A 108875-nucleotide genomic window follows, 5' to 3' on the forward strand; every position below is an offset into this window, starting at 1 on the left:
AGAAGGGATATACAGGAAATACATATATACAGGATATACAGGAAAACAAATCGAGTGGGGATGATTGTGCTGCTGAGTAGCCCCACGCTGGATCCCTCCGCCTCAGGAGAGCACAACCTGTTGGAGTGACAATCTGTTGGTTTTCACCCCTTAAGAGAAACCAGGGGCAAAGTTAACTGAGTTGTTGAACTCCCAACATTCACTGCAAGAGCATTTGCAAAGGGAAGCAATTATTTATTTTTATCCGTTTCTTGCAGAGGACTAAACAGGGATTTTTTCCCATTGGAAAAGGCTGGTGCTGCTGTGCCTGTGTCCTTTGAAGCACAGTGACGAACCCAGAAGAGTCCGAAGGTCCCTGAGTTCAGGGCTCTCTGCCTGGTTATCAATGTTGCATTCAGTCAAGCCAAGGAGACTGGCTTGACTGATCAATCACAGCACGGGGTATCCGCTCCCAGGAATCTTTCATTTTTATTCTGCAACTTGGTCGTACGTCAAGAGGTTAGAAACAGTCGCTCTCAGGGCTGTTTTCTTCGTTGGAAGTTCAGCGCTCGCCCGGAACTCGCCGTTCCCTCAGCAACAGGCCTCAGCGGCGCCGCACGCGCAGCGCAGGCACGGCCCCAGGGCCCCGGCCCCGCCCAGTCCGGCGCACGCGCCGTCCGCCCGCGCGCGACTCCGCCTTCCCCGCGCCGCCCGCCCGTCCCCCGCGCCGCCCGGCCCCCGCCCCCCAGCGGCGCCGCATCGCGGCGGCCATTTTGTGCGGCTGCGGTCGGTGCGCGGGGCTCGGCGCGCCGCGGGCCCGGGCGGGGTGGCTCCGTTCTAACCCTTTTTCCCGTACAGATCCCCTCGGTAAGAGCGCGGCGGCGCCCGGGCAGGCCGGGCCGCCTGCCCGGTCCGGCGCTGCGGGCCCGCGGCGCGGCGGGGAGACGCGGGGAGGGAGGCCGGGGGGGCGCGTCCCCGCGCACAAAGGGCCGGGCCGGGCGGCGCCTCCCGCCCGCAGCCCCGGGGCGCCGAGTGGGGCCGCTGCCGCCTCGCTGCGGCCCGGCGTTCTGAGGCCCGCGGCTCGGGCCGGCCCCGGCCCCTCCCCCGTCCCTGGCTCCCTGTCGCCGCCCGCGCACGCCGGCCCGCGGAGCTGCGCGGGCAGGTGAGTCCGTGCGGGCCGAACGCCGGCGCCGCGGGCCCATCCGGCGGGGGCGGCCGAGTGACCTTGCGACGGTGCCGGGGCCCGAGCCGAGACACGGGCCGCATGGCGAGAGCTGTGCCGGGGCCCGAGGCGGGGGTTTGACGGGTGCGGCGGGGAGCTCTGCGGTCCCGTTGCCGGCGCGGGGCCCCGGCGTGTCTGGATCCCGGGGGTGTTCAGGCGGAGCGGCTGCGCCTTGCCCCGCCCCGGGGGACGAAGCGAGGCAAGTACTCCGCACCTTGCGGGGAGGAAGGTCCCCGGTGTCTGCGGCGCTGCCAGTGCTCGTTGGGTGTACCCTATAAACGCCAGCGGAGTTGTTGTTCAGTAAAGTCTCTTCTGCTAGTAAAAATCAGCTCCGCTAAAAAACCCCAAAACAACCGAACAGCAACGACCAACCAAACAAAATATCGCCTCCCTCCCCCAAGAAATATAAACGAAAAAAAACCAACTTAAAACCACCCTTCCCAGAAAAAAACAAAACCGAAACGAATTAGCGTTCAAATGAGCCCCGGAAATACACAATGTGAGTTTTCTTTCGATAAAACCTCATGGCTCTGGTTTTACTCACTCTTAAACTTACCTGTTATTCTTAGTGATTGATTTCCCCACCTTGATCTAGTGGTGTTAGGCAGGCAAATCGGCTGGTTGTTTCCTTGGTGGATTCCTCTGGTTTAATAATTTGTTGTGTGTCCAGTGGATGCTGGATCTTTCTGTACAGTGGACAGGGTGTTGTGGAGTTTCTCCGGAGAACTCCCGGAGATGCGGTGCCAGCTCTATGTGGGAACACCTGCTCTAGCCGGTGCTTGTCTAGTTAATGTGCTTATGCGTATTCTGTTGATTGGAAAGGTTATTTTTGCCTACAGAAGGCATGGATGGTTCTCTTTAAAGTTGAGAGATGTGACACTTGAAATTAAAAGTAGATGGCATTTGGTGAAGAAGTTAAACACAGCAGAATGGAGTTTTGCTCCTATTCTGAATGCTGCCTGGTTTTGTTTGTGTTGTCTTAGTCCACTGCAGATTTTCAGCTTGTTTTCAGTGTTGTGAAGAGGAACATGGTTGCTATACTGGAAATCCTTCTAATGATTTAGGTTTTTCTTCTAAATGGGAAGTTCCTTGTGCATGAAAGATTTATCTGCTGCTTGAAGCAGGTGTGGTTTTGCATGAAATCGTTTTTCAGGTGATTGCATTTCTTTCTTTCTTTGTAAACTGCTGGTTGACACTGCTCTACATGAAAGTATGTAGTTGAGTCCTTCTAATATAGGATTGCATGTTTCTTTTGAAGGTCTAATAAACAAAAGTCTTATTTTTCTAAATGTGTTTGCCATTTTAATGTAAGTGTAGTTTTATCTTTCTCACTTGTTAGTCTGCCATTAATGTCCTGGAAGATATGTGAATAGTTATGTTTGTTTTAATTCTCTCTGTTAGTAAGTTTCTGAAGGGTTTGTTAGTACTTCTTGCTTTAAGTTCATTTTGGTAATGGTGCTTGTAACTGAAACCAGCCTGTTGGGGTTGTGTGAGAAGGAGGCAGTTATCTGTTCTTAGTGAGATTCGTTCCTCAGTGGCTTTCCAAAGAATCACATTTTTAGTGTGAGGTGGTCTGCCCACTAATGAAAGTGCAAAGGTTTTCCATCCTATCTTTAAATACAAAGTACTTGTGTTGCCACTTAAAATGCTTGGCTTTTTTGTTGAGTTGTAAACCTGGAAAGATAATTTTTATACAGGAATTTAAAAAAATGTGCATTTGATGAGGATTTGGGTAATGAGATGGCAGATTACAAATGAAAGTAGAGTATCTTATGGGAATTCTTGCCGTGTGCTCTGTGGAGTTGACTGCATAGGCATGGCTGTGAAATGTCAGTTTTACCCAGCTAGCGTGACTCTTGAATTCTTCAGGTGCAGTTCTGGGGTGGTGTTCTTAGGCATGGCTTACTTTACCTTTCTTTGTTCAAGTAAGTAGATGCAAAGTTGGAGGAAGGAATACCATTATTAACGAAGCAGGGTTTGGTAAAATTCAGGGCTTTCAAGTATTTAACTCTTGTTCTTTGCCTTTGAAAGAGATTTTTTTTCACCTGTTGGTGATGGGAAAATTTGAAATACTTTAAATGCTTTCTGGCTCTTTGTATAGTCTTTGTGGAAGGCATATTTATGTCTTAAAGCTCTACAATGCAATTGCCAGTAAGTCATATAGAGATAATCTATAGAAAATGTACCCTTATGAATCTTTCATGTTGCAGTGCCTTGTGGTGGTTGCAGGTTTGAAATTCTGTGTATACAGTTCTTTGTGGACTGTTACTGCTGTTGTGTTGCCTGCATTGATTTTTGCCTCCATTTATTCTTTATTGCAGTCTAAAAGTTGGTTTTAATTGGTTGCCCACAGGATTGGCTTGGCTTCTGCTACTTGTTAAGAAAAAAACATCTGTCTTTGCAGGTAAGAGCTTTTGAATTGAAGACTTCTTTATATGCATATTGAGTATATCCTAAGAAACACATGAAGCTTTTGGAATCTGTAAATTTGTGTCAAAAGACTTGAGTCAAATAATCTGTAGCTTGTCTACTTGCCACTGGTGATGGTGGTTTTGGCAATGTTTTTCTTGTAAACAGAATTTTCTGCCAAACTAATGTTTCGTTGTTTCATCAGCATGTGGTAGTCTGGAACACTCTCCCGTTTACTTTGCACTGTTGGAAAATGCAGTTACTTTGCTGCAAGCCACAGGTCTATGTGTTTGTAATTGGTGGAGTGTAGATGTGTACATCAATTGGTTCGAATTAGGTTTTGCAGTGCTAAAGGGGTGAGATAGTTTTGAATTGGCTTCAGGATGACTATAACAGGTTGATTTTAGCCGTAAGTGAAAGACAAAACGGTAGTTTGCAGTTTTAACTTTTGTGAGACAGTCTCATACTTAAAATTCCTCCTACAGTACCAGTGTTCCTGCAGTTCTTAGTCTTCACTCAAGAATTGCCAGATATATTTGTGTGTGTGTGTGTGTGTGTGATGTGGGTATTGTACTTTAATACTTCCCAGGGATTAGGATGAATCTTCTGAACTTTTCCATTGCAAAACCCATACATCTCAAAAAGCTAATCTGGTGTGCTTACAAATTTATATGTATGACCCAAATTATTATTAACGAGCACATTGATGAGATAAATAGTATTGTCGTCTTTTACACCTTTTTTTTCCCAGTGTAACATCAACATTTTTAGAGATATTACTGTCAAGACATGTTAAAATTTGTCAAATGAGTTGAATCAGGCTGGTTGTCAGCAGCCTGTAAATCTTCAGCTTTGATCACAGCTTGCTAATGGGGATGGATTGTCCATAGTACACTCGTAGGATGTTGTCTTTCCACAAATATATGAAACACACAAAATGGCAATAACACCCACTTTTGCCTTGAAGTACCTTTTTGTACTCGGAGAATAGCAGGCAGCATGAGAGCTGACAGCCCAACAAAAAGCCTTCAGTGCCCGCTGAAATGATGTGCGGCCTGTTTTGTGTCTGAAGTTAATGTTGCCTCTGCATGTGCTGGTCTTTGCAAGTCAACAGTGAAATACTTGAGCAGGCTTTGCATTTTCATTACTTGGAAAATTTGAGCAAGTGGGTTATTGCCTCCTAAGTGCATTTTGGAAAAAATGTGGTTTGTGAGAGTTTAGAAATTTAAAATCTGGCCCTTTTGGTCCTTGAGATTTTTCTGTAAATAACAGAATTGACACTACTACTTTGTCTAAGTATCAAAATTCTGAAAAAATGAAGCAGCTGTGTTACATGTTCCTTTGTCAAAAATATTTGATTAGTCAAGTCCTTAAAATTCTTTTTATTCAGACCATGTTATTGTCAGCTCTTGCTTAACATTAAGCAAGCATTTGCTTAATACTCTGCATGGAATTAACTACACTGAAGTCATTGCAGATAGGTTTTGTAGTAGCTATATGCCTAAGCGGCTCTTTAGATTTTTTTGTCAATAGTGATTTAGTGGATCTGAATAGAGTACTTAGTAACAAGACTTCAAGTACTCTTTTAGCATTTATTATGAACTTTTGAATTTAATTTGCATTGTCTCAGAAGTAATGTAAATGTTCAAATGCTTGAACTCTTCTGTGACTTTATCTGTTGATTTGTCCTCTGGGCTACAATAATTTATAAATGCAGTTATCTAGCAAGTGTCAGTTCTGTTAAAGAAAGTAAGGTGTTCCAAACCAGCAGACCCTAGTACAAGGTCTTCCCACACCTTCCCAAGTTGCCTTTGTTCAACCAATGGCTATATCAGATTGTCATCCCTTTTGCATTAAGGAAATAGCTAAAAGTAGTCTCCCACTTAACACAAGATGCTTCAAATGTCTTTAACTTCTGATACATAAAAATTTCTGAAACTAATTTCTATGTATAGTAGGCAGTAGAAGAAATCTAAACCTCCTGGCAAGATTTGCTTTTAGTGATATTCCAGTTTTGGAAGCATAGGTACCAAACCAGGGATACTTTTAGACCGCTTGCTTGCCTCAGGATCATCTAATTAAGAAGCAATCCTGTAGCGCAACATAAACCTTGGGTTTACAATACTCTTTAATATAGCTTCTTTAAAGGTGGCAGAATTTTAATTTTAACTTTAATTTCAGAGATTGTCATCAATGCTAGGCAAATTTAAAATGAAACAACAGAATCATTATAAAACACTACTTTTTAAAACAGTGCAGAAAGTCTTAGATATGTTTTTAGATGTTTTAGATAGCATAGGTAGTCCTTACTTTGACTTGGGGTTTTTTTTCCTCATGGGCAAGTTATTTTGTTGTTGGAAAATGATTGGGCAATGAATTTTATTTTCAGATTAAATTTAATTCACTTGTAAGAGCTAAAGGCAAGGATGTTGCTTCTGTTGCCTCACCATGGAGGAGAAAGTTGCTTTCAAAAAAAATTGTCCCCGAAGCTTAGTACAGTATGAGCCTTAGTATAGTATAAGCCTTTCTGTTGCTGTCTTTCCTTGGTGAAATATGGATTTTCTTAGTGGTGTGTTTTCTTTTTTTAAGAATCTTCTTATGTTATGTACGGCAAGTTCTAGTCTCTCTTTCAGGATGGTGCAGTAAGGAACCCAATATTCATGCACAGTGACTAAAGCCACAGAGTGACTTTGTGCAAATGGGCTTGTTTGCTGTTTCTGTGAGAGAGAAAGGTCCTCCACACTTTTCTGGTGTCTGTTGATAGTTGTGGGACAATGCCCTGTAATACCCCAGTATGTTGCTTGAGTTCATTAGTGTGTTGAAGCTCTCGTGTGTTGGTCAACAGAAAAAAATACTTAAGGACACATTTTAGTAATACGAGGTTCCATTACGCAAACAAAAGTATTGTTGCTTCTTCACCCCATAGAAGGATTGTTACTCTTGTTTTCGTCAAGTACTGGATTCAGCCTTACCTGATTAAATGATGGCTTTACCTAGTCATTCAAGACTTGTCTTCTCTAAAGTGTTTGGATGACGTGGGCAAGCAAATGGAGCCAATTTAGGGATTTGACTGTATGCTGGGATATAGCTGAGTTGCTAGGAGATAGTTTTTGGTTGTGGTTGGTCAGAGCTTTGGTAGTGGCTGGGAGTCTTTGAGTCGTAGCTTTGTGGTGTTGCATTGGGGCATCTGGTTGGACTTGGTCTTTAAGGTCTTCAGCAGCCTAAACGGATCTGTGATTCTGTGATCTGGTTCATCCTTGATTTCAAATGCTGAGTTAACGCTACTGGTATGTGACTTAGGGGAGCCTTGGAGATCTTCCATAAAGATGCTGAACTGGCTTGTACCTAGGAAGTCAAGAAGTTTCAGAGAATGAGTGGTTCAAGTGAAGCATGGTGCTGTTGCTGATGGTTAGGATGAGAGACTGTCTTCTGAGGTGTTGAATTGTGCTAATATTATTTAATATCATGCTTTCAGCCTTTGCTGAAGGTTGACCATAGTGTCAACTATCTAGCTTCCTCTTCAACTTCTGATATGAGCTCGGACTTCTGAGGTCACAAGGTAACTGTTCAGATCTAGCTGTTCAGGATTAAGCATCTACTAATGCCTACTGGGGAGATAAAATTAATTTACTTACATCTGAGACGTAAGGGGTCATGCTAGACAGAATATCTGCAACTTTTAAAAAATACCTTGTTTTTGAAAATTGTGAAGGTCGTATATCTATCTAGATATGCATAGATGTTAGTTTAATTTAGTTGAGGTCTCTATTTTCACAAAATGTCTGGGGCTAGTTTATAATAGCAAGCTTCAGGTCATCTGGACCTCTTGCCTTTGCTAGGCGAAAAAGCATCAGGTCAGTATAATATAGATACTCCCTGTCAGGATGTCTTGTGAGTCTCAGAGTTGCTAGTTGTCCGTAATGGCTTTTTGTTCTTCACCAACCCACTGTTTTGTTTCTAGTTGTCCTCACCTGGCAGGAGGTAAAATCCTTCCCCAAATTAAAGGGAACTGTTTGTTTCCCATAGTTGTGCAGAATTTTTCAGCCATATTGTCAGGTACAGTGGATACCATATTCAGGGTATGGTAAATTAATTTTGTTTTGTCTGGCTAAAATATTCCTTTTGCTTACATTCCATTAATTATTCAACTACTGATGTAATAGTTCTGATTTTTGATGTTCCTTTGTTTTTTTTAACTGACACTTGTGGGTCTTAGTATAACTTAGCTATTTTGGAATTTCTAGTGCAAAATGTATACTGATTGTGTTGATAAATGTTTAATACTTCAGTCTGTATGAAGTAAACAAACATGAATAAGGAACTTGGAATATAAACACGCTTAATCTTTGCAAGATGTTATTGGGTGTATATAAACAAATATAGTAGATGGTGTCTGTAGGTAATTGCATGGTGTCACGAACAGTAGTCTGACATGGCCGTTGCCTTTTCTCATCTGCAGGTGTGTGTTGTTTCAGCGCAGCATGGCTGTGGTCATCCGCTTGCAAGGTCTCCCGATTGTGGCGGGGACCATGGACATTCGCCACTTCTTCTCTGGATTGACCATTCCTGATGGGGGCGTGCATATTGTAGGGGGTGAACTGGGTGAGGCTTTCATCGTTTTTGCCACTGATGAAGATGCAAGGCTTGGTATGATGCGCACAGGTGGTACAATTAAAGGGTCAAAAGTAACGTTGTTGCTGAGCAGTAAAACTGAAATGCAGAACATGATAGAGCTCAGTCGTAGGCGTTTTGAAACTGCCAATCTAGATATGCCACCAGCAAATGCTAGCAGGTCGGGACCACCACCTAGTTCTGGAATGAGTGGAAGGGTTAACTTACCTACTACTGTACCTAACTTTAATAATCCTTCTCCTAGTGTAGTAACTGCTTCTACTACGGTGCATGAAAGCAATAAAAACATATCCACATTTTCTACTGCCAGTATTGGCACTGCACCTCCAAATCTTGGGAGTACCTTTGGTAGTCCAACATTTAGCTCAACTATACCTAGCACAGCATCCCCAATGAACACAGTACCTCCTCCACCAATCCCTCCTATCCCAGCTATGCCATCTTTGCCACCAATGCCTTCTATTCCCCCTATACCTGTTCCACCTCCTGTACCCACACTGCCTCCTGTTCCTCCAGTTCCTCCAATACCCCCTGTGCCCCCTGTACCTCCAATGACGCCTCTGCCTCCCATATCAGGAATGCCTCCTATGAATCCTCCTCCTGTAGCACCCTTACCCACTGGAATGAATGGGTCTGGAGCAGCAGTGAATATGAACAGCGGCTTGAATCCATTGTTTATTGGTCCCATGAATCCTGTAAATCCTATCCAGATGAATTCTCAAGGTAGTGTCAAGCCAATTCCAATCAATCCAGATGATTTGTATGTCAGCGTTCATGGAATGCCCTTTACTGCAACAGAATCTGATGTGAAAGACTTTTTCCTTGGGCTCCGTGTGGATGCAGTCCATATGCTGAAGGATCATGTAGGTCGAAATAATGGAAATGGACTAGTTAAGTTTTTTTCTCCTCAAGATACGTTTGAAGCACTGAAGCGAAACAGAATGCTGATGATTCAGCGCTATGTTGAAGTTAGTCCTGCAACAGAGAGACAGTGGGTAGCTGCTGGAGGCCACATAACTTTCAAGCAAACCATGGGTCCCTCTGGGCAGGCACATCCTCCTCCCCAGGCTCATCCTAGGTCCAAATCTCCCACTGGACAGAAAAGGTCACGGTCAAGATCTCCCCATGAGCATGGTTTCTGTGTTTATTTGAAAGGTCTTCCCTTTGAATCGGAGAACAAACATGTGATAGATTTTTTTAAAAAGCTGGATATAGTTGAGGACAGCATTTATATAGCTTATGGACCCAATGGGAAGGCAATTGGGGAGGGGTTTGTTGAGTTTAGGAATGAAGCCGATTATAAAGCAGCTTTGTGTCATCATAAGCAGTACATAGGGAATCGCTTCATTCAGGTGCATCCAATTACTAAAAAGGCAATGTTAGAAAAGATAGATATGATTCGTAAAAGATTGCAGAACTTCAGCTATGACCAGAGAGAAATTCTGATGAATGCTGAGGGAGAATCAGGCTTGCCAAAACTGTGTGCGCATATATCTAATATTCCATACAATATAACAAAAATTGAAATACTTCAGTTTCTAGAGGGACTGGCAGTGGAAGAAAACTCTGTACAAATTCTTCTTGATAATAATGGGCAAGGTTTAGGACAAGCACTGGTTCAGTTTAAAGCTGAAGATGATGCTCGTAAGGCTGAACGCTTGCACCGTAAAAAACTGAATGGAAGAGATGTTAATTTGCGTTTGATAACTGTAGAAGAAATGAGAGATATTGAGAGAAACCCAGCGTCTCAAGGAAAAAAGATCCTGAAAATACCAATCCAGGGAAATGCCGCTGTGCCAGGAGCACAGGGCCCTGGTGGGGATGAGCATGCCTTCTTGGGGGGAAATGCAAAAGAAGCAAATAATGGTCCTCCGTTTAATTTCCCTGGTAGCTTCAGTGGGTCTGGCACATTTGGTCCCCCTTTACCGCCACCTGGAATAGGTGGCTTTCCTGATTCTAGACCAGGAATACCAACAGTTGCAGCTAGTGGTTTACCTGGTGCAAGTATTGAGGTACCAGGTTTTGCAGGTGGTCCTGCCAATTTGAGTGGACCAGCAGGTTTTGCAGGGGGTCCTCAGACATTTGGTAATGGTCCTGGCAACTTAAGTGGGCCCCCTGCCTTTGGTGCTGGTCCTCCAGCAATTGCTAGCGGTCTTGGACATTTAAGTGGACCTCCAGGGTTTGGACCTGGACCAGGAAACATACATATTGGTGGACCCCCAGGTTTTGGAACAGGGTCTGGGAAGCCAGGGCCAACTGTCATTAAAGTGCAGAATATGCCCTTTACCGTTTCGGTGGATGAAATTTTGGATTTCTTTTATGGTTACCAAGTGATCCCTGGTTCAGTGTGTTTAAAATACAATGAAAAAGGCATGCCCACTGGAGAAGCAATGGTTGCATTTGAGTCTCGTGATGAAGCTATGGCAGCTGTTGTTGATTTAAATGACAGGCCTATAGGTTCCAGAAAAGTAAAACTTGTATTAGGGTAGCTGTTTATCAAGTAGTTGTAGAATAGATATTCATAGTGCTGTGACAAATGCATCTGGATTGGTTTTTATAGTATTTCCAGGATAGAACCTGTGGATTGTTTAAATTGTAAAACAGATGGGTTTTGATAAGACAGAGCACTGGGTTAGCCATTACATGAGAAACACTGCAAGGAGAGAGGTGTGGTGGATTTTCCTCATACAAATATGTGGAGAAGCTGGACAGATTCTTATTCGTCATAAAAGTTTGGTAAACTCTTCCAGACACAGTGCTTATTGAGAAACAGAGATTGGTTTGACATAGTTTTGGATAAGGGAAATAGATGAAGTCAGTGAAGCTCTTCAGTGGTGTTCTTGTAAGCCATTGTAAATTAGATAGCTATTTTTAGATTTGGTTAAAAGCTGGCTGAATTCGCTTTGTTCACAGGTCAAAGCTTTGTTCAAAGTCCTGATTTTATTCTGCGACTGAATGAATTCTCAGTGTACACAGATCAATTGTTTTGTGTATGTATCTTTATTTTTTCCAAAATTCTCACTGTATGAACAGTTGAATTATGCCCTTTGCTGATGTGTCTACCAGACTAATTCCTATGAGTATGAGCAGAATCGTTCTGTAAAATTCAAGCTGTTCTGTGTGATATAACCTTTAGTTATTTATATATTGCAATTATAACTGTGCAGAATAAGACTTTTGCCACAAGTATAGCTAACCTCGAACATAAATCATATGAGTTTTATAGTACATTTAAAATGTTTTCAGTTGAAAATAATCATTATTGTTTAAGTAGCTTGATTTGTTAGGATTACACAAATCAATTGAGAAAGGATCTTTGACACTAGTTGGATATTGGTGTTCCTCACATGTCTCTTGAACTCCTCACATAGAGTCTCTGCTAAGAGAACCAAAGTGGTGATTATTAGTAGAAGATTGGAGTCCATATAAAGTTTTAAATTAGGTTATAATGGAAGAAGCTTGTATCTTCAGCAACTCTGTTGTGAATTACTGCTGTGGGTGAATTCAGAGATAAAATTTATTTTTCTCCAAAACTTGAAAGTACTGAGTTTACTATATATTTTTGCAATAAAGTTGTGCTGTTGTATTCAAAGTCTGTAAAGAGTTGCCATTTTCTTTGTTGTGCAGTGAAACCTTCCATGGAAAAACAGAGAAATGGAAAGGAAGTAATTTCGCAAGTGAAAAGTAGAATTTTTTTTGGTTCATCCTTGCTTGGCTTATGATAAATTTTAAGACTTGGGCATTGCCTGAAAAAAATCCTGCTATTCCCTGCAAATCATTGTACTTAAACATAGTAAACTTCAAACTGTTTTGGGGTTTTTTTGACAAAGAAAAACAGTGCTTTTTGGTGTTGCATACCATGGAACACTGAAGTGTATGGGCAGGCAAAATTGAGAGGTGCAAGTGGCAACAGTTTTATTCACGTGGTGTGTAGGAGAGATTTGCAAACCTGTGCAGCGCTGCGTCCTGAGAGGATTTCACAGTACAGGAATCCGTGGAAGGATTGTATAAAGGTGTACTTCAATAAAGAGGCGGTTGCATTACACAGATGCTTCTGTAATTCATTAGCATAATTTTGTTTTGACAGATTACTAGGTGGTCCCAACTTTGGAAAAGTCATGTGATTTGTATATACTGTTTAAAATTAAGCCTCCTGTTAATAAAACTGTCTGTCTCTGAAGCTTCATGTTATGCATTTCAACAGTCTTTGGGAGTAACGTTTCAACAGCAGATCTTTGTTTCTTTCTTTTTTTTTCCCCGACAGTCTGAAAGTACTCTTCCTGATGTCAGAAAGATGTGTGTGATTAGGAGTCAAGTCAGTTTATTTTAAAATTTTGCTCTTTGTTTTTTAAGCAACTTTTATTAAAGTTTCATACTATATTGGAGTTTTTTGGGTGCTTGTTTCTTCGTGTTTCACATTAGAATAAAATTACTGAAAAGGAAAACTTGGCTTCATTGTTCACAGAATTGATTTAAGATCTTAGTGTGTGTTGACTCACCAAAACTGGTGATAACTGTTTTTTAAAGTTCAAATACATCACAACAATGCTTGCCTTGTTGTGAAATGTAATTAAACTACAGGTGTCTGGAATTAGGTACACAGTTCTCTGTTACTGTCTTTTGATTTCACATTGTGATCCTCTTGGTAATGGATCCAAGGCTTCTAGTGTTTGTGTTAGACACAGCATATGCTGTGAAACATGCTTGTGTGCCTGTTCCTTTTGACTTGCTAAAAGTGCAGGTTTGTTTTGGAAAGCTTTTTTCTGATTCTGGATTTTTCGTTATGGTCTAAAGATGTTTCAGTGCTTATCCGAAAAAAAGCACAAACCAGAAAGCCATGGGGGTTGGGAATGTTGACTTGGATGGAATGTTTAAATGGAGGATTTGGGGTGGGACAGGGGCTCTTTGTTATACCAAGTAGTTGATTCTCCTTATCTTTTAGTATAAATCAGTTAGTAAATATCCTCTCTTCCCTAAGAGTAGGCTCTTGGAAAAAAATAGGAAGTCATAGCATGCTTAGGTTTTCTGTATGTATCAGAAAGCCGTACATCAACTCAAATAGTTACAGTTGATCCTTTAAAACATAAATAGAGAAAAGTTCATTATCAAGGGTCAATGCAAACTGTTTACTGTAACAATGTGGTTTCATGAAGTAGCCTTAAGCTGCATGTTATGCTAAATTATGAGCAGTACCCATAGACTACATGTCTAGAGTTCATAAAATTCCTTACTTAGCACTTGTCTATATTCATGAACAGCCTTAAAAATAGGGGGTAGGACGTCTGCGGTCCCATCTCCAATGTGGAAGCTGTGAAACTGCCATTGGATATAACACCCCAAGCTGATTGCTAGCGAGAGGTAGCAATAGACAGAATCAATCAGCTGATGGATGCTACTCAAATCCCCAGTTGTTTTGACCTTGATGCCTGGAGTGTCAGGAAGTTAACATCCTTGATGTCCCGATTTCTCCAAATAATGGCAAGAAGGTACTTGTGTTTATAAAACTGGCTAAGTTGATGTTTTTAGCAGTTCTTCATGTGTGTCTAAGTAGTACTGCTGAAAAAAAAGTTGTGAATGTAACATTTTACCGCATGATTTGTTGAATAGATGGGTTTTTTTCCCACCATAAATAGAAATGAATGCAATTAGTCAGTGATAAAATTGTGACTCAGATGAAAGAACTTCATTAGTTGGGTGACAGTGTGACTTAGTGTTACCAAATTTCAAGCAGTTATCCATTAATGTCACAGTCAGATTTTGTTGGTATTCTGTAATATCAGCATTAAAACCAGTTCTTAACCAATGAATTGTTGCCATGGTCTGAATGTAGATTTATGAGATGTTTGAGGCTTTTTAGGTTTAAAGAAACTTGAAGGATGCTTTATTTTAAGTAGCATTCCTTTCATAGCATGTAGTATTTTCATTGAGTGTTTGTGGTCTGAATTTGTGTTGAGTGGAGAGAAAGATCGATGCAAAAATGAAGACTGTAGTTGTGTTGCAGATGACATTGAAGATCTGCCTTTTAAAAATATATGTGCTGCTCAGTTCCACATTGCTCATGCTGTCCCTAAAGTCATTGCCTATACTCGGTGAAATCAGCAACTTGTTTTGCTGAGAGTATTTTGGAGTGCTGAAGACTGTGGACTCTACAAAAGAGTATGTTTCCAGTTTCTAGGCACACCAGTGGTGCGTTAAATGTAAATAATGATTATGGTTTCTTTATTTTGTTTCTCCTTAGTCGTCTTCTGTGGTGGTTCCTAAGTTGCTGCTTCTTGTAGCAAGTGCTGTTGACCCTCAGTGGGATGTTCAGCAGCACTGAACTGTGTTGGCCGTCTGATCTGCAAAACTAAAACTACTATGTATTATGGAACATTTAAAATCTCTGATTGGCCAATAGATCACTGTTTGAAAGCAGTTGGTTTAGGTTCATTATTCAGATGCATGCATTAGACCTTGAAACAAAGGATTGCATTTCCTGTTCAATATGGACTCTAGTGGAAGAAAACAGCTAGTTGCTATATTTGCTCATTGGTTGGAAAGAAACAGTTTTGAAACTCGACATATTAGAAAACATTTAGTTGGAGTGCAGGGAAATATACAAATTAGTTTAATGTCGGTTTGCTGCTTTAGATGTGCATGACTTTGAAAACAAAATGAGATGCTAAATTCTGTTGCTGTAAGGTTTTTCATAAACTCTGCTTTGGCCTGGAGGCAGAGTTGCCAAATACATTTGGTTGTCTTTGCTCTCTTCCAGGTTTGCTGATGCTCCTTGCTGCTCTGTGGCTGTATTTTTTTCCATGGCTTTGGGAAAACTGAGCTAGAGTTTGTGCACAGAGGGAGAGGAAGGGAAGCTGTTTAATGCTTCTGCAGGAAGAGTAACTTCAAAGTGTTCTCTTCCTATCTGTTTTCTTGCAGTGAGAATGTGATTGCAGTTCAAAGATTTGTTTTTTCCACAGTCTGGATTTTCCATGGAATGAAAACCTGTTGGTTGGTAGTACGCACATTGATTTGTGGCTGTGTACTGAAATCTACTTCTCTTTCCCTATCTCATTATCAGGTAGGTCTAACTGTGGCTAGTTTTCTATACAGATGACATTAGTAATTATCTTGGAGCTTTGTTACTAAGTGGAATGTTTGGTTGTTGTTTGTGCAAGGAGTGTTTCCCACCTCCCTGACCTGGATGCTTTTCACTCCTGGCTACAAACACCAAAAGGAAAAAAAAGCAGCCCTAAAACTGTTCTTTTTTGGTAGCTCCAGCCTGAACATGGGCGTCAGATGGTTTGGCTGTGACTCTTTTCGCTTGCTGGTATTCACTTCTGTGCAGATTCCTTTGTTATCATTCTGGGTTTTTTGTGTATTCACAGCATGGCAGCTTCGGAGAGAATTAGCCAGATGAGTTCTACCTGAGTTCCTTTACTGCTTCTGCAGAGGCAAAGGTTACTCCTTTGTGGCTATCTTTCTTATGTGTTCTCGTGTCTACGGCCTGAAATTCAAATGGTCTTACTAGTTGCTTCCCGAGTACCTTAGGTAAGCTTTCAGAAACAGGGAATGTGTTTTCATTCAGCATGAGTTCCACAAAATCAGTTTGTAACTCTGTATTTGCTATTCTCACACCAGCTTCACCATTTTCCTCAACTTTTGAGTTCTTTTACTATGAGTCACCAGTGAATTAGACCTAGTTGATCATAGTCAGGAAAGGCTTTGGGGCCTGGAGTGGGGATTGCCCTTATGTTGCACAGTACACAGGAGTGCTAATTTAATTTCCCTGTAAAGTGTAAAACCCAAAAGTAAGGACTTTTAAGGTTTGCACAGGGAAAATAGGAATTAATCCTGCCTAAAACTGTCTCTGGCATAGTGTGGCCTTTTGGGCTGGTCTCTACTTCAGGAAGGCTGGTGACTCTTTCTGTTCTTCATGTTGTAGTTACAGTATGGTTAAACAAGGAATCAACTGGATTGTATGGCTCTGATTTCTGACCATCTAAAGGAAAGTGGAACTTCCAGCTAGCAATTTCAGAGTTTGGAAAAAATAGTTTAATGTCAACTGTTTTCCGTTGAATATGAATATGTGGATGTAGCACTGCTCTATGTGACAGTAGAAAGCTTAGAAATGCTTTCTAGTCACTTAGGCAGATTTGGGGAGGAGAACAGTAATATAGTCGGAACCTAGACTACTTCAAGAATTCCTTTTAGATAATTTTGGTTGAGTGCCTTTTATGATGAAATTCATAGGATTTCTGTCATTAAAATTTGAAGCCTCTGTGTTGCACTCTTTTGTTTAGTAACCTTGCTCTGGTGGCATTTGCCAGAATGTCCTTCTCAGTGAGCTTTTTATGAAACTTCTTTGTTTTCAGCAGTATAACCAAAGCATTGCTACTTGTTTTGATGGGAGGATGGATTTGGATTGTGGAAAGTCCTTGCTTGTTTGATCAGGAAGCTGAGCTCTGAAGTGAAAATGATGGTTGCCGGTACTTTTCCATTACTGGGCAAATGTTTCTAAGACAAGGGCAGAATTTATAAACCATATGTGTCTGAGCAACACTAGTGCAGCCAGCTATATATAAAAGTGAAGAGGCTCATTAAAAGTAACATTAGACACAGGCACTAAATGAATGTTTGGGAAATCCTGTTCATTAAAGAGGGGAGGCAAAGTTATTAAATATCACAAATTCATCTGTCTGGAGTTCCCCCACTACATTCCGGCATTGCTGCAGAGCCAGTTTTCTGTGTTGCAGAAATTCTGTGTTGCATGAATACATGAAAGTGTTTTTAATAGCACTTAGAGCTCTCTTCAGATACTGACTTGAGTGCTTTTGGGAGTTATGTGTGCAGACTGGTGGTGGTATAGCTAATTTGTCTCTCAGTAACCAGTACGCAAGTGGCAGAATGTTTTCATCCTCACTTTAAGGAAACTTCAACTTTATCATCAGAGATGAGGCATTAGGGGGGAGATTGAAAGGTTGAGGCCAAACTGTCATGCTTTAGCTATAGTGAAGACAAGTGCTGCACTGGTCTAATGAAGAATGGACATGGGTTCAGAAACTTCAGCACTGAGTTTGTGTGAAAAAGAGCACAATAAATCAGTGACAAAATACTTACATTCTTAAAGTGATCTGAAGTGTAAATTCAGCTGTTACGATACAATGTATGAGATAGGTAGTTGATCTAAATGAGTTGCTGTCAAATAGTTAAACTTGAGCTGTGCAGTCTTACATTTTCTTAGATTGTAAATCAGAATATTTTTGATGGTAAGTCTTTTTAAAGGTTTTTTTTAAGACAACTGTAGTTGTTATCACTTAAGTCAGTGTGTATATTTTAACTGGATGCATCTCTTAAAAAAGTCTTTCAAGTATATGTGGGAAAATTACGTGCACAACACCATGACCTACTGCACAAATGCCCTGAATTATTTGAAGGCCTTTTTTTGTCGTCTGGACACTTAGCCCTAACTTTGGGTAACGGACACTGTAGTTTTGTTAAGCCAGTAGCCCAAATCGCTGGCGCTTCTTCCTTGCAGTGCAAGCACTATATTATGCTGCTACTTTGAATGAGTAGGCAGTATTTGGCTATTTTCATATCTCCAGGAACAGAAGACTTTGTAGTGTTTTCCTTCTGCGCGATAGCTTGTGTTACTTTTTGTATCAAATTTTGTCATTAGCTAGGCATGTAAAAACAGCTTCAAACAGAAACAACAATAAATTTTCTGAAATCCAAAATGCTTAGGTTTAAACTAATAAGTGAATGTACTATGAATCCTAATGAATCTGCAGGTAGTGTATCAATATGAAATACCAGCTATTTCAGTGCAGTGACTGGAATGAATATATAACCATAGGGTCACTTAATTTTGTTGTTATGAAAGGTGAGAGGAATCCCTGTAACTGTTCTGTGCCAGCCATGGTGTGGCGATGTAGTATAGCCTTCTCTGTCTTGTTTAGATTTGAAGAAGTAATTTAGGTAGGAAGAACCTAAATTTATTTGGTCAGCTCACAGATACTGTTTTTATATTTTTGTGCTTTTCAAATCCCTGTGCTGCTGCATTAGGTTCACATCAAAGGTCTGAATCGGTGATGGACAAATGACTGTGGTGCCAAATTCAGTCTGATGTTTGTCCTGACTGCTGCCTGGTTGAGACAGGTAGTGCTCTGCAGTTTGTAACCCAAGTTTGCAGGTTCCACCTAATGGTGGTAACTCCAAGTCTCACTGCTTAGAGTGAATATCATTTATTTCATTCTTTTGTAGCTGTTAAATTTACTCTAGATTTTTCATTAGAGAGGTTGGTTGGAGAATTTGGTTGCTTCAGTTCAGTCACGTTTCTTATAAGTTTATTGAAAGTATTAATTTCATTTTGAGAGAAGAAAAAAGGTCCCTGGTGGGAGTTGTAGGGGTTTTCAGATGCTTGGCTTGCAGAGAGATGTGTTTTCTCAAGGGTGTGGAACAACTTTGTTGTAAATTCAAACATAATGACAACAGATTTCTTCAGGGTATAGATTAGAAACTATTACAGTGCATATACTGTGTATCGCAGACATGGAAGAGGATTGAGGAAATAGATGTCTGCCTGCATTTGTGTAGTCTCTTCTCCCTTAATGCAGGAAGATTGTGTCATCATTTGGCCCGCTTGTATCTGACACGAATGGAGTGGCTTGAACCCACTGTTGTAACGGGTTTGTGCTTTTGTGAAGGCACACTGGCAAGAGAAGCTGGATCTGGAACAGAATAGAAAGGGAACATGAGGTCGGTTTGGTGTTTGTGGCCTTTAAATTGTTCTATTGTTAGTCTGGATGGGCAAGAGAAAAAACAACTTTTAAAATCCCTTGCCATATCCTTCTCTTTATCCTACTTCCTTGATGTCAGGCTTTTGTGGTGGTGGGATTTTTTAGTTTTTTTTTTTTTTGAAATGTCATTATTCTGCAACAGATTAGGATGGAGAAGTTAAGATGTTCATGCTGTAGGTGGTAATAAAAATTAGTGACAGAAAAGTAGTATGAGTGTGAATCTCTCCCTTAAAAGGGAGCATATACTCAAAAGCAGAGAGAACTGAAAGAGTATTGACAATTAGGCTGAACTTGCAATGAATAAGTCTAAGAAATCAGTTTCCTGGAAGTACTGCAGAATTAATACTAAGGTTTGGGACTTTTTCTGGATCGTATTTTGTGAGCTAGATTCAGTATTAAAGTCCATAAAGAAGAAAGCCTGACTTACTTATGTGAAGGGGTAATGTTGTTCCTAAAGTGTGAGAAATTGAAAGGTCACTTCTGCTTTATGTCCTTACTAATTTTTTAGGCAAGAGTTGTCACTGTGCCATAATAACTTCAGGGTGACTGAGAATAGCGTAAAGAATTCCTGTGCAGTATTTCATTCTTTTCTGGTGATTATTCAACAAGTGCAGTGAAAAGAAGCAGGTATGACAAGCTTTTCATTGTTTAAATGGCTGTTGGTACAATGTAGCCACCAAAATTCTTCATGTGAATTCGATACAATAGCAAAGATCAGTAAAATCTATTGCTGACATATTGGTATGTAAAGTCTTACTTTGAACTCATGCTGTTCACACAGTACAGACTAGTCTAGTTAGATGGACTTACTGAGTTTCTTCTGCCTTGAAGTCACCGTGCCTAGTTTTGGAGGAATGGGTAAAATTATATTGATGTAGTATAGCTATAAGGATAGTGGTACTATAGTTTAGATTTCCAGAGTTTGGGAAGGGTAAAGGTTGTGAAGGGGAAAGCAGAATGAATGCTGAGGAATCATTTCCAAAATCATGGGTGCATGTAAGTAAGAATTGGTCTGTGGAGGTACTTGCCGGTGAAGCTGCAGTGTAGTTGAAGAACCAAAGAAGAGGAATATGGTGTAGTCTTTGATCTCAGCTTAAGGAGTTTGGATGAAAAAATGGAAGACTGAGTGATAGACAGCTGGATTTACCTGAGGAATGGGATAGAATGTTTAGGCCTGAAGTAGAAATAGCTGGAATTTAAGGGAAAGAACAAGACCTTACTGGAGAAAGGCAAAGATTATTGGCAATGTAAAATACATGTTTGGGGTTGTTACAAAGGTCTGTGTGGTTGAGATGTTAAGTCTGTTTTTCAATTAAGTTATTCTTCAGGTTGCAGTAATAAATACTTGAGAATCACAGTGAGGAGAAGGAAAAAGCAGGTGAATAAATATGAAAGGAACGGGGAAAATATCTTACTTGGTGGGAGGAATCAGTGAACACTTTTAGGATTGCAGTTACTATTGTAGCTTAAGTCCAGTGACTGACTCCAAAGCTCTAGCCTGTGTTAAGTTACTTTTTCAAGGAAATGGGTTTTGCTACTCTGCTGTTAAATCCTATGAAGAACTTTGAAATGTTTTCTTTGCATGAAGACTTTGGTTTAGTAATAGGTTTTGCTTAGGTCCAGAAGTTATTTTGAAACCTTTTGTAATTTAATATGTTCCAAACTAATAATTTAAATAGTTTCAGTTTTGGCCTATCAGTTGGTTATTTCTCAGAAAAGTGAAGAGTATATCTATAGTGAAGGCATGCATATGCATGATCATTTCTTTGAGTTTATTGGTCGTGATTATGTTGGTGGTGTATGTTGGTGGTGTACAAGTTAACAGTGAACGTAGTACAGGTGGAAAGGTGAATTTGTAGAAGGTACTTTTTCCCCAGAGTTGGGACTTGTCTCTTGGGTGGGGGGAAGTAAAGATGAACCGATTGAAGTTCTTGTTTGCATTTTTTACTGGAAATTACCAAAATTACCATGCCAGTTGTGATTGCTGGGCTTTGATTCAGCTTTTTTTTTTTTTTTTTTACACTGTTCTAAGCTTGTTATTTTTGTTATAAATGGGAGCTTTGCCTCCTCAGTCAGTTCCTGGGAGCTTCTTGGAGGGTGGGTTGTCAGAGCTTGTACCCATTGGCTGACTTTGGACACACCACCCCCCCCAACCGCCCCATTGTCATGTTGATACTGGAGCTTCAGTGTTCATGTGGAGACAGCTCAGTGGATAGAGCCAGGTTGTACCTTCCTGCATGTTTAGCAGGCCCATAGGTCTGCAGTGGTCACTGAAGTGTTTGATGAGGCCTGCAGTCCAGTTCTGAGCTTAGGGGCTGGGCTGGGGGTCTTGCACTTGGTCATGGCTCAGAGTTTCAGCATCAGCACAGCCTCCACTTTGCCCTGCAGGAATTGTGTCTGTCCTCCCTGGGAGCTCTCATCCCTGGAATTAAGGCTGGCTGATGAACCATGCGCACTCTTTACCAGGACTGAATCAAGTTGACAGCAGTTTGTTTAGAAAGTTGTTCTTCATAGTATTCACCATTCTTTTATAACAGTTAGGAGATGCCTTTTGTTTCAGGTTATATGTCAAATTTGTAACAGCAGTTAGCTAACTCAATGTATATATGGTGACAGCTTGGAACACAATGTGGAGAATAATGATTTATTCCCTGCCTGTAGCAATAGTGATCTTAACACACTTGCATCCCTGTTGCAAAGCACCACAAATAATGAAATTATAGAAAAAATTGCAGCCATTTATGTTTTCTGCAGAACATCTCGGGCTGCGGAATGAGGTTCTGTGGCCCATGGAAGAGCTGAAGTGCTGGAAAAGGCCTGTATTGACTAATAATTTGTGGACTATGGTCCTTCTCATTAGACTCCCTTACTCTCACTTTAAAATAAAGATGCATATTAGTGCATCTGGTGTTACAAACCTGGCTATATGATTTCTTTTAGAGCCTTATGGTGTTCAGGAAAGAAGGATCAAATTATAACTTTTATTCTGTTAGCATTCAGCAAGTGATCCTGACCTCAGCGCTAGGATCAGCTTTGGAATTAATAATAAGAGAAAGCATTGCTTCTGCTGGTCTGCATATTTTGGGATCACAGCAGAAAAAAAGGGAAGGAGCTTTGAAAAAAGTTGGGTGATAACTGGAAGATGTGGGATTAAACTAAGCAAGAGACAAGGGGGAGAAGGTATTTGATAAGTGCAAGATTAATTAATGAAGATGCTTTGTTACATGTGTTGGGTTAATTTCTTGAGTTGCTGGATAGCAAAAGGCCAAGATTATGAAAATTGCAGTAGGGACATGTTGCAGGCATGATTGCTGACAGTTGTGCTGGGTTTGTAAGCAGAATGTAAGGCTGGAGTTATGGCCAATCCAGTACAGAGTAAATTCTTTGGAAATCAGCTGTCCTGGACCATATGCATTAAAGCCTCAAGTTTGAGTTAAACAAGGTGCTAAATTAATGTGTAAAATTTGGTGTACACTGCAATAGAGCTGGTTGGGTATTTTGTACAGTATTTAATGTGAATTTATTAGTGTGTTTAAATATAAAAATCTTGCAGATTTTCTTGGGCTGAATCTTTGCTTATATTTCATTTTATGCAGAGCAGCCAAATCAGGCTGACCCACAAGGCTTGTATTCAGTGATAGTACTACCATTTTCTCTCAAGAAGATACCACCTCCTGGCACTGCTGAAAATCCTGCTGATGGTGTTTGATGCCATGAAGCTATTAGATTTTTTCTTGTCCTCTGGGTGACTGTGGCTACTGTGACCTGCCATGCTGGGGTGATCACAGTGCCCCTCTCGCCCAGTGCTCACTGTCTTCACCTCATCTTCCCAGCCTGAAGAGTAGCGTCTGGCCTTAAGGCTTACTGAGGGATGGAAGTATATAAAACAAACTATGTAATTCAATAATTCTCACCTTTGAGTGTCCAGCACTTGATCCTTAGTTGGCTAAATGGTGGTACTCATAGAGGAGGGATAAGTAAAGAGAAGTTTATTTATGCTTCAGGCACCCATGTGTGGCATTTTGAGGAAATGCAAGACCCTTCAAAGCTCCGAATTGGGACAGTTAAAGCCTTCAATCACACTTCGTTTGGAGTTTTCTTCAGCCATAAGTGTACAGTGCTTTCTTCTCTTACAATTGACTTGCTTTAAGCTTTGGTTAAGCTCAATCACTAGAGGAACAATAAATTTAATATTATAGACTTGTAAATGTGTTGATTTTCTTTATGTTGGAAGTGTTCTTTTCTGTGTGGAAGGAGGTTGCCTTTTCTGCAGAAATATGAAAAAAATTAGAAGTTCTGAAATGCCTATATAAAACTTCATAAAGTAGCAGGTAGTCGCTTATTCTTCTGAGTGTGTAGCATAGATGTCCTATGTCATTTTCCTAGAAAGCAACTTTTTATTTTTCATCTTGGTTTGATTAGGACCAACTTCATTACTGCTGTACTTAATTTCAGTGTAGAAAAGCTCTACTGAAAAATTAAGATTTATCTTTTTGTATGTATTGTACAGCTATTGGAGTTTATGATCATCTTTACAGGTAAAAGCTGGTATGCATAGTAAAATGATTTTGACTTTTTAAACTGGACCTCAGTTTGGTTGTCTGAGCACTTCTTTAAGTGTACCTAGTATGGAGCCATTCTGTGTTTTACCTAAACAAGTGGGAATGATGTCTGGTTGGACAGTGAAAGACATCTCTGGAGTATGTGCTTGGGATCTTGCAGATTTCTATGGATAGTATTTTGCTGTAGTGTTGGAAGGGATAACATAGGTGATGTATTTTTTTTTTCTTCAAAATGTGGTGTTATATCATGTGCAATTCTAAATAAGAACAAAAAATAGAGGTACCTGATGGATCTGAAGCTGTGTGTTGGAAACTCTTCCCTTGAAGGAATGTACAGAATTTGGCTCAAGATGAAACTTCACAGGTGATGCCTCTCACCAGTAAGATCCCCAGTTGTGGGAGCAGTGGGTCAGATGTTTGCGGCTGTTGTCTGTATAATTGTTGATCGTGGGGGTGTATTTTACAAGCTCTTTCAAGCAACAGCACTTATCTGGTGGCTTGCTTATGTTGCCTTTTTATTAGAAACTACTATGATGGGATGTACCCAGTAAGTCTGTTTTCTGTATTTTAAAGAGAGTTTGAATTTATTGCTGCTTTTGGAGTTCATTTTCACTTGGTAATCTGAATTTCTGTGGCTACATTAGTTTTCGTACTTCCAGACTGTGCTGTACTTTAATGTATAATGGCAGTTGGAGGTTGTTAAACTGTTATTATTGCAAGCTGATCAGGATCAATGTATAATAAATTCTTTGTAAATTAAATGTGATAACTTTGTGGAAAGTAGTTTGCTTTAGCTGCTAGTTTTCCTTTGGAAATATCTATTGTCTTCTGTAAACCAGAAGATTCAAGTAGTAGATATCAATATTAATTATCAAGGGTAGTTGTGAGGGGAAAAATAGGAAAACAGTGCATTTTAGAATTTCTGAAACTGCTGGAAAAATTTGTGTCGCAACAAATATAAATAATATTCATACTGTTGCAAGTCTAAAAACTAAGTTTATTTTGTGTGTATGATTGGATACAAATAAGAATGCTCTATGAAAATTCAGTGAAACAACATGAAATGTGGTTTTGAAATGTTGATTCCAGTCTGCAAGCTGAATACAGTTGCTGTTCTTGAATGCATGCTGACGAAAAAAAGGACAACTGTTAATAAAAATAATAAACCCCCAAGTTCTTTCAGTGTAATTGCAGCAAACTATATGCTTAGCCTGAGATCAGAGCCTTTGTACACTGTTTGAGCTTAGTAACACTAGAAGATTGTTCTCTGCTCATGTGTCTATTGCACAGCGCTGGTAAGTGGGGAAGTGTTACTGCTGTGACAGTGTCAGCGCTGAGTGGTGCCGTAAGGCCCGTCCCTGGCAGGGAGCTGGCGTGTGCCAGCCTGGCAGCTCGGAGTAATAAAATGCCAAGATGATGCTGCAGCATTGTGTGGAAGGGCAAATCAGAGAAAGCATCATAGGCTCCAGCTTAAAGAAGAACAGGATGGGGGGTTGTGTTAGGCGTGGCGTAGTTCTAAGTCCAAGCACTAATTGCTGGCATTTTGAAAACTTTTGGAATTGTCACTTCACTTGTAGGAAAATAACTGGGACTCTATGGAAAGAAGTGGAGATGAAAGCCTATTAAAAAAATAAAGTTAGAGGTAGTTTTTCTAATTGGTGAAGAAGTTTACTGTTTTTTCTTCCCATTCAGTTTTTTGGTGTTTTTTTTTTTTTTTTTTTTTAATATATGTATGTGTCTGTTTGGAGGTGAAAATATGTTATACTTTTAATCTTTCTAAGCTTTTCAAATGCAGGCAGATTTCCAGAGATTTGTGCTGTTCAGTTAACTGCATGAGCAGGGTAACTGAGCAAAGTTGCTTACCTGCAGACTAAGCAGTCTTCAGGCTTGGCTGAAATGGATGCTGTGTTTTAGCAGACCAACTACTTGTTGCACTTTCTGCTGGGATGTCCATAACCAGGATTTTCTTCTGCTGCTATTCAAGGAATTGACTGATACTGAAGAACACCATACAGTGTGTTTGGGTAGCCATGAGGTGAAAAGAAGGTTGTGTGGGCTCTTCGAGGACATCCATAGGCAGTAATCTATAAATAATTGCTGGCTGAGGTTCTAACTGGTGTTTTCAGGTTAATTTTTTTTTTAAAAATCTGCATCTGTTAAGGAGCTCTCCCTCATTTCATAAGGATTCAGTCTGTAGTTGTTAAACCTGTTTTCTTGTTATCTCCCAAGTTGGTTCTTGCTCCGCTACTCCAAACAGCTGGCCTGCTGGTACTCTGTTGTGTCTTCATGGTTGTGTGTATCAGTGAGTGTCCTGTGATCTCCTGATGGAGCAAGAGGATATAGTGGGAAAGGATCCCTTGTAGTTTGTATATGTCCGCAGTAGTTCGGCAGAACATCTGGGCTGTATTTCAGGGGAAATCCTATGCCATTACTAAATTTAAAACAATCAGATGAGACAGCCTTCTGGGTATTAGGGTACTGGAAGTCAAATCTTTGAAACAGTGGAGTATTTTCATAATTTCATTACTGCTGATCTGGAGAAGAGATTCAGGTAGCAGATAAGAGGTGATTGGGTTTGAGGGCTTGCATCCCTTCACTTCCTGGCTTCATTGTGTGATTTAACAGTTGCTATCTCAAACTCTTCCTTTTTAGTGTCTTTGTAATATGGAATAAATTTATATGCGCTTGTTCTGTATGCAGCTTAAGATCTGCGTAGTGGTTTCCTCCCAGAAAGGAGCCACTGCGACTGGGGATGCTAAAGCTTATGGGGAGCTGTTTCTTTGAGGTTAACTTAACTCCTGATTATTTGAGCTCTAGTGGGGAGGAAAGGTGCCTCTTGCTAGTACAGAACTCTCTGTTGCAGTAGAGAAAAATAGAGGCAAAATGTTGGCAAGGGAGCCCAGACTGGATGTCCTAATCTTGTTGTCAAATACTGAGTGTCAAACAAAGTTTTGCTGTTGTCTGTTTGCACCTATGTGAGTCTGGAAGATGAAAGCGGTCTGGTAGAATGATATGTATCAGTAAAGAAAAATCTTGATACCCGTTACTTGCAATTTTACAAGAAATGTATTTATTAAAGTCAGTGGTTTCTTTGTGAATCTTGGTGTTGAAGGCAACTGAGTAAAAAATGGATGGCTTCTGCCAGTAGTTTTAACAGCTGGCCACCAGACTACTTCAGACAAATTTTTTAAAATATGCTGGTGTTAAACCAAGTGATGATGATGACCTTAGTTTAAAACTGATTGTCTTTGCCTAAAGCTTTGCTAATTTTTAGTGAGTGCTGGTTTTGTCCTGTCGCCATCACTGGAGCACCATGCACTGGCATATTAAGTGACTTTGTTAACATTTGTCCAGGATAGATTGCTGACTGGGATATCCAAGGGATTAAATGTTGTACAATAAAAGCTCATCTCTTTTTTCTTAAATATATTCACCCTGAAAGTATGAGGAAGCCATGGGGTACTTGGGTACTAAAAAGCCAAAGCAAGTATTTCCTTATTTTCCAGACTCAGAAGAAGAAGCTTCTCTATGAAATAATCCCATTTAAGCTCTAGTCCTCAAACTGTCCAGTCTCTGTAATATTTTGGTGCTTGAAGGCTTATCTTCTAATTCAGTTTTGAGAATTATAGCTGTTCCTCACACAGAAGCGTCTGCAGTTTAATGTCTAATAAAATTCAGTTATCCCCTGTTTGCGGGATGATGTTACAGGGTTTTGGAAGCCAGCACGGCAAAGCACGGGGGCTCTGTGGCTCCCGTGGGTGAGCAGGGCGGGCTTTGGCAGTGCTTTCACCGCGTGGGGCGGCTCTTCGGCGCGGGGCGGTGGCTGCGGCGCTGGCGGGACGGAGGTCCCGGTCCCTGTGCAGGGCTGTGAGCGGCGGTGCTGGGGAGGGGACAACAGGCCCGGCCCTTTGTAGAAACCTGAGGCAGCAGCACGCACCGAGGCAAAGGGAAGGGCTTCTGCGGGGGGAGCGGGAGCAGCGGGGAGAGGCCGGTAGAAATAGGTGAAATCAAGAGCCGATGGGCGAGGTGGGCCGCAGTTGGTGCCCGGCTGCGCGGAGGTTCCGCGCTCCTCCGCGCCCGCCTGGGCCGGGGCGGGAGGGGCCGCGGAGCGCCGGTAGCCGCGGCCCCGCCCCGCCCGCGCGTGCCTCCTCTCCGCCGCACCGGGGGCACGCGGGGTCCGGGCCGGGCCGTCTGACGCTGTGCTCTGCCCGCAGATGGCCGCCTGCGTGTCCCGAGTGCAGCTGTCCGTGGCCTGCCCGAGCCTCCTCGACGGGGACCTGAGCTCCACGTCCGACCCCCTCTGCGTCCTGCTGCAGGACGCGGGCCATGGCCGGTGGGCTGAGGTAAGAGCGGCCGCGCGCTACCGGTGGGTGTAAACACGCCGAGTCTGCCCTTTTTCCATCCCGTAGGTTTTCCTGGAAGGTGTGTGACATACTTAATTCAGATTTACGATTGGCGAGCGGTCCCACTGCCCACACTCAAACCTTCCGTGTTTTCTTTAATTGCTGACTTTTTGCTCAGAGTTGCATCAGGAGGCTCATTTGCCTGTAAGGATAGGACTTGCCGTCGAGCACACGCTCCAGAATACATTGTTTCAGCAGTCTTTCCCCCCTAGTTTTCAGAATTTTCCCGTACAATAGTGTTTTTCAATGCCATTTCCTTTCTTGGTGAGCCATCAGTCAGCCCAGTTTGTCACTGAGCATGAGGCACGGTCCAGGGTGTGTAGCCTTGCAGGTGCCTGTGTGCACCTGGTGCAGGTAAAAAGCTGTGTGGGAGAATATGGGCTTGTTGCTCATTATCAACAAGTTTGCTCCTGTGTTTGTGCAGCTGGATCACACAGAAAGGTCAAGAACTGCCAAGACACTGAATTCTGCAAGAAATTGGTTGTGGACTGCTACTTTGAGAAAGTGCGGAAGCTGAAATTCAGTGTGTGTGATATTGATAACAAGTCCTTTGATTTAAACGATGATGGCTACCAGGGAGGGAGTGAGTGTGCATTGGGACAGGTATGTGTAGACATGTTAAGTGATGTACAAAATAGCAGCGAGAGTTGGCTTTATTATGAAAAATGAAGTGAAAATTTGCTTTGTCAAAGGCTGCAACATATTCAGATTTGAAAACACTGTTAAGCATGTTTGTTTGTGTTACCATTGAATATGGTTAGAAAAATCATTACGTCGATCACAAAGCAAAGGTTAGAAATACATGTATTTTGTAATTAATTGCTTAACTTAGGAGTCACTTCAAGAGAAATTCTTTCCTCTGTGTCTAACGTGATATTTTTATCTGTCTTCTATCCTTAGGTTGTGTCCAGCTCAGTGTTCACCCGACTGCTGGAATTGAAGCAGGAAAAGCCAGCACTATTACGGTAGATAAGGTTTTTGTTTGAAAAAACTCTCTAAATATGTAGTTTGGGATAAAGTGGCTTTTCTGGTTTCTTGTCAGTATATCTCCAAATGCTACATATATACAGGAGACAGATATTTAAAAGAATCTACAGTTTCTTTTATGGACAAAGTATAAGCAAAACTCCGTGACTTCTTGTTTACATTTTTTTTGCCCCCAAAATTTCCATGGCAGAGATTTCAGCAGAGGAGATTAAGGATACCAGGGTTGTGTACCTGGAAATTGAAGCCCAAAACCTGGACAAAAAAGCATTGATTTTTTAAAAAATTATCTTGCATGCTTCTCTAGTAATTACATTTTGTGCCTTTTGTCCAGGAATCTCTGTGTTTGCAGACATTAAGCTAAGTCAGTAATCCGTTTGTGAGCAAAGGCTTGCTGCGTTTTGTGTTATTTACATGTAGTAAGTTGGAGATACAATTGCATGTTGAAGCCCACAATGTCAAACTAGAAACTCAACTGCCAGGTTTAGGTTTTAAGGTATTATTTTAGCTTTAGAATATTCTGTATATGAATACAAATCACTTTTTTATTGTGTCTAGTGAACTGATATTTTTGTAATCTTGTTAAAGAAGAAAAGGTGGAAATTTAGATGTTCTGCTCAATGTTATTTTAAGCCAAAGACCAATACAGGGATTTAGTGCTAACTCTCAGTTCGCAAAATGATGTGATTTATAGGGACAAAAGTAGTTTGAGGAGGAGATCTTGGAGTTGGAGCTTATAAATGCTGATGGCTTACAGAGCGCATCAGTTTTAAAAAGGAAAATAAAAAAGGAAAGAGGAAAGAAAATTAATGCATAGTTTGTTTGACTTTGTTCTTTTACGAAGTATTGTCTAGTATTTAGTTAATTCTTTACTCATTTTGGTAAAGTATAGAGGAGGCTGATTCCTTCTGGGCTTTTGTGTGCAGGATGTCTTAGGTAAATCGGATCCATTTCTGGAGTTTGACAAGGAGAGTAATGCTGGAGCATGGCAGCTTGTATACAGAGCAGAGGTAGAATTTCCACACATTGTTGAGTTGATCAGACAGCTTATTCTTACTCAAAGTGAGAGAGAGTCCCACTCCTGGTCATGCTTTGCACCAGGTTTGCAGAGAAAGCATCCTATATAAAGGTGTTCTGCTCACTATGGCTGCAGCAAATTGTTTATTTGCTGCTTGGTGTCTGGATGGAGCTACCTGAGTAAGGAGTCTCACCACAGACCGGAAGTGGGAAGAGGGTCTCTCTTCCTTCTCAATAGTGTTGAGCTTGGCTGTAAAATTTAACTTCACTGAGAGCATCAAGCTTTTATTTCTTGCAGAGCTGTTGCTTGGTCATTGATACGTGCCAGGACTGAACTGGTTGAGGCTACTCTTAACTTGCCATGAAGAGCTCTCTTGTAATCATTCCTAGTGAGTTGCATGCTGTATTCCTCATGTGACATGATGCTGTCATATTTTTAAGGTCATCAAGAACAGCTTAAATCCATGCTGGAGGAAGTTCAGTTGTTCCCTTGCAAACTTTCTGTGATGGAGATTTTAATAAACCTATCAAGGTACAGCCTTTAGAAATTCTCTTTGTTGTTCCAAGTCATCAATTTTCTGTTGATGCTAACTATGAGTTATCAGGTTGTCTAGTCATATTTAAGTTACTAGATTGCCTTTCTAGAATTGTAGTGCTGTAGATAATGGACTATATGTCTGTTTTAAAATATGATGAGTGGTCAAACTGAGAAGTCGGGAAATGCAGAAGTGACACCATTTCCAATGATTAGTCATAAGAAGAATTGTAACTGGTTTTTTTCACTATTCTGGCCAGGGTTTCAAGTTGAGCTTTGGTGGTGGTGTCTTGTTTGGTTGGGTGGTTGGTTGTTTTGGGTTTTTTCATTGAGGCTTTCTAGCACTGTTTCTAAGTTAACTGAGAAAGTTGCAGATATTGGACAAACTTAAGCGCCTTGGGATACTGACACAGAGAGGGTGTCATAGTTTGACTTTGGTGCAATGCTAGTGCTTTCATGAAAATACTTTCTCTCTGGTGTCTATTGTGAGATGTGACTAGGAATAGAGCAAAGCAGGCTCTAACTTAGGAATAAAGGGGAAAAAAAACTTTATTAACTTACAACTATATTTAAAAAAAGAAACGCACAGAACTCAGAATGAAAACTTTCTAACAACATTCCTCTTCCTCCCACCAAATTCTTAGTACATCACAGTAGGACAAAACCTTGGATTCTCAATTTGATCACTAACTCTCAGTCTGTTACCACCCTTCAGATAATTAATTCTGAGTTCATCAAGAAGAGAGGAGTCCCTCTTGCACTATGGGCTTCCCCTGGAAACACAGTTGAAATCTCTTGTATTTCCATGTCACACTGGCACTGCCCGGAGGCCATTTGCTATCATGACATCTTTTTATGTACAGTGCTCTCACCACTGCACATGGACCAGGGCTGCTTCTAGGGTTTTCTTTTTAAGGGTGCTTTGCCCAGTTCTAAAAAGAGCACAGTCTCTCACTTAAGGGACACCTGTCTCCCCCTAATTTCATCCCCTGGGGCCAAGGGGTCTCAAGAACAGAAATCCTCCCCTTCACTGAAGATCGAGGGCACCACCTCTCTCCTCACCTGTCATCTCTGTTCATGCACTCCTTCACATCACATCCCTGCACTTTCTTGGCTCCAAGCCATTGCTTCCCCCCTTAATGCAGTCTCTGTGTCACAGGAAAAATGGTTCTGTCCATGGCTATACAAGAAAAGTCCAGCTAAAGGCTACTCTATCATCTCCTCCCACCTAGGATTCTTCTCAGTTTCTCTTGGACATCTTTTATTTGCACTAACTTGCATCACACTTGTTGCATTTCTTGCTATTCTATCTCTATATCTCTGTTCATTCAGCTCCAGGAGGATCAGCATTTGTAAGGTTTCTCTCATCTAAGAAAAGGGTTAAAATATCAGGCTCTGCCTGTCTAGAGCTCCCACGCTGCCCTGCCGGGCACTTTCTCACTGCAACCTCCCCCCTGCCCCCCCTTTCTCCTTCTTGGCCAGGCCATGCAATCAAATTTCAAGGTAGCACAAGCACAGGCACAGGCTCCCTCTCTCTCTCCCCCTCGGGGGTGGGGGGGATGGGAGGGTCTGCCCGATGTCTCTCAGGGTTCCTCCACCCCTCCATCCTGCAGGGGCCTTCTCCTCCCTCCTCTGTCCAAGGCCCCAGCCTACCTCACTCAGGCCTCGTGGCTTCCCCGCCCAGCTCAGAGCCTGGCAGGGCAGGTCTGAGCTCTTTCACCCACCAACCAGGAGAGCTTCCCCCTGGGAGTTCTCTGCTTTTAACCCCCTGTGTTCTCAGAGGTGTATCCATGTCCTCAGTGGCCACACCAGGTGCCAGTATTCAAATCTGAGCACCTATTGGTTTGACTACAGCATCTCAAAAAACTCACTTCTTCTCAAACCAGGACAGAGGGCTTTGAGGTATCTGTCAGATTTATCCATTCAAGAGACTGGAAGGTTTTCCCAATTCTTTTTCTATCTGTTTCAAGTAGAAATTTAGTTTTAAGTCGGAATTGCATTCCCCTGTGGTCTTGTGTATGATAACTAATTCTCTGTGGCCCTGGCTTGTAGAGGTGTAGCAGAACAACTACATATTTTAATATGTTTCTATGAAAGAAAAATTTGATAGCAACTTAATATGTTAATTTTTCTTCTAAGCAATGCATTGATAATTTAAAGGCATTTAAATCCATAGATTGTTCTATGTGAGTATAATTTCTCTCTACTTTTATAACACCTAAATGCTTTACATTTGCAGAATTTTTCTTTTTCATCTTCTCTCTGAAGAAATCTCATGCTGAAAGCTTGATGTGGAAGATTTAGCAAAATGCATGCATGCTAATGTTGTTCTTTGTGCAGTATGGTAGTTCCTAATAATTACTGAGATTATTAGCCTTGAAATAGGTGTTCAGATGTTGTCTTGGTTTAAAAGACAGGTGTCTGCTAAAGAAGGTGGGAACCTCCCTTGAAATGGAGAAAATGCCCCCCTTCCCTCTGAATTATGATAACTTTGAAATGACAGGGCTTTCAGGCAAAGCTCTGGGGAAAGGAATAGCAGTTCCTTGCTAGCGAGTGCGTGTATAACCCGGCAGACAAACCCCGAGGCCGGCAGCAAGGACGAGCAGACGCAGAGCCCCAGCGCCGCCCTGGCCCGGCTGCGGGCACCTTCCCCTGCGCTGCAGTTCCGGGCACGGCCAGCAGGGGCGCTGCTGGCTCCCGGCCGGGCGGGGCGGGGCGATGATTCCCCCGGGGCTGCAGGGGGCGCTGTGGCGCAGCTCGGCCGCCTCTCTGCGCACGGCCCCGGCGGGCGGGCTGGCGGAAGGGATGGAGAAGGGACTTCAGTGGCAAACTCACGGGAAGCAGCCAGTCCCAGCGGGTGTCTGCCACTCTGGGTGGTAAGCTGGACTGCAGCAGGAACCTCAGAACAGCAGACTGGAACAGCGGAGGTGAGCAGACCCTGGGTGGCAAACAAAGTGTAGCAAAAAACCCGACGCTGTGGCAGGAGCAATAGGCGTCCTGCAGTGGCAGCCGGACTCCCACAAGCAGCAGGGAGATGCTCCCTCCAGAGGGGCGGAGAGGGGTCCTGGGTTTCTCCTGAAGCACCCAAGCACTTGATGAGGGTCTCTCCCGGTGAGATTGGTTGTTGAAAAGGTCCCAGTTCAACAGTTGCTCTTACGAGCAGAGGCTCACCCAGAGTAAGGAGAGGCAGTGAAGGACAAAACTCCACAGTGGTGAAACCTTTGGGCAGCAGTAGTCCAGCAACAAACCACAACCAGTCCAGCACCAAAACCACAATCATGACCTCTGATCCCAAGAGCAAGGCTGCGAGAGAGCGCTGAGCCCAGGCCCTGGCTCCCAGCTAAGTCTTGGTATCTCTGCACTTCACAAGAGAAAATCTCCCCCAGCTACCAACCTCACTCCCCACCTAAGAGACTGCAGTCAACTGCACTCCTTGCCCCCTCCTCCCCATCTTGGCCACGTTTTGTCTCTCTTAGGCAACAAATGGGAGAAAAATTCCCTGAGAGAAAGAAAAAAAAAGAAAAATCCAAACCTCCAACAGGTGTGCTGGGCTCGTTGATATGTGGCAGCATTCTAAGTGGTGTTTGTGAGCTCTTATTGGTGGGGAATCAACAGTCTTGGGTCAGAAAGTAGTCATCTTTGTTCAAAAGTGTGCAACAAGCATATAGAGGAGGTGACTAAGAGGTGCATATTGTCATTGGTTAGAACTGACATGATGTGGTTTACACATACTGTTTTGTCGGGCTAAATTTGCTATACCCCAAAAATATTTGTGTTGTTATTTTGTTTTGTTTGTTTTTTAGAAGCTTACTGTGCTTTGGAGTCCACTTCAGAATTATCTACTTCTTCAAAAGGATAGGATTTTTCTGTTAGTTCATTTAAGCCAAAATTCTTGGTGCATGGGCAAATAATCTGTGAAATTTCCCAATACAGCTGTGAAAAAGGATTAAACTGTTCATATCCTTAACATGCTGGGGAAGTTAGGGGAGTCTAGACTGACAGGAGTTTCACTAACAACACTGAAGTATATAATATTGCACTACTGTTTTATTTTTCATTTGGAACTTGTTCCTCAAAACTTCTAGTTTGAGGCTTCCAAAAATTTACCTAGTGGTGAAATCTTTGGGCAGCATACACCATTTTGGTGTTTCCCCTAAACAACAACTTTGCCAGCTGTGTATGAGGATTAAATGCTGCATATGTGTGTGAACATAAATCTTTTGATCAAATGTTATCTAGTATTATGGCAATTCTTTCTTCATTGTGATTCAGAGTGATGTTCTCTTTGTTCTTGTTAAGAACAGCTCATATTTGTGACACAGCCTAATCTTTGTTGCAGTTTAGTGAAAGCAGTGCCTCAACCCCATGGTTACTTAAATAGAAAGAACAAATGTAGCAAATAGGAGTAGCAAAATAGAAATTTGTTTGTGTTGGTATTCACAGGTTTAATGGCATATACACAAAGACAAAATAATTTTCTGTGGGTTTTGAAAGTTCCTCCTGTAGATGAAAGGGGCCTTTTCCTTGCTGACTGTATTCCATGGCTTGTAATGAGTATTGGAGAGTTCATTTGCGAAGAAATAATAAAGAACTCAGTACAGTGTCCTGCAGTATTGGAGGTTTTTGTTTGCAGCAACACCACTCTTTGGGCTGCCTGCAGTGAATCTTGGCCAGTCTTAGAAAAAAACCCTTGTAAAAAAAGGTTTGTTTTAAGCCATACCATGTTGTGAACTAATAACTGAACTGGTCCTTGGCATGGCTGTGAGGGGAGTGGGAGCAGGAAAGAGGGGAGGGGAGGTGTGTGGAGACGGCAGTGCCTGGATTCCCTGGAGCTCTTCAGGTGTACTGGCATAAAGGAGACCCTTCATTGAGAGTCTGCACCCTGGCTTCTTCACAAGAGAAGGCCTCCCTGGCATGATCCAGTCACTTTTGGGTGATGTGCAAACATCAGAATTGTTGGGAGAAGCCGAGTAAAGTTCAGGCAGGAGGAGTGGAAGTTGCTTCATGGTGGAGTGTTTAGATGAGAAGAGCAGAAGTGGGGTGGGAAGGATGGGGGAGGAGAAGGGGGAACAGTCTCTGTGGTATCTTTTGCCATTAAGACACTGAAGGATGCCATGGTGCTTTCCCATTTAGGTGACTACATTAAGCCATAATTCACCTGGCTGTTTGCATGGGTTTTCCATTGATACCAGTGGAAGACCGCCAGTAGATATGAATAGTCCTTTAAAGAACCCTGTGTCAAATTCAGATATCTAGCCATTGAATTTGACATCCTTATCAGAGTGTTACCCATGGTTTCATCTTGTCCCATTGTCCTTAGGACAAAGATGTCACTGTGGTTTATACTGGAGTAACATCAACTTATTGATTTCTGAAGGCAGATCTCAGAAAGAGAGTTCCTGAATCTGTGTGGCATGTGAGCTTCAGAGGAGGAGGAGGCAGCTGCTTACAACTGTCCCTTAGTTGACTGCTTCTGGAATTACTTGTGTTCTGGAGTTGAACATGTTAGAAATGCTCCTCACTGGTGATTTTGTGGAGAGCTATGACACCATGTTGCTGTAAACCAGTTATTAGTATATTTTTATTTGTATATGTCTTGCTGTTTTGCATTATCTAGTTCTGAAGCCTTCATTCTGACATAAAAATTACTATTTATTAATAAAGTATTTATAATTTGGTTGGTATAAGATGCAGAAAGAGACAGACTTACTGTTCCATGGAAATGAGAATTTCCTTGTAAATTGATACTATTGTTGGACAGAAAAAAGGAGCATGGCTTAGATAACAAAGTTTTAATTGCTTGTTCCCATTACCCCAGTTGCATATAGTGTCCTGAATGACCTCACATTTACACATTTGGACTGTGAAATGTTGGGGGCTTTTAATGTTTCTTTAAAATATTTATTTATTTATTTAATGTCTTACATTTAAACCAGGGGAAGTTTTTTTTAAGTTTTCACCATGCATACTTAAATGGGTGAGGAAGTGAACATGTTCCTCTCTTGAGATTCACTCTGGCTCTGTTTCTTTGCTCCTGGGTTTCAGTTAGTGATGTGGCCAGCATCCCAGTCCTGATGGCATGGGGGATTTCACCAGCATTGATGCAGAGCTGAGTCAGACAGGAGATGGGGCAGTGAGCCATGGCCAGTCTCCCTAATGCAGGAGCCTGCCCACTGCCTGCTTCCTCCTCCTTTCAGGTGCAGTGTGCAGATCATGGCAGTGATAGCTCGCATGACTTGATAGGCGCTTATGCAGACAGCTGGTGCTGCCTCTGGTGAACTTCCTCAGCCCCTGCTAACTTAGTCCAGATTTCAGGCTTTCCGACCCTTTCTAATATTGACCTTAGACGTGCACTTTTAGTTGTTGCCTCCAAACATGCGTATTTTTGTATTATTAAGCCAACATTTAAAAAGAATAAAAACTGATGTGGGAATTATATTTCTTTGTTTTCTTTGGGTTCTGTTACCATTCCTATTTCTAAAAATATCCTTGAGCCTATTATCTGCTGAGCTACTTTTCCCAGCAGTTCAGCTTGCTTTGGCCTCTGCTGAATCAAGTGAAAATAGAAGTGCTTGTTGGTGCTGTAACAGATGAGTCCAGAAGCTCAGCTTGTCTCATATAATGTATGTGCTGGATCTGGTCACCTTCCCGAGCACTCTGGTCACCTTGCCAGCTAACAGCTAACAGTAGTTCTTCCAAGGGGCACTTGTCATGATCATCCAATTGAGAGTAAGTTGAGTCACATGCTGGCGGTGCTGGTTTTGGTTTGTTTGCAGTGAAAACCTGACATCTCATTCTCCTGGAGACTGAGATTCACCTGAATTGAGGCAGCTGTATTTGCACACAGGACGTAGCCCAGGACGACTCCAGTTGCCAGCCAGCTTGATTGGGCATAATACAAAAGTGGGTGGAAGGTTCTTGCCTTTTTTCTAGCCCTTGTGAATTCAGAACCAATGTGAATGAATCCAAGCAGGGAAGCACTGCCACTGGGAGCCTGCGGCCCAGGCATTTTTAGCCTCCCCACCCTGAGAGTTCTGCTTCCTCTGCTTAGTGCTGGTGGCAAAAGCACTCTGTTTAGCTTGTCAGATAGCAGCCAAAGTAGTTGCAGACCTTTCAAAATTAAATTTCTTAATTCTGCTGGGTATTTTGGTAACTCTGAAATTGGGGGATGTGTGGCACTGTTTCAGTAATTTGCTCTCCTGTAAAGGCACATATTTTGGAACTTGCTTCTGTCCTTGCTTTCTGTAGGTGGAATATGAATGCATTCATCCTGAGAAAAAACAAAAGAAAAACAACTACAAAGACTGTGGAATTATTGGGATAAAATCCCGCAAGATAGGAAGATTTTCATTGGGTTTTTTTGCTTTTTTATTTTCTGATCATAGTGAAATGAGTAGGTGTCACAATGTCTATTACTCTAGATTGAGACAGAATATTCATTTCTGGACTATGTGATGGGAGGCTGCCGGATTTACTTTATGGTGAGTTGTTCCCCACTGCTTGTATTGGTAGATGACAGGCCAAAAGCAGTGAGCCAGTGTTCAGTACTTTTATTGGCAGCATGAGTGACTGCAAATGCAGTATGAATTTGCAGTGATGAAGTCTGGAAAACACTAAAGGATACTGTAGTTTTGCTTTTTGTGATTAAGTAGCACTTTAATGTAGCTAGGGCTTCCTAAACTTCTTTTGAGAAATTGGTTCAGTGTGTCAGTGGAAAGGATTGCTATGGATTGGAAATACCTGTACCCAAGTGGGAAAAGGGGTGCAGGCTTGTGTGCATGTCCCTGTGTAGGGTTGGTGTGTGCTTGGGAGAAAAGGAAGCGTTAGCCTGAGCTAACCCCCTGTTTCTGCATATAGTTTGTTCTTCTCATTTGTTTGTGCTGACACATCAGTGACTTGCTGCCATCATGTTGCGTAATCAGGTGGGTGTAGACTTCACTGCCTGCAGTGCAGATCCCAAGTCACCAGATTCTTTTCACTACATCAGCCCAGATGGGATAAATGAGTACCTGATTGCCATCTGGAGTGTGGGAAGTGTAGTCCAGAATTATGACACATATGTAATGATCTTGTCTGATCTAGTCATCATGTCAAAAATGTGACTAGAGCAGCTTGTTCTAGCCCTGCACTGTTTTAGTGATTGAGGGGCTGCCTTTCCTTGGGAGATCCCTTTAGGAGCTGCTACTGTTTCCTCTTGCTCCTGTCAGTGCTAGGGAGGGCAATGGCAGCCCTTCATAATTTGCCGTATTTGCTTGGCTTGTCCCTTCTGAGTCCCTTGATGCTTCAGCTGGACACTGATCCCTTGTTGCAGATGATGCATTGCAAACATGAGTGTCTTGTTTGGTTCAATGGGAATGGACATTGGGAATGGGAGCAGTCATGTTTGTCTACTTGGTCCTGTAGCCAGGCTGAGATTGGTCTGGCTTTTCTCTTGCTACTTTGAAATCTCCTGAGAGTCCTGTGGGGTGCTGCACTGAGAGAAATTATCTAACTCTCAAGCCCAAGCCTGAAACCATTGGATACCTGGTGCTAGACCATGGGCAGCTCGATGATGTACCAATTCCTTATGTCAGGAATTCTGCCTTGGTCTCCAGCTACTTTTGGTGAATAAAACTGAAGAGTGAGTTATTACAGAATTGCTCTTTCTCATTTTTGTTGTTGCCCTTTCTTTCCAGCGTAAAGTGTTTCCTGCATTTGGGTTTGGAGCTCAGGTTCTTCCTGGCTGGCAGGTAGGGCCTTCACAATGCTGGGCCCTTGCTCTGTCCATGTCTGCATTCCCTGTTTGTAATGTCCCATTTCCCAAGGTATCTCATGAATTTGCTTTGAACTTCAACTCCAGCAACCCTTATTGCCAAGATGAGCACACCTCTTTATTAATAATGCCACTGAGTGGGGGAAGATGTTTGAAGTGCTATGTTTATTTCACAACTGGTGGAAATCAAATGCAGCACTAAGACATGGGGCAAATATAGCTTTACTCCCACCTTGATGCTGACAAAAGCAGATATGTGTTGATGCAGGCAAGGTCCATAACCTTCAGTGAAGGGGTCTAGATTTAATTGATTGTCAGTCTGTACTAAAATTTTTGTTGCTTCAAATTGGTTACTTCTGCTGGGTTACAGGTGCCAGTGGATTCAGCTCAGACCTTTGCCTGTGCTTGTTGAGATTCCAGAGCTACCATCTGCTGAGGCTGTTAGAAACCAGGGTTTCTCTACCAGCAATGTGGATATGTTTGGCCGCTCTCTTTTCAAGTTTGTCTTAACAGCTTGCTTTTTTTCACAGCTGTCTTGTTCAGATGAGGTGGTTTTGGGTTATGTTTGGTTTGTATGGCAACGTTTTGGTAGTAGGGGTTACAGGGGTGCTTTCTCTGACAAGCGGCCAGAGTCGTCCCTGGTATCGAATGGAGCTGATGCCAGCCAGCTCCAAGACTGGCTCATCACTGGCAAAGACCAAGCCCAAGAGTGATGGTGGGATAACAGATTTAAGAAGGGGGAAAAAACCCTGTGCGACAGCAATCAGAGGGAAGGAGTGAGAATATATTAGAGGATCAATGCTAGAGACAACAAGGCTGGTAAATAAGAAGGAGGAGGAAGTTTTCCACCGTGGAGTCCATGGGGGAGGAAATACCCACCAGCAGGCTGTAGACACCCTTCCCTGGAGCAGCCTATTCCTGAATGAATGCATCTTGTGGGAGGGACCTACACGGGCAGCTCATAAAGATCTGCAGCTTGTGGGAAGGACTCATATGGGAGAAGTTTATTGAGGATTGTTTCCTGTGGAAGTGACCCCTTGCTGGAGCAGGGGAGGAGTGAAGAGAGACTTTCCTCTGAGTGAGGAAGGAGCAGCAGAGATGACATGTGAACTGACCGCAGCCCCCATTTGCTGTGTGTCTTGGTTTGGAAAGACAGGTGCCTCTTAAAGGAGACAGGAGCCTCCCCTGAAATGGAGAATGCAAACCCTCCCCACCCCTCCCAATTGGTATGAATAAGGGGCTCTCAGGCAAAAAACATGGGAGCAGGAAATAACAGTTCTTTAATAGGGAAGGGAAAAAATATAAAATGATAAAATACAACAATGCAATACACCAGAACAACACTGTCAGAGTCAGAACACAACCTGACACCCTGTGGGTCAGGGTTGGTAGCAGTCTAGTTGGAAAAGGGGCTGCAGTCCTCCTGGAGTGTCAGGCGTGGTTCTGTTGGAGCAGGGGAGTCCTGTAGGAAAGGGGTGTCTTCTTCTTCCGCAGATCTGTGGAAGTAGAAGCAGCTGCTGTTCCTCTGGGTAGTCCAGTGAAGAAGAGCTGTATTGGTGTCAGAACCTTGCAGGTTATATCTGCATGGCACTGCTTGGCTCCTCCTTCTGGGCAGAGCATCTCACAATGGGATGTTATAGTTCTTATCAGTCATGTGGTGACGTTCAATAGCCCCTTATCAGCAGATGTCCCCTGTTGATTATGATCACTCAGGAAGAGAGATAAGGAGCATTGCCCACTTGACACCAGACAACTGCCATACAGATGGCAATAGAATACATCTTGCCTTGCAATCTGGAACACTGTGCCACTGAGGGGGGAGGAGAGAGAAAATTTGGGTGTGAATTTGAGCCTCAGAAGAGGGGAGGTGAGGGGAAGATGTTTTCAATATTTAGTTTTTACTTTTTTTAATCCTATGCTGATTTGATTAGCAATAATTCAACTGAATTCCCCATGTCAAATCTGGTTTGCCTATGACGGTGGGTGCTGAGCAATCTCCCTGCCCTTATCTTGACCCATGAGCCTTATTGTATTTTCTCTCCCTTGTCCAGCTGAAGAGTGAGGTGATAAATGGCTTTGATGGGCATCTCATATCCAGCCAGGGTCACCCCAGCACACTGCTGTATTTAAGGGCAGCTCCCAATGCTAGATCATGACCTTTAAGGGCTGAGATCTCTCAGCATGCTGTCACACAGAATTGTTCTTGAACGAGCATTTTTCACTTAGTTTTTTCCTCTGGTCTTGGGCCAATAAAAAGTGGAATTAGAAATTCAGTGCTAAAATCCAAGCATTTCTTCTCAGTTGAGCCTTGTCTGCTTCACTGGGATCTGGGTATGTGGTCTTTTAGGGTCCTTGTGCAGCAGTTTTGAGTGGTACCATGCTAAAACCTGATGATGGACAATGTAAACAGTGACAAATTTAGCTGCATTGATACAAACCAGGAATAGGCCAATTTAGATGGATCCATAGAAGAGGGTGTACCATCTAAAATAGGACTTTAAAAAAAATTTTGTCTGGTTAACCTGAAAAAAGATTTTGCATTAAAAAACCCCTTAGAGAGTGCCATTTCTGTTACAGAAATGGTTGAATCTTCAATCAGGGATTGTTTTCTAACTTCTGCACAAAGAAAATGAAAAGTTAGTGTTCCCAAGAGCTTCTGACCTTGTCTAATTAGAACATAACCAATTAAACAGGGTAAATTGACAAGGTAGAAAGGAAGAATAAACACAGTCTTCAGCATACCTTTGCTAGGTTATTTTTCGTGCAACTTCATAGAATCATAGAATGGTTTGAACTGGAAAGGACGTAAAAGATCATCTGTTTTCAGCCCCCTGCCATGGGCAGGGCGACCTTTTGCTAGACCAGGGTTGCTCAGAGTTCTTTTCAGCTGGCCCTGAACACTTCCAAGCAAGGGGCAGCCACAACTACTCTGGGTAACTTGTTCCAGTGCCTCACCACCCTCACAGCAAGGAAGTATCTAATCTAAACCTACTCTCAGTTTGAATCCATTCCTCTTTGTCCTGTCACTACATGCTCTTGTAAAAAGTCCCTGTCCATCTTTCTTGTAAGCCCCCTTAGGAACTGGAAGGCTGCAATTATGTCACCCCTAAGCCTTCTATCTTCCAGGCTGAAGAAACCCAATTCTCTCAGCCTTTCCTGCAAAGAGAGGTGCTCCATCCCCCTGATCAACCTGGTGGCCTCCTCTGGACTGGCTCCACCAGGTTCGTGTCTGTCTGGCACTGAGGCCTCCAGAGCTGGATGCAGCACTGCAGGTGGGGCCTCACCTGAGGGGACTGTGGGGCAGAATCCCCTCCCTTGACCTGCTGCCCACACTTCTTTTGGTGCAGCCCAGGACATGGTTGGTTTCTGGGTGCCAGCACACACGGCCGGGCGTGTGCAGCCTCTCATCCATCAGCACCCCAAACCCTTCTCATTAGGTGTGCTCTGGATCTGTTCCTGCCCCGGTCTGGATCAGTGCTGGGACTGCTACCCAGCCCAGATGCAGCACCAGCATCTGGCTTGTTAAACCTCAGGAGATTCCCATGGGCCACTTCTCACTTGTCCAGGTCCCTCTGGATGGCCCTGTCCTTCAGGTGTGTCATCTGCAAGCCTGCTGAGGGTACGCTTGTTCCCTTCATGTACTAATGAAGATATTAAACAATGCTGGTCCCAATATGGACCCCTGAGGGACCCCACTTGTCACTAATGTCCATTGGGACTCTGAGCCATTGACCACTACTCTCTGGTTGTGACTGCCCAGCCACTTTCTTATCCATCTAACAGTCCACTCATCAGCTTCATCTCTCTCCAATTTAGAGAGAAGGATGTTGTGGGGATCTGTGTCAAAGGCTTTACAGAAGTCCATATAAATGACATCTCTGTCCCCTCCCTTGTCTACTGAGCTATGCCACTGTGCAAGGCCACTGGGTTGGTCAGGGAGGACTTGTCCTTGGTGAAGCCATCTATGGGTCCCATAGACTTAAGTACCTTCAGATACCTCAGGTGATCACATACCTGATCTTTACTTACAGTGGGAGGGACTTTGCTCCTCCAGTCCTCATCCTGCTGTCCATCCGCTCAAGAGGTGTGGAAAGAGAGTTTGCCATTGAAGACTGAGGCAAAAAAGCTCTTGGGTACCTCAGCCTCCTCATCTGTTGTTACCAGTTTTCCAGCATTGTTGATCAGGGGCTAACACCTTTGACTTTTCTCTTTTGGTTAATGGGCCTGTAGAAGCCTTTCCTTTTGCTCTTTGCCTACTTTGTCAGGTTCAGTTCCAGCTCCACCTTGGCCGCCCCTACACAACCAAACTTTATCTCTATACTCTTCCTGTGTGACCTGTCTTAGCTTCAACTTCTATGCATTTGTTTCTTTCCCTTCAGTTTGACCAGCAGTTCCCTACTCAGCTATACTGTTCTCTAGCCTTCCTTGCCTGATTTCTTGCTCCTGGGATTGCTAGCTTTTATGGAAGGCTTACTTAAAAATCTGCCAAGCTCTGTTCTTCTCCCTTGTCCCCAAGGGCAGTATCCTAGAGGATCCACGGGCTGTCTCCCTGAAGAGCTGGAAGTCTGCTTTCCTAACCTTCAGGAGCCTAATTTTACTCTTACCTGACCCATATTCCTCAGGACTGCCAATTTCACCAATGCATGATCACTGCAGTGCAGGTGGCCCCTGATCTTGGTGTTCCCAATTAGCTGCCTTGCGTTGGTGACCAACAGATCCAGTAATGCATCCTCTCTGGCAGGGCTGTTGATTACTGGGGTCAAGAAGTTATCTTCCATGCATTCCTGGAGTCTCCTGGATTGCCTACAGCTCACTGTGCTACTTTCCCAGCAGACATCAGGACAGTTCAAGTCCCCAAGCAGGACAAGAGCCTCCCGTAGCTGGAGCAGAAAGGTTTCATCAACAGGCTCCCCTTGATCAGGCACCCTGTAGTGGACCCCAACCATGAAGTTCCCTTTGTTGCCTTGGTCACTAATTTTTACCCACAGGCTTTCTATCTGATTTTTACCCACATGGCTGCTCTTCACACTCAATCCACCTCTTGGTATAGAGGGCAACCCCTCCACCTCTCCTTACTCTCCTGTTCCTTCCTGACAGCCTGTAGCCATCAGTAGCTATACTCTAGTGACAGGATTCCCATGGGTGACCCACCAAGATTCAATAAGGGCACAAAGTTGTTGCTTTCTAGGAGCACCAATGGATTCCAGGTCCTCCTGTCTGTTGCTTGTGCTCTCTGCATTGCTGTAAAGCATTTAGCTGGGCTGTTGGCTGTATCGCCTTCCTGGAGGAACATTCATCATTCCTTTGAGATAATTTTCTGCTGTTTGCCTTTTGGCTCTTATTACCATAAGAGACCCTGGCTTGTCTCTGTAAGTGTACAAGTGTGTTCCAGTGATACTCACACACTTCAAAGTCAGCAGGGTATAGATGCACTTTAGCTGGGCTTTTGATTTCACCCCTGATGCTGGCATGTCAGCCCTAGGCTCATGTCTAACAAGTCTGATCTTATTGCCTTCCCCCTTCAAACCTAGTTTGAAGCCTTCTCAATCAGCCCTGCCAGCTCAGAAGCTAAAATCCTGAACTTTCTGATGTTAAAGACACAAAGACTGATATGAAGAATTGTAGAATGGGGAAGAAACGTGCAAATCCAATCTCTGCAGATGTCCACTGTTTTTATCTCTGTGCTTCCTGTATTTCCTGTTATGCTGCTGCTTATTTTCCCTTCAGGAGTTCACAACTGTGTCAGTTGTCTTCTGGCTATGCTGTTTAGTAATGCTTATAAAACAATGACTGGAGGAATTGTGGGCTTTTGTGGCAGCTTTCCTTCCTTGTGTTGTAGAGATCCAAGGAATAGTGGATACCTACCACCAGATTCTGCTGCAGATCCTACCAACTTCTCTCCTATTATAAATCACGTGGCAAGGTTTGCAGCACACTTGCTGCAACAAGGAACCACTGCAGTAAGTGCAAGGTCTTTACTGTGGATCTGGGTTGATGTTTCTGTTTTCCATGTTGATGGTTGAATAGAATGGAATAGTAAATTGATGTTATCTTCCTTCCTTTGAATCACAAGTTTGGTCTTCTGTTGTCAGACTACAGAGACCATGTTGATGCTCTCTTGGTGCATACTGATACGAACCTATACTGGGTAGACACATTAGTTTCATTGCTCAAGTGATATTTATTTCCCTCCCCGTTTGCTGGCACTGTACTTACTGTTGCATTGTACAGGGGTGCTGGGTTGGCTGTTCAGTTGGACTGAGGCAGCAGTTGCCTTGCTCTAATCTCTTTTACCAAGCTCTGTCACCTGTAGAGCATGCACATAGAATAGTTTTGTGCTGAACAATTTTGCTCTCAAGAATGTCGAGAAAAAGCCGCTAAGAAGCTACCAGAGGGCTTGACTATCTGTCCCACCATAGTGGCATGGAGTCTGAGCGCTGTTCAATCAGTGTGCTGATTGCAGAGCATCTGTGCTTCTCTATGGCCATGGGCTCCTTTGTGTGCTGCTGTGGCAATGGTTGCTGTTCAAATTTTACTTCATTTCTTTAAAACTTGATTTGTTTTGCTTAAGAATGAAGGACTTGGATGTACTGATAGATTTTAGCTGATTTTATTCTGACAGACCAATCAGAAAGAATTTTGACGTATACTGTGCTACTTGTTTTATCACTGAGCTGTGTCAGTATTTTTGGTGCTACTTAATGTGTGTATGTCTGTCAAATACATTTCCCACGCTGTGAGGCACTTGGGCTAAGGAGATCCATTTCTTGCATTTCTGAGGGTATTTTTTAACTTTCCCAGCACTTTGGGGAAATCTTCCTTGTAATGTGTTAAATATCTCTACTTTTTCTTTCAGATTTAAACCTAGCTATTTAAATAAAGAGTCACCAATTGGGTACAGCAATTTGTGTTAACTGTGCTTTGGAATTGGAAATTCAGTTTTCTCTTATTTTCATTGTGTTTGCCTCCTTTTAAGTCTGTAAATAGCTGCTATAAAACAGCAGTTGCTCATTTCAGAACCAGGTACTAAACTTCAGCTTCTGGAAAACGATAGAAATTTTAAACACTTTACCACACTAAGGCATTGGTTTGAGGTACTCCTTTCTTTCTGGAAAAGCCATTCTTCTCTTCCTCTTACCTCTAGAACATCTCATGTTATTTATCACTGCTGTGTTTTGAGATTTCTAATACTTCTAATTAGACACACCTAAATGAAATTATTCATAAAAAAGGAACCAAGGCTTTTTGAGTTATACTGCAGGGATTTTAAATATCTCTAGCCTTTCTGAACACCAGTCAGTAAAACAGCACCTATCAGTGAATTTTGTATGCAGCTGTGTTTATTTAGTAGTACTCTTTGTCTCTAGTACTTTTTTGTTGCAGTTTGCTCTAGATTCCTACTCAGGACAAATTTCTGTCCAGTGGCCTGCCCACAAAATGTTCGAACAAGATGTTCAATTCACTCTGAAATTGAGGAGTGCTCTAAGTAGGAGACCTTTAAAAAAGGCTCTGACTGTCTTTACAGATGCGTCCGGGAGGTCCCACAAGTCCGTTATGACTTGGAAGGATCCTCAAACCCAGCAGTGGGAGACGGACATTGCTGAGGTGGAAGGTTCGCCTCAGGTTGCGGAATTGGCTGCAGTTGTTAGGGCTTTTGAAAAGTTCTCAGAACCATTCAACCTGATTACAGATTCTGCATACGTGGCAGGAGTAGTATCCAGGGCAGATCAAGCAATACTGCAAGAGGTGTCTAACATCGCACTTTTCGAATTGCTCTCAAAACTTGTAAAGCTAGTCACTCACAGAGAGCAACCATTTTATGTGATGCACGTCAGGTCACACACTGACTTGCCCGGGTTTATCACTGATGGCAACAGAAGAGCAGATGCTCTTGCTGCACCTGCAGTGATGGCCACTCTCCCAAATGTTTCTGAACAGGCAAAAATCAGCCACCAGCTTTTCTACCAAAATGCACCTGGTCTAGTTCGTCAGTTTCACATCACTCGAGAACAGCCCAAAGCGATTGTGCACACATGCCCAAATTGCCAACAACATGCACTCCCTACAGTGAGTACGGGAGCAAACCCAAGGGGATTGAACAGCTGTGAACTGTGGCAAACAGATGTTACACACATACAGTCATTTGGACGGCAGAAATACATTCATGTTAGTGTAGATACATTTTCTGGAGCAGTCTATGCTTCTGCCCACACAGGAGAATCATCTATCGATGCCATTAAGCACCTCTTACAGGCTTTTTCTTTCATGGGCATCCCCAAGGAGTTGAAAACTGATAATGGGCCTGCCTACAAGTCCAAGGAATTCGGGAGCTTCCTGCAGCAATGGGGAGTAGAGTACAAAACTGGCATCCCCTACTCCCCTACAGGTCAAGCCATAGTAGACAGGACTCACCGTGATATTAAAAGAGTCCTGGAGCAGCAACAGCAGGTTCTGAAGGTGGAACCTCCCCACATCCGGTTGTCTAGGGCGCTGTTCACAATCAATTTTCTGAACTGTTCTTTTGACAGCCTGAATCCGCCCATCCTACGCCACTTTGGGGGGAGCAGTCATATGCTGATGAAAGAAAAGCCTCCGGTCTTAGTAAAGGACCCTGAGACTTGGAAAACGGTGGGACCTTACAAATTGGTTACGTGGGGACGTGGATACGCCTGTGTGTCCACCCCCTCTGGTTTAAAGTGGGTTCCTTCCAAATGGGTAAGGCCCTATGTTCCCAAAGTCTCAGAGAAATCTTCAGAAGTGCCCCAGGTTGCTAATGCTGCCTGGAGAAGGAAACGCCGTGTGCGTCCTCTGGAGGAAATTCCATTTAAGCCTCCTATCTGGAATAATTTGTAATATATGTTTGTCTTAAGTTCCCTTTTACCGGTTTAGATCCCTCTGTTCGTGTGCAGTCTCAAGACGCCATGAGACCGAGCCTGCTCCTCGTCCTACTTGCCATCATTTCTCCAGCGATCTCCTGGATAGTCCCTCAGCCCAAAGCAAACGTATGGACCGCCTTGGCCAGAGCCCTTGGACAAGATCACATTTGTCTCTCCACAGCAACAGCCTCTGACCCCCTGTCAACTTGCCTGGTAGGAGTTCCCTTTAAATCCTCAGAGTTCCCAAACGAAATGTGGCATGCTTTAAATGAAGTGAACCTACTCGCACCTTCTCCTGGCCGCTATCCTGCTGACAATCCTTTACTGGTTTGGCAGGTTTGGGCAAGAAAGTTACCAGTGCCGAAAAGGGAGCCACAAGAATTCCATCACTTAGGCTCCATGAATGCAACCAACCTCTTGCATTCACTTTAAATTCAATTCCCAGTTACCGTGTCATGAAGCTAAATAAAACACCTATCCGGACCCTAGCAACCCACACTACATGGACAAAAACTGGTGGGAAAATTCAGTCCTAGTAATGTACTCATCAGGTGGTGATTATAAGCCTTGTGAACTCCCAAGAGGTGTGTTTTTAATATGTGGAGACAGAGCCTCTTCCTAAGTGATGACAGTCAAGTTTAACATTCCAGCAAGGGTGTCGTGTGATTGGCAGAAGTTCAAAAGATTCCTCTCAGCCCTGGGCCATTGGCCTGTCTAAGTGTCATTGTCCTCTGAGACTCGCCCTCTCCCACCTGGTTGGTAGCTCACCTATCCTCACCCTTCCCCCTCCCCCTGGGCTTAAAAGGACCTGGGACCATGGACCCAGGATTCTACTGTAGCTGTTACTAAGATTCAGAGATCTGAGACCCTGGAATAAAGCTCTGGATTAAACCCTGCGGTAGAATCCACTCCTTTCTTCTTCACCTAGCCTAAGGACTTTCACCAGAGGGAAAGCTGAGTTCTTACCAGCCTGGACTTGTTCTCAGTGTCTAGCTGCAATATCCAGACAGCCAGAGGGATCTCTGTGGTGAAACACCACAGCTGCTGCCTCTGGTCAAGCAGCGAGGGCCGGATGATCCCAGACACATTCCATCCGGTAATATTGGAATATTATTCCAATACTTTTTGCCAATTGATGTAACTGTTCTTTATAAATTGAACTTAATCCTTTCTCTTTTTTCTTGTACAGAGAATATTGGTGGTGCACAATGAAAATCATCAGGCATAGGAAAAAATGTGAAGGAACATAAGTTTCTTTAATGTTCTGGTTTTGTCTCATGCACAGCAACATTTGAATTCTTTCTTAGCATTAGGGAGTGCTCTATCTACCTTTAGTTATGTGAGCTCTGGTGTTGAAATACCTAACTGTATGCTTTCTCATGTTTTTCAGCAATACTGAATCTTGCTGATCATCACAGATGGAGAAATCACTGATCTAGACCAAACTCGGCAAGCCATTGTTAATGCCTCTAAGCTGCCCATGTCCATTATCATTGTTGGTGTTGGTGAAGCCAATTTTAAAGCAATGGAGTTCCTTGATGAAGACAGTGGTGGTCTGAAATCTGTGACAGGAGAGCCAGCTGCATGGGACATTGTCCAGTTTGTGCCTTTCCAACAGTTCAAAAATCTGTGTTTTTTTTAAATTCAGAAGAGTGCCATTGCCAGGATATATGCATCCTAAAAATGACCATGGTCTTGACAAGGCAGCGAGCTGCATGCTCAGAGGGCATGCCTGTGCTGCTTGTTTCCAGTGAGAGTTGAGATGTTGGCTTCTGTGTTCAAAGCTGTGTCTTGCTGTCTTGCCATTCTTGAGAGCCTTCATTGTATAATTGATTTTGCATACTATCTCTTGCCTACTGCAGGATTAAAGGGGGTGTTCTCTGTCCTGGGATACGAACATCTAGGCAAAGAACTGAGATCATACTGTCAGTCTCTCATGTTGAGGCCCATGAGCGATTGAAGTTGAGGTCAGTCTTCCCTGCTGTTGAAAGCAGTCCAGTCACTCACCAGCTCCCTGACTTCTACTGTTGGGATTGGTGTTCCCACATTTTGCATGGTCAGTTGGCTTGAGTGATTCAAATGAAAACCCAAAATGAGAGACATTGCTAGTGGCTGGGGCAGTTTTTCACTCAGACTGTGGCCACATAAAGGCTGTGTGACTCTGAGGTTGAGGTGAGAACAAGCGGTTTTCATCAGCAGCGCTCACTGAGACTGACTGGAAGTGCTCCTAAAGCTGTAGCAAGCAATTCTTAAAACAGAATGAGCAGGGCAGGTGTTCCAAATTCTCTAAGAGAGTGTTTCATTAGGCTACCAAATCTCTTCTTCGTGGTATTTCTGATTTATTCTCCCCATTCTCTTTTCAGGCTCCCTGGGAAGCACTTTCCCAGATGGTTGTGGCTGAAGTGCCCAAGCAGCTAATGTCATACAATGAATGGCAGGGTGGCCCCCCCCCTGAAACTGCCAGAAATCAAGGTGATGTAGATTCAGGCTAGCCCTGGCTACCTGTAGCACTGGGGTGAGGGAGAGCTGCCTGCAGCCACACTTTCCCTTACACACTGTGGGTGCTCAGTGCCTTGAGATTGCACCAGTCGCACCAATTCTTTCACCTGCTTACGCTGAGTCTTTGGTCTTTCAAAGATTTCTATTGGAAGAAACGTAAATACAGAAAAACCTCCAAGTGCTGGAAGTTTTTCTCACAGAAAGATTGACCTTGTTGGTTTTCTACCTTGTAACAGCAACAGTTTGTGACACATCACACCGCAGGTAGTTGCTTGACACAGCCCGTCCGCTGCTCGCTATCAGGGTAGGCCTCTGAACTGAGCTGCTCTAGTGCTGAGCCTGGTGATAGAAGTGTTACACCTGTATTTGCTGTAATGACACCATGTGCTCCTTGTTAGGTGTCTTTTATCAAACTGCCATTGAAACGAATGTGACCAAAGACTGCTGGTTGGATGCCTGAGGTAGTTCCTGTGGTCTTCATAAAGTGCCAATATATTTTTTTATGTTTCAGTGACCTTTCTGTGTTCTTTTTAATCACATTTTTCTATTAGCAAAATTTCTTTCTGTGATGAACTCCTGCTTGTAGCCATTGTTAAAGTTCAAGAACACTGCACTTCGCTTATTTTTGGGGGTTAAATGAGAACTAATCATTAATTAATGGAATTGGGGTGAGATTAATGAGTCACATTAATGTGACTTTAAAAATCCTGCAGTTGGAAACACTGAAATGAAGATGCTTTGAATGATTTCTTTATATTGCACAAGTTAAAAAATGAACAAGTAACTTATCTGTGGAACTCCAAGGAGGTGCCACCTCAGTAGTGTGAAGTGTGAATTACATCATCTGGGGACTGTTGCACAGGCACATGATCACAAAGCACAAATGTTTTGAGGAAGATGGTTCATTTCCAAATAGAGATAAAGAAACTTGGGCTTGTCATTGCACTAGAAGTGTCAACACTTTTCAGTTACATAAATAAATATTCTACTTTGACTTAGATAACTTGTCTGGACTCTTATTTCCTTCCTGGATTTTCCCTTTGTCTTCCAGCAATGTGGATGATGGTGTTTCAGTATCTGAGTGAGCCTAGGTTCAGTGAGATCCAAAAAAAAAGGCGAGCCAGTTGTCTGTCATTGTTAATTTTGTTCCCCTTAAATCACTAGGACTGCTGAATCCCACAGCCCTTTCCTGCAGCAATATAAAATGTTCCTTTACTGTGAAGTTGCAAAAGAATTTGCATAAACCAGATAAACCAGAAGATAAACCAGAAGATGGTGAGAATACATTGGCAGACTGCATCTGTGATCCAGGCCCTGGAACTTAAGTTACAAGCTTGAGTGAAGGCAGAACTTGGGGTTTAATTCACAGAATTCACAGAATTACTAGGTTGGAAGGGACCTTCAAGATCATTGAGTCCAACCCATGCCCCAACACCTCAACTAAACCCTGGCACCGAGTGCCACATGCAGTCTTTTTTTAAACACATCCAGGGATGGTGACTGCACCATCTCCCCGGGCAGGCCATTCCAGAACTTTTTCACTCTTTCTGTAAAAAAATTTTTACTAATATCTTAACCTATATTTCCCTTGGTTCAGCTTATGACTGTGTCCTCTAGTTCTGTCAGTTGTTGGCTGGAGAAAGAGAACGACCCCCACCTGGCTACAGCCACCTTTCAGGAAATTGTAGACAGTGGTAAGGTCACCCCTGAGTCTCCTCCAGGCTGAGCACCCCCAGCTCCCTCTGGCTACTCACAGGGTTTGTGTTCCCAGCCCCTCTCCAGCCTTGTTGCCTCCTCTGGACACGCTCAAGCATCTCAACGTCCTTCTCAAGCTGAGGGGCCAGAACTGGGCACAGCACTCGAGGTGGGGCCTCACCAGTGCTGAGTATAGGGGCAGAATGACCTCCCTGCTCCTGCTGGCCACACCATTCCTGATCAAGGCCAGGAGCCATTGGCCTTCTTGGCCACCTGGGCACTCTGCTGGCTCATGTTCAGCTGGCTGTGGACCAGCACCCCCAGGTCCCTTTCTGCCTGGGCACTGTCCAGCCACACCATCCCCAGCCCATAGCATTGCAGGGGGTTATTGTGGCCAAAATGCAGGACTGGGCACTTGGATTTATTAAACTTCATCCTGGAGTCTGCCCATCCATCCAACCATTCCAGGTCTCTCTGCAGAGCCATCCTACCTTCCAACAGATGGACACACACTCCCCGCTCCCAGCTTAGAGTCGTCTGCAGGTTCACTAATGAGAGACTGAATACCCTCATCCATGTTGTCAATAAAAATATTGAACAGGACTGGCTCCAGCACAGAGCCAGACCCACTCTCTGGGCCAGCCATGCAGCCAGTTCTGAACCCAGCACAGAGTGCTCCTGTCCCAGCCATGGGCTGCAGCTTTTCCAGGAGTGTGCTGTGGGAGACAGTGTCAAAGGCCTTGCTGAAGGCCGGGTACACATCAACATCCATAGCCTTTCCTGCATCCACCAGCAGGGTCACCTGGTCATAAAAGGAGACCAGGTTGGTCAAACATGACCTACCCCTCCTAAACCCCTGCTGGCTGGGTCTGGTACACTGGCAGTCCTGTTCCATTACCTTACAGGGTACTGAGGTCAGGCTGACTGGCCTATAATTACCAGGATCCTCCTTCCCACCCTTGTGAACAGGGGTCACATTGGCCAGCTTCCAGTCATCTGGAACCTCACCAGTGAGCCAGGACTGCTGGTAAATGATGGAGGGTGGTTTGGCAAGCTCATCTGCCAGCTCCCTCATCACCTGGGATGGATCCCATTTGGTTCCATGGATTTATGAATATCCAAGCAGCTCAGCAGTTCTCTGACTGCCTCCTCTTAGATAGTGGGGGGACCATTCTGCTCCCTGATACCATCAACCAACCCAAGAGGACAGTTGTCCTGAAGGCAAGATGTCTTCTCACTAAAAACTGAGACAAAGAAGGTGTTAAGCACTTCTGCCTTCTCTTAGTCTGCAGTTATTAAGTTCCCTTCTGCATCTAATAAAGAACAAAGGTTGGTATTACCCTTCCTTTTACAATGGGTATATTTGTAAAAACATTTTTTATTATTTTTTACAGAAGTTCCCATTTTAAGTTCAAACTGACCTTTGACCGCTCTATTTTTTTTCCTACATGCTCTAGCAGCCCCCTTAAATACTTCCTGAGAGACCTGACCCTCCTTCCAAAGATGATACATCTTCTTTTTATTCCTAAGCTCCTCCAAAACCTCCTTGCCCATCCAGGCTGGACATTTGCCTTGTCAACTCATCTTTTGGCACATAGGGACAGTATGTTCCTCTGCCCTCAAGATCTCTGTTTCAAAGCACACACACCTTTCCTGAAGTCCTTTCTTTTTAAGGGCTGCTTCCTAAGGAACTCTCTAAATAGGCCAAAGTCTTCCCTCCGTAAGTCCAGCGTAAAAGTCTTATTGGTGTTCCTCCTCATTTCACCAAATATCTAGAATTCTAGAATATCTAGAATTCTATCATTTCATGATCACTGTGCCCCAAGCGGCCTCCAACCACCACATCTCCCCCCAGCCCACCTCCATTTGCAAACAGCAGATCTAACATAGCCCCTCCCCAGTGGGCTCACCCACCGGCTGCGACAAAAAGTTGTCCTCCACAAACTCTAAAAATTTCCTGGGCTGCATTTTTCAGCTGTATTAAGTTCCTAGCAGATGTCTGGCAAGTTGAAGTCTCCTACAAGAACAAGGGCTGATGAACCTGAAACTCTAGCTGTTTATAGAATAAGTTGTCCACCTCTTCTTTCTGGTTGGGTGGACGATAACAGACTCCCAGTAGGATGTCAGCCTTGTTGGCCTTCCCCCTAATTCTCACTCATAGTCATTCAACTTCATCTCATTAGTTTCAATACCTATGGCAACAAAAGCCTCCCTAATATAAAGGGTCACCCCTCCACCTCTTCTCCCTTTCCTGTCTCTCCTGAAGAGCTCATAGCCATCCACTGCAGTGCTCCAGCCATGTGAGTCATCCCACCACGTTTCTGTGATGGCAATTGCATCATAGTTCTGCTGTTGGACCATGGCATCCAGCTCTTCTTGTTTGTTACCCATGCTGCGTGCACTGGTATACATGCACCTCAGCTGGGCTGCTGATTCCACTCCTAACTCAGGCTTACCACCTTTGGGCCTGCTTCCAGACAGCCCAGCTGCATCCCCTTCCCCTTTCAAACCTAGTTTAAAGCCCTCTCAAGTTCTGCCAGTTCATGAGCTACAAACCTTCTGCACTTAGAGAGATGAGCCCATCTGGTTCCAGCAGGCCAGGTGTTGTAAAAGTTGCCCCATGATCAAAGAATCCTAAATTCTGCTGATGACACCAACCCTTGAGCCACTTATTGATAATGTGAGCTCTCCTATTCCTTTCACCATTTTTTTTCAGCCACCAAAGGGTCTGAGGAAAAACTACCTGCATCCCTGTCTATCAACCACTTGTCCCAGTGCCCAAAAGTCTCTTTTAATTGTCCTGACACTCCTCTTTTCAATCTCATCACTGCCAGCCTGGACTATTAGCAGTGGGTAATAATCAGCCCAGGCAGTCTCAGTGATATCCTGTACCCAAGCCCCAGGGAGGCAGCAGACTTCTCTGTGGGGTGGGTCCAGTCAACATATGGGGCCCTCTGTTCCCCTCAGAAGGGAATCACCCACTACAATTACCCTTACTTTCTTTTTGATATTAGAGATGGTAATCCATCTTATGGATGAATCATATTTGGGAGGCTCACTGGGCAGATAATTTTCTTCTAAATCATCTGTTTAACTCTCCAGATCCAGGGGCTCATGCCTATTCTGAAATGGCACCTGTTTAGGGATGGGTGTCAGGAGGAATTTTTATTATTACCTCCCCAAGCAGGGACCCATTTCCACTCCATCTACCAGGTGTCCTTCTATTGTCTGACAGTGAGAGACATGGGAGTCCTCTGACTCTTGGTGGGCCTCTCTCAAGGATGGAAAGGCAGAACTCCACCAATCTATTTCCCTTTCACTTTCCCTGATAGTCCTTAGTCTTTCAACCTCCTCTCTAAGCTCACCCACCAGCAAAAGGAGATCCTTCACCTGTTCACACCGCAGGCAGATTTCTTCCGCAACGCCCCTGAAACCACTGATAAGTTCAAACAGTCCGCACAGGAATGGGTCTGGACAGGCGCGTACTTTTTGGAGGTTTCCGTCTGGTTGCATACACTCTTACTGACTACAGTTTTCAATTGCATAAAAACCATTACTACCAGAATCCTAAAACCTACCAACTGACAGAAACACAGCGAACAATACACAGTACACCTTACCAGCAGTAAAAGCCTGCAACCCTGCCTGCTTGCCCTCCCTGTGCAAACTGCCTCACCAAGTGCCGTGCCACGCCCCTGTTTGTCCGCTCCCGTTCGCTGTGCTCAGCGTCGCCGGTCTCCAGCCGGTCTCTAATGTCCGACAGAGGAACCTGCACCCCGTCTACCATTACGCAGCTTGCGCTTGAACGGCTGTGGGGTCAGAACCACTGCTGAGCCAAGATGAAGCTATTCTAGTTTTTTATTCAAACCTATTTGGACCATGTTGTGTTCTCTCAGGTTACACACACAGCAGCCAGCTTCCTCTAGAGAAAGCTGGACTGTCTTTCTTGACACCTAGCCTGCAGCATCCCATTTTCTTGCACTTCTTACACTAAGTCTTGCACTTCAAGACTTTGAAGGAAACCAACAACCTTTTATCTTGAGTGGCTGTCGAAACCTAAATGTGTTACAGGTGTGGAAGAGAGGGAGGAAGACTGCCAAGTCACCTCTGAGAAACTGCTATTTTGGTTGAGAACATCCATCACATGTTTTCAGCTGCTTACAGCCTGTAGACAGAGCTCTCCTTCTCTGTTATGCATACAAGAAACCTAAGGCTGTTTTTTTGTGTGTGTGTATTTTGAAGCCCATTTTGCTGCTTCTTGCTAAACCTCTGCCAGCTCCCATGCAAAAGGGAGTGAGTCCTCTGTGTCTGCCCTGTAAGGAGTGAAGTCACTGTTCTACAGCAAGCTGAGGTATCTCCAAGTATAGGACTCATTTATGGTAGAAGAGACCTTTCCTGTTTTGGGGAGGAAGAGGCCAAGAAGGGGTAGAGGCAGGTCTGAGTGGGGTCTGGGGAAGTTCTTCCCACTGTGGGAGCAGACCAGATTTTGAAGGGGATGCTCTTTACCCACAGGTAAGTGGCTGAAATGTGAGCAAGAAAAGGGGCACAAGTCCTGTGGTTGTAACTTAGTAGGAAGAGCTGCATGGGTGTGAGCCCATGTGAAAAGCCATGTGAAGCTAAATTTAGAAGCTACTGACCTAGGATGGCAGAATTTTGCCTGTTTTCTGTCTTTTACTCCCCTTGGGGCTCCAGGTTTTAGAGGAAGTGCAGATAACTGCTGGGCACTTTGGTGGAAAGATGTGTTTCCTGCCACATGCTGCCCTGGGTGTAGCTGGAATGCAGATTGATGGTATGGCTGTCAAGTTAGAGGAGAGGTCAGGTTATTTTCCTCAGGACAATGTGCTGTGCATGCTGTCTGTGGTCCCCAGTCACTGGCTTTGTTTATCTTCCCAGTGAGCACAGGGAACACCCCAGAAGTCTTTTTACCCTCTCCAAGATTAAACAAGCACATTTATACTTGTGATCCCCAAAGGTATTTCAGCCTCAGGGCTTTGAAAACAATCAAAAGCTGTTGCATGTGGGAGCTCAGTGGGGAGGGTTCCTTCTGCTTCCTGCACGTGTGGCAATAAATATTGGTGACATTTCATGCCAGGCTATGCCACACTACCCAGCAGGCAGTGGGAGACAATGCCTTTTTTGCCTGGATGACTGGTTGGGTTAATGGCCCTCTTTGAAGTCTAAAATACACAGGGGACAGTTTTGCTAAAAATGGGGCACTGTCTTCAGGTGGGTGCAGTGATGATACTGCTCCAGGTGTTTGAGGAAGCCACAGAAACTCCATAGGGAGGTTCTGTCTTCTGACCAGCTTTGAGCAAGTACTGGATCCAGTCGGCAGCAGCATAATTTGATGGTGTGGGTGTCTCATTAAACTGCCCAAGTTGCACTCCTCACTCCACTCTACCGATGACTGGATGTGGAGTCGGCACATTGAGCTTTCTGTCTGTTTTAAACTGATGCGCTCACTTGCCTGGGCTCACAAAAGGGGTGCCAAATGCTGTCAAGTCTGCTATGTTTTGTTGTTGCATGGTTGTTCTGGTTTGAAAATCAACTGGTGTGTGAAATGAACCCCACTCAACAACCTTAAGAGAGATTACAGGTCAGAGTTGAAATTTATCAAAGCGATTATGATAAATACAATAATACAGAGAAAATTGGTTTTAACCCACAATGACTGAATACAACCTGGCACCCTGTTGGTCAGGGTGATGGTACAAGTTCTGTCAAAGTTCTGGTCCTCCTCCAAATCTATCAAGTGGTGGTGCCAGAAGTCGACAGGCCTAAAGATTTTATATACTCATTTGTTAGGAAAATTAATCCACAATGTCAGAGGTTTATGTCCGAAAAGGAAACAGAGGAGTCCTTTAGCTTTATTCATGAATGAAGGGGGAAATCATGGGGCATTTTCCATAAGGTCTCTCAAAATTATGCAGCGTCCTTTTTATCCTAATTTCCCAGGCAATTTTCCTTCTCTCCTTCCCCATTGGCTGAGGTACTTGAGAAGTACAAACTTCCCTAATGGCCTAATACAGACCCCCTTCCGCTGTGCACACCACACAACCCCAAGCCCCCACCCCTCTTTTCTTTGTATCTCTGTTCTGTTTCTCTAAGTCCAAGAATTTAGCAAGGCCTTGGGTGAGCAACAGTGTCAATAGGTGGAATTCCTCTGGAATTTATGTTTTTTTCCCATTGTTTTTTTCACTTATCGGCATCTGCCCTTATCTACAGACAGGACCACAGTTTGTAAAGACACATGCTTCTCATTCCTTTCAGGCTCAGGTGGGGATGTTCGGTACCTCCCTCAGGGCGGAAAGTTTCACAATTCGCGAGGTAAGCTGTGAGTCACGAGATATTTTGAGAGTCCTGGATAGTTAAAGTGTTGCAGCTGCCCATTCTGCTGTCCCATTGAGTCTTTTATGGCCCATTAGCAGAGACGACCCCTCAGGCTGGGTGTGACGGTGCTGGTGCTTCCTCTGTGGGAGTTATCACAGCTGAATCATTGGGGTGAAGAAAAAGGAACTCTGCCCTGTGTCAGGGTTTGCCTCTTCTTATTTAACACCCTGCTCATAGGCCTGAGTGGTGGGGTGTGCACTGGGCAGCTCCTCCAAATGATCCATCATCAACAGTTCATCACAAGTGAAGTGGAGGAGCGTAGAATGCTCCTGTAGCTAGGACAGTGGTAAAGCTGCATCCTCCTACAACAGCATGCTTCCACCACCCCCAGCACTGCTTTTCAGGTGGTCCAGGAAGTGCTTATGCAAAAGGGGAATAAAGGGAATATCTGCAGGTCTTGCTTTGAAGCAACTGGCATTACACAAGTATGATTCACTCCTTGGTGTTTGTGGAGCTGAATGAGCCACTCTGGCCTGCTGCAAAGCATTCTGTATAGCACGTGTGGATGGAGGTGTATGGAAAATCATGCTGTGAAAAGCCAGTGTCCACAGAGGAGACAGAAGAGTCCTGAAACTTTATTTGAATAAAGGGAGAGAGTCCAATTTTCTCTCTCAAGGATTTGCAGGCCGCAGCCTCCTTTCATCCTGAACTCCCGACTGCATATTGCCCTCTTCCTTTGCCCATTGGCTTAGGTACCAGGAAGGTACAACCCTCCCGAACCGCCTGCTCCATATCCCCCCTTGAACCCGTCATTTTACAGCAGAGTTCTGAAGTTCAGGCTTGTGTAGACCCACTTGTCTGTTTCAGGAGCCAAATTGTCTGGGGTCTGCAACAAACCTACTGCCCAAAGTTAGTAGAGACATTAAGACCCATTTCAAGCTAACACCCATACCTTCACTCATCAAATTCTTTGTAAAGACATTAGCACACATTTTTCCAATCACAAGTGTTAGCTGCTGGTTGCTGAGAGGGAGAAGCAGATCCTCAGTAAGAAGAAATGCCCTCCAAAATCTGCTCAGCTCATGATTATTCGATTGCTTTAATCTGGTCTGAATTTGTGCTTTGAAAGAGCTCTGGCATCTCTATTAGCTCTCGAGTAGATAGGATGAGCCGAATTAGGCCTGTGGGCTGCAGCAGGGAGCACAGCCAGCTTCTGCCACCATGTGCCCCAAGTCTCCCTCCTACCCCTCCTTGTGAGTTTGCCAGCGCCCTGCAGAGCAGCTGAAGCTCCTGTCCCACTGCACTGCCTGTGGATTTTGATGCTTGTCCCTGCCCCGCAGAGATCCGGCAGCTGGGGTGCAACTGCTGTCCCAAAGTGCTCTGGCATCCTACCTCCACTGGGTAGCACCTCAGGCCCCTGCCCAGGAGGCTGCTGAGCATGTGCTGTTTCCTCATGTCAGAGGAGCCCAACCCTCACAATCGGAGCTGCCCTTTCCCACCCTCGCTCTGTTTGTTTTGGAGGGTTTTAGCCACAGGACCTGTGATTTTGTGCTGGGGAAGGTGCAGGGCTGGGGCTGAAAGCAGAGCAAGGCTCTGTATTTGCAGCTGGTGTCTCTCAGTTCTGAATTCAGCAGCCGGTGTCCTTTCAAGCACCAGCTGAAGAATGGCCATGTGATGGCTTCACTTCTCCTGCCATTTCCTGCAGTGCTCCCTGGGGGTCCCCTGTGGCCCAGTGTGAAAAACGCTAATCACTTGTTTTTAAAATTTTAAAGGTTTAATAGTAATAAAATGGTTATAAAAAATAGTAATACAATTAGAGTAATAATAATTTGGACAATTTGAATTAGGACAATATGAGACAAGAAAAACAAAGAGTTATGGACGTCCGGTTACCTTTTTCTGGGCAGCAGAAGCCTGAAAAAGGACACCCGTTAACAAAGGATTAACCCTTAAAAACAACAGCCTGTTGCATAGTCATACAGTTCATACATGATGCATAAATTCCATTCAAACACAGGATTCTGTCTGGTCATCGTTGCCTTCTTCCTCCTAATCCTAACAGCGCCTTCGGGGCAGGAAGAAGTTAATTTTTTCTGATAAGAGGGCAATAAATTCTGTTTCTCTGAGAGATTCAGGTGTCCTGTGGCTGCTAGCTCACTGCAAGTCCTTTCTTTAAAAAAAGTATCCTACATAGCATAGTTTCTATTTTAACATTTTGTTATAACCTAAAACAATATTTAACACACTATTTAAGAGAATTAATACAGCATTACTTTCTAACACAACACATCTAATATTCATTTTAATATTTGCGAAAAGCCAATCATAAAATACGCATTTTTCACACCAGGGCTCTCTCAGCCAGCAGAGGTGCTGGGGGTCTCAGCCTGGGGCCGTGGGTTGAGGGAGGGAAGCAGTACAGCCAGGGCTTCCCCCTCCTCCCTGTGTCCCTCAGCAGGGGCTGCCCAGCCCATGGGCCACTGGGGTGTGGAGTGTCTGGCCGGACCGGCTGGGTGAGTCAGGGTTGAGTCACTCTGGGCGCTGCACGGCTGAGCGAGAGGCAGCAGGGCCCACCAGCAGCTCCATGGCGCTCAGCGTTGGTGTCCGGCGGCTCTCCCAGCTGCCGGGCCATGGCGAGCGGCAGGTCCATCTCAGCTTCCGAGGTGGGCTCCGGGTGGCCGGGAGGGTGGGGGGTTGGGGATTTAGGGCCGGGGGCTGCCTTCCCCTGACAGCACCTTACGCCTCCTCTCTACTTCTCAAGGCTTCACCCAGAAGACAAGAAAGGTCTGCTGTGGCTCAGAGGCCGTCTTCAAGGAGGTGAGGAAACTGGGATCATGTGGAACATGTGGGATTGGGATGGCACAGGTCAGTGTCTTGGTGATAAAATCATAGATTGGTTTGCACTGGAAGGAACCTTGAAGATCATCTCATTCCAACCCTCACACCATGGACAAGGCCACCTTTCACTAGATTGTTTTCTCGGAATTTCTTTGCTGTCTCCTTCTTCCTCTCCGCTCAGAGGGGCAGATGGATCCCTCACATTGTGTATGTAACCTACGCGTACAAGCCTCCAGGAACTGAAATTCAGCTGAGTGACACTGCCTGGAAGCCTGGGCATATCAAAGGTGAAGGCAAAGCTCCCCCTGCCCTCAGAAAGCCAGATTGTCACTGCAGTTGATGCCTTGTGGGACAGGAGTGGGACTTGTGTTTTTGAGTGCATATATGTGTGCATGTGTGTGTGTGTGCAGGGACAGGTGTGGGGGTGGCCTGGGAAGCATGTCCATTTATCCAGTGCCATCCCCACCTGTGACAGCCTGTGACAGCCCACCTGTGCCAGTGGGTGGTTCCCACCTGTCCCTTGCTCAAGTCCCAGTGCCAATGTGCTGCCTGGGGAAAGGCAGTGAAGGTGGGGGGGAGGAGGAGGCACAGACACTGTTTTGAATGTGTGGTGAGTTGAAGCCTCAGAGGTCAGCTTTTCTCTAAGCCAGATGACTCCCTGCCCGGGTGATCACTTCTCCCCAAGCACCTCTGTACTCTGCTCTGTCTCCCTCCACAACCTGCCAGCTCAGGGACCCCAGCAGGCACAAGCATCCTTCTTTTTCCAGGGTGGTGCTGCTCTGACTTCTGTCAGCAGCAGCTGACTTGTGGCTCTGTGCCGCTGGAGGAGCTCTATGCCTGACCAGCAGGAAAGTAACTTCCCATCACAGCTGCTTTTCATCATGTCCATGGACTCGGTCACCTCACAGGGGAGCCAACCAGCCATGAGACGTGGGAAAGTGTGGCTGAGAATGAGTTGTCAGCCCTTCCTGCTCCATTTGTTTGCAGCTCTTTCGCTGGCCGCACTATGGGAAGCTTGTCATGGGCGAAATGCTGTCCATTAAGGTTTACAACTGCAGCAAGGTTTTCAGTAACAGGTGAGTCCTTTGATTGTTGGGGTGACCAGTAGAGTTGGAGGAGAAGACATACTGGTCTTTACATTGTCTACCGGCAGTAGAAAATGTTTATTGAATATTTGATGGAAAGAAGATGAGCAGAATGCCACCTATGGAGGAAGGATGGAGCTGGTTGTTCTGGTGGGGCAGCAATACTGTATATATTAAGTTAAATAAGGGGAATGATTTAGCTGTGCCAGCAGTAACAGGGACTACATAAGGATCCAGATCAGACCCCCAGCTGGGACAAAGGTTAAACAAGGCCCTAAAAAACAGCTACAAAGGCAGGTCTTGCTGCAGACTGAGGACCTGCTGTCATCCTGAACCTCCTTGTGACTGTGACCAAGCTGCACCCAAATTCAACACATCTGTTGTTGTAGAAAAGCCCTGAATGCATTGTGTTATGGTTTAACCTTTAATAAGACAGCAATTTCAATTTAAAAGATCAGCCAGAATTTAAAGTGCTTCTAAATGGCACAGGCACAACATTGTGAACTCAGTGGCTATTCCAACAGTTGTAAAACACTGCAGGGAAACCCAAGATTAGAGATGATAGATTGAATACTGGAGAAAGAAAGGCAACAGAGGCATGTCCTTCAGGACATGTGAAACATGAAGATGCAGGGAAAGGCGCCAGCACTGATAAGCAAATTTTAAGAACTGAAGGAAAATGCACCAGCTAGTAATGCAAACCTAACAAATTTGCATACAGCTAATAATGCAAACCTTTTTAAAGATGCCGGAGAGGGCATGGAGAAAGCAGATGAGCACAACACATGCGAAACACAGATGACGACAGAGCATAAAGTGTGGCAGAATGTTGTGTCACTGTTTCCTGGATGCTTTTCTTATGGGAGCTGGATCAGAGGAATTGTCTGACTGAAATGTCAATAGAAACTGCTGCAGGACAAAGAGAAAAGAGATACCACAAACAGTAACAAAACAGTAGGACTTGACAGCCTGAAGCAAAGGAGTCCAGTGGGAAATGAGCGGATTGACACTATATCCACATAGCTCCACTGCTGGGGAGCAGCATAAGAGCAGGTGACAAACAGTACAATTCAAAAGCAGTTGGTTTGTGCACTGAGATGGTAAAAATTAAATAGAGTGTGGAAAGACAGAAGGGAAAAACTTGTTACATTGCTGTATCTGTTTATGGTCTCAACTTCTGTGTGTGCATCCTTTCTGGGGCAGCAGCATCAAGCTGGCAAAGCTGGAAAGGAGGAGAATGAGCAGACAAACTCCTTCTTTGGGGGTAGAAAGTTGGACAGGCTCTGTGTCTCAGAGAAAAGGGAGGTGAGAAGGAATACAAGAGATCAACAGCGAACAGCTGAAATTGAGATGTGTGGGGAGCAGTTCCTCTTGTCTGAGTCCTGAGTAGGCTCTTCCAGTGGTGGTTCCCAGGTGGCATTGGGAAGCTTTGCTTCATGCAGGGCTTAACTTGGCTGCCAGCAGAGATGCCATGAGGAGATGGAGGCCCATGTACACATGGGTGCAGACAGTGACACGCAAGCCAGGGTTCAGACTGGCAAATGCCATCCTGCATGCCTTATTGCCATTTGGAGGGAGCCAGATAACCCTTCTCCAGGGAGAAGCCACTTTGGAGTAGGTAAATTTTGGCCTGACTTGCTGACATTCCTGTGGCCGTAGCTTTATGTCCTAGTTCTGTCTTTTCCTGTGTAAAGCTTCTGTTTCCCAGTTTTTTTTGAGAAGAGTTCCCCCAGCTCTGCTGGGTGCCAAGACACAGACTGGCTCTGTGAAGCCCAACTCTGCTGAAGGGGAGATCTCTTTTGCACTCCACGAGTCTGGATCTGCACAAACCTTTAACCATCAGTTGTAGCTCAGTTGCAAGTAACTGCCTGGGCATAACTGGGGAAAAGGCAGAACCTGCTGCAGGGTCAGTCTCAGGAATTCAGCTGCCAGACTCCCTATGGAAAACACTTCAGGGCAGTTCAGAGGGGCTGTGAGTGGGAGAGTGGAGGTCCTAGTACTCCCCAGGATGTAGGCACTGATGCTATGTACAGTGTTGTTGCAGTCTCTCTTTTTATTCCAGTGTTAGGAAAATTAATCCACAAACACCAGAGGTTTGTGTCCATAAAGAAGACAGGGGAGTCCTGTAACTTTATTTGAATAAAGGGAGAGGTCATGGGTGTTTTCCATGGGGTCTCTCAAATTGTTAGAGGATGCGGTCTCCTTTTTATCCTGATTTCCCAGCCACATTTCCCTTCTCTCTTTCCCCATTGGCTGACGTACTTGAGAGGTACAGACTTCCCAAAATGTCTAATACCTAAGATTCCCTTGTAATTTGTAGACCCCCCCCAGCTTTTTTCCCCCCTTGTGTCAATCAATGGAATATCTATGGAATGTATGGTTCTTCTTTTATCTCTCTGTATCTAACTATATTTATCAGCAGACTCACTGTTTGTAAAGACAAATCTCCCATTCCATTCATCAATCACTGGAATCCTTCCCACTGTTTCTTTTATCTCTCAGTACTAGTTTTATCTATCAGCAAACCCACAGTTTGCTTGTAAAGACAAATCCCTCATTCCTTTCACCAGGCTGCTCGGTACCCTTGTCCTCAGCCTTCAGCACCTGATGACATCTGGAAGGCTAATCCTGCGTGAGCCCCTTGTGGACAAGAGCAACAGAGTCACTGATGTAAGTCCTCCGTGGACAGCCTGGCTACCAGCAGTCAGTAAGACTTTTTGGGAAACTTCACGTGATACTCTCCAGGTGGACTGGGGACTGAGGGGGAATCCAAAATGCTGTTTGAGCTGGAAGCACTGTGGCATTTATGCCATCTCTGCACAGACATTTCACATCCACCAAGAGGTTTCTAGGAGCATCTACAAATGCATGGGTTGGGCTGGGGCTTCTGGAGAACTGTCAAGGGCCTGAATGATCAGAGGGAGGCTTCGTAAAATCTTCTCAAGTCTGGGAAATGCATGTAGGAAGTGGCATCTCCTCTGCTTCATGCACCATGAAGTGCATGTGTATGGGCTGCTGCAGAAATGGAGTGAGGTGGAAGGTGGCAGGGTGCCTTGGAACCCCCAGCAAGCTTTTGGGTTAAACACTAGCACTAACTGGATGGCTTAATGAGTGTCTGGGACAGCATGAGTGTCACTGACACCTCACTGCCCCTCTGCTCTGTGGGTCCTGCTCTCCTCCAGCCCTGCTATTGGGGCTAAGTCAGTCCTTTGCACTTGTAGAAGATGAACGCCACCCTAAAATGAGCTGTTTCCTGCCAGCTGGGTGTGCAGGCACAGCTCAGTGGGTTCCAGATTGCCAGACCTGTGCCAGGGCAGCTGGCAGGCAGGAAGAGCAGAAGCTGAGGCAGTGGTCCTGCAAGGTGCTGCATCTCTGCTTGCTCTTTACCCAGGCAGTATGACTAAACCACATGGTGGCACATGGTATGCAAGCTCTGTGGCCACCAGACCACCAGCCTGAGTGGCACAGGTACAGGTTGCTGGTGTTACTGGACTCCTGGGTCATGGAGCAGGTCCAGGTAGAAATTGTCCATTTCCAGGATGATTTTTAGCCCATGCAGCTCACTTGATAAATGTTCATGCCAGCAAAGGGACAGGGATTAGACTCACCTCTTGGTGCTGGTAATGGCTTGAAGGAACTCCATTGTGTAAGGTCAGAGGTACACTGTGGCCTAGCCCTTTGCCCCAGGTGCCTCTTCCCTTGTGCTAATAGCAACACATGTGCTGATGAGCTGCTCCAACCAAAACACAACCACATTCAGTTTTGCCGGTTTAGTTTTGGATTGTGCAACCCTGGCTGCGCAACAGCTGCAGGGGATAGAAATAGGGCAGACAAGACTGCTCATTCAAGAGCAGCCTGGGACCCTCTCAGCTCAGCTTGGAAGAGACATGACCCCGAGAGAGAGGCTGTTCCTTTAGAAAAGTGGGAATAAAGCCATTAGACTTCCTGCTAGTCCAAATTCTGTTCTCCTCTGGGACTAGAGTTACTTGCACCCCTTCTTCTCCTGGTGAATTGAAGGAGTGTTTTTAGGGCCTTAGCTTTTCATTCAGCTTTGTCTCAGGCTTCTTCACCTTCTAGCTGTTGGTGCTGCCTTTCCTGATCACCGTACTGCTGATTTCTTGGGCTGCATTTCTTTTCCCAGAAATATGCATTTTCCAGAGATTGACCTCTGAACCCAGAGTACGCTCCTTCAGCCTACTAAGGAGTGATTCCCCCCCATGCTAGTGTTTTTGGCCTCTGCTGGGAAATCATTTGTGTTTGTGTTGGTTTGAGATCAGGCTGGTCACCTGCAGACCAAGGGTGTTCAGACCTGTGTTGGCTGTGCCAACACCCAGCGTGCTCTGTACATCTCGGGCTGTCCTTCCTTGTCTCTTGTGATGCAGGCTCTTGATGTACTGGCGGCTTCTCCAGCATTTTAATCCAAGCTGTCCTTCCTAGGGATCCTCTGCCAGCTGTCTTGTGCCACCTCCAGAGAGACTGCTCCAAATCCTGCATGTTATTGTGCAGGGCTCTCCCCAGTTCCCTTGTCAAAAATGACTCAAGGCGATTCTCTGGGCCTCTTTGTGGTAGATTTGTAAAGTTGAGCCAGCTTTTATTCAATGAAACATGGAGTTTGAGAAGCTATGGAGGAGGGAGTTTTATTATGTCTAGCTTATTGATGGAGAGAGATCATGAGAGTCTGGTATAAATATGCTTCTTGTGGGGACGTGACCACCTTTCTTCTGCATCTTTCCACCAGCTTCTCACTTATTTTTTTTCTTCCATGTCCCCCTTTCTCTTTTTTGTGACGTTTTTGCCTTTGTTTTGTGGCTACCAAGTTCTCAGGCCCTTTCACTTTCTGCTTTGTAGATCTACATTGAGTTGGATTTGCGCTACCAGCCTCCAAATAGCTCAGCGGGGAGCTGGGTTGAAGAGGATTTTGTCTATCTTATGAAAGACAGGTATGGAAATCCTAGGAAGAGAAATTTCCAGGCAGTTTGTACAGCTGCCTTTGTCAGTGGCAGCCTTTGGGATGCAATCCATCCATTTACTCTCCACTTCTGGCCAGGCTGATGCGTCTCAACTCTACAGCAGCAATAAGGGAGCAGGGCTTTTGCATAAAGAGACACTTTGTTATCACAACGAGCCTTTGACTGCAATGATCCATGGTAGGTGCTGGGAGTCCTGGCACTCCCTAGGAGTGCCCTGAGAGCATTTCTGCAGGCCTCCTGGCTTGTGGTTGCAAAGTTGCAGAGAGCATGGTTTTGGCCTCCAGCAACTCCACGTACCCTGCATGCTGGTAGTGCCCAAAGCCAGGGGAGCTGTAGGTTTCTGAGCAAACAGGATGACAGGCAGCAGCAAGGCCTGCAGAGTGTCACTTGTGGAACTAGAGGGAAAACAACAGACACATGGGGTGGACAGTGGATAAGCTTAGGAAAAAATTGCTGCTGTCCCTACCAAAAAATAAACAGTACAGTGGCTGGGGCACTGTTCCTTAAATGCATCAGAAAACAGCCGTGGCACACTGGTCTTTAGAGAAAAACATCTTTTGTTTTTTACAGTTCGGAGTTAATCATTCACAATCCTGGATTTGAACAGATGGAGTAAGTAGCCCTTGAATGTCTTGGCTCACCCTCCTGGGTGGAGGGCAGTGCACAGTCCACTTGTGAGGGCTGATGTATGGCTCATGGCATGCGATGGGGCTTGCAGGGCTGCTGAGTGGCTGAGAGTGAAGAAACTGGACAAGAAGGCTGCTGCACTAGGCAGGAAGCTGGCAAAAGGTCTGGAGACTGATGAAGAAGAGGAAGAGGAGGAAGATTTCTATGATACATCTGAGTTTGAGGCCTCGGCCGTCATCTTCAGCCCTGTGAAGAGGTATCCATGGCATGGCCTTCTTTCTTGCCCTTGCTTGGGTCCTGGTGTAGAAAGTGCCATATCGTGGGGCATTCCTGCAGCTCATGACAGTTTGCTTTGGCAAAATGTCAGAAAACTTCCATCTCTAAAGGCCCTAGATAGGGTGTGTTGGGGGTTTGCTCATTTCCAAGGCAATGGGCCATTATTTATGAGGTTTTCTGTTGCTTCCCTTGGTGTGAGGACTTACTCAGGTCCATGTTGACAAGGACACCTGCTCACCTGGGCTTCTTTTTCTGTGCAGCCGCTCCAGACTCTGCTCTGCACGGGACCTCTTTGCCATCCCAACGCCGCAGAGTTTCCAGGTACTGCAGCACTGGGTGCATGTCCCAATAGCTGCCTCTGGCCCTGCAGCCAGTCTCTTACTGCCTTGCTGAAGGCCTGGGCTTCTTCAATGGCCACATACTCTGTCAAGGCCTCTAGCATGAAGACCATCATGCTTTGTGTCACTTCCCTGGGCAAGCTGTAAGATTCCCTGAATGAACTGCATCCCTGAGCGCCGGCCACAGTATCAGTAAGCTCATGTAGTTAGCTATGGATAAACAGGAGAAGGGAATCAGCTACACGTGCCATTGCAAAACGCTGCCTGAGCAGAGCTTCAGAGAGTACCCTGGCAGGGTTGGTGCCTGCCAGCTTTCCCAGGGTCTTGTGTGTCTTCCTTAGGGACAGCTGTGGGACATGACCAGGGCCAGAGGGCCATGTGGGGGTTTGCTTGGACATGCCAGGAGGCTGTTAAGAAGTGGTGGCTCTGGCTAAATTGATTTCAGGGCAAGTCTCCCAACATGGCTATGGATTTAAATCCTCCTCTGGTTCTAAGTAAATGTGGACTCACATTTTGTCCTATCAACCAAGTAGGAAGTTTTTGTGAGGGTAGAATTTCCTGCCATCATTCCCTTGAAGCAATCATTCTGTACGTTAACCATGGCCTAATTGCTTGTACTAAGAGCAAATGTGAGAACATTTCTTTCATATCTCAGACTCGTAAGCAGTTGCAGTAAATGCAAGTAAATCATAAGCAGCTGCATTCCAGTCTTTCCAATGGTGTCCATCTCAGTAGGATTCAAAGAGGAGTATTAACAGAAGATAGAAAAAGCATCTTCTCCAAGATGCTCTGTGGCCCCTCACATTTGGGAGCAGTGGGTTTTCAACCCCTTGGGATCAGAAACCGAGGGTACAACACTTGTACTGCTGGGAAGGTCAGCTCTTGTCAAAATTACTGGGGCTCTTACACTTTATTTCCTTGCTTGTCTGAAAGAAATAATCTCAAATACTACTTTAGTCTGTCCTGGCTGTAGCAGATTTCAGCAGCCATGCTTTTGCTTGCCCTAGGCATCCAGCTCTGCATTGAGACTGCCCTGTACATGTGCATACTGGTATTCTTGAAACTATCTCAGGATGGAGGTGTAAACAAGGAGTGTGCTGATTCAGACAAGGAGGAGTGCTGGTTTTCTCCCATATTTTCTCAGGTTGGGATTAATGTAATTGAAGCACAGAAGTTGGTGGGGGTGAACATCAACCCCTTTGTTGTAGTCAAGGTGGGAGAAGAAAAGAGGCACACGGCGACACAGAAGTCAACAAACTGCCCCTTCTACAATGAAGTATGTGACATGGACAGAGGTTCTGTCCTTGCCCCACCAGTGTCCCGAGAGCCTGGGACCATCCTTGCAAGGGATGCCTTGAAGCCTGGGGCTAAGATATCTTGCTCTTCTCTTCCAGTATTTTTTGTTTGACTTCTATGAGCCAAGGGACATTTTATTGCACAGACTCATAGAGATCTCGGTATGTATGTCTTCATCTTTCACTTTCACTGGTTAGCGGTACAGCCTGATGCTTCTGTGTGTAGACACTGGGTGCAATGGGCAAAGCAAGGCTGCCAATACCATTGAGGTGTTCCAGCTGGAATCACCTGTCCACAGAGGGCCACAGGGCCTTCCTGTGTCTGTACTGGGGCAGAGACCTAGCCCTGCTCTGAGCCAGTGCTGGGCAGTGTTGCCTTCCTACCTCCTCCAGATAAGGGTTTTTCTTCACCCTGTGACTGCAGTGGGGCCTCTGGGGCACTTTCTTGCCTTTTGCCTTGTTGCCCTGCTGTTTGGCAGCAATTCCCTACTGCCCCCTTACCCTGGAGTCTCATCCTGCAGGTCCTGAAGGTAAGTGACTGATGTGAGGGGAGCTCAGAAATTATTTGTGCTGTAGAAAAGCCCAGGCAGGCAGAGAGGTTGAAAATCCCTTAGCCCAAAGCACAAAGACTTTCCCAAGACACAGGGATGTTCTGAAGACAGGTAAACCCAGCCAGCACGCCCTTTGCCAAGTGGTCTCCAGTACTTTCCCTGTGAAAAGCTGCATGTTTCTTCTGCTGCCGAGAGTTCAGCAAGAACTGAGCAAGACTTGGGATTTGGGAGAGACGCTAGCCTGGTGGGGTCATGGCTCTGCCCTAGCCCAGCAGGATATGGACACAAGGACTTCCTGTGGGAAAACAGATCTGCCCTAGCTCCACTGTTGGCCCGTGGCTACCTGGGTCTGCAGAAGCTGAATTGTTTCCACATGACTGCCTCTGTCTAGGTTTGACTGTGGGCTATGGGCTGGTGGGCTTTGTGGGAGTGGTTGGGTAGGAATGTTTGGGTAGTCCTAGGGCTAACACAGATGAGTCAATCTGCATGAAGAGCTTGCAACCACTGCCTCAGTTGTGCTTTGGAACACCTCTTGGCAGCCCTGTGTTCCTCGGAGAAATCTGGATATCTGTCACCTGGCTGTCCACACCTCATGGTGCTCAGGGGGACTTGTGCTGTCTGCAGGTTTTTCACTCAAAGAAGATACCATTTCTGGGAACTTGCATAGGAACGTTCAAGATGGATGTTGAGACAGTGTACAGCCAGCCAGGTATGAGAACTGCACCACATGCCTGTGTCTGACCCTGGCTCTGTCTGAAACTAGTGTTTCCTTCATGCTCTGATGGGTCTGGTCAAGGCCCTGGTTTAAAAGCACTTGGTTTGCATGAAGATCTGAGCTTCCTTCTCCACCCAGCTGTCTGAAGGCAGGGGAGACCTCCTGCCCCTTCAGAGGCAGGGTCCGGGCCAGAGTAGTCTTTGTGCGGACAGCGTTGGATGTGAAAAGGTACCCTGGCTGCTCCCTAAGGAACTCCTCCCCCCCTCTCAGATCACAGGTTTTTCCAGAAATGGGCAGTTATCAGTGACCCCATGGATACCCAGGCAGGTGTAAAAGGCTTTGTGAAGTGCAACATCTCTGTCTCTGCCCGTGGGGATATTGTGGGCTTCCTTCCCACCTATTCCAGGAACCAGGATGAGGATATTGAAAGGTAGATGCAATCTCTCTTCACACTACCTTTTTTGCCCCATTTCCCCCTCTTCTGATGAGCAAAGACCCAGTGAAAAAGACCTGTGGTGAGGCAGGATCCAATCTTCCTGCCAGTCAGTGAATTTCGCATCATTATGTTCTGTGGACTCCAGGAGAGAGGCAGAACATGAATTTGTCTTTCAGGAATCTGCTGCTGCCTAAGAGAGTCCCTGCAGAGAGACCCTGGGCCAGGATCTGCATCAAACTCTATCGTGCTGAGGGCCTGCCCAGCATGAGAGGAGGCATCATGGGTGGTATCTCCAAGATCATAGGGGAGAGAAAAGTCTTTATCGATCCATATGTGCAGGTGTCCTTCTGTGGGCAACAGGTGAGTCTGAGGGGAAGCTGTGTTGGGACAGGCTGATTCTCCCTTGGCTATGTGGCAGCATGTGGTGGGCTCATGGTGCCAGGAGCCTCCATGGGGCACAGCAATCCCACTGAAAATAGGCTGGGAGAGCCCAGGTGTTGCTGCTTTTAGCAGTGGTCTAGGCTGTGTGGCCATGGCTCTGCAATGTCCGAATGAGAAGGTTGTTCTCTGCTTTTGTCTCTACAGAGAGCTGCTCATAGGACATCCCCAGCCCCAGGAACAGCTACTGGCTGAGCTACCGGCTTTGCAGGCAGAAATTAATATCCTTAAATATAGGAATAAATCCTGGAGCAGAAGTCCTTTTCCTGTGTCAAGCTGGGCTCAGCCTGAGACCCTTGAGAGATTTTACTGAGATAATGACCCAGTTTTTGCACACAAGGTCAGGGTTTCTGGTCCTATAATATCCATTAATATGAGAATCAATCCCTGATTGGCACTCTTGTGGGCCTGGAGTGCTCCAGGCAACCCTTAGATACCTATGAGTCTGCTGCTCGTTTGCATTCCCTTGATTGTGAAGGTCATGACAGGGCCTTGGGACAGCCCCTCATTAATGAAACAGAGAGGAATTGCAGGAACAGGGAAAAGAGCAGGGACACTGCCACCCCCAGAGCCTGCCTGGCACTTTCTGCAGGTGGTACAAGAGTGCATGCCATTCTGAGACAAGCTCTGAGGCATCCCTTTCTCTGGGCACCAGTTGGGACTGTCACTTTCATACCTTCTCCTTCCCAGGGGGAAACGTCAGTAGAGACCAGCACCACTGAGCCCGAGTGGAATGAGCAGATCAGTTTCATTGAGATGTTCCCACCTCTGTCCAGGAAGATAAAAGTCCAGGTGCTGGATGATGCCAATGTCGGTGATGTGGCCATTGCTACACACTACATTGACCTGCAGGAGATCTCGGACCCTGACAGGAATGGTGAGGCTTGTCAGAGCTGCCTTGGGGCAGGATGTCTTGGGCAGCCCTGTGCCATGCACTTTCTGCTTGGCATGTTGGTCTCCTGGGGCTGAGAGCAGGAGTGGCTGGAGCTCTCTGACATTCTGATGTCCTGGGCAGTCTCTTTTGGGGAAGTCTTTCTGCAGCGGCACCCTAGAGCATAATGAAACCCTGTCCCTGTCTCTGCAGGCTTTAACCCCACATTTGGCCCAGCCTGGGTGAACCTGTATGGCTCCCCCCAGAACTCAACTCTGCGGGATGTCCACAAAGACCTCAATGAAGGCATAGGTGAGGGCATCTTCTACCGTGGGCGCATCCTCATGGCCATCACAGTGGAGATCTTCAGCAGCCCCAGCGCAGCAGAGAGGAAGCTTGGGTACAGGATGAGAGGTGCCCTGAGAAAAATGAAGCTGAAGAAGAAAAGTAAAAAATCCAAGGAGAAAACAAAAGAACTGAGCCAGCTGCAGGGAGAGGGGGAGGCTGGGACCTCTCAGGAGGCTGAGCAGCCCAGGGAGGTCACTGTGGAGGTGGAAGAGCTTCATCCACTCCCTGAGGTGAGTTCTCCTGTGCTGACATGGCTGATCCATGCCAGTCTTTGGCATGCACAGCTGTGAAGGGAAAGAGGCAAGGAGGGAGGCAGCCGTGTTGATGCAGTAGCCATCCCTTAGCCTACAACCTTCTCAGTGGCTTCACACAAGCATCAGCCAATCCATGGCTTTGCCCCAACACCTCAGGATTTTCAAGAAATCTTATCCTGCTTCTAGCAGCCCAGTGGTGATCTCAGTAGCATCCTGCTGAGGTCCTGTGGAAGGGCTGGCAGACATCGGTTATGCCCTGGTGCTCAGGCAGTTCTTTGGCACACGAGGCTCTCAGGCTGATTTCTGTCTCCTTGCTCAGAATGTGTTGGGGAGAAAGGATGAATTCCTTCTCTTTGCTGCCTTCTTTGAAGCCACTATGATGGACTCCTCTCTCAGCTCGAAACCTGTCAACTTTGAAGTCTCTATAGGTGGGTATTCCCCAGGGCCCCATGTCCAGAAACTCCAGTGTGAATCTCCCTCTGACAGCCAAGTCAGTTCTTCATACTGCCCTGTCAAGTCAGCTTGGGAAGTTGGGAAAGTTGAGGAACGAGTCCAGGGAGTGTGCACAGTGATTTACTAAAACCCTGAGTCTCTTCTATGGGACTGGAGATTTGCACCATTTGTGTTTTGGGAAAGTTTGTCTTCTATTAAGTAGGGGTACAAAGAAGTAGAAGGATTTGGTAGCAAGAAAGGGAAAAAAAGGAGGGAAAGCTGGGATATTGGGTTTGGCCATGTGGCACTGAGGGGATGTGACAACAAGTGATGGGGAAACAATGGCCTGAGAGTGGGTCAAAGGCCCCACCTGCTAAGCCGGACAGATGAAGATGCTTGATGCTACTTGAGGAGCTGATTCTGGCCCCAGTGTAAGGATGTAGATGGTAGTCAGGAGGCACTTGGTGGAGCTGGCAGAACTGAAGAAGGCATCCACAATACTCCTTGCAATTGATCAGCTCCCTCTTGGATCTCCTGCTTGTCCATGTGATGTGCCAATGGTTGGACAGAACTACTAGTTCCCAAAGCAGAAAATGCTTCTGTGTTTCTCTTGGCAGGAAGACTGCCAAGAGGCTGGTATTGCCAGCTAGAAAATATCTTTTCTAAAAAAACCTGAGTGATCCCACTTACCTGTTTATAATTTAATGCTCACCTTCAAGGAAACTATGGCAAATCTGAAGAGGTTGTGACCAAAGGATGGCAAAAAGTGGAAAAGGGAGAAATGAAAGGAGAAAGGCAGCCTTTACTGAATGCTGGTTCAGATGGTGAGCTGGATGCTGAAATCCTGACTCCAGCTTTAGCAGCAATGAACAAATCAGTTACAAAGAGTCAGAGACCAGAGCCCATGGAATATGACAAGTAAGTATATCTCTTTCTGTTCCACCTTTCTTGGAGCTGTTACAGCTTCCCACATTGGTTTTTCCAGATGTTATTAGAGGTCTGCTCAGCAATGCATCATAGGTTTCTCTTCCTTGCAACCCTGCAGCTTGCCATGGCCTGGATGGCTGGGATTTCCCACTAGCTCTATGAGCCCTATGGTGTCTGCTTGATGTTTGCAGATGGCCAAGGTCGGGGTCCCAAGGAAACTGAGACCTGTCAATAACAGCCATCCCTTTTCTGCTTCACAATCAGTGTCCTAAGGGCTTGTTTCCAGTGAGGAAAGAGAGGAGTACTCTTGGCATATGCTGTCCTATGTTAAACAGTCAAGACACATACACAAGCTCTTCTGATGTTTGCTCTGAGAATATTGCCTAGTTTGTCCCATAGGCCTGGCAATGTCTTGGTCTTTGTATTGTGTGGCCTGCGCCTGCTACTACTTAGTCCCATAGCAGTGAGAAATCTTGGCAACGTCCCATGCTCCTGTCAGCCTCATTTGTCTGAGCATGTGCTGCTGTCTCTACTAGAAACCCTGTGTGCTAGTTTGGGATGGCAAAGGGGCAGATCCAGCAGCTTGCACCCATGTCCATGGTGCAGAGCCCAAAACAGCCAATTAATTCCCTGTGAGGGAGACAGAGTTCAGCCTCTGCTCCCTTGCTGGATGTGCAAGTGCATGTGTTATGATATGGCATATGCTTTCTGTAGCAGTAGCCGTAACCTCCTCTGCCTGCTGTCCTTAGGTCATACAGCTGCCTGCCCATGACGCATGAAAAACCCTGCGTGCACGTATGGAGCTACTGGGAGGATCACACCTGGAGACTTTGCATTTCCAACCGGATTGTCAAACTGGCAGAGCGCCTGGTAGCATGTTCAGGATGTTTGTCTGTGGCATGATCCTTCCTGGTGTGCTTTGTTGCATGTGCAGCTGCTGTGTGAGATGTTTGCTGTCCTCATCACCCATGCAAGTCCATGTCTCTCACAGGGCTTAGTCCCACCTGCCCTTCAGACACGGTTGGGTAGGCCACATGGACTCATGCTGTGCAACTGCCTAGTGGCGGTTCCTGGAGGAGTGAGTGAAGTGATATGATGTCTGTCACAACAAGTTCCTCTGCTGCCAGTCCTGAGCTGTGTGAGCCCTGGGCAGATGATTGGGCAAGCAGAATGTCAGCCTCAGGTTGCCATGAAGGGTATGCAGTCTCTCCCCAGGACCTTGCCTTTCCCTTTTGGCTTGAGAATGTGAAAGTAGAGCTTGCCACAGTGTATGTTAGTGGCTGCTTGAGGACTGAGACACAAGGTGTTGTAACAACAAATGCTAAGGCTATCCTCAGGCTCTGGAGAGTCCCAGGCAGCATAGTGCTGATCGGCAGCAATCATGAATCCCAGCTCTGCAGAAAGGCATAAGCCATTTGTGACAAATGCATCCTCGCAAGGTTTTACTCTGACCCCTCACTAGGTGCAAGCTTTGTGAATATTGTGACTTTGCTACAGGAGCAGGGTTTGGATGACGTGGAGAAGCTCTTGAGAAGACCAAAGGCTAAAGCAGAAGAGCGGCTCAGAGAGGTGCTGGAGGAATTTGTAGGTGGATGCAGGTTAGCATGTCCCTGATGTTCTGAAGATTCTTGTTTCCAGGTTAGGAGGTCATATCATGTTCTGCCTCAGCTGTGTGCAGTCTTCTCCTTTTGAGGTGGATGTGCAGAAGGAAATGAGGATGACTTGGGAAAAGGACCCTCTCTGTAGCTCTTCAAGCTTGGAGAGGAGATTCCAGTCCTGTTCTAAGAATCTGAGGGGTCATAGATGACAGCCTCAGTGCTCCTGGGCTCTCACGTGTTTCCTAAATGTGAAGGATATTTCCTTCAATCTTTTCAATAACACAGTGAAAAGACCACTGTTTCAATCCCCATGACTACCCTGTGGGGGCTGTTATGTACTTCAGTCCACAGTGCTACAGTAGAAAGGGAGCCTCAGGTGCTGAGAATCCCCAGTGTACCTTCTGAACCAACAAGCTTGCAGAAGAGAAGGCATTGCAGAAATGGAGCCTCCAGACACATCTGGATTGGTACCAGGGATTTGGAGCTTGTGTCCCTGCTGTGAGCTGTGCTCAACATGTTGGGTGCAGAAGATACAGAGTCTGTGCTGTTTTTCTCATTGCAGGCAATATTCACTCAGCGCAGAGAGAAAAACAATGGCTCATCCAAATAACCTGGACACATGTCGGACAAAATACCTGATGCGCAACACTGTAAGTTGTGGGGTTTGGTGGTGGTTGGTGGGAACCTGTGCAATCCCTGCTCTGGGAAAACTTCTGGAGGATCAGCAGGAACTGATGCTAAGAAGGAAACCTGGAGCTAAAACTCCTATCAGTCATAGGCTTTTACTACAGCATCTCCCAACTTCTGCTCAGAGCAATACAATTTCTGGCACACGGAAAAGACACAGGGTCTGGCCATGGCTGCCCACTTTTTTGTGCAGATGCTGTGCCCTGATGCCTTCCTTCATCTCCACTGGGGCATATGTAGCTGAGGATGTGCATATTGCTGCCCGGTAGGTTGCTGGAGGCCTTTTGGTGCACCATATTCCTGCAGGCAGTTTGGTGCACCATATTCCTGGTGGCTCACTGAGATCCGCTACTCCTGAAAACTCAGCCCCTTGGCTGAGTACATATCCAGCTGTCATGGTTTGACCTGGAAGAGAGTTTTTTTTTTGGAAAGTTATGGTCAAACCAATCAGTGGCCAGATGTGAAATTGGCATTTGGTGTGGCCACTGAGGATTTGGGTACAGCTCCTCCCCGGTGGTCTAGTGGTTAGGATTTGGCGCTCCCACCGCGGCGGCCCGGGTTCGATTCCCGGTCAGGGAACCAATAATGTCATGGGTTGACCCTGGCACAGTGCCAGCGCCCCCATGAAAGGTGGATTTCCAAAATGGTTACCGTGAGATGTGACCCAGGCACAGAACAAAACAGGCTCCAACTTGGGAATGGAGGGAAAAAAAGACAACATTTTATTAATCTACATAGACACAAAAGGGGAAAAGGGAAAAACTACACACAACAATCCACAATAGAACATCTTCAAAAACACTTCTCCTCCCCCCACCTCTCCAACAAACAAATCCCCTCTAACACATCAATTCTCAATCCAATACCCTCCTTCACACACACTCTCCCCAGTTCATCAGGAGAGAGGAGTCTTCCTCTCACACCATGGGCCTCCCCAGGAAAACACTGCAAAGTCCCCAGTGCTTCCACGTCACACACTGCAGCCGCCCGAAGAAAATCTGTAGCGGTGACCATCTTCCTTCCATGTCCAGCGCTCTCACCACTGTCCATGGATCCAAACTGCTCCTTAGGTCCTTTTAAGAATGCTTTGCCCAGTTCCAAGAAGTGGCCGCCTCTCACCATTTGGGACACCTGTCCCCCCCATATTCTCTCCCCTGGGGCCTGGGGCTCTCAGGAACAGAGATCCTCCACTGGAGGCAGAGGGCTCCACCACACCCTCCCCCTCAGTCTCTGTTCTCTCTGCTTCTCCTCACGGCCTTGTCACTCCTGGCTTCTAGCCAACCGCCTCCCCCAAGGAGCAGTCTCTGTATTATCAGAAGAACTTGGTTTCGCCCGTGGCTGTGTAAGAGAAAAGTCCAGCCAAAGCCACTCCACTCATCTCCTCCACCTAGGGCACTCTCATCTGCAAGCATTCCTTCACCTAGTCAAACTTCTTCTTCTTTCCCATCCTCTTTCCCCTCTCACTCCTCAGCTGGGGAGGATCAGTGTCTTTACAGCTTCCAAAAATTCACAAAAAAGGTTAAAAGCTCGGCCTGGTCTGCTGGCAGCTGGGCACCTGCCGCCCCCTCCCACTTTCTCCTCCTGGCTGTGCTCCCAGCACAAGATAACAAATTTCAGCCTGCACAGTCTCTATCATCCTCTCTCCCAGGGGGGCTGCCCAAACCATCCCAGGACTCCTCCACCCCTGCACCTTGCTGGGGCTCCGGCCTCCCTTCTCAGGCCGCATGGCCTCCCCTCCCCCGCCCAGACGCAGCTGGGCAGGGGAGAGGTCCGAGCAACTCACCGGCCGGACTCCAAAGAGGAAATCCTTCCCCGAATCTTCTGCTTTCAACCCCTGAGTGTGTTCTCGGAGGCGTATCCAAATCCTCAGTGGCCACACCAAATGCCAATTTCACATCTGGCCACTGATTGGTTTGACCATAACTTTCCAAAAAAAAACTCTCTTCCGGGTCAAACCATGACACCAGCAGGTCTACAACAGCCATTCATCTGTCTGTCCTTAGAAAGGGCAATACTTGGGCACTTATCACCTGGCACACAAGACTAGATAGCTGAATGAGAGCACAATTACATACCCTCCATCACAGCACAGCTGTAGAGTCATAGACCCTGTCAGACTACAAAGCTTTGAAAGGCTGACCAAAATGCAGTGACAGCAGCAGGATATAAAATTTGGGCATATCTGGGTCCCAGTTCCCTTCCCTCTGCTTCATTGCGTGTTGTCACCTGAGCTATGGTGAAGGTACTCTGCTAAGCCTGACAGACTCTGGAAGAGAGAACCCACCTAAGAGATGAGTTTTCTGGTCTTGCCAGTCCATAGTGGGTGTACGTCCTGAATTTCTTCTGGATTTCATTTTTAGTTTTGATTCATCCCAAGTTTCTCTTCAGTTGTGTACACTATCTCCGATATGTACTAATAATGGTGAAAGCCAAGCCCTGTGTTGCAGTTCCTACAGCTTCATAATCCCACACTAGTGTGGCGCCAAGTTGTTCCTTAGCCAAGATCTCCTGCAGGCACTATCTGGAACCTTAGACACCACCTTCTGGAATGTTTATTCCTTAGACATCTTTGTGCCCCAAGTGATTTTAAAGCTCATGGACTTCTGTTACTGGATTATATTGTCCGGGTTGATGAGTTATTGTAGTCTCCAGCTCATGGCACCCTTTGCTCAATGGCGTGTGACAGGTTCATGGAGGTTTGCTCTCAGCAACTCGGCAGTGAGCCACGGTGGACGTCAGGGCGCAATGGGGCAAGATGGACTTGGTCAGCACAATAGGCTCCCTGCAGACCCACATGTGGATGGCAGTGGGGTATGGCTGGTTGTGTGACAGCTGTGCTTTCTGTTCAGATCCTGTACGCAAAGCAGGGGCTCCGTGTGAGGCGGCACCTGACCCGAGACAATGTCAAGGAGAAGGTTAAGGAGACAAGGAGGATCCTGGCAAAGATACGCTCCATGGCTAAAGAGGTACAGTGGCTACAAGGGAACCCCTGTTCTGAGCTGGAGAGGGTAGGCAAGGAGAGGATACTGAGCTGAAGCTTTTCCTCTGCTGTCTTCTCTCACTATGTAAAATTCCAAGTTCCAGCTACTGGAAGTTACCATGTTTCATGATAGCTGTAATGAGGGATGAGGCCAGGCAGCTTTGCAGGGCTGTTGGTGGCGGAGCAGGGGTCTAAGCAATTTTTCAGTGGGTAGGAGGCAGAGCTGGACCAGCTCCAGGCCTCCTGGGCCTCTCCACCCCACCAGCCCAAGGCCTTGTCTGCAGCAGACAGTTTTGCCTAGGAAAACAGCCTTGCTTGTGCTGCCTGCACTTCCACCAGGGTCTGACCCTAGATACTTTCTGCAGATTCGAACTTGCATTGGAATAAGATTCTCATCCATAGCAGAGACTCTTCACGCTCAGAGTTTTATTGCTTTATTTTAAGTAACTGAAAAAAATCGGTGTGTTGCTGTAGTGTCAACCAGAACGCCATGTTTGCTGACATAAGGTGGACAGATGCTGCTGAAGTTTGGAGAAGTCTTTCACCAAGTAAAGTCAAATAATTTTCACATCTTTACCTATGTGAGGGTAGAGTCATGTACAATTGTAGTGATGATATTTTTCTTCCCAAGTCACCATTTCTGTGATAGAGCTCTGCTGTTCTGGGGATGGTTGAAGACCTGCCTGTCCACAGGAAGAAGAGAATGAATTCTTTGGTTTGATTTGCTTGTGTGTGAAGCCTTATCTTTCCCTATTAAGCTGTTTTTATCTCAATCCATGACGGCTTTCACTTTTACGTTTTGAATCCTGTTTCCTGTCACACTGAGAGACAGTGAGTGACAGGCTGCATGGGGCTGAGTGGCCAGCCAGAGTTAAACCACAACACCTCCCAAGTCATATTGCAAGGCTGACTTTCAGAAGTATGAGACCAGTGTTAGGTCCTTTATTTCTGGATCGCTAAACTGCCATTGCTCAGCAGTCCCTCCTGTGGGGAGATGAAGCTTTCACCATGTCAGTGGAAGGAGGATGACACATGCTGTTCCTCTGCTGTAATGTTCCTCCCTTCCCTCCCACCAGCCCCAGTGCACTCTCCCTGATGTACTCATCTGGATGCTCAGCAACAACAGGCGTGTGGCTTATGCCAGAATTCCTGCACAAAACATCCTCTACTCAGTAGTTGAAGAGGAGAAAGGCAAAGACTGTGCAAAGATCCAGACTGTCTTTATGAAGGTAGGGTTTATTCCAAAACAGTGTGCTCTTGCTTGCTTCATGCTGTTTCCCCATCCTTGCTTTCAGCTCTCCTTCCTGAAATTCTGGAGTTCACAAAGAAACACAGCTCTCACTCCACTACTGCCTTTTACCTCTGCTGATGTGGTGCTCTTTCTCCTGTGCTCTTTGGTCAGTCCCAGGCTGATGGTGATCATCTTGGTCTGAGGTGTGAAACCTGCTAAACCTTCTGTGCTTTCAGGTCCCTGGCTTACACACTGGTGAGATCTTTGCCAAACTGGAAATCTACATGTGGCTTGGGGTAACAAAATATGCAAAAAACTGTTTGGCAGAGCTGCCTGAGGAGTTCCTTTCCGAGAGTGAGCAGGAGATAGCCCAACTCTCAGGATACAGCCCTCCCAGCCGGCTCAGCAGGGATGGTGAGTGCAGATACCAGTTCTTCACATAAGCAGGAGAGCAAGGAGTTGAGAGGTCCCATCCATGGATAAGTGTCTGTGGTGGTGAATTGTCCCACGACGGTCCTTCACCTCAGACCACACTGTGATCTGAGAATTGTAGTATGTCTGAGAATTAAGACCTGATCTAGGGTTGTCTCCAAGGCATGACTGGCATAGGCACATCCAGTTTGATCTCATGAGGATGTATTTGCACATTCACAGCTAAAGCAGCAGACTGGCAGCAGAATGGGCACTAAAGCAGCAGAATGGGTGCTTTGTAGGCATTGAATGTGCTGCCAAATTGGCAATGGGCATGAGTTCTGCCCCTCTGATGAGGCTTGGTGGTGCTCCCCCACAGTAGATGCTCATAGCAGAACACTGCACATTTCACATGTCGCATGTCATGTACTTCCCAGAGGTGTCTGGGGAGCCCACTGAGCTTGTCTGGCTTGGCTAAACCTTTTGAGATGTACTAGCCTGAGAACCACAGTCCCTAGAAGTGATAGCTATTCATCACAGAATGTGCCCACTCTTATCTGGCTGGCCTTCTCCTTTGGCCATTTTTTTGGCCTCATACAGAACTTTGTCAGGGACTTTGTCTCTCCTTTTCTTTCCAGACTTCAGCTATTTCCAGCTCCGAGCCCATCTGTATCAGGCTCGAGGGATCCTCCCTGCAGATGATAATGGTCTTTCAGATCCATTTGCAAGAGTGGTGTTTTCAACTCATTGCCAGACCACCAGGGTGAGACCACTTAAACTCTTGCCTCTGTCATCTTGGGAACCTGGGGAGAGAAAAATAACCATGCTCTTGCTGACATGTTTAGGGTCAGTGCTATGGAAGTCCTCCTGGGACTTTTGTATCTCCAAGCACTCAGGTATCTATGCTCTGAGCAGTGTGATTATGTTCAGGGAATATTTGACAGTCATTGAGCATGGTCTCAAAGGTTGATTGGCATGTGCTAGTTGACCTTGAGTGCTGATCCTACACTTTTACCACATCCCTCCTGCCAGCCACCAGCTGCATGTGGCTGTGTGAGAGAGGGAATCAGCCCAGAGTTCCTCTCTTTCCTGCATGTGGTTTATTTCCACTGACTGTGGAACACTTGGGTCTTCTGTCTCCGTCTGCAGATGCTGGAGGAGACACTGAGCCCTATGTGGAATGAGCTACTTTTGTTTGACCAACTCATTATTGATGGGAAGAAAGAAGATTTGAAAACAGAGACCCCCATCATTATAATCAACCTTTTCAGCCATAATAAATTTGTAAGTATGGCCATGCTGCCCTCCTTCTGTTGTTTCTGGAAAAGGGAAAGCAGAGGATCTCTGAGTGCTGCCACTTCTCTGTTTGGTTTCCATGACAGCTTGATGCTGGTCCACTGGTAATAGCAAGTCATGGAGACTGTGGCTGAGGTTGAGACTTTCTGACACAGAGATACTCTAAACTCATCAGGAGCTGATAAGTGCTTGTTGGATCCAGGATCTCTTATTTTTGAAGAAACATTATGCCCGCTTCCTTGGCAGGCTCACATTGCAGAGGGCTCATATCCTGGGGGAACTGATATTGCTTTTAGGGCTATTCCTTCCCTGTGTTCCCCCATGTCATTGATCAACCCTCCTCAGTCCTCCCTTTTCTCTCTTTATTAGTGCTTTAAAGTCACACTGTCTCCTAGACCCTCTTTGCTATCCTAAGGCTAATGACATAACTTGCACCAGGTTCTCCTGTTGTAACTCAGCAGCTTTCCTGTGGTTCCAGTACAAGACAAACCCTGTCAAATTGGGATGAGTCCAGAGGAGGCCACTAAGACGGAGCACAGGACAGAGGAGGAGAGCTGAGTATACTCAGCCTACAGGGGTTGAGAGAAAGCCAGTGTCTTTTTGTTGTGTGCAGCTACCTGGTGGGAAAGGATGGAAAAGCTCAGTTCAGATATCTCATGCAATGTACCAAGGGGCCCAACGGCAACCAATGAGCACAAACTGGCAAGGAAGAAAATCCATCTTGATATAAGAAAACAATTTTTACACACAGATAGAATGCATGCTTGGCTTGTAGCTCAAGAGAGCTTGTAGTGTATCCATCCTTGGAGATACTCAAACCCTGTCTGGAAGAGACTCTGAAAAACCTGATCTAGCTTTGATGTCCTCTGGTGCGTGGTGCCAGGCCGTTTGCCGAGTTCTGCATAGAGATGAACCGGGAGTTAAGTGGAGCTGCTGTAAACATGCTTTTATCTGTTCCTAGCTCTGAATGGAGCAGAGAAAATCAAAGCAGAGGATAACACGGGTGGAAGAGTAGTCTTGTACTGTCCCAGATTGGCTGGAATTAGTGGTGGTCTTTGAGGTGGTGAGATACCACAGGGATGATTTGAGTCATTCCCCTTTCCTGCAGGGCTCCTCTGAGTTCCTTGGGCAGGCCTTTGCTGTCCCACAGGTGAAGCTGGTTGATGAGCCATACACCAAACCTGCCCTGCAGTTCTTTGATTTCTACAGAGGCAGCAAAGCAGCGGGAGAGCTCATTGCCACTTTTGAACTGATTGAGCTCGATTACAGCGGCTATTTAGAGGTAACAGGCTTGTAGAAAGCTGCACATGGTTGCCAGCTCTCTGAGGAGAGCTATGTGGGTGAGGAGCTGACTGCATGGGGCCCACCAGAATTCCAAGTTGGAGGCCATATCTGGCTTTCCAATGAGAGGAGGCTGCAGGGACAGCCTGGGAGCACAGAACTAGAAGGTGGAAGAGAGGGGGCTTGTCATGGCATGGAATAGAAGTGATTTTCATCACCTGCTGGTCCTACCTGTTCAGCCATCAGTGCCTGAGGATGTGGAGCCCAAGGAGCCCGACTACCTGGAAGACCCCCGTACTGGAAGGTTCATCATCCCTGAGGGCATCCGCCCGGTACTGAAGGAGTTTCGCATAGAGGTGTGCCACTTTCTGCTGCACTGGCTTTCCCCTCAAGCTGCCCCTGGGTGGAGGGCAGGGCTTGGTGAGGGAGTCCAGTTTGATGGTCAAATGTGCCTGTGAGGCCTGAGCCAATGCCAGAAATGGAGGTGCTTGACCTGAGGGGGAAACCATCTGAGTAGCTCAACAGGCAAAGCTGCTGGGCAGCTGAGCTGGGAGAGCAGCCCTGCGCCTCTTCTGGGGACTGCGTCCTGTGGGTGGGGGGTGGTAGCATGGGCAGTGCCATGGCTGGCATGTCTCGGACAGCAGCTTCATGTTGTGCTTCAGATCCTGTTCTGGGGCCTGAGGGACCTGAAGAGAGTGAACTTGTTTGAGGTGGATGAGCCTCAGGTGATCATTGAATGTGCTGGCAAGAAGGTGGAGTCAGAGGTTATTGCGTCCTATAAAGAGAACCCCAACTTCACTGAGCTGGTCAAATACATGGATGTGGTGAGTGGGAAGGTGGATTCTGCCATGCCAGGGTACATGGCTAGTCTGTGTCACCTCACTGCGTGGGACAACATAGAAGGAGGGAAACTGCTTCCAGGATTTTGCTCTCCCATGACCACATGGTTTAGCTGCAGAACAAAACCTTTGTGAAATTGCCCATCAAGAGCCATCTTAGCCATGGCCTGTCACTGCAAGGCTTTGATTTTTGGGCATAGCTGCAAGGTGACAGCAGGCTTCTCCTTATGTGATAGGGCTGCCATAGTTTGATAGCTCAACACAGGTTGATCACCCTTACTCCTGTGAACCCCATGCATAATTCTTTTGCAGGAGCTCCCAGAGCAGGTATACCTGCACCCTCCCCTCAGCATCTTTGTGGTGGAAAAGCGTGCATTTGGGCGCACTGTGCTTGTGGGTAGCCATGTCGTGTCTGATGTGATGAAATTCTCTCCCAGAGTGCTGGAGGAGGAACCAGAGGATGTGCCCAAAGGTAAGCTTCGTGGAGAGGTTCTTACAGAGACAACAGGCAGGTTTTGTCAGTGGCAAATATCCCTGGCTCTTCCACTTTCTCTTAGCCAGGCAGCAGAATCCTCTCCCTGCAATCACAAGGTCATAGAATCACAGAATGGTTTGGGTTGGAAGGGAGCTTTAAGATCATCTTGTTCCACCTTCTGCCGTGATTAGGGACACTTTCCACTAGACCAGATTCCTCCAAGCCCTGTCCAGCCTGGCCTCTAACATTTCCAGGAATGGGGCAGCCACAGCTTCTCTGGGGAATCTGTGCCAGGGCCTCACCACCCTCCCAGGGAAGAATTTGCTCAATGAGACCTCCATCTAAAGGGAGCTGGTCCACTAGGACCAAGGATTGAAAAGTTTTCAGTTCTCTCATGTTGTCAGGTCAAAGTCTGTTCATTGGGTAATAGCTTAGCTAAATAGTTCTATGATAGCAATTGCCAGCACTCCTGATCTAGAAGCATGAAGCAGAAGCCAAAGCTTGATCCATCTGTGGCTACTTCTGAGTAGGGAAAGTATATCTCATAATTCTGAATTCCTGGGAGTCAGCAACAAGCGTATTGATGACGGTGGTTAATCTCAGTACTGTAGTTGGATTTCCAGCAGTCTTTTTGCAGGGTCTACTTTAAAAAGCTTTGAAATCAATCAGATTAGTTTTAACAGGGAGGATTTTCCCATAGCTGAAAGTAAGAAGTAGTGGGCAGAAATAAATGCATGGAAACATTAAGTTTTTTATTTTCATCTCAGCTTGCAATGTCTCATCTCACCATCATCCATCTCAGACTGTGGTAAACACTGGACTGGCAGCTGCTGACCCAGGTTCCAGCACTCACCCCCTTAGTTTTGTGCAGGTGAGTGATGTGCTGGGCCCATCAGATTTTGAAGTTTGTCAAGCCAAACTGTAGATTACAAACAACAACAACAAAAAAGTTCAGAAATTCAGTGTTAGGTTTCATCCACCAGGTCTTTTTCTGGACTGAAACTCCTCTCTCCTGCCTGCTCATTGGCAGTGCCATGTGCTGGGGCTCTGTCACAGGGACATTAAGGAGGCCTGCCCTGCACCTTGAGAATGGCTTCTTTTGTAGCAAAGAACAAAGCTGAATCCACGGGCAGCTTTGCACCTCCTGTGCTCTGCCTGAATGCTGAGCCTTTGCCGGAGGCTCCCAGGACACTGGAGGAGGGTGCATGAGTGTCCTGGGTGGTCACTTCTTCCCTCTGAACACTCTTCTCTTTTCTCTCAAGGCTCCTTTGAAGAAAATTCCTATCAATAAGCTTGTAAAGAAGGAAGATGAATATGAAGAGGAAACACTAGAACTGGAAGAACTGGATTGGTGGTCCAAGTACTATGCGTCCCTGAAAGAGCTGTATAACCAGGTAATATTTTGTGGCAGCTGCCAACAGAAGGGAAAATAGGCTGCACTGGTCTGATGAAGATATTTTCGACCATATTGAGTGTCACAGGAGCTCTCCTGGCATGGATCTGAAGGAAGATGTGAATGTTAGTGTATCAAGCATATTTAAGGTAGCCAGGTATCAAGCATCTACCTGGTGGGCTGATTTCACCAGGAGGTGGGTATTGAAACATTCCTGAGGCTCGGTACTCAAGTGGTGTGAGAATGAGGCAGCTTCTGTTGAGGGATTCCTGAAAATGTGATGTTGCTGACTTTAACAGGGACTTTCATGCTGCTTACTCTGTCCTGGTTATGTACTAGTATGTGTTATGGGAGCAGATCTGCTCCAAATTCCTTCCTTGCACTGTCAACTTAAATTCCAATCAAAACAAGCTAGAAGGAGGATCTGGGGAGAAGAAAAATGTCATTAAGACACTCATTGGATGCCATCCTGCAATGATGTTATTGCAGAATGATTTCACACTATGTCTTACTCTGCTGGCAGGAAAATGTTAGTGTTCTGTGCTTGGAAGGAGAAGCCTTTTCTGTCACAGATCTGAGGTGACTGTGTGTGTTTCAGGCATGCAGTGATGAGGAAGATGCTGAGAATGATGACCTGAATGATGCAGGTGAGTTCTCTAGCAATACCTCACTCTTTAGTGGGTAGAACCAAGATTTTATACCATCCCAAGGGTACTGCACTTGTGAGAATGGTGTCTGTGCAGACAACACCCTTGCAACATTCAGCAACAACAACATAAAAGTGAGCAAAGAGGCTGAAGACATTGACAAGGGCTATCAGGCTATTTCAAGTTGAAAACATCAAACTTTCCTGAAAAAAAATTGGAAAATAGTCAGAAAAGTGCTAAAAAATAGTGGAGTCTTGTAAAATGCTGTTAAAGCAAGTGTTTTCCTGTGTGAGAAAAATGCAGAAAAATCATCTGCTGGGATCATGAGATTGTCTAGGTGAGACCAGGAACCAGTGGTAGGATGGAGAGAGGATGATGGACATGAAAAACCATCCAGGATCTGGGAATCACTTTGTGCTTATGGGGTACTCACGTGGGGTGCAGGTGAATCAGGTAACAGGAGGTACAGAGGTAATGGACAGTGATAACAATCTTTTTATGATCTGAGAACAGTGTTACAGCTGTAGGTTCAGGTTTGCAGAGGTATAAGCAGTGACTCATATGGCTCTGACCTGGGAAAGTGCAAAGTATAAAAATTATGTAAATCATCACAATTTAAGGAGAGACTTTGAGGGTACCTGCATGCCATTAGCAGTTGAGGGATCTGGAGCCTTGGGAAATGGGACAAGTACACACCCACTCTGTCCTTGGTTTGGTGGTGCCCCTGAAAAAGGTCTAGACACGGTCTCTTTCAGCTGGCTGTGCTGAAAGTGGCACCCAAACCAACAGACCAACAAATAAGCACTCATCCAAAGAGGAGGGTGGACTCTCCTCTGTGCCTTCCCCGACAGCACCTGTGAGCTGGCCCAACCAACTTCCTTCCTTTGGTTTCCACCCAATTCCTGTCTGAATGGCGGCCATGCAGCCAAACAGGCAGGTAGGTCTGTGCCAATTTTTGTCCCCCCACCCATCCAGCCATGCTGTGCTGGGAAACCGGAGATGTTGGAAAGACACCTGTAGCAAACAGCAATAGCTCCAGTTGCCGTGACACAGGCTGAAGCCCTGGGTGAAAGCAGAAACTGTGGCTGGGGTGATTTCATGTAGAGACAGTTGATATGATGTGCGAAATCAGTGTTTCCTAATCTCTTACCATCATATCTAGATGGAGTGAATTTAAATGCATCTTCCATTGACATGGAAGCAGAGGATGAGGCAGTGATTGAAGCTGAACCTGCTCAACCCAAGAGGAAGCTCATTGCCACCCTTCAGGTGATAATTGGGGTAACCTAGTCACTTTCAGCCCTGGCCCTTTGTCCATGTCTTCCTCACCTTCCTGCAGTGGAAGTTATGCTGGGAGGAGAATCTGCAGTGTGTGCTGAGGCCCCCCCATTGCTGGACTTTAATGCAGCTAGTAAGACCTTGGAGCCAAGCTGAGATGTGCATCCACATCTAAGGCTGGCCCTAGGGACATGCAGGAAAAACATTAACATCCTGCACTGAGTAATATAGGAGTAACGTAGGACTAGGTGAAATGACTGAAACAGAGAAAGGATGGTCTTTCTGACTCTCTTTCCCTTTGAGATGGCAAGAAAAGGCCCAAAATTACTTTCTACTTATTTCAGATCTACAACTCTGAGCTGGAACATGAGTTTGGTAATTTTGAAGACTGGTTGTGTATTTTCCCCCTTCATCGTGGCAAAGCAAATGAGGATGAAGATGGAAATGAGGATGAACATTATGTGGGGAAGTACAAGGTACTGTTTCATTTGGATGACATTTGTGCTGCTTGTGGAAGAAGATCCTTATAACCTGTATTTCAGAGCAAGCCAACACCAGCAAAATCTTGCAGAGTACATAGGTGAGCAGTTTGGGCTGCAGCATGGCCAGGGTACTGTTAGTGCCTGTTGAAACAATTGTACTGTGGTCCTACTGTTTTTATCTTATAAATCCATCCAATTTAGATTTTTTAGCTGCTACAAGTAGAAAGCATGAAGCATAAAGGACTCATTCTGGTTGCAGCCTCTGGGTCTATTCAGTATGCATATAAGTATTATATAAGTAAGCTTCACTGGTTTTAAAGTTAGGAAAACTTATTTAAAAGAGGCATCATCCTCCCATCCAGGAGCTCTTGAAGACTCTGAAATATCAACTACAGAAGTTGTAGCTGTCCCTAGAAAACGTTTGGTGTCCTCTGTCTTTGGCAATCCAAAGTGCCTAGAGGGGCTCAGATCTGACATTGGCAGAGGTATGACAGCCTGCAGCCTGAATTGCAAGCAGGGATTGCCTGGGCCATGTGGACATGATTTGACCTTTGGAAAGCACTGTCTCTATGGGCACAGGGTGTCTGTGGTCTGCATGGGGAAATGGCTCTGATTTTCTAGTTGGCAGGTGAAGCTGATGGCTCCAAACCTTTCTGAGATATTGCCATGTATACCCAGCTATTCCTTAAAAAGTGTTTTCTGCAGGGCTCCTTCTATGTCTACCCCAGTGAGGAAGCTGTTACAGAGCCCAAGGTCTCCCGGGGCATTCCAAGGAACAGACCCATCAAGGTTCTTGTAAGAGTTTACATTGTTAAGGTAAGTCTCTGGGGGAGGTGACAGTAGTGCTTGGTGGTCTCTCCCCTCCCTGTGGACCTTCTGCCATTCTCTGCTCAGTAAATGCGAGCAGTGGCGCTTGTGAAAAATGTGATGCTGGCTTGAAGCCTCTGCCAGTGGAAGGCACTGACATGGAGAGTCTTCCATGCTTTGTAGCTTGAGGATGGGCAGATGGGCATTTCTTGGCTCCCCACATATGCCTTGAGATCATGAGCAAGTAGGTGAGTCCACAGCTGAAGACATCAATGGCTTGTAGGGTGAGGATTTGTGTGGGATCAAGTGGCTGTTTCACTGCTGGGGTGGTTGCTGGAGGGACCTGACTAAGCGGGCTTGGGTGGGGTCAGGCCTGTGCAATGTTCCTTGTGCAGGTTGCCCTCCACAGCTGTGTACAGCAGTATCTCTTATATATTCCAGGCTACAAATCTCTCTCCAGCAGACCCCAATGGCAAAGCAGACCCCTATGTGGTGGTGACTGTGGGGAAGCAGCAGAAGGACACCAAGGAACGATACATCCCAAAGCAGCTCAATCCTGTGTTTGGAGAGTATGCAGGAAGGTTTCATCTAATGGGTTTAATAAGAACAGTGCAAATCTGGGGCTTGAAATATGGTTCAGCATGTAAGGTCTTCTGTTCCTTTCTGATGGAGAATCTTGTGCTTTTACACAAAGCCCTTGGGCATGTCTCTTGCCTCCAGCTAACTCAGGAGCCATCATGCTTTGGGTTAGGAGGCGAGCACACCCAAGGACTTGATTTAAAATTGGAAGCTGAGCATTCCCTAACTCCAGGCCCTCTCTCTGAGCCATACATTCCTGGAAAAGTAATTCCTTTGTTTGAACAAGCACGCTGAAAATGTCACATACTGAATTTAGAGAGAACCAAAGTTTATCAGACGCCTTTAAGTTGTCAAATACAGTTCTTAAATGTACAGGATTATCGAAGCAGAGCGTGTGTTCCATTTCCATCCTCTTCGCTAATTGTGCTTTCCCTGTTTGATTCTGTCCAGAGTTTTGGAGCTGACAGTCTCCTTTCCCATGGAATCAGAACTCACTGTGGCAATATTTGATCATGATTTGGTTGGATCTGACGATCTGATTGGGGAGACCAAGATTGACTTGGAGAATCGATTCTACAGCAAGCACAGGGCCAACTGTGGAGTGGCTGCGCAGTATGACTTGTAGGTACCAATGTGACACGTGAGGCCATAGACATTCTTCTCACCTGCCACATGTGGGTAACAGAGCTCCTCCTGTTCTGTGAGACAGAATATGCATTTGCAGGTGCTCCACAGATTCGCTACAAGTTACATGGGTAACTCTATCTCTTTAGACACCCACCAGCTTCCTGTGATAACTCCAATTCCTACTGCAATCTAATATACCTTGCATAAAATAGCAAAAAATGCTTCTTTATTCCTTACAAATTGGTGTTCTGTGAGAAAAGTGCTTGCTTTACTCTGACCTCTTTCAGAAAGTACAGCAGTTTCTCTGACAGAATTTTGTAAGCAGCAACATTCAGGACATCTGATTTCCTTTGTCCTCCTTCCATAAGGATTCTCCAGATCTCTGGCCAAATTTCTGCAAACTTCTTTTCTCCTACCCTGCTATTGGAAAATTAGCTGTGGGAATGGAGCTGAGTACCCAGCACAGCTAAAAGTTCTTTCTCACTTAGGAACTACATCTAGAATTGCTCCAGCTCCTAGCATTGCTTCTGCTGCCCAGAAGCTAATAGTTCTGTGGGGTGCAAGTCCAGCTTGTTTTCTGTCAGGAAAGAATTTGTTTAGCTTTTCATTCATTAAGACTTTTTGTAACCTCTTTAAGCCCAGTGGAAATCTGAGCAGGGTTCTAGTGATATAGCCTGTGCTTTGGGAAGGAAGCTGTTTCACAGCCTAGAAAAGAAACTTCAGCTGAAGTTCCTGATGTTTTCTTTTTCCATGCAGAAATGGCTACAACATGTGGCGAGATGCTTTTAAACCCACACAGATCTTGGATAGTTTATGCAAGAAAAACTCAATCCCTGCTGCAGAGTACAGATGGGAGGAGATCAAAGTGGACAATAAAATATTCAAGGTCCCTCCAGAGGCTTTTCCTGAAGGTACAGAGGGCTTGTTGAACTGGTCCCTTAAACAGCTGCCTGTGCTCAGCAATGCACGTGTTGGTGGGTGGTCTGGGAACCCACAATCCAGGCTGGCTTCCCTAATGGCCCTGCATGGCCCAGTTTTTTGGGTCACTGTGAGGTGCATCCTTGCTTCAGTGCCCTCGTTTCAGTGGACATGGTTGCACTGGGAGAAGATGTGATCTAGGCCATTAGATACCCAAGTGGCTTCCCCGGCAGTGGGTGGAACAAAGTAAACTTACTTTCACAGCAATGCTGGTCATGGAGGTTTGCTGTATGCCAGCTAATTCTGGTGGCTGGCACTAACACAAAGCTGTACCTTCATCTGCTTATGATCACTATCAGCAAGATAATGAAGTCCTCTTTGGGGTTATGTGTGTTTTGCAGTTTTATGGGGTGATTTTTTTTTTTTTTTGGTTGGTTGGTTGGTTGGTTGGTTGGTTGGTTTGGGTGTTTTGTGGTGATGTTGCTTTGTTTGGTTTTCTTTAATGTTTTGGGGTCTTTTTTTTTGTTGTTGTTTTTAGGTGTTGTTTTGTTTTGGGTGTGTTTTGGGGTTGGGGGGAAGGGGGAAGGGAGTGTTTTTTTCAGTCTTCTTGCCTGTTTCTAGCTGGCTTTGTCCAGGAATGCTCTGTGCTTCCAGTGGCTTCAGGTGCCTTGAGTGATTCCACACTGCCCCCCTCTACTGTTGATCTCCCCCTTGTGGGCAGCTTCAGCTTCTCATTTGGTGTTTTCTTTCCTTCAACCTGGCATTACAAACCCTGAGCCAGGGCCACAGATGTCCAAGAACACACCAACCTTTCACAGTCTCTACCAGCAGTGATGGAGATCTTCCCTCAGCAAAGGCCAGGTCCTGCTGCTGCCAACACCTGTGCAATTGAATCCAACCTTGAGGAAAGATAGAGCAGATGTGGCCCACAGGTGGATGGCTGAGTACTGCAAGGCAATGCTATGTAGCCTGTAGGAAGGATGATCCCTGGCCTTATCTGCTCAGAGTGAGGACACCACCTACATGTATGGCCAACTTTACTCTCTCCTTGTTTCAGTGAAACTGTTCCTCAGTTTTCTGGTGGTTTCTATGACTTATGCAAAGAAGGGAAAAGAAATCCTACTCAGGAGAGGGCAAGGAGCCTCCAGAAGCCATTCCTCCTTTTTTTCAGGTCACTGGATAGCTGGGGAGGGAGAAACAAGGTGCTCTCCTGGTGTTCCCTGACAGCAGGCTCTGGTTCCAACACAGCTGCAGTTGGTGCCCTGTGAACCTCTGCTGTGCTTGAGCATTGCTTGAAATGGTTTAAGTCTCAGATTGATATCCAAGGGGCAGTTGCACTCCATAAACCCAGGAGTGAGTGGGTCATTATGCCCTCACCTACTGGCTCTGGCTTATCTCCCACCAGCAAGATTTGATCTTGAAGTGCCATTTGGCTTCACTGTGCCAAAGGAGTCAATTACTAATTGGGTTCATTAACAGAGAGCACAGCTGCATGTCTTGAGACTGGCAAGTAATGTCCAGTAGCAGTTCTCTGGCAAAAATTAATCCATGGATCTGTTGGCACTACCACAGAGATGTGGGGACTTAAACTGCCCCAGAGGATCACGTCCTCCTTAATGTCCCTTGGATCTTTTTCCCAGGGCCAGAGTAAATTTATTTTTGCCCTTTCCATTGCATTTCTCTTGGCTTGCTTGCCATTTCTGTCATCACTGCAACATATTGAACTCACTCCTTTGATCTTTGCCCTCCTGCTTCTCCCCATTTGTTTTTCTGAAGAGGTGCTTGTTTGCCCAGTCCATCATCTCCTGTTGCTTGTGCTAGTGACTGATGTCCTGACATGACTCTTGCTGGCCGGAACCCTTCATTTTCTCCCTGACTGTGTCCTGCTGCAGAGGCTTCTGCGAGGAACAAGAGAGGAGTGGCAGATGAGAACTTGTCGCTGGATGTTGAACATAAGGCTTTGTATGTCCTGCAACACTGGGAAGAGATGCCAGGATATGGGTACAAGCTAGTACCAGAGCATGTGGAAATCAGGTCTTTGTACAACCCGGAGAACCCTGGGCTTGTGCAGGTGAGATGTGTTTCCATGCCAAACCTCAACATTGTTTTGGGGAAGGACCTTCTGGACAGCTGGTTTCTAGCCAGCTGTCTGGTCTCCTGTGAATCTTACACATTGTCCCCTTCCTGGGTGGGTGACTGGAGTTGTGTCTGTGGATGGCTGGCCCAGCTATGAAGTGAGGACATTGGCCACAGGGGTACTTTGCTCACATCTATCCTCTGACCTCTCACGATGCTTCTGAACACCCTTTCCTCAAGGAAATTCTGTCCATTGATGTTGTGTTCACAGTGCTGGTGACCCAGAATCCTTCCTGTCTCCACAGGCCATTTAGCACTGGCTCTGATGAGGATACTCTGTGGGTGGCAATAGATCTGCTCTGCTTTTGAGCCTTTCCACCATGCACCCCCATGGGTGATGGTATCCTTGCCTATACCTGCCTCCTCTGGATTGTCCCCTATAACTGCTGTTTTGCAAGAACCTTGTTCTCCACCCTTGGCTTCTCCATCCCTCCCTGCTGTTTTGCAAGAACCTTGTTCTTCTCCCTTGGTTTCTCCATCCTTAATTTTGTGTGATGCAGCCATCTGAACTCACCATTTTAATGTCTTGCACTGAAATCTCCTGTTCCCTTGGGTACTGGAGGTTTGAACAAAGCAGAGTTCTGTAGTCATGCTGGCTTTGTTTGGCATTGGAAATGCATGAGTCAGACCTATCACTTCTTAGTTTTGTTGATATTGCTTAAGCACTGCATTACCATATGCTCCTTATTAAGACAGAGGGACGTGTTTACCTCTGTTTGAAATGGATTCATCATAGGTGAAATGGTTTTTCTTGGGAGCAGAAATAAGCAATCTTTCACAGCCTTAATTTTTTCCCTGTGTAAAATCAAATCTCATGTCACTCTTAACTGCTGGGAATGGAGAGAACCAGGCAGGGGCTTTCTGATGAGAACTTTTCTTGCAGGATCAAGCCCTTGCTCCTTGAAGAGCTGGAGAGTGGTCTGTCTCTTGAAGTGTCTTTGCTCTCTTCTCTCATCAGGGCTCCTTGCACATGTGGATTGACATGTTTCCAAATGATATCCCTGCACCACCACCTGTCAACATCAAACCACGACTGCCTGTCAGGTAGCACCTGTGAGGGTAGACCTGGGACTGGGGGGCTGCAGGGAGGGTCAATGTCCCTTGCTGTGGCTGATGGGATGTGCCACAGGGCACAGGCTGAGGGTCAGTGGTAGTGTAGCATGTAGCCCTCTTTCCTCCAGCTCTGACCACAGGATGTTCTCTTGAGTGTGTCATGGTGGGCCATAAGAGCTTCAGCTGCACAAAGGTTTGGGGAAGGGCAGGTGAATGTCTCTATGGCTGGACGTAAAGGTAATAGAAACTGAGGACAGAGCTACTCATCAAACTCTATTCTGACTAGTGGACAGATATCCTTGGGAGTCTGGAGAAATGCAGTTGGAGGAAATCTGCTGTTTTCAAGGATCTAATGGTACTTTTGAGATAGAGGGTCCAGATTATTCTCAGCGGTGCACCTGAAAGGACAAGAGATAATGAACATGAATTTCAGCAAGGGAAACTCTAACTGACTATAGGAAAAACATTTTCCCAGTGAGAGTGAAGCTACCCTGGAATAAGGACAGATTGACTCAGATGTGCTGGGATGTCCATCCTTGGTGATATTAAAAACTGATGCAGACAAGGCCCTGCACAATCGACCTACTATGAAGCTAGAGCAAGAGCTTGGAGCAGGGACTGCAGAGATCCCTTCCTGCCTAAGCTTTTCTGTGCTCCTATGGCTTAGTAGAGGAGGGTGGATTTCCCATGCAACAGGGATTTGGTTTGCAAAAGCTACCTGTATTGACTGTGGGTGTTTGCCTTGTAGTGTTGTAGTGTCCAGAAAGGGTTTTATGCCTGGCAGTGAGACTGCTGGGCTGTGCTTGGGAGGAGGAGCAGGGGGAACCACACTGCTGGGAATTTTCAAGTCCTGCTGCTCTGGCATTGTGCTCAGGGCTTGATCTGCCCACCCATGCACCAGGGACAAGGGCATGTGTCTCACCTCTGTGTCCTTCCCACAGCTATGAGCTCCGTGTGATTATCTGGAACACGGACAATGTGATCCTTGATGATGTCAACCCAGTAACAGGAGAGCCTTCCAGTGACATCTACGTGAAAAGGTATGATGGGAAGGAGTGGGAGGCCAGAGCCTGGCTGCCCTGCTCCCTGCCCTGGCCCACACGCTTGCTTGCCTTCTCTGAACCTCTGGTGTGAGGTGCCTGCTCCACTCCTCTGCATGGGCTTCTCTAACCCCAGAGATGCTGTCCAGGTGTTGCTCTGGTTTGACCCTTTCCTGCTACCCCATGGTGTTCAGTGCTTCTATCCTGTCAGGCTGGCTGACAAGGGTAGAGGATAACTGAATTTCTCTTGCAGCTGGATAAAAGGTCTTGACCATGACAAGCAGGAGACAGATGTTCACTTTAACTCCTTGACTGGGGAAGGCAATTTCAACTGGAGGTTCATCTTCCGCTTCAATTATCTCCCAACTGAGAAGGAGATCACCTACAAGAAAAAGGACTCTGTCTTCTCCATGGAGGAATCAGAGTTTCGGGAACCGGCTGTTCTGGTGCTCCAGGTCTGGGATTATGACAGGATTTCAGCTAATGATTTTCTAGGTATGGTGCTACCTGCTGGAAGTGGGGTGACCTGTCCCTCGCCTTGCTGGAGCATTTCCCTGGGGTTCAGCTCTCTGAGAAGGGGACACTAGGACCATCAGATCAAACTCTTCAGCTCAGCAGTCATCTAGGCTGGTTTTTCACACCTGAGCTACAGACAAAGCCTGGAGATAGGCACCTCCCCTCACAGACATGTCATGCTTGCATGCTTGTCCCAGGGCCTTGGTATATTTTTTCAGGGCCTGTCACACCACGGGACTTCCACGTTCTGCTTCCTCACAACCTTTCCAATAAACTTGCTTGTTTCCTGTGCTCTTAGATATGCAGATCTCAAAGTCTGGGCTTAAGAACACTTTTCCCAGGACCTTATGTTGTGGGAACAGGGACAACCTGTGTGATACTAGACAACCTTTGTGAGACTATTGTCACTTAAGTTGCAGTGTCCCATTGCTGGGGCCTCAGAGCTCCCTGGATGCTCTGAAACTTCCCGGTAATAAAACCTGCTGAGCTGGGCATGCAGCAAGGCTTGATGCCAAAACAGAGCTAAGTGGTGATTCCCCACACATTATGTTAGCACAAGTACTGCTGATTCTCTCCCACTTCTGCTGTCATCCCCAAGCTTATAGCACTCTGTTCAGTTGTTCCTCCCTTCTTCAAATGTTAACCTCTCTACTAAAAAGCAGCCCCTTTCCCCTGCTATCTCCTGGGCGTGTTTAAACTCTCCTTATACTTCAGCCTTTTACAGTGTATTTAAGAGGCTTTACTGCTTGAGGCCCTTCCAGTGGTTCAGCCATGTAGAATTGAGGCACTGAAGAAAGCATTAACAATGCCAATTATTTCTGGCATGCATAATCTCAGGGACTTCTAAATAGTAAGAGGCTTCTGCAGGGTGTATTGCAATCTCCTGCCCCTGGAAGGTCTGGATGCACTGTAGGTCAGGTTGTTTAGGACATTTTCTGGGTGGGTTTTGATTCTTTCCAAGGATGGATTCCTAGCATGCTTCCAGACCCTTTTCCTGGCTGCACCTTTCTCACAATTCTCAGGTTTTTTTACTTGCAGCATTTTGTGTCTGTTGCCTGAGGTGCTTTCATTGTCCATTTTTGAGAAGGGTCTAGCTCCATCTCTTCTGTAGCTTCCTTTAGGCTGTGAGGGATGCAGTAAGATCACCCTCTTGACCTCTCTTCTCTGGACCGAACATATATGCGTCTGTCACCCCTCTTGCTGTGGCACCTACTACAGACTTGACTATCTCAGCTAATAAAAACTATTTAGTTGATACCTTTCTTGTATTGGGGGTCCAAAACTGGGCACAGTATCCAGATGCAGTCTCACTCGGAAATGAGCAGAGAACACTCACGTCCCTTGTCTGCTTTTACCAGTACAGACCAGGATATGGTAAGATTGTTTTGTTGCAAGAGCTCAGTGCCAAAGTGGGACAGGAGCTCATTCTGGGCAGAACAGAGGCACAAGGCAAAACAGGGAGATGAACTGAGGCTGTTGCAGATCTATGATAAATTTGAAACACTTAAAGCACTTATAATTTTAAATCATTATAAGTTTAATTGACATTTCCAGAATTAGAGAGAAAGATCAACTTGGACAGGTGAGGAGAGGAGGGTGGGGCATGATAAAGGGGTGAAAATAACTCACCATCTGAACTCAGCAAACAGGGCTTATTAAAAACGAGATGAGACCTGGGGCTTCTGCCTCTTAGTCTCTAATTCCTAAGCTAGTAATTTCTTATGCAGAATTTCAGGTTCTTCACCTGTAAATGTGTAGGGTACTGCTAGATCATTGCAGCAGCTGGGACCTGCTCATGGCAGTTGGGAGCATGGCAGAGACAGCCAAATGTTGTGTGGGGCTGACCTCAAGGTTTTACCATGTGGTCTCCTCTTCCCTGTGCTTGCAGGCTCCATTGAGCTGAAGCTTCATGACATGGTGTGGGCAGCCAAGAGCTCTGAGCACTGCACCATCAAAATGGCCAAGGAGAATGCAACACCTCGATTCTCCATCTTCCGAAATAAGCGCATGAGGGGCTGGTGGCCCTTCATCAAACTCAGAGATCAAGAAGATGATGAGAGAGAGGAAAGGGAGTACAAGAAGAAGAAGAAGAAAACAAAGTGGAGCAGCTCAGTCAGACCAGAGGACATGGAATTCACAGATGCCAGTGGGAACAAGTATTTCCTGACGGTAAGGTGGGGAGCTGGCACTATGAGCAGAGACAGTGTTTCTCCTCTGCCTTGATATGGCAGCCTGTCCTACATGCACACAACCTACAAGGGCAGCAGTGACCCAGCTTCTGCAGGATCCTGAAGACTACTTCCATTTACTGCCAATCCAGCACTTGGTCTACCCTGAAGAACCAGGTGTTGTGGCATGCAGGAGTGTCTGACTTAATATATTCCTCTGAGCTTTCCATAGAGCTCAGCTCCATGAGGGGAGCTGTATTTGTTTAGGAACAAATTAGTGCTTGTGTTCCCACTAAAACACCTCAAACCATGTTCTCCTTGCTCACTCCTACTCCAAAGCAAGAGGCATATGTCTCCCCATCAGCCAGTCAGGACAGGAGCAGAAGCTTGCCCTGGGGTCTCTGCCTGCCCAAGACAGGCAGGTGCCAACTCACCAGGGAAAGACTTGCTCCTCATACCCCTGCTACTGGACGACTGTGTGTCTCCAAGGGTGAATTTTGCTCTGTGTGCACAGTGCCAGTGTGAGAGGGTAGACAAATCAGGTAGTTGGGGAGTTCATTAAAATACAGTTCCTTGTCTGCAAAACAGTTTCTTACCAGGCCACAGTTTCCACTGGCTGTGAAGTAAGACTCTAGCCAATGGAGAAAAAAGCTCTGAAGCCATCTGTAAGTGGAACTGGGAGAAAAATACCCAGTTGTGGCAGGATGCGTGGTCAGCAGGCTGGTTTGTGAAGCAACACATTCAGCTGTGGCTGAGATATATTGTCCCTCCAGGGTAAGGTGGAAGCGGAGTTCCAACTGCTGACTGTGGAGGAGGCTGACAAAAGTCCTGCTGGCTTGGGCCGAAAAGGGCCTGAACCCCTGGAAAAGCCCAAGTGAGTATATGTATTATCACCTTTAGGTTGAACAGACAGTGCTGTGTTCTCAGCAGCTGTTTGTATGGAAACCAGGAGTGTTGGCTTGTCTGGAAGCCAAGAGCAATCTCTGAGGTCCTGGGCATTGGGGTCTGCAGGACCAGGACTGCCAGGGTTTCCCAGAGCTCAAGTGAGTCCACAGGACTTGAGGCTGCAGCACCTGGCCCAGGATTGATCTAAGGAAGATACTCAAGGCAGCTATGCCGTAACGTTGCTTGTACAGTGGTCAGATCTGTCTGTGTGAAAGGATCCCTTGTGTATGAAGGTGAAGGACAGCTCTGGGAAGACTGGGGCACTGTTCCAAAGAGTGCTGTCCTGTTGTCTCTAGTGTTTCCACAGGCAGTGTGTTTACCATAGCTCCTGGGCTGATCGTGGCTGGAAGCAGCAGGACGAGCTGGTGATTCATGAGGGTAGCAGGACACCAAAGCAGAAGGGCCAATGTGATGTTCTGTGGATTGAGCGTGTGCTTATATATTCTTCTCTTCCTGTTCTAGTCGGCCCAAAACAACTTTCAACTGGTTTGTGAATCCCATGAAGACCTTTGTGTTTTTTATCTGGAAGCGGTACAAGAGATACATAATTGTGCTGTTTGTTGTCACTGTTCTGACAATCTTCCTGGTTCTTTTGGTCTACACCATGCCTGGATACATCAGCGAGAAGATCATTAATGGATAAATGCTCTTCAGGAGAGGACTATTCAAAGAGGGGTGATTGTGGCAGGAATCAAGATAAGATTAGAAAGTTTAATGAAAACCTGTGGGTGCAGAGACAGCCTAGAGAGACAGAAATCTGCAGAAGTGAGCTTTGTTTTCCTTGTGAATAAAAACTCTTTAGCTACTCTCTCTGATGCTTGTGTTTTTTAGCTGCTTTCTGGAGCTGGTGGACAACGTGTTTCTTTGTGTGGTACAGGCTGATCCTGGTTCAGCAGTCCTCACTACTGCCCCTTTGCCCTCCTTCCTGAATAGTACAGCAGCAGGGACTACACTGGGACAACATGGGGTCATGAGTGTGCATCTGTGTTTGGTGTTGGGCTGACATAAACTAAATGAGAAAATAAATTCATAAATTGTTCTTGGCATGGTTTGTGGTGCACCAGGTTTCCTGTCATCTGCACAGACAAACCCTGACATGATCTGATCCCAGTGGAGCTGTTTCAAACAGGGTTTTGAGAGGACAGATTCCTTCTGAGTAGTGCAGGTGATGCTTAGTGGGACCACAGCTTTTCCAAAGAATTTATCTGACTTTGCAGTTTTATAGCAAAGCTGCCTGCCTCATGGCCTTCTGCATGGCGTAGAAATGGAGTATGTTTTGGGACAAAACTGTCTGGGCAGAGCCAGGCAGGTAGGGGTGAAGCAGGTGAGGACTCTGGCTGGACATGAACTCAGAATTCAGTGTGGGGCAGACATGATGATCCCCCAGTGAGTCTAGAGTTCAGCCATGGGGTGGGGACCCCAGAATGGCAAAGAGAGAGGCCTCTCTCCCTCTAGGAGACTTTTGGGCTGCAAGGTGGGGGTGAAATAGGCTGCTAAGGGCTCAGGTCATGCAACACCTGCTTAGGGCCACAGCAAAGCCCTGGGCTGTGACAGTGCTGCATCGCTCCCTGTTTTTCTGCAGGGCCTGTTTAGTGGGATGCTGCCTTCATAAACAGTACCTGGTCCTCCCCGGCAGCGCCCAGTGAGCCCCAGCAGCAATTGCTCCATTCAAACAAACTCATTGCACTCCAGCACATCCAGTGCACACCTCCAGAGAGGCCTCTTGGCTCTTTCACCCATGATCAACCACACTTCCCAACACACCACCTGTTCAAACACTGGCATTGGTATCCTTCTTGTAGCAGATGAAGCTGGTGGATTTTGGTGTCCTTTCTCTTGTTGGTTCCGCTTTCCCTGAGGTCTGGGCCGGCGGAGTGGTTCCCGCGGCTCCTGCAGCTCCTGGCCGATTGTTGGACCTCGGACCAAACCGAAGCAGAACAGTTCAGGAAAAAAATACCCAAAAGCCACTGAATAATTCCTGCCGAAGTCTCGCCAGGCCAGGGAACGGGAAAAAAAGAAACTTGTTGCTTAAGCTAACAAAAAATCCAAGCTAGCTAAACAACAAAGTAACGACAAGCGTGCATGGCACAAAGCACACCCCGGAGTTACGCTTTGAACAAAGCCCACGGCTCCCAAGGCTCCCCCACCCTGCCCCCTGACCCACCTTAAAGTTACAGCAAATATTTCTGGGCATAAAGCCAAGACATGCCAGCTTCCTCAAAATACTTCGGTTTATAATTGCTGCTGTGTGCCTGGGATCTGCAGGTGTATCTCTGTGTGTACAAAGTGAATGGAGGGTGGGGTGGTGTCTGTTCAGGGTGTGACTTTGCTAGCCAAGAGATTCAGTTCTGCCTTTGCTGCTGGCAGCAGAGTGATACCAGGCCTCTGCCCCAGACCCCTCCAAGCCCAAATGTGACCATGATTCATGCCAGCAGTTCCCCTTCCTGGTCAGCACCATGGCAGCCCTGATCTCAGTGAGCAGTGGATGCAGGAGGACTTCAGGTCACCCACCACCTCTGCCTTCATCAGCCACGTGGACCGCTGCAACGCTACTGACAACAGCCTGGAGAAGAAGAGCAGGGGTGGAGGGCTACAGGGATGCAGCCTAAAGGCATGTGACAGGTTATGGTGGCCAGAGGTGTCAGACACTGCAGATGGGTCTGAGGCCTGACATATTTGGCCTGCAGTTATGCACATTGACAAAATAATGTAGAAGAAATGCAACCATGTATTGGTCACCTGGTGGGATTCATCCTGTGAAAGGGAAACAATACAAAAAAACTGTTGTTGGCATAAAGTGTGATCATGGGCTGTTGTGATCTCGTGCGTTGACCCCATGTGAGATGATGTTGAAACTGGTCACTCCTGAGGAGGAGATATGGGGTGTGGTTCTGGAGTGGAGAGAGAGGACGACATGATGCACACTGTGTTGATCCAGGGGACACCCTGAAGGTGTGCTGCCCTCCTGCCTTTCCTGCTCAGGAGCCATGCTGTAGCTCCTTCTCCTGCTTGGCGGCTTCTCCAACATCCAGGGGTCAGTATGTATTTGTTGCTAATGTGACAAATAAAATTGACTTGCTTTGCTATTCTGACTATGTCTCGAGTTTTTTGTGCATGGGCATCCTCCTGAACCCATAACACCAGGTGACAGGCAGCTGTTGGCTGAGGACAAGAGGAAGGGGGGACATGTTTGTATGGAAAGGCTGTGCCTAGTACTGGTCCCACACCATGGGTTGAAGAGAGGACAGCTCTCACACGCCTAGGCAGGGTGGCAGACTGAGGGTTGAGGCAGGGTCTTCCACAGCACAGATCGTTGACAAATGTGTCAATGCTGCCAGGAGAAGCCCCAGGGTCTCCAGGATAGATATCTGGACAGCTGGAGCCTCTGGGTGCATCGAGGAACCAGCCTCATCCCAACAGATCTCAGCAGTTTGGGAAGCATGGCACAATAAAGGGTGCCAAGAACATGATGCACAGCAGCTGCATCCTAATGCTGGCAGCTCTTGGAGCACCTTGGAGCTGCATATTTCCCACCTCCTGGTAACATGCTTCTCATCCAAAACTCCATGCTACGTCCTTCTGCTTCTTGGCCATGTCCTCTTCCCCTGCTGCAGCTCTCCAGCCTGTCCACAGTCCCTTCCCTTTCCAGCTCCCAGACTGATGGTATGTTTGTTGCTCACATGATACCATGGTGGAGGACCAGATTGCACGGTGTTGCCTGACAGTGGATGTTGTTGTTGTCCACATGTGATGAAAGGTGTTAGATGATCAGCCTGATTTTGTTGTGCCTGAAAGTCACGGACCCCATATGAACATCTGACCCAGCACAGTGGAACAGTCTGGCCCACACCAGTCCCTCCAGGAGCCAGATCCATGTTCTGGCCATGCTTGGGATGTATTACCCCCTCTTCCTCAGAGGAGTATTTCGGTAGGTGGCCAGAGGCCAGGATCAGCTCAGCTCCCACATCTGCCAGTAACTATCCCCTTTGGTTTTGTCCTGAATTGGTGTTTGCCCTAGCAGTTTCTCTTTTCAACAGTGCTGTGATTCCTTGGCATTGACATCTCCCTGCTAAATGCTGGGAATGCTAATTGTGTCGCTTATAATTCCAGGTTTTTAGCAGGTCATAGAGTGAAATTTTGGACATGGAGAAGAGTGCAGTGTCTACACTAGCCCTGCTTCTCTGGGCTGCAGGAGACACCTTTCTTCCTGAGGACACGGCAAAGGCAGAGCCCTTTCCTCAGGGACACTTTGCTTGATCTTGAGATCATGGTGAGCAGCACTGCTGGCTCCCTGTGCAGACCTGCCCTGGGAAACTGAGACCCCATATGGTGCACCTGCACATGCCTGAGGCCTGGTGCAAAGAATCACCTGCCTCTGTAAGGATGCTCCAGCAGAAGGAGGCATCTTCTGGATCCCTCTCTCAAACTCCCCAGAGATGATCTGGTACCTCACCACTTCCGCTGCACACGAAACCTCCCAGTCTCTCATTTTTGCTCTTCACACTGTTGCTAGGGGCTTTGGGATCAGGTGAGTGGAACTAGTTTTGGTTTGTTTCTGATGAAGAAGTTCTCTCCTTCTTTGATTCCTTCAGAATCAACTGCTGCTCTGCAGGGTTCACAGTCTTTGTAAGTGTGGTAAGGATTGAGCCCACTGGAGCTTGGGAAAGCAAACAAGTGGAGCCAGCACCACAGAGGCTGTGCTGTGCCTAATTCCTCCCACCCATGTTTCATTCTCTGTGTGATCCAGAAAATGTGCTTCATGACAGCTCAGGGCACAGCCCCTGTCTGGCTCTCCAGTAGTAGTGGAGATGCCCATTGAGCCTGTAACCAGCAAATACAGACCCTTTGCGTTTTCCAGGACTGTTCTAGTTTGAGTTTCTAGATCCTTCTTCTTTGCGCCAAACTTTCTTACAAAGCAAAGTGTTGACCTCCCCTTGGATAAAATAACCACTGTTCAGCTTGCACTGCTTTTTCGCTGGCTGTGCTTTTCTAATTGCTGAGCACACTTCACAGTGCTCTGTCCCCTCTGAGCCAAAATTACATCCAGGTGTGCAAGAGTTCTGATGCGATACTGGATGTAAAGGCTATTGAGAACTCTGCATTGCTGGTGTCAGTGAGCCATCCCAGCAGGACACACAGGAGCACCCAGCAGGAGGGTAGCTCCACTCCAGGCAGATTCTCTCACCTAGAGGAACTTATCATTAAATCCCTGATTTGGCCTTGGGAACCTGACTGGGGCATTCAGCTTCTGGGCGGCATGGAGAGGCTGTGCCAGAATGCCAGAGTGCAGGTACTGACGAAGAAGGGACAGCAACTCTGACCTCACTGTACCACCCATAGTTCTCCCCCACAGAATGGTGCAACATTTCCTCTTCCCTTTGCAGTTGCTGCATTTGCAAAAAACCCTGGAGACGCTACTGAGCCCAGTAGCATCACCTTCACCTGTTCATGCTCAGTGGAGTGGGTGCTCACAAGAGTACAAAAGATTAAGTCACAGGAACCTGTGACTGCCAGCAGGGAAAGTGCGGGGGCTCTGGTAGCCCCCCTGTGGGGAGAAGAGCTGGCATTTCATGGCAGCTTCCTGCTTGGGAGAACCCACATCTGGGTTTTCAGTTGCACTGGTGATGGCTTGTTTGTGGTTCCCCCTTTAATATAGGGTGATGGTTCCTGGGCTTTTAGAAGGGACAAGCTATTAGAAGGAACAGCAGGCATCCCCTGCTTCAGCCACCTAGGATCATGCAGATTCTTGTTGCTGTTATGTAAGAAATGACACAGACTCACCAGAAGGCTGGTTTGCACAGCATCTTGCTTTACTTCAAATTCTCTCTTTTTATACACTGTTCCAATACAGATAGACCAGACTGGTCAATTATCAATACACTACACCTGACTGACTAATAAACAAAATGCCTTTCTTATAAACAATCTTTGAGAAAAACAGGAAAACAGAGAGTAGGAAAACAACACCTGCAGGTTCTTTACAATAACAAGTTATCATTGTTTATCTTTAACTCCCTGAAGTCTCACAAGCTGATTCTGGGAACACTTACCTAGTTTTCTCATTCTCTGACCAGGCTGTCACATCCACAGATTCTCCCATTCTGTTCTGTGTCCCATCTCTGTTGGTTGACCGGACCTCTGGGACAGCAGTTTTGCTGTCTGGGACTTGTTCTGGGGGTCAGATCTGAGTACAGATCTGAGTCAGCCACCATTGTGAGCAGGGATGTCCATTAGGGCTCTGTTCTTCCGGAGCGACAGAAAATGGTTCCTATGGAGAAATGGAGCTAGTGCTGACAGATAGCAACTGAGGGAGGCACAGGGTGCTACTGTGAGAACATGAGGGATTTTCTAGTAGAGAGGAATACCTCCACAAACCAGCTGTGTTCTCTTCTGACTCTGGAATGAAGACCGCCCATGAAGCTCTGCTCTTTGCTCTTGTCTTGGGCCACAGAAGCCAAGTCCTGTGTCACTGAGCACTTCATGAATTCCCTGAGGAATGGAAAACCCTTTTCCCTCTGACCATAGGCTACATGAGAGCTTTTTGATAGAGAACAGATGTTCTTCCTGGCAACTTCCTTGAAACTGCAGAACCCCAGGACTGCTAGGGTGGGAGCTGTATGGGGCCTGCATGGGCTCAGCAGGGCAGAGAGGTTGTGGGGCTCCTCTGCCCCAGCTTCTCTTCGTGCATGGGGAAGAGGGCTCACTGCTAGCATTGTGCACTTGGGAGGTGAATGTACACCACTTAGGATGGGGAAGCTGGTGTTTGACTCATGGCCAGGGTGATGATGCTTTGCTGCTAGTTCACAGGTCAGTTTACAGATCCTAAATGTGTTGCAGGCAGAGAGAAATTTCTCGTACAGCACATGCTGCCAGCCAGCCCTGTCTGGCCTGAAGTAAATGGTGGCAGTGGCAACAGCAGAACACAGCAATAACAGTTAGAAAAGGAAATTAATATTGGGCTATTTCAGTTCCCGCAGGGTGGGTGAGCATTCAAGAGGTGTCCAAGGAAGCTGGGCAGAGAGGGTGGGTGACAAGGCATTCTGTGGTGCCACTGCCACTGGTGTTTGTGACATATCACTGCAGGAGGCACATGGCATGCTGTTACAGAGGTACACAAAGGTGGTGCTGGCCCTGTGTCCTATGCTGCTCATCCTGTGGCATTGTTTCTGAGCCCTCACAGACGGCATTGGTCCTGTCTGTTGGGTTCCCTCTCTCCTCCATGTCCCTACTGCCCACTGCACCACCCCTACCAACGTCTGCATGGTTCAACACCGGCTACAAGGCAGCCATAGGGCCTCTTCTGACAGGTGCACACCATGAGCTCTCCTCAGATGTAGTTCAGTGGGGGCTGGTAAGTGAGGCAATGGGCAGGAACTTGTTGGTCTTCCCAGGCTCCCTGAATCTGTTCGTAGTGGGGCAGGGCCAAGAACAGATATGATGGGGCTAGAGGGATGCAGATCCCAGCTCAATCCTTCATACCCTGCCCTCTGGCCTGTTTTTGACCCTTTTCCCAATATCTCATCTGTTTTTTCTGTCCTTTCCCAGGTCTCTGCTAGGAGAAATTTGGCTCTGTCTCCCTTTGGGCTGCTGGTGGAGGTGCTAATGCTGCATGTCACTGTGCTTGTTCCCCTAGAGTCTGCAGGTTCCCCTGAATGGTATCCAGATCCAGGCCGTAAGTCAGCAGCTCTTCAATGTCCTCTGGGCCCTGACAGCTGATGTGTGGGACCCATCTCACCTCGGGACTTGTGCAGTGATGGGGAACTCCGGGCAGCTGAAACAGTCCAGTCATGGGCTGCTAATTGATGCTCATAACTGGGCACTGACGCAGGTGACCTAAAGGAACTTGGTCTCTCCCTGTCTTCTGAGAACCCTAGCATGCCCCAGCCCCTGTCCAGGCTGTTGAAATCTGCCAACACAAACCCTGTGAAGGAAGTGGCTGGCTGACCCTGCTCTCTGGAGCCCTTCATCCTGGGACACACAGGATATCCCAGGATAATGCAGGCCTTGTGTCACCCATATCCACTCTTTGCTGCTGGCTAGGGTGACCTGCTGTCCCTGCCTGGTGGGACCAAGAGCCTGGGAAGATGCACCTTTGTTTTGGGACACACCATCCTACTGTCCTTTAGGATGAACAGAGCAAAGATCACTGGCTTTGAGCTGGATGCTGCCATGAGAACAACCCATTTCTTCATGTGTGGCATATAGGTAAAGCCTTATAGAATAAGAGCCTTGTGACCCTTGTAAAATCATAGATTAGGCCCGCTGCATTAGCTGGGTGCAGCTAAAAGCCAGCCTAGCAAGTTACTGTGAGAAAGGAATTGCACTTGTGAAAATAGAGGCTCTAACCGTGAGAATAATTCTGTACCCATGAAACAAGAATGTAAACATCATTAGAGAGGAAAGTTTCTGATGGACAC

At 45.9% G+C, this 108875-nt stretch overlaps 3 protein-coding genes across 7 annotated transcripts; all 3 read left to right on the plus strand.

The window, feature by feature from the left end:
• The first annotated feature begins 736 nt into the window (after positions 1–736).
• Positions 737–12627, plus strand: RBM12 (RNA binding motif protein 12). Of its 5 annotated transcripts, none has more exons than XM_084218117.1 (4): positions 737–846; positions 3523–3605; positions 7086–7169; positions 8070–12627. In XM_084218117.1, exon 4 carries the CDS (start codon positions 8092–8094, stop codon positions 10729–10731), a length of 2640 nt encoding a protein of 879 aa, XP_084074243.1. In that variant the 5' UTR covers positions 737–846; positions 3523–3605; positions 7086–7169; positions 8070–8091; the 3' UTR covers positions 10732–12627. The 5 variants fall into 5 exon arrangements, with proteins under 5 accessions (XP_084074243.1, XP_084074242.1, XP_084074246.1 ...); XM_084218118.1 differs by having other exon boundaries at positions 751–846; positions 3555–3605; XM_084218116.1 differs by lacking the exon at positions 7086–7169.
• On the plus strand, positions 8120–51637 carry CPNE1 (copine 1). The gene is given in 8 exon segments (XM_084218121.1): positions 8120–8212; positions 27794–27922; positions 28407–28422; positions 28425–28585; positions 28883–28947; positions 45110–45230; positions 48180–48359; positions 49537–51637. Coding segments are annotated over 7 exon segments (681 nt in total). The 5' UTR covers positions 8120–8212; the 3' UTR covers positions 49546–51637.
• Positions 51638–61254: 9617 nt separating this feature from the next.
• Positions 61255–101101, plus strand: LOC311160841 (fer-1-like protein 4; the record flags this gene model as incomplete). The annotated part of the gene is made up of 45 exons (XM_084217952.1): positions 61255–61333; positions 61432–61487; positions 62496–62584; positions 65164–65263; positions 67442–67533; positions 68134–68175; positions 68282–68446; positions 68727–68787; positions 69949–70080; positions 70199–70261; positions 71275–71359; positions 71636–71795; positions 71978–72161; positions 72930–73116; positions 73324–73688; positions 74032–74140; positions 74864–75062; positions 75821–75941; positions 76569–76669; positions 77232–77319; positions 80206–80322; positions 81413–81565; positions 81804–81981; positions 82617–82741; positions 83128–83262; positions 84383–84556; positions 84795–84911; positions 85218–85379; positions 85707–85866; positions 86637–86740; positions 87132–87263; positions 87861–87909; positions 89072–89178; positions 89532–89663; positions 90375–90485; positions 90918–91045; positions 91506–91676; positions 92439–92593; positions 94493–94671; positions 95695–95780; positions 96731–96829; positions 97083–97324; positions 99234–99514; positions 100287–100387; positions 100921–101101. 45 exons carry the CDS (start codon positions 61255–61257, stop codon positions 101099–101101), a joined length of 6057 nt encoding a protein of 2018 aa, XP_084074078.1.
• Between the last annotated feature and the right edge of the window lie 7774 nt (positions 101102–108875).

The sequence above is a fragment of the Fringilla coelebs genome (genome assembly GCF_963513975.1).
Source record: "Fringilla coelebs genome assembly, chromosome: 18".
Lineage (NCBI taxonomy): Eukaryota > Metazoa > Chordata > Aves > Passeriformes > Fringillidae > Fringilla > Fringilla coelebs.

Coding starts and splice junctions, on each gene's coding strand:
- RBM12 (XM_084218117.1), top strand. CDS start 8,092: ATGGCTGTGGTCATCCGCTTGCAAGGTCTCCCGATTGTGGCGGGGACC.